The 144,179-nt window shown below is 42.2% G+C and overlaps 4 protein-coding genes and 1 non-coding gene across 6 annotated transcripts; all 5 read right to left on the reverse strand.

The window, feature by feature from the left end:
- Positions 1-20,882: 20,882 nt before the first annotated feature.
- Positions 20,883-43,922, reverse strand: LOC106583156 (serine/threonine-protein kinase 40). Its single transcript, XM_014167022.3, has 11 exons — positions 43,693-43,922; positions 39,587-39,713; positions 39,235-39,320; positions 38,149-38,292; positions 37,064-37,294; positions 36,373-36,425; positions 29,555-29,670; positions 27,267-27,411; positions 26,624-26,743; positions 26,332-26,416; positions 20,883-21,262 (listed from the first exon to the last, which is right to left on the reverse strand). The coding sequence occupies exons 2-11, from the start codon at positions 39,702-39,704 to the stop codon at positions 21,041-21,043; spliced, it is 1,320 nt and encodes a 439-aa protein (XP_014022497.1). The 5' UTR covers positions 39,705-39,713; positions 43,693-43,922; the 3' UTR covers positions 20,883-21,040.
- Positions 43,923-48,269: 4,347 nt separating this feature from the next.
- On the reverse strand, positions 48,270-57,065 carry LOC106583166 (protein OSCP1). Its single transcript, XM_014167054.3, has 10 exons — positions 56,838-57,065; positions 55,189-55,343; positions 53,886-54,053; positions 53,714-53,794; positions 53,074-53,177; positions 52,339-52,467; positions 52,009-52,078; positions 51,528-51,667; positions 49,206-49,269; positions 48,270-48,846 (listed from the first exon to the last, which is right to left on the reverse strand). The coding sequence occupies exons 1-10, from the start codon at positions 56,947-56,949 to the stop codon at positions 48,721-48,723; spliced, it is 1,149 nt and encodes a 382-aa protein (XP_014022529.1). The 5' UTR covers positions 56,950-57,065; the 3' UTR covers positions 48,270-48,720.
- Positions 57,066-57,336: 271 nt separating this feature from the next.
- LOC123723997 (uncharacterized) lies at positions 57,337-58,239 on the reverse strand. Its single transcript, XR_014381017.1, has 3 exons — positions 58,099-58,239; positions 57,808-57,944; positions 57,337-57,558 (listed from the first exon to the last, which is right to left on the reverse strand). It is a non-coding gene; the product is annotated as an uncharacterized LOC123723997 (transcript).
- Positions 58,240-59,324: 1,085 nt separating this feature from the next.
- LOC106583175 (small ribosomal subunit protein uS15m) lies at positions 59,325-63,782 on the reverse strand. Its single transcript, XM_014167068.3, has 8 exons — positions 63,487-63,782; positions 62,123-62,188; positions 61,965-62,040; positions 61,680-61,728; positions 61,400-61,484; positions 61,234-61,292; positions 60,340-60,531; positions 59,325-59,850 (listed from the first exon to the last, which is right to left on the reverse strand). The coding sequence occupies exons 1-8, from the start codon at positions 63,659-63,661 to the stop codon at positions 59,740-59,742; spliced, it is 813 nt and encodes a 270-aa protein (XP_014022543.1). The 5' UTR covers positions 63,662-63,782; the 3' UTR covers positions 59,325-59,739.
- Positions 63,783-85,885: 22,103 nt separating this feature from the next.
- Positions 85,886-101,606, reverse strand: csf3r (colony stimulating factor 3 receptor). 2 transcript variants are annotated; one of them, XM_014167081.3, is made up of 17 exons: positions 101,467-101,606; positions 97,988-98,112; positions 97,608-97,686; positions 96,924-97,310; positions 95,869-95,998; positions 91,034-91,200; positions 90,614-90,777; positions 90,249-90,399; positions 89,858-89,940; positions 89,536-89,743; positions 88,813-89,001; positions 88,384-88,485; positions 87,859-88,005; positions 87,305-87,445; positions 87,018-87,114; positions 86,848-86,929; positions 85,886-86,689 (listed from the first exon to the last, which is right to left on the reverse strand). In XM_014167081.3, the coding sequence occupies exons 3-17, from the start codon at positions 97,672-97,674 to the stop codon at positions 86,183-86,185; spliced, it is 2,622 nt and encodes an 873-aa protein (XP_014022556.1). In that variant the 5' UTR covers positions 97,675-97,686; positions 97,988-98,112; positions 101,467-101,606; the 3' UTR covers positions 85,886-86,182. The 2 variants fall into 2 exon arrangements, with proteins under 2 accessions (XP_014022556.1, XP_082819252.1); XM_082963126.1 differs by lacking the exon at positions 101,467-101,606 and adding an exon at positions 99,859-100,112.
- Positions 101,607-144,179: the final 42,573 nt, after the last annotated feature.

Consider the following 144,179-nt stretch of genomic DNA (forward strand, 5'->3'; position numbering starts at 1 on the left):
CTGCAACAGACATTTTGAAAAGAAACCTTTTTAATATCCACAACTGTACTGTATCCTTGGAGTCTTGTCTCATTTGTTTTCTCCTCCTACTATACTGGGTCGTGTTTATTGGGGCACATCGTAGCAAAGCACTATGTAACGGGAAACAAAAATGAGTGTTTTTTATCAGACAAGTTCAGGTAGTGCCCTCCCTGTTTGGGTCTGTTTTATCCCAGTTGGTGCCTACTGAATATGACCCAGTTCTCTGTTCCACTTCAGGAATGTCTATCCTTGCCCTTACAGGAAGCCAGTGTTGGTTCCCAACTGTAAGTAATGTATGAAACCTCACAAATGCAAGGACCATTCATATCTACTTTTCTTATTACAAACACTCATTCATGGATAGAGTTACCTGTATCCACTCACATAATAACACTATGCTGAATTCAAACTGAGGCGCATTATGTGATGAATTGAAATAAGTTGTGGATGAAAATGACATTGCTAGAGTTTTCATTTGGAATGCATAAAGAGACATCCAAGCCGATAGAAAGTGAACAAAATTACTTGAGTCTGACATGAAATAAAAGTGGTTTGAACAAATGGGCCGTTGATGTTTTCCAAATGTTGAAACATGATGGTGTCACATCCAACTTTTCAGTCATTTTGAAAAGGAAAACATTTTTAGTGCCATTTAGTTTGATATTACTCAAATACTCTAGCGGTCTCGCTGGATGGTAGATCCAAGTGCAGCCCAACTTAACGGATATAGACACACACACACACACACACACGGTCACCTATCCCACAGAGGCCTAGCGCCGGCCAAATGTGGGGAAAGTCTTGAACACTTAGTGATTACGACCATAACAGCTGTCCCCATTCACACCGTCAGCACACACACACACACACAACACACACACACACACACACACACACACACACACACACAACACACACACACACACACACACACACACACACACACACACACACACAGCTCCCAGGGAATGAGGAAACATTGGGCTGTGCTTCACTTTGGTTCCAGTCAGAGCATCGGGAATGCTCCAGGAAAGAAACACAGCTGTCTTTCTTTCCACACTTTCACTTCCTAATGATGTGTAGAAGCATACGTCCCCTCAACCTCTCACTTCTTGCTCACAATTGAGATGACACGGAAAATTCAATTACTGTACATTCACCGTGTTCGCCAGTGAAATATGTCATGTTTTCATTATGTTGCTGAGCTTCGACATTTTGAATGATGATGTCAATGGTTGACTGCACTTGGTCCAGTCTTGTTTTGTTGATAGCTGTACATGCGATTGACATGAATGATAGTGGGCTTGTTCAACAGAAAGGCTGAAACAATTGACTGCTAAAACAGATTTAAAGTATTTATTTTGTTATTATATGCAAGTGCTCTCTTTGTCTTGTAGCTCCTACTTTTCACTTTCATACTCCGCCGTAGAAACCCCTAGTGAGGGTAGAACATGTATATTCACATTAACCTAATTTGCAGGCAGCCCATTTAAGGAAAAGTGATATGGGTCTGTTAAATAGATTGAGCACTTTGAAGTGACTAATACAGTAGCTTAGCCTACCATGTTACCTTCTCACCTTGGGTGACTAAGAAACAAAAGGGGAATGGCGACCATATCACAAGTGATTTACTGTAAGTATATACATTACTGTATTACTTTCACTGGGATGAACATATACCATTAGCAGCAGCAGAAAACTGAAGGTGCATGGATTTTCTAACCGTGCTTGGTGAGGCTTTTCCAGGGCTATGGACACAAAAATAACCAGGGGTGGAATTGGGACACACCCACACACCCCACACACACCCCAATATCACCCCTGCACCTAACCAACCTCCTCTTTTCTCCCCCTCTATCTAGTGATGGGAAACAGCCCTTGGACTTCCTCTGTCTCAATCTGCCCCTTCAAAAGGAGGCTATGGTGTGGGTGGGCGGTGGTCGGAGCACATCTCCGTGTAACATGCAGTAAATAGTTTCTGTAATTAAAGCCCCCAAACTTCAGAGCCCGGTTTAATCTGTTAAAGCCCATCGCTACAGCTCTCATCAAAGAACAGGATGAGCTAGGCACAGGACTGTGTACTTGAGTTAGCGTGTGTGGCCGACTGGCTGTGTATGTGTATGGTTTGGGAGGTACATTTTACTGCAACTCGGTTGGCTTACATAATGTGACTATTAATAAATTACATATTTGCCATACATCAACCTACAGCTGTCGACACACAGTGATATGGGAATATTGTAATGGGCTTTTCATAAAGAATCCGGACTGCAATTGTACCGTCGGTCAATCTCCTGTACACTTACAATCCCCTACACACAATACAAACAAACAGTTCTGATTGCCCTCATGAACATGGGAAGAAAGGAGGAGAGAACCAGGGGCGGGAGGGAACAACAACCAATGGAACTCTGTGGCTGGAATAGCTACTATTTTTAATGAGCTCTCTCTTTCTCTCTCAGTCGGTCCTCTTAGCCACAAAGAGGCCAACACAGCTAGGTGGTCATTATGGGCTTACGTGGGTAACGCTTAACTGACGACTCCCGTCTTAGGCAGTCTGATTCAGGCCCAATCTTAGAGGGTGGTGGTGGTTCTTAGAAGCAGTGGGGTGTCAAACAATCCTGCAGGGTGTAATTCTTGTGGCTGTCCCTTCGGCTACAACGGGACATGGGTGGAGTGCTGTCCTACCCACAAGCTAAGGGGAAAGGAGTGGAGTCTCCTGGGTAGTCTGGTAGCTAGATTATGCCCATGTTTGGAGCCTGTCTGAGCTGTGGGGGTCACCTGGTGCAGTATATGGTCTGTTATGAGGTCAAGCCGTCAATCATTTAAACAATTTGGCCAAGGAGAATGGGGCTCGGTCTGGTCGACATCATAACAAGCCTCTTCGACAGTGTCATCACCTCTCTAGCCAAAGTAAAGAAGTGTGTTTATGTTTTCATTCCAGGCGTGTGTAAAGGATGGTGTCTCTGTAGCATAAAATATGCTCTGTCTTACTTTGCTGAACTGCACTATACATTTTTTTCATATACTCTATAAATCATAGCTTTCCACATAACCTAGGGGTCTAATTATGGAAACATATAGGAAATCTTCCAAATCCCAAATAGTTTTAATATAGATCATTCATTTGTAAATGTTCAGTCTCAGACCGTTCCATGTTAAGAAACACTGAAATAACAAGGAGAAATATCTCTCTCTCTCTCTCTCCTCTCTCCTCTCTCTCTCCTCTCTCTCTCTCTCCTCTCTCTCTCTCTCTCTCTCTCTCTCTCTCTCTCTCTCTCTCTCTCCTCTCTCTCTCTCTCTCTCTCTCTCTCTCTCTCTCTCTCTCTCTCTCTCTCTCTCTCTCTCTCTCTCTCTCTCTCTCTCTCTCTCTCTCTCTCTCTCTCTCTCTCTCTCTCTCTCTCTCTCTCATTTGAATGTGATTGAACTTAATTAAAGCCCTAATCAGACATTTGATCAACAAAAGAATAGTGTAAGCCAAGCCATAAACGCAAGACAATTAGTCAACACATTCCCTGAAGAAATGAAAGTAGAGGGCTCAGGACAGACTGAAATTCTGCACCTGAAAGAAAAACTCAAACCTAGGATTTGAGGCGCTTCAAATCTCCCCAAACAGTAATAAAATAAGCCTGCCCTCCTGGTGTACGTCAGGGCAATATAACTATCTTCCATCTGTGGAAATGCTTTGGAGATCTTGGCACTGGGGGCGAGATTGTATTATGTGCTGTAGTGCTATTGTTGTAAAATGAGAACCCACTGTAAAATGACACTTTAAAGGCAGCGCAGGGTGCTTCTGTTATTTATTAGGCTACCCCACCAATCACCCTCCATCATCCACACAGTCACCTCTGTCCTCCACTACTGAGGTGTGTGTGTGTGTGCGCATTACGTCAAGTTACATAGAGGCCCTCATTCAAAACACCTGGCCCATCCAGACCAGACCAGCTGATAAACATACTGTATCAGTACAGTAGGTCTGCAGACAGTGGACGACGTGGAAGGCTCTGCAGGAGAGAGAGGAGAGGAGAACGAGGCACTGTGGTTTACTGCAAGACCTTCAATTCACTATCAGGCACATATGAGGAGGATGGAGCATACCTGTGAATGGACTGTGTGTGTGGTGTGTGTCTGTTTTAATATGCCAGAGTGTGTTTCTTCATAGGTCTGTGTGTGTGTGTGTCTTCATACGCCTGTGTGTGTGTGTGTGTGTGTGCGTGCATCCATCCAAGAGGTTTTTTACTTCTCTTGACAAGGTGTCAGCTGTCTTTATGCTCTGATATAAAACACAGGCAACCCCACATGAGGAGGAAAGATCTGAAGCTTTACTTATTGCCCCCACAAACAGCTTTTAGTTTCAAGGGAATTATTTGTGAGGCCATTTTCTTTTTGTCTGTGTCCTGGAGTGAACTCACCATCTCCACATTTCCAGATTACAGGTCTGACCTTACGTACTTTGTTTTATTTTTGGTTAGAGATAGAACAACAACGATTCAAAAGTGACCAACACTCTTTGGTAGCTGAATTCAATTAACACAGGAAGAGACTCTATTGGCGTAATATTTTGGGATTATGACTGAAACAGTTAATTTTTCCTTGTTATTTCAGTGTTTCTTAACATGGAACGGTCTGAGACTGCGTCACCACCCAGAGAAAGTACAAAGATATGACCTTTCCACCACATTTTTCAAATGCAAACGAAAATGATAGACTTTCAGGAATTCAACAGCGACAGCCTAAAAAACCTCCTTAAAATTTAAAATAAAATTCTACTGTTCTTAGAATGTCTAAATCAGACAAATTCAAAGGTTTTTATTTTCCAAATCTGACAAAGGTCCGTGGCACACCGCCCGTTTACTGTGATATACTGCTATCAGGAAGTTGGATCACTTTGTAACTCCTCATTGGATATAGACTGAATATTTACAAATGAATTATCTATATTAAAACTATTTGGGATTGTATTTGGGATTTGGAAGATTTCCTATATGTTTCCATAATTAGACCCCTAGGTTATGTGGAAAGCTATGATCGACAGAGTATATGAAAAATGGTATAGTGCAGTTCAGCAAAGTAAGACAGAGCATATTTTATGCTACAGAGACACCATCCTTTACACACGCCTGGAATGAAAATATAAACACACTTCTTTACTTTGGCTAGAGAGGTGATGACACTGTCGAAGAGGCTTGTTATGATGTCGACCAGACCGAGCCCCATTCTCCTTGGCCAAATTGTTTAAATGATTGACAGCGACGGCTTGACCTCATAACAGACCATATACTGCACCAGGTGACCCCCACAGCTCAGACAGGCTCCAAACATGGGCATAATCTAGCTACCAGACTACCCAGGAGACTCCACTCCTTTCCCCTTAGCTTGTGGGTAGGACAGCACTCCACCCATGTCCCATTGTAGCCAAAGGGACAGCCACAAGAATTACACCCTGCAGGATTGTTTGACGCCCCACTGCTTCTAAGAACCACCACCACCCTCTAAGATTGGGCCTGAATCAGACTGCCTAAGACGGGAGTCGTCAGTTAAGCGTTACCCACGTAAGCCCATAATGACCACCTAGCTGTGTTGGCCTCTTTGTGGCTAAGAGGACCGACTGAGAGAGAAAGAGAGAGCTCATTAAAAATAGTAGCTATTCCAGCCACAGAGCTCCATTGGTTGTTGTTCCCTCCCGCCCCTGGTTCTCTCCTCCTTTCTTCCCATGTTCATGAGGGCAATCAGAACTGTTTGTTTGTATTGTGTGTAGGGGATTGTAAGTGTACAGGAGATTGACCGACGGTACAATTGCAGTCCGGATTCTTTATGAAAAGCCCATTACAATATTCCCATATCACTGTGTGTCGACAGCTGTAGGTTGATGTATGGCAAATATGTAATTTATTAATAGTCACATTATGTAAGCCAACCGAGTTGCAGTAAAATGTACCTCCCAAACCATACACATACACAGCCAGTCGGCCACACACGCTAACTCAAGTACACAGTCCTGTGCCTAGCTCATCCTGTTCTTTGATGAGAGCTGTAGCGATGGGCTTTAACAGATTAAACCGGGCTCTGAAGTTTGGGGGCTTTAATTACAGAAACTATTTACTGCATGTTACACGGAGATGTGCTCCGACCACCGCCCACCCACACCATAGCCTCCTTTTGAAGGGGCAGATTGAGACAGAGGAAGTCCAAGGGCTGTTTCCCATCACTAGATAGAGGGGGAGAAAAGAGGAGGTTGGTTAGGTGCAGGGGTGATATTGGGGTGGGGGGGGGGGGTCACTCCATGAAACTTCCAATGCAACATCCTAGGAATTCACTTTAAAAAACACTTTTTATATGTCGTATAACTCTGTTCTTAAGCGTACTCCCAATTCCACCCCTGGTTATTTTTTTGTCCATAGCCCTGGAAAAGCCTCAACCAGCACGGTTGGAAAATCCATGCACCTTCAGTTTTCTGCTGCTGCTAATGGTATATGTTCATCCCAGTGAAAGTAATACAGTAATGTACAGTGGGTGAAAAAAGTATTTGATCCCCTGCTGATTTTGTACGTTTGCCCACTTACAAAGAAATGATCAGTCTATAATTTTTAATGGTAGGTTTATTTGAACAGTGAGAGACAGAATAACAACAAAAAAATCCAGAAAACGCATGTCAAAAATGTTATAAAATTATTTGCATTTTAATGAGGGAAATAAGTATTTGACCCCTCTGCAAAATATGACTTAGTACTTGATGGCAAAACCCTTGTTGGCGATCACAGAGGTCAGACATTTCTGATTTACTGTATATACTTACAGTAAATCACTTGTGATATGGTCGCCATTCCCCTTTTGTTTCTTACAGTCACCCAAGGTGAGAAGGTAACATGGTAGGCTAAGCTACTGTATTAGCCACTTCAAAGTGCTCAATCTATTTAACAGACCCATATCACCTTTCCTTAAATGGGGTGCTTGCAAATTAGGTTAATGTGAATAGAAATGTTCCACCCTCACTAGGTGTTTCTACAGCGGAGTATGAAAGTGAAAAGTAGGAGCTACAAGACAAAGAGAGCACTTGCATAAAATAACAAAATAAATACTTTAAATCTGTTTTAGCAGTCAATTGTTTCAGCCTTTCTGTTGAACAAGCCCACTATCATTCATGTTAATCGCATATACAGCTATCACCAAAACAAGACTGGACCAAGTGCAGTCAACCATTGACATCATCATTCAAAATGTCGAAGCTCAGCAACATAATGAAACATGACATATTTCACTGGCGAACACGGTGAATGTACAGTAATTGAATTATCTGTGTCATCTCATTTGTGAGCAAGAAGTGAGAGGTTGAGGGGACGTATGCTTCTACACATCATTAGGAAGTGAAAGTGTGGAAAGAAAGACAGCTGTGTTTCTTTCCTGGAGCATTCCCGATGCTCTGACTGGAACCAAAGTGAAGCACAGCCCAATGTTTCCTCATTCCCTGGGAGCTGTGTGTGTGTGTGTGTGTGTGTGTGTGTGTGTGTGTGTGTGTGTGTGTGTGTGTGTGTGTGTGTGTGTGTGTGTGTGTGTGTGTGTGTGTGTGTGTGTGTGTGTGTGTGTGTGTGTGTGTGTGTGTGTGTGCTGACGGTGTGAATGGGGACAGCTGTTAGGGTCGTAATCACTAAGTGTTCAAGACTTTCCACACATTTGGCCGGCGCTAGACCTCTGTGGGATAGGTGACCGTATGTGTGTACGTGTGTGTGTGTGTGTTTATATCCATTAAGTTGGGCTGCACTTGGATCTACCATCCAGCGAGACCGCTAGAGTATTTGAGTAATATCAAACTAAATGGCACTAAAAATGTTTTCCTTTTCAAAATGACTGAAAAGTTGGATGTGACACCATCATACACTGCTCAAAAAAATAAAGGGAACACTTAAACAACACAATGTAACTCCAAGTCAATCACACTTCTGTGAAATCAAACTGTCCACTTAGGAAGCAACACTGATTGACAATACATTTCATATGCTGTTGTGCAAATGGAATAGACAACAGGTGGAAATTATAGGCAATTAGCAAGACAGCCCCAAAAAAGGAGTGGTTCTGCAGGTGGGGACCACAGACCACTTCTCAGTTCCTGTGCTTCCTGGCTGATGTTATGGTCACTTTTGAATGCTGGCGGTGCTTTCACTCTAGTGGTAGCATGAGACGGAGTCTACAACCCACACAAGTGGCTCAGGTAGTGCAGCTCATCCAGGATGGCACATCAATGCGAGCTGTGGCAAGAAGGTTTGCTGTGTCTGTCAGCGTAGTGTCCAGAGCATGGAGGCGCTACCAGGAGACAGGCCAGTACATCAGGAGACGTGGAGGAGGCCATAGGAGGGCAACAACCCAGCAGCAGGACCGCTACCTCAGCCTTTGTGCAAGGAGGAGCAGGAGAAGCACTGCCAGAGCCCTGCAAAATGACCTCCAGCAGGCCACAAATGTGCATATGTCTGCTCAAACGGTCAGAAACAGACTCCATGAGGGTGGTATGAGGGCCCGACGTCCACAGGTGGGGGTTGTGCTTACAGCCCAACACCGTGCAGAACGTTTTGCATTTGCCAGAGAACACCAAGATTGGCAAATTCGCCACTGGCGCCCTGTGCACTTCACAGATGAAAGCAGGTTACTACTGAGCACGTGACAGACGTGACAGAGTCTGGAGACACCGTGGAGAACGTTCTGCTGCCTGCAATATCCTCCAGCGTGACCGGTTTGGCGGTGGGTCAGTCATGGTGTGGGGTGGTATTTCTTTGGGGGGGGCCGCACAGCCCTCCATGTGTTCGCCAGAGGTAGCCTGACTGCCATTAGGTACCGAGATGAGATCCTCAGACCCCTTGTGAGACCATATGCTGGTGCGGTTGGCCCTGGGTTCCTCCTAATGCAAGACAATGCTAGACCTCATGTGGCTGGAGTGTGTCAGCAGTTCCTGCAAGAGGAAGGCATTGATGCTATGGACTGGCCCGCCCGTTCCCCAGACCTGAATCCAATTGAGCACATCTGGGACATCATGTCTCGCTCCATCCACCAACGCGACGTTGCACCACAGACTGTCCAGGAGTTGGCGGATGCTTTAGTCCAGGTCTGGGAGGAGATCCCTCAGGAGACCATCCGCCACCTCATCAGGAACATGCCCAGGCGTTGTAGGGAGGTCATATAGGCACGTGGAGGCAACACACACTACTGAGCCTCATTTTGACTTGTTTTAAGGACATTACATCAAAGTTGGATCAGCCTGTAGTGTGGTTTTCCACTTTAATTTTGAGTGTGACTCCAAATCCAGACCTCCATGGGTTGATAAATTGGATTTCCATTGATTATTTTTGTGTGATTTTGTTGTCAGCACATTCAACTATGTAAAGAAAAAAAGTATTTAATAAGATTATTTCTTTCATTCAGATCTAGGATGTGTTGTTTACGTGTTCCCTTTATTTTTTGGAGCAGTATATTTCAACATTTGGTTTTTGGAAAACATCAACGGCCCATTTGTTCAAACCACTTTTATTTCATGTCAGACTCAAGTAATTTTGTTCACTTTCTATCGGCTTGGATGTCTCTTTATGCATTCCAAATGAAAACTCTAGCAAAGTCGTTTTCATCCACAACTTATTTCAATTCATCACATAATGCGCCTCAGTTTGAATTCAGTATAGCGTTAATATGTGAGTGGATACAGGTAACTCTATCCATGAATGAGTGTTTGTAATAAGAAAAGTAGATATGAATGGTCCTTGCATTTGTGAGGTTTCATACATTACTTACAGTTGGGAACCAACACTGGCTTCCTGTAAGGGCAAGGATAGACATTCCTGAAGTGGAACAGAGAACTGGGTCATATTCAGTAGGCACCAACTGGGATAAAACAGACCCAAACAGGGATGGCACTACCTGAACTTGTCTAATAAAAAAACACTCATTTTTGTTTCCCGTTACATAGTGCTTTGCTACGATGTGCCCCAATAAACACGACCCAGTATAGTAGGAGGAGGAAAAAAAAATTGACAAGACACCAGGGATACAGTACAGTTGGGAATATTAAAAAGGTTTCTTTTCAAAATGTCTGTTGCAGTAACGGTACATTGTTACTGTGACAAACTCTCTTACTGGGTGACGCCAAGCAGCAACACCATCAGCGATCATCTAACAATAATCTATGCAGTTAAATACATTTCTGAAATATACCCGACAGTGCAATCGTGTCCCTTTTTAAAGCAAATGTTTTTACCTGAACTGCAGTGCAGGTTAACTTTAGCATGCCCACACCTGTATGACTAACTTTACCACTCCTAAGACATACTATTAGTAAAAGTGCAAACACCAACAAAACACCACTCCACAAATACACACATGAACATACTCAATACTGTTCTGCACAGTGCATAGTGTCCACATACAGTGAAGGAAAAAAGTATTTGATCCCCTGCTGATTTTGTACGTTTGCCCACTGACAAAGAAATGATCAGTCTATAATTTTAATGGTAGGTTTATTTGAACAGTGAAAGACATAATAACAACATAAAAATCCAGAAAAACGCATGTCAAAAATGTTACTCAATACTCAATACTGTTCTGCACAGTGCATAGTGTTCACATACATGTACAGAAACTCAAACATGCATACTCTTGCATGTGTTTTGTGCACACATGCTTGCACGTTCGCACAGGGACACAAACACACATACACGCATTCTCACACACACACGCAGGCAGGCAGCCAGAGCGTGTGCACACAGCCACACACCTCCTTGTTCACCTTGTGGTAGGCCGGTATCCTGCGTTGACAGTGCGGACAAGGACTCCCATTGAAAAGTTCACTCTTCTCCTCCTCCCTGGCAGATGTTCACAGTTAGCGGGCAGTTTGATAATGACAGATACACTCACGCGCCATTTTAGATATCGCAAATACCCTGAGACATGGCATGGACAGAGGGAGAGAGGCAAAGAAGAAGGAAGAGAAACCATGCATACCACACATGCTAAATGGATGGGATAGTCTTGTGTGCCTCAGTCGGTGGCGCTAGCAATGTCAAGGGTTCAATTCCCACAGGGATCACATAGACATACTAAAAATGTATGCACTCACTAAGTGGCATGTATTAAGTTACTGAACATTGCTGTATGCAGCGATCGACAAGTGAATTGACATTATGAATCTCTGTGGTATCTCTATGGTACAGAGGAGTGACTGCACAACAGTCCCGGAAATCTTCGCCCCTTCAGAGGACTCTAAAAAACATGTATCTTTATTGCCTGAATTCCAATCTTCTCTAGCACAGTGAACAGACACAGATGCGTCATTCTTTGGAGAATCAAATATGTTGTTTATCCTAATTCCTAGAGTGGCCCAGTTCAGTTGGACTGGCTCATCTCTCACCCCAGAGAGTCATGTAAGAAGTACATTTCTCCACGTAGAGCGGAGTGGAGTCCAGAGAGATATATGAAAGGAATGGACATCCATACCCCCACTGCCCTGCAACATGTCAAACATGAACACTGTGTGCCTGTGCTGCACAAAACGGGGTGAGAAAGAATCATTAATGTCCACTCCAAATAGACAAGAACCAGTGCCAAGTTGGCCAAAGACAGGGCCGCTGCAGGAGCCTCACTGGAGGGAGGGAGGGAGGGAGAGCAAGATTGAGTGAGAGACAGACAGACAGAAAAAGACAAAGGGAAAGAGAGCGAGAGGCAGGGAGCAGGAGGGGGCAGCTGAAAGCAACCATCTGTCATGGAAAGAGGCCATTACTGATGAGTTTCAGATGATGATTATGACTTAGAGGTTATGTTGCAGGTACAGTATGTGAATAAAAAATTACCTCTATTATCCGTTGAGTTCATGAGGGCACAATATAAGAAAATGTTTCAAAACATTGTGCAACGCGAAACGAGCATGTTCGAACAGTACCTTACCGCATCACTCAGATTCGGACCATTTTCCTTCGTTTCCTGCCAGTAAACACGACCCTGGTCTCACTCAGAGGTGGGTGGGTGGGGGGGATGATGCTGGACTCATGTGTCAGGAAGAGAAAATCAGCCTATGATTGGACATGAGAGATCAGAGAAAAAAATATCAGAGAGATCAGAGATTTAGATTGAATGCACCGGAAATTCTCTGGATATTTTCCAATCAATCCCAGAACAACAGCAAAGGACCTTGTGAAGATGCTGGAGGAAACAGGTACAAAAGTATCTATATCCACAGTAAAACGAGTCCTATATCGACATAACCTGAAAGACCGCTCAGCAAGGAAGAAGCCACTGCTCCAAAACCGCCATAAAAAAGCCAGACTGCGGTTAGCAACTGCACATGGGGACAAAGATCATACTTTTTGGAGAAATGTCCTCTGGTCTGATGAAACAAAAATGGAACTGTTTGGCCATAATGACCATCGTTATGTTTGGAGGATAAAGGGGGAGGCTTGCAAGCCGAAGAACACCATCCCAACTGTGAAGCACGGGGGTGGCAGCATCATGGTGTGGGGGTGCTTGGCTGCAGGAGGGACTGATGCACTTCACCAAATAGATGGCATCATGAGGGAAGAGGAAAATGATGTGGATATCCTGTTTGGGCAGTATTTTCACGGACGGATAAAAAACGTACCCGATTTAATCTGGTTACTACTCCTGCCCAGAAACTAGAATATGCATATAATTAGTAGATTTGGATAGAAAACTCTCTAAAGTTTCTAAAACTGTTTGAATGGTGTCTGTGAGTATAACAGAACTCATATGGCAGGCCAAAACCTGACAAGATTCTATACAGGAAGTGCCCTGTCTGACAATTTGTTCTACTTCTAGGGCATCTCTATCAAAAATACAGCATCTCTGCTGTAACGTGAGATTTTCTAAGGCTTTCATTGGCTCTCAGAAGGCACCAGAAAGTGGAATGACTTCTCTGCAGTCTCTTGGCGAAAAACAGCAGGGGTTTTGGTGAGTGGTCCGTCTGGGAACAATGACACTGGGGCGCGCGTGCACGAGACGACTCCATTTTTTTCTTTCAGTGTTTGAACGAATACAACGTTGTCCGGTTGGAATATTATCGCTATTTTACGAGAAAAATTGCATAAAAATGTATTTTTAACAGCGTTTGACATGCTTCGAAGTACGGTAATGGCATATTTTGAATTTCTTTGTCACGAAACGCGCCGGCGCGTCACCCTTCGGATAGTGACTTGAACGCACGAACAAAACGGAGCTATTTGGATATAACTATGGATTATTTCGAACCAAAACAACATTTGTTGTTGAAGTAGAAGTCCTGGGAGTGCATTCTGACGAAGAACAGCAAAGGTAATCCAATTTTTCTTATAGTAAAATCTGAGTTTGGTGAGGGCCAAACTTGGTGGGTGTCAAATTAGCTAGCCGTGATGGCCGGGCTATGTACTCAGAATATTGGAAAATGTGCTTTCACCGAAAAGCTATTTTAAAATCTGACACCGCGATTGCATAATGGAGTTCTGTATCTATAATTCTTTAAATAATTATGTTTTTTGTCAACGTTAATCGTGAGTAATTTAGTAAATTCACCGGAAGTTGGCGGTGGGTATGCTAGTTCTGAACAAAACATGCTAATGTAAAAAGCTGGTTTTTGATATAAATATGAACTTGATTGAACAAAACATGCATGTATTGTATAACATAATGTCCTAGGAGTGTCATCTGATGAAGATCATCAAAGGTAAGTGCTGCATTTAGCTGTGGTTTTGTTTTTTGTGACATATATGCTAGCTTGAAAAATGGGTGTGTGATTATTTCTGGCTGGGTACTCTCCTGACAATCTAATGTTTTGCTTTTGCTGTAAAGCCTTTTTGAAATCGGACAATGTGGTTAGATAAAGGAGAGTCTTATCTTTCAAATGGTGTAAAATAGTCATATATTTGAGAAATTGAAATTATAGCATTTTTAAGGTTTTGTGTATTTTGCGCCAGGCACTACCATTGGATATTGGTGAGGCATTCCGCTAGAGGAACATCTGTCCATAAGAGGATATATTGAAGCAACATCTCAAGACATCAGTCAGGAAGTTAAAGCTTGGTCGCAAATGGGTCTTCCAAATGGACAATGACCCCAAGCATACTTCCAAAGTTGTGGCAAAATGGCTTAAGGACAACAAAGTCAAGGTATTGGAGTGGCCATCACAAAGCCCTGACCTCAATCCCATGAAAAATTTGTTGGCAGAACTGAAAAAGCTTGTGCGAGCAAGGAGGCCTACAAACCTGACTCAGTTACACCAGCTCTGTCAGGAGGAATGGTCCAAAATTCACCCAACTTATTGTGGGAAGCTTGTGGAAGGCTACCCAAAATGTTTGACCCAAGTTAAACAATTTAAAGGCAATGCTACCAAATACTAATTGAGTGTATGTAAACTTCTGACCCACTGGGAATGTGATGAAATAAATAAAAGCTGAAATAAATAATTCTCTCTACTATTATAACTTTTCACATTCTTAAAATAAAGTGGTGATCCTAACTGACCTAAGACAGGGAATTTTTGCTAGGATAAAATGTCAGGAATTGTGAAAAACTGAATTTAAATGTATTTGGCAAAGGTGTATGTAAACTTCTGACTTCAACTGTATGTTCTGGCTCTGGCCGAACCCATTGGTTCTGGGATCAATCAGAATGTTGCGTTTGCATTCTAGAAATTGTCGGAGAGGTACTCAGATCCAGACTCATTGCGGAGAAGAAACTAGCGTGGTGTGGCCGGAGCAAAGAGTTTGGGTAGCCAGGAAACGAAAAACACACCTTTACATGTCAAAATGTTTCCACTCCTACTTGTAATGTCTTGTGCAGAACAAGTCTTTCACTGAGAGCAGTGATGTGTTGTGAACACTGGCCTATGCAGTTGTCTTAATCCATTTAGAATGAACACTCCCCATGTCTACATCCCATAACTGACTCCAATGCCACAAAGTATTTATTTTAGCTGGCACCACCTTTACAACTGTGTCGAAAGTCAGTAACCATCGTTGGATTTGTCTGTCCCCTTTAATGTGGGGACAGAAATAAGCCCTTGTGGTTTGGACGAGAGACCCAGCTGGATTTATAGGTCCTATTTAATGTGGAATTTAGAACTCCATTAGAGGTATCAAGTTCAGCAGTGATGACTTGATCTGTGTCCATCTAAGTCAGATTAAATCAACTAAAGTCAACAGGAAGACATAATTCCGTGGCTATAAACTGCATCGCAAAACAAATGAAAACAAAGACGACCATAGTCACTCAGTCACAGCAGTGACTGTACAACTAAATTACATTGGTCAATGAATCCTTCAGTTTATTGCATCTTAATCCATTGTTAGATATTTGGGTTTATTTCCTGTATTTACTAAGGTGGGACAACAGGCAAATGGGGTCAAATGGGACCCTCCGCAACACAAAGTAGATGCTCAGAGGAAAGTCAACAAAACACTATGAGATGAGTGGGTGACACACCAAAACTGGGTTGTAAACGGAAGAAAATGTCCTGAAACAGGTTGGGACTACCTGAATTTGTCCAATAAGAAACGCTTGCTTTCGTTTTCAACGGTGTGCCCTATTCAATATGACCCTGCAGTCAGTTAGGTCATTCACCCTAATCTCAACTATTTTAACGTTTATTTCCAACCTTGGTCACCGAAGTGTTTACAATAGACTTCAACATGATCAGTTGTGGCATCTTTTTTAGACTCTGCAAAATGAGATACTCTTTGTTGACGTTGGAGTTGCATGAAAGACAAAGCCTTATGAGCTAATCAGGACATCATGACAATGGTGAAGCCAAAGCGTAGTGTTGTCTTTTGTTTGGAGCCTGCCAGAGAACGCGTCGGCCTAACAGGACACACAGCTGAAACACACGCACACACTTTAAATTAAACACATCTGCATAGTGAAACATTACAAATGTACAACACACATCTGGGGATCTAGCGCAATCTCAATGTCCTCATCAGTGGCCTGATGGAGAAAATGACCTGCTTTCTCAATTGAAAACGGTGTAATGCTCCAATGCAATAAGGTAGACATCACAGCCCATGGGGTTTGCCTTTAATGAAGCATCCCATCTTGAAACACAGGAATTCTAGATGGACCCTCTTAACCTCCAGCTGTTTCTAGGTTTATGATGGACTTTACAGCCACAGAAATAGAATTTCTAGAACGGAGGGAAAAAAGATCATGCAACGTCAATTTGGCTGCACCCTCAGAATGTCAGCTTGACCATTCTAGTAATATGGTTGGAGGCTTGGAGCCGACCACCACCACTCTCCCCCAGCTGAGGATGAAGGGGTGGGGTACAGCCAAGCGACCAGCCAACCATGACATACTCTAGTTGTAGAAGTCTCTGAGGGATGGTCAAAGCTCTGTAGCGTGTCAAACCCCTTGTCCGTCCAAACACTTGTGCCATTACTGAGACAGCGCTATGTCACTAAGCGATGCACTGTTTGGTGATCTCTGGTCATCAGAGCAAGTTGAAAGCAAAGCAGCATCACGGCAGAGTTCTTGTTTTTCAGGTCCTGAATGTACATACGAAACAGCTATCAAATCACACTGTTAATAATTTACCTTAGAGTCCTCTTCATCTCAGGGGCAGTAACAATCTTCAGCCACAGCTTGTACCCTGTTCCATGAGACCAATCTCTTCTAGCTCAGCCACCAATATGAATAACATCACATTAAAAAAACAGGCACAGCCATAACTCTAAATTAACTCACAGGAATCCATGTTACAGGACCGATCAGGAGCTTGTGTGCGTGATAGCAAATGCAAAGACGTGTTAAGAAATGAATCCCCCACTAGAACAGGGGGTGTGTGTTTAAAAGGCTGAGGTGAGGCAGCAGCGTAGGGGCGCATGACCGCGGTGCAGGGGGAACCAGTAGGGGCCTTCCTGTTGTAGCAGATCTACCTTGGCCCATGGTCCAAAACTCCCTCAGAGGGGAAAAAATAACAAAAAAACATTTCAATTGAGTATTTAAGAGACACACAATCACTCGCTGCAGGGAGTCTATACACATTCTGTAATGGCATGAGACAGACCCAAGAGTAGAAACTATAGGAAGATAGCCATTCCTTTCCATTTTGTGAACTGAATACATAGTGTTTCATTGACGATTTAGGATTCAACACTTGGTCATTATCATTACTACACAATATCTGGTGTTCTTGGTTATACATAGAGCAAATGCATTTCTATTCTTTGAGACAGTACTCCACCTACTGGCAATGATAGGAAGTATCGTCAACATTCAAAGTATCACATGAAATAAATGGTAGGAATATAGAGAATGTTTCCATATCAAAGTTTATTGCTGACATGCATGTAGAGATTTGATGAAGTACAAAAATATGTCTTTTATACAAACTTTTTTTCTTTTTCTTCTTCCATCTCTGTACAATTAGCCAGGTTTTTGTATTAGATGCCCATATCCAACCAAGCAGTTTACTACAAATCCTGCTGGTTGTCAACCATTTTTACCACCACATATCATACACCATAATCTATTTTCCAGTTAAAATATTCAGCAAATCAAATACATCATTAAACTGACAGACATTTCCTCCATTTTAGAATTATGGTAAAAATGAAAAATTATGTTGAATGTTCATTAAATGAAAATCGGTTGTAGTTATGAAAAACATTAGGTTTTTCCCCTTAAGACTCAAATTCCCAATTCTTCCTGGTTGGTGGATTTCAGGGAATTATATTGTGGGACCACCTTGCAAGTAAAAAAATTCATGCAAAAAATAAAAATCGCATTTTACAAAGAGCTCAACATCATGCTTCGTATGGTGCTTTCAGTCCACAGACTGTCTGAAGGAGACAACTTTCATAGACATCAAATGGGACAATTCCAACAGCTAAATGTGAACACCATCTTGATAATGCTACAGATAATACATTACTATCAAGGGTTTTATCTAATAAACCTACATATTTATATAAAATAGTGGGTTATGGTCACCCTCAAGTAAGATGGGATGACAAATTTGCCTTCAACAAGGGCTGTGGTTCACAAAATACCTTTTTCTCATGAACTACTGACACACTATCAACTACAATACTGCTTTTATACCCAGAAATTCACATTGAGGTGGGGGAAAAAAGCTAACATCCCTCAAAATCCAAATGGGGTGGCTAGTATTGCCTCTAATGTATGTCTATATCTAATTTGTGTTAAAGCGGGGCTGTTCAGGAGGGTGCAATGTTACAAAACGTTCAGATAGAAATTAAGATATGATTTCCTGTCATGTTGAATTCAGAATGTCAGTTCTATTCAACACATTGCTATCTGCAACATTTCACCTCACTGAATGTACCCCTGATCAGAGCTGGGATCATTCCACGAGATGGAAGCTCTACTGGTGTTGTCGCTGTCATGATGGTATTATATTTACATACTGACCAAAAGTCTGGTATGGGGCGATAAACAGTTGGCCTGGTCCCAGATCTGTTTGTCACTGTCAAGGCAACAGTTGGCAAGACCGCACAAACAGAACTGTGACCAGGCTAATAAACAGAACATCACTACCATAAATCATTATAATGTGCGATTATTTTCTGTGTAAAAAATAGAACTATGCAGTCAGTCTCATTATTAGTGTAGCTTAAATTGACCACGAGTGTGTGGCAATGGTAAAAAATAATAAAAAGATCTTTAGAGGGAAAAAACTGCAATGGCGGCTCAAGTTTGAATGTTTGGAGAAACAAATGGAACCAGAACACTTCTTGCTTTAAGCTAAAATGGCAGAGATTTGATGCCTGAAAATCGACAGTGAATAAATAACAAAATCAACATACATGAAATTGAGGAAAAAGACAATATACAATGAAATAGGAGGAAACTGACTCAAGTTTCTACCCATGTGATCAATTTGGATATAAATAGGGTGAAGGTCTAAGCAATGCGGATACCCATAAAGATGGGCAAGCTTATGTGAACAGATGCCTAATATTGTTCACGAGTTAGTAGCTTAGCAACATTGCTAGCTTTTTTGGACAAACTTTGCTAACTTATGACATTGCCATCTGCCTAAATTAAATTTGACGACAATGGCAAAGTTGTTTCCTACTAAATATCTACCAACTATAGCAATGTCACCTTATTTCCAGGACACTGGTGTAATTTAGACGATACAGCCTCTGTGCAGAATGATAAGATTGATCGCGACGTTTGGCACCACTATGGCGCCGCGAGCAGAGGGAGGCTTGAGAAAGTGCATAACAATGGCATGACGCGACCGAGTGATGGAGACGCGACCGAGTGATGGAGACGCGACCGAGTGATGGAGACGCGACCGAGTGATGGAGACGCGACCTCATTGTTGAGAGTTTCTCTGAAATATTACACTATCTATTCAATTATCATTATCAACATCATAGTAAGTCTTTCATGATCAGCTACTACAATATCACTTACAAACAGCTAAAAGGGCTTGTGAGCTACTGTGATCATTACGGTTTTGTTTGATTTTAAACTTAAGACGTTGCTAAGCACTAGAGCATTCACGACGAAGACAGGGCCAACATGAGGGATGCCCATCTTTCATAGCAGACACATTCAGTCTAGCCAGTCTTACAAAAGCCTATATATTCTCAGTGTGTGCAAGCAACTGAGGCAGGCAAGATAAAGCGATTGAGAGGATGGCTAGTTTAAGGGTGTGCACTGACTCACTGGGCTTAAATAACGTGGCTCTAGTCTGCACCTACCACTGAAAAGGACCTGGCTTTGTCTAATACACCCCTGGGCCCAAATCACACTTATCTACACACTGACAATCACTGGCATTACCATTCATTCACATTCATGCCCAATACTTGTCCCACAATGATGATGTCACACAGGATAAATGGGAAGTTGAATACCTGGAAGTTGTTCAGTGATGAACGAGGGGGAGGTATCACACAACAGCAATAACAAGAGAGGATCAACCTTAAACATCTAATAAATGTCTAATAAAACATCCCCCATCCAGCTCTTGGCATCACAACCTCCAGGTATTTGACACTAGACACCTAAAGGCAAAAAAAAAAAAAAAAATGGTTCCACAGGGTGTGAGCGAAAGCAAGAAAACAATGCAATCGGCTAGACTTACAGATAGAAGTTGGCGTTTTGGCAACTAACTATAGTTAGCAACTTCAATGTAGAATAGATAGAAGGGTAAAATGCTACTTATTACTCATAAGGAAAAAAGCTTATTCATATTCCAAACCTTTACGCACCAAAACCTAGTAATGCTTTCTGTCTACGGTGACAACCCTACCCCGACAATTCCTTGTTTTTTGAGAATGGTGGACATGGTGAAAAATGGACACATGGAAAGAAAAAAAAAAAGAATGAAAAATAAAAAGATTGAGAGAGGTAGATTTGAAGTCGTAGTTTAGAGACAGGACTAGTCCAGATCATTTTGGTTATGAGGACACTAAAGAGAGCGGAGCGGGCGGGCGCGTGAGTGACGTCCATGATCAAGTGATCCCAGTTTGGAGAGTTGAGGGAGGTTAGAGGAAGGTTGCTACATGGTTCTTTTGGCCCTGTATTGCTCAGGGTTATCAAGAACAAATGGGGGGTAGGTAGGAGGGCGATGTCCAGATCTCAGCAGAGGGACACAATGGTGGAGCTTTTCATGTCCAAACACACACGCAACCGTGTGTGGTATCCCCCTGGCCTGTAAGACTCCATATGTGCCCATTGCTGGCTGAGACAACCGTGTGCTAAGATCAGTGGTGGTGGGGGGTCAGTGGGAGCCTTTGGTTCAGATCTTCAGATTCTCCAGCCTTGCCATTCCTGTGCACACTGCCAACACCCAGACATGAAGTGTGAAAACTATGAGAGGTTGTCAGGTGAGTGATCAGTTCTGGTGCCCCCCCCCCCCCCCCCCCACCCACCCCACCTAACTCAACACAGCTAGGGGCCTCTCTACCCAAGGGAGGGTCGAGCTGGGGCTAAGCTCCCACAGATATTCTCAGTTTTAGGGTACCTTCCCAACCCAACCCTTATGTGTCCCTCACTCCACTTGTCAAGGCGATGGATGAAGGGGCTACTTCCGGAGAAAGCGCTGGGCCAGGATGGCAGCGTCCAGAGGGCTGACGGGCGTGGCGTCGTGGCCCAGGCGCCGCACGGGAGGGATGGCGCCGAACTGGCGCTTGGTGAGGAAGCTGGCCTTGGCCTCGTGGATAGTGTTCTTCTCCTCGGCCAGAAGCAGCTGCTGGCGCATGTAGTTCTCAAACTCGTACTGCGATGACTCCTCTGTCATTTTCACCTGGGATAGAGACAGAGATGCTTATTAGTTAGTTACACACTGGGTCGTGTTCATCAGGGCAGTGATTGTCAAACCTCTTCTCAGTGACCCCCAGACATCTTACAATTTTATTATTGATTAGTTGACTCAAGTGTACTAGATCTGGTATAGCTCAAATACATGGAACGTCTGGAGGTCCCTGAGGAAAGGTTTGAAAACCCCTGCATTAGGGCACATCATGGAAAAGGTCTTAAAACATTTAGCATCAGAAAACTAACTGGCCGTTTCTTATTGGACCTGGTCTACCTAGTCCCTTCCCAGTTTGTTCGTTTTCTGTTTGGTGCCAACTGAACACGACCCTGCTGTTACACAGAGATACTGTTACACAATGAACACAAGTTAGAGAGCCTGGTTAATGATCAAGAGATCAGCATCCTTGTCAAAACGGAGATAACGAACCTACGCCAACAAGCTCATCGACGGGGCTGTAGCAGAGCAGGTTGAGAGCTTCCACATCACCAACAAACTAACAATTCGCATCCTGTAGCTCCAACTCAAAAGTTATGGGACACTAAAGTCCATGGAGAATAAGAGCACCTCCGCCCAGATGCCCACTGCACTGAGGCTAGGTAACACTGTCACCACCAATAAAATCCACAATAATCGAGAATTTCAATAAGCATCGCTCTACGGCTGGCCAAACTTTCCTCCTGGCTACCCCAACCCCGGCCAACAGCGCCGCACCCCTCACTGCAACTTGCCCAAGCCTCCCCAGCTTCTCCTTCACCCAAATCCAGATAGCAGATGTTCTGAAAGAGCTGCAAAACCTGGACCTGTACAAATCAGCTGGGCTAGACAATCTGGACCCTTTCTAAAATTATCCACTGCCATTGTTGCAACCCCTATTACAAGTCTGTTCAACCTCTCTTTCCTATTGTCCGAGATCCTTAAAGACTGCAAAGCTGCCGCGGTCATCCCCCTCTTCAAAGGGGGTGACACTAGACCCAAACTGTTAACCTGTTATGGCTAGGGGGCAGTATTTTCACGGCTGGATAAAAAACGTACCCGATTTAATCTGGTTACTACTCCTGCCCAGTAACTAGAATATGCATATAATTATTGGCTTTGGATAGAAAACACTCCAAAGTTTCTAAAACTGTTTGAATGGTGTCTGTGAGTATAACAAAACTCAAATGGCAGGTCAAAACCTGAGAGATTCCTTTACAGGAAGTGGCCTGTCTGACCATTTCTTGAACTTCTTTGCCATCTCTATCTTTTACAAAGGATCTCTGCTCTAATGTGACACTTCCTACGTCTTCCATGGGCGCTCAGAGCCCGGGAAAAAACAGAATGTCGTCATCCCAGCCCCAGGCTGAAACACATTAATCGCCTTTCTCAAGTGGCCGATCAAGGGACTGTGGGCTTAGGCGCGTGACCTGGCCGCCCCCGTCTTTGTGATTTTTCCTCTGCCGAAAAGGAGATTCCCGGTCGGAATATTATCGCTTTTTTACGAGGTAAATTGCATAAAAATTGATTTTAAACAGCGGTTGACATGCTTCGAAGTACGGTAATGGAATATTTAGAAATGTTTTGTCACGAATTGCGCCATGCGCACGACCCTGATTTACCATTTCGGATAGTTTCTGGAACGCACGAACAAAACGCCACTATTCGGATATAACGATGGATTATTTGGGACCAAACCAACATTTGTTATTGAAGTAGCAGTCCTGGGAGTGCATTCTGACGAAGACAACAAAAGGTAATCAAACTTTTATAATAGTAAATCTGATTTTGGTGAAGGCTAAACTTGCCGGGTGTCTAAATAGCTAGCCTGTGATGGCTGGGCTATGTACTTAGAATATTGCAAAATGTGCTTTCACCAAAAGCTATTTTAAAATCGGACATATCGAGTGCATAGAGGAGTTCTGTATCTATAATTCTTAAAATAATTGTTATGTTTTTTGTGAACGTTTATCGTGAGTAATTTAGTAAATTGTTAGTAAATTCCCCGGAAGTTTGCGGGGGGTATGCTAGTTCTGAAAGTCACATGCTAATGTAAAAAGCTGTTTTTTGATATACATATGAACTTGATTGAACAAAACATGCATGTATTGTATAACATAATGTCCTAGGTGTGTCATCTGATGAAGATCAAAGGTTAGTGCTGCATTTAGCTGTCTTCTGGGTTTTTGTGACATTATATGCTAGCTTGAAAAATGGGTGTCTGATTATTTCTGGCTGGGTAGTCTGCTGACATAATCTAATGTTTTGCTTTCGCTGTAAAGCCTTTTTGAAATCGGACAGTGTGGTTAGATAAAGGACAGTCTTGTCTTTAAAATGCTGTGAAATAGTCATATGTTTGAAAAATTGAAGTTTCTGTATTTTTGAGGAATTTGTAATTCGCGCCGCGCCTATCATTGGATATTGGAGCAGGTGTTCCGCTAGCGCAACGTCTAGATGTAAGAGGTTAACGACCTATATCCATCATCACTGCCTTTCAAAAAAGTCTTTGAAAGCCTAGTTAATAAACAGATCACTGACCATTTTGAATCCCACTGTACCTTCTCCGCTGTGCAATCCGGTTTCCGAGCTGGTCACGGTGCACCTCAGCCACTCTCAAGGTACTAAACGATATCATAACCGCCATCGATTAAAGAGTACTGTGCAGCCATCTTCATCAACCTGGCCAAGGCTTTTGACTGTCAATCGCCGTATCCTTATCAGCAGACTCTTCAGCCTTGGTTTCTCAAATGACTGCCTCGCCTGGTTCACCAACTACTTCTCTGATACAATTCAGTGTGTCAAATCGGAGGGCCTGTTGTCCGGACCTCTGGCAGTCTCTATAGGGGTACCACAGGGTTCAATTCTCAGGCCGACTTTTCTCTGTATATATATCAACGATGTCGCTCTTTCTGCGGATGATTCCCTGATCCACCTCTACGCAGACGACACCATTCTGTATACACCTGGCCCTTCTTTGGACACTGTTAACTAACCTCCAAACGAGCTTCAATGCCATACAACACTCCTTTCGTGGCCTCCAAATGCATGCTTTTCAACCGTTCGCTGCCGGCACCCGCCCGCCCAGCATCACTACTCTGGACGGTTCTGACTTAGAATTATGTGGACAACTACAAATACCTAGGTGTCTGGCTAGACTAAACTCTCCTTCCAGACTCATATTAAACATCTCCAATCCAAAATTAAATCTAGAATCGGCTTCCTATTTCGCAACAAAGCCTCCTTCACTCACGCCGCCAAACATACCCTCGTAAAACTGACTATCCTACCGATCCTTGACAATGTCATTAAAAAAATAGCTTCCAATACTCTACTCAGCAAACTGGATGCAGTCTATCACAGTGCCATCCGTTTTGTCACCAAACGCCCAAAATACCACCCACCACTGCGACCTGTATGCTCTAGTCGGCTGGCCCTTGCTACATATTCGTCGCCAGACCCACTGGCTCCAGGTCATCTATAAGTCTTTGCAAGGTAAAGCTCCGACTTATCTCAGCTCACTGGTCAGGATAACACCCACCCGTAGCACGTGCTCCAGCAGGTATATCTCACTGGTCGTCCCCAAAGCCAACACCTCCTTTGGCCGCCTTTCCTTCCAGTTCTTTGCTGCCAATGACTGGAACGAATTGCAAAAGTCGCGGAAGCTGGAGACTTATATTTCCCTCACTGACTTTAAACATCAGCTATCCGATCGCTGCAGCTGAACATAGCCCATCTGTAAATAGCCCACCCAATCTACCTACCTCATCCCCATATTGTTTTTATTTACTTTTCTGCTCTTTTGCACACCAGTATTTCTACTTGCACATCATCATTTGCTCATCTATCACTCCGGTGTTAATTTGCTAAACTGTAATTACTTCACTACTATGGCCTATTTATTGCCTTACCACCTTATGCCATTTGCACACACTGTATAGAGACTGTATAGTAACTGTTGTTGTTTGTGTCGCACTGCTTTGCTTTATCTTGGCCAGGTCGCCGTTGTAAATGAGAACTTGTTCTCAACTAGCTTACCTGCTTAAAGGTGAAAAAATCAATAATTGTCCAAGCACACCGAGACAGTCGTGATGAGGGCCCGACAAATCCAATTCCCACTCAGGAGACTGAAAAGATTTGGCATGGGTCCTCAGATCCTCAAAAGGTTCGACAGCTGCACCATCGAGAGCATCCTGACTGGCTGTATCGCTGCCTGGCACGGCAACGGCCTCCAACCGCAAGGCGCTACAGAGTAGCGCGTATAGCCCAATACATCATTGGGGCCAAGCTTCCTGCCATCCAGGACCTCTATACCAGGCGATGTCAGAGGAAGGCCCTAAAAATTGTCAAAGACTCCAGCCACCCTAGCCATAGACTGTTCGCTCTGCTGCCGCATGGCAAGCGGTACCAGAGCGCTTGCCAAGTCTAGGTCCAAGAGAATTCTAAACAGCTTCTACTCCCCAACCCATAAGACTCCTGAACATCTAATCAAATGGCTACCCAGGCTATATGCATTGCCTGACCCCCCCCCCCCCCCCCTCCACACCGCTGCTACTCTGTTATTATCTATGCAGTCACTTTAATAACTCTACCTACATGTACATATTACCTCGACTAACCAGTGCCCCCGCACATTGACTCTGTACCGGTACCCCCCTGTATATAGCCTCGCTATTGTTATTTTACTGCTGCTCTTTTAATTTGTTCATTTTATTTCTTATTCTTATCATTTATTTTTTTTAACTGCATTGTTGGTTAGCATTGCTTGTAAGTAAGCATTTCACTGTAAGGTCTACACCTGTTGTATTCGGCAGCTTTATAACTGAGAATGTATGTCAAGCTTTACTTGCACACACTTTTGTATTTCTTACAACACTTTTAGATTTAAGAAGATTGGATTCAAATGTAATGAAAGTGCTAGCCTCATGGTGGCGCAGTGAGATCATCACACACCAAGTCACCAGTCAATAAGAGAGGAGCATTTGGCTCTGTTCCCCAGAAGGCTTTGGGTGAGCTGAAGTTCTGAGGATTAGCCATGTGCTAATGCTAAAGGAGGATCAAGGGGTTGTTGACCACAGGGATCTCACCTCCTGGAGATGCTCTGGGTGGCTGACCTGGTCATCGATGTCCGGTACAACCTGAAGTGGTCCGGTCAAAGAGGATACTGACTGCCTGCGCCACACACACACACACACCACAGTTTATCGACACAGCAAGGATTGACTGATGATTCTATTAATGCCACCAAGTTAAACATCTTGACGGCATTAAAGATGATATTCTCACACCAGATGAGAATGCATTGTTGTTATGCACTTTTTAAACCACAACTGCCAATATTTACAGTTCTCTCCCTGTCCACCAAATAGCGTGACTCACCACGAGGCAATAATGCCGCTGAGAGACTCCAGGACCTCGACGGCGGTCAGCCTCTGCTGGGGGTCCAGCACCAGCAGCTTCCGTATAAGACACACAGTGTTCTCCGACACACGCCCGTCCCTGAGGGGAGAGAGGGAGGAAAGGAAAGAAGGACAGAGGGGGAAGGGTTATATTTATGGCCGTCAACACCAGAAGGAGAAACTGTTGCATAATACATAGGAGGAACCAATAAGAGCACGGTCCTCCGTAGCTCAGTTGGTATAGCATAGCGTTTGCAACGCCAGGATAGTGGGTTCGATTCCCAGGACCACTTGTACATAAAACGCATGCATGCATGACTAAGTCACTTTGGATAAAAGCATCTACTAAACAGCATACATTACTATTAGTTCTAATAGTGTGTGGCTCAGAACTTAATTGATATTGGCAGACTTGCACCAAGTCCTAGAGTAGACCAACTGTCATGATATGCATCATTGTAGCTTCTTCCAATTCACACCAACGCAGTATAAAAATGGCCTTGAATAATGCTTACGTGGTGCTGTACGGGATGGAAGGTGTGGTATGATATGTAGCACACAACTCTGTATGAAGTAATAATGCTTGTGTGGTTTTGTATGGGATGTGTTGTATGTTGACCTACTCTGGGATGGAGTACTCTGCAGCCTTGATCTTACGGAATAGCTCCTGAGGTATGCTGTCGTAGAAGGGGAACTGGCCGTAGAGCATGGTGAACAGCACCACTCCAAGGGCCCACATATCACTGGGCTTACCGTGGTACGGCCGGCCTGCAAAGGAAGACAATAGATTCATTAAAAAAATATTTCACGAACTAGGTTTCTATACAAATGGCGACAGATTTTCATGCGAATCTTAAAATAAAAAAGCATTTTCCCACCAAATATGGGTTTCCATCAACTGGACTTGTTACAGATAAAAGGCTGTAAGTGATGACGTAGTGCACATAACTTTTGCAGTTAAATTCCCAGGTACCGAATTAAAAAAAAATAATAATACTGGCATGGGCACTCCAGCCAACAATGCTATCTGAGCACTGTTGGCTAGAGAGCTCGTATAGCCTACATGAGATTATCGTTAGGGACAAAAAAAAAACATGATTTTGTCAAATGGCAGCCAAGCATCGACTATCCTGTCACCAGAATAAGACCCTTGATATTTATTGGAAAGCAGCATCAAGCTCAACACTATGCACTTTCGCCACTCTGTGAAGTGCATCATTTATTTCATCTGTAGCCTAATAAACTGCATGCTTTTGTGACAAGTCATAGTGGGAAGACCACACGTCTTCGCCTGACTCCAAGTTTCCGATACGACGTTATTATATTCATTTGAGCATAAAAGCATTTCCACCAGCATTTCTCACATTATTTTACTGGCAAAAAGTTTAAATGTTTCGTCGACATTTGGAAAGTTCACAAAAAACATTTGTTGACAATACGTAAGTTTACCGTTTCCATTATGCCGTCATTACATTTTTGTATTCGACATATACTCGCATGAAAAGTTTGGATGGAAAACGGGTTAATGTTTGACATTTTGTGACTGAGAAAATGACGCTTCTTTAAAAACATGTTTTGCATATCGGCTTCCACATCATGTACGTACATGCACCAGTACAAGCACACTATCGAATCTTAATTTAGCCACAAACATTGTTTGTCATTACTCTTCAACCCACTGTCCTCCTCCAGAACCACCCATAATATCTCATTAATCAACCACAGAATGAATGATTAACCAATTGGACACAGAAGACAATGTGACTCGACACGCCAACTGCAGCTCTAGACTCATCTTTCCACGAAATTCTCAACCCCAATCCCATCTGGCAATACCATACCTCCATTATGCTTAAACCTATCAAACAGTAAAGGCACGAGGAGTCAGAAGACAGTGACGTATAGGAGGACAAATGACCATGGTGCTCTTCTTTAGGACCAGAGACAAGTGTTGTTATAAAGAGGTGGTCGGCAGTTGCTTGCTTCCCTCCCTCCGCCCATGGGGCAATAATGGTAATGCATTTGCCACACACACACACACGGGGGGAGGGGTTGGGAGTAGTTTCCCTCTCGGTGAGTCATCAGTGTGACTCACCGGAGCTCAGTTTCATTGTTCTGTCTTCAGCTTGTCACGTTCCGCTCATATACGGGTTCTGGGTTTTAAATGGAGAGAGTGGAAGAAGACACTATCCAAATCTGCTCGTTTCACACGTTTCCCCGCCAATCGTGTCTAGACTGAAGGGCTGAGAATACTTTTCAAACTGTGTGCACGAAGTGCGTGCACAAACTACCGAGTGATGGAATATTGTGTGCCGTCTCTGCAGCAAGCGATTAAACTAATATAAAAACGTAGCACAGTATACATGTTTGCAATAAACAAGAACACCACATACCCTAACACGTAGCTTATCATGAGAGAACATCATGCAACTGAGATGATCAAGTCAATAAATGAATTTTTTTTTTTTTTTTAAATACCTTCACTAATGTTCCAAGTTGCAAAATAGGCCATCGGTGTTACCTAATAACCGGAAATATCCAACGCAACAGTGGCCTGCCAAACATTATGCAAGCCTCCTGACTGACTCGCAGTTTCCCAGCTCGAACCAGATTAAACTAGGCTGACCCTTCCTTTCAAAAGAACAGTAAAAGATACAACAGGAGCTTATCAGTCAAACCCCCACATTTCACAAATAACATGCGAGTTACCCTTGGAAATCAATAGGCCTACATGATTTGCATCCACTTGTTACATAAAGTAAGCATGGAGATATGGAAGTTTCAATTCAACTGTTATGTGATTGTGTTTGGCATTAGTCAGTAGCATTTGTGACAGACTGATAGAGAACTTCCTTCTCCTTTCCCCTCTCATGCCATCTGTGTGTGCGCGCGCGCCCGCATGTCCTCTCACCACTCAGTACGTCAGGGCTGATGTAGGCTGGACTTCCTCGCTGGTCCTTCAGCAGGTCGTCCTCGCTCACCAGGTGCTTGCCCAGGCAAAAGTTGGTGATGGTAATCCGGTGAGTCCTAGGGTACACAGAAAGACACCAACACACACACACACACACCAGGGTCATATTCTGTAGATACAAACTGGAAGAAAACTGTCAGAAACTGCGTGAAAGAAATGCAGCACAGTATGCCCTAATGAATATGACCCAAGGAAACTGTACTCCACTTCCTGACTGTAAAAGTTTGCCTCGTGATCACCAAAAAATATGTTTTTGGTAGGCCTGTGAGATACACGATGCTTCATGAAACTAAATAGATGCAGACTGATGTGGGAGGCGTAGTTCACCCACTGCTTAATTTGACTGCAGCACATTTAACTGAGCAAAGCATTAGGCTCCTTAGCATCATCTTAAAAGAAACCAGAAGAAGTTTCAAAGAAACACAAGACTATACGATCACAACTACCAGTTGAAGGGACAACTCCAAACCAGGAGGACAGTGATATCTGGAGACAGGGTAAACTCCAGACAGTCTGGCGCTCAAGCCCCGTTGCTAGGGACATCATATTGGTTTCTGTAGAAACATAGGCCTATCAGATGTTTGCATGAGTCATCGTAGATAAACAGTGTGTGTGTGTGTGTGTGTGTGTGTGTGTGTGTGTGTGTGTGTGTATAATGGTAGGCCTTCGTACAGTAGAGAAACATGTAGAGAGAAAGAAAGAGGAAATAAAAAAGGCTGCACTTTGACAAACATGTGAGTCAACCTGTGGTTTGGGCTAATTATCTCGATGACTAATCCTGCATGGAATTGAATTGACGAATGTGTATGCAACACACATAAGGAAAAGTGCACACACAAGCTTAAGTCCACCCACGCAAAGCATGCACAGGCTACACAAATCACAACTGCAATTTAGCGCCTTAGTCCACTCAAGGTCACGTTCTCACCCACATCCCCTTTCTCCAAGGACCGAGGTCAATGCAGCTCACTCTCACACTGTATGCGGTTAACATTCTGCTCAGATAGTAGGCCACATTTAGGCTACGGTTAATTCCTGTGAAAACATGCTTGCTAAAAATGCCACGTTGTAAAAATATTTTTGAAGATGAAACAATTGTCTTGACAGTCTACCATCTGAGGAGGCTGTTCAAAATTTGTGAGCATGAGTTGTCTATAATGCAGTAGCCTTTTGAACTTGACAGCATGACAGGAAGCTGCGCTTGAAGGGCTCTAGATAAAAAAAAAAGCTGCTTTATGAAGGGGGCCTTTCTTTTGCCTGCATGCATCACACAACTGCGGTTGCTATTCTTACTCTGTATCCTCTCTCCATGAAAGATAGCGTGTTCGCCTCATGAGAGGGACCCTTAGGACTGGGTTGACCAAAAGAACCACACCGTCTCTGCTTTCTGGTCATGTGACCCCAGGAGACAGGAAACCAGAAACCTCCACATCCCTTGTGACTCTCCCTCCCCCATCCTGCCCAAAATATCCAGACTGATGGGAAAGGGGTTGAACATGGCATCCTCTGGCTCTACATGAAGCTCAAATTGCGCAAAAAAAATTAAAAAAAATAAAATCAAAATTCTCAGCAGGAGTGTCCCTCAAATATTTAATTTAGATTTTATTTAAAAATATATTTAAAAAAAACTGTGTGGTGAGGTCAAGGATTTCCCTCAAACATTTTGGGATTTACCTGTGTGTGACTAGTGTCCCATCAAGGTCAACTTTGCTTTCCAGTTTTAAACACAGATGGACTTTGAAATGCTACTAATTTGTGAACCCCGCACCACCAGCCAAACCCTTTTTAAATTTGATTTGCAATTTTTATTTCCAGCATAAGCAAACTCCTGACAATGATAGAGCACACTGAGCTTTGCAGGACAGGGAGAAGTTGGTGAAGGGAAGATTGCACAGGTGTAAACTAATCTTCAGCACAGTCAGTGGGAATATATGCAGAGGCTGATGTCACCGTCAGCTGACAGAAGCATGATGACAAACAAGCACCTCATAGTCTAAAGACTGTGCAGAGACAGGCGAGAGAGAGAGATTACCTAAGGAGGCGGCTCAAGTCTAGTTTGCAATGAACCAAACATCTTAGAACCCTAAAGTACACCCTCAAAGTTACGGTTCATTTAAGAATTACAAGCCAACAAACACCAGCTATTTAAAACAACTTACTGGCAAAATGCAATAATAGCCTCATTTCATGTGGATTAATGACCTGAACCATGATGGAAACAGGAAATGCAGATACCTTTTATTCATGTCTGCCAGCAATGTTTGTCTAAAATTACACGAGAAATGGCCGTGGAAAAGCCTTTATGCACAAATTGCTATAATATAACTATCATATCATGCGATGATAGGACCACACAACATAGCCTACCACTAGGACTGGGAAAAGCATGGAGTTTATTAGGCAGATTAAATAACTTATGAACATCACAGGGTGGTGAAAGTGCACAGTGATCGAAGGACAAATAGGGGGTGCTTACATTTGTCCTGTTTCACATGTACCAGTGTCTGGTGTAAAATGTTTTGTTGCATATCCCAAATCTGGGAGAGGCCTTTCTCCATCCATCCCCCATACTGTATGCATGCATGCACCTTCAGTGAGGACACATGAAACACAGAGAGCCAAGGCGAAAGCCAAAAAAGGAAGACAATGAGAGGGAATGGAAGAAAGGAATCATGAGAAAACAGAAAGGAGTAATGAGCAAAGAGTTTGTGAGAAAAAAAAAAAAGCTTCTGACAGACAGAGCAGAGGGAGGGAAAGTAAATAGAGGGCTGAGTGTATGTGTGCAAGAGAGACATGTGTGTCCATGGTGAGTCAGCCCTGAGCTATGGAGGGCCTTTGGCAGGCCTCTCCTTTTGTCTCCAGCTGGGACAGAGTGTTCTACTCGTCTGCTCTGCTCTGTTCTGTGCAGCAGCCCCACCGGCCACAACAAAACACTTTGTTTCATCACCACTACTGCTGCCGAATGGTGCTCACTAGGGATGCACGATTTATCTACTTTTAATCTAAAATTGCGATACTGACATCCACAATATCTATATTGCAAGAGGCAGCGATATCGTTCTAGATTCACTATAGATGGGTTAGCTGACAACGTCAGGAAAACGATGTGCCCGCTTCCATGGTGCAGAAGTCAGTGTTGAGATTCTGGATGGTCAGATTGTGCTAGAAAGAATTGACAAGAAACTGCCATGTGGGGAATCATAAGTGTCTCGTTTCATCTTATTGATACAATGCCTTGTTTTGAGGTGTTGACTGATTCATGTCAATGCTAATAAGGCAGAAATTCACCATCTAGCATACCAATAACTAACTATGCATTTGAGAGACAAGTGCTCATTGTGCAAAATGTACACTACCGTTCAAAAGTTTGTGGTCACTTAGAAATGTCCTTGTTTTTGAAAGAAAAGCACATTTGTCCATTCAAATAACATCAAATTGATCAGAAATACAGTGTCGACATTGTTAATGTTATAAAAGACTGTTGTAGCTGGAAATGGCAGATGTTTAATGTAATATCTACATCGGCATACAGAGGCCCATTATCAGCAACCATCAGTCCTCTGTTCCAATGGCACGTCGTGTTAGCTAATCCAAGTTGATCATTTCAAAAGGCTAGTTAATCATTCGAAAACCCTTCTGCAATTATGTTAGCACAGCTGAAAACTATTGTTCTGATTAAAGAAGCAATAAAACTGGCCTTTAAACTAGTTGAGTATCTGGAGCATCAGCATTTGTGGGTTCGATTACAAGCTCAAAATGACCAGAAACAAAATAACTTTTCTGAAACTCAGTCTATTATTGTTGAGAAATGAAGGCTATCCCATGCGAGAAATTGGCAAGAAACTGAAGATCTCGTACAATGCTGTGTACTACTGCCTTCACAGAACAGTGCAAACTGTCTCCAACCAGAATAGAAAGAGGAGTGGGAGGCCCCGGTGAGCAACTGAGCAAGAGGACAAGTACATTAGTGTCTCTAGTTTGAGAAACAGATGTATGGGCACTAGTATTTAGATATGAATGTGTATGCATGAATGAAACTCATTCAGACCCATGAATGCGCCACTTTCTCGTTATTTAACCCTCCTGTTATGTTGCAGGTCAATTGTGAATTTTTCTTTGGTGAAGAGGATTCAGAGGGGTCTGCCATACCATCTCCTCCATCAGCTGAGAGCGCATGCAACAACCATCATCCAGAGAAGAGAGGACATGGAAGTCTAAAGACGTTACTATAGAATGGTCACCGTCACCACGACAAAGTCAGGGTAGACGGTCAGCTTCCAATGTAATCAAAATTGTTCCAGGGCCTACACGATTTGCTCTGCCCCTCTCGCCAAGACAGTAAGACCAACACCACTTACTGTAGAATGTAATAAATACATCTGCAGAAAGCACACACGTACATTGTGTCAATTCAATTCAACATGTGGAGAGAAAGACTGAAGGGATAATTTCGACCAATAAGGTCAAATCACACCTAAGTGTTACTGGGAAACACGAAGAAAATAAAAAACGCCTACTTGGGGAAACAGAAAATGGTTGTTTGTGAGAAATATTTTCAACAAATAGTTCTTAGAGTTTTTGAAATCAAACATTCTTGTAGTTCTTTCTGAAAGGTCTGACAAGACAAAATAAAGTTGTCTGTTTTTACTTGATTCTTTAAGTGTCGTGTGTGTTTAAACTGTGCGGGTCAATCTGACCCATACCACAATGGACGCCATTTTTTTTCTTCAGAAAAGCACAAGGGTTAGTTCTTGTTTGCTAGCTAGACAGTTGCATACAGGTAAGTTATAGCCAGCTAGCTAGCTGAGATGGCCAGTTGCATTCTGCATTTAATGTTGATTGCTGATGTGCAAAGGCAGGACGATAATATGTTTGTCCGTTTGTTATGTTTAGCTAGCTAACAAAAATAGCCACTGTGGTGCGAATGCTAATCGATTAGCAAACTAATCAAACCCCAAGTTAAGAGACAGGCACAGATGAAACGGCTAAATAGCTAGCCACCGACATGTTCAACTAGCTGACTAGCTAGATTAATACTAGCCTCGTTTAGAATCCAAGAGTGAAATAGTTACACTCATCTGTAACATGTAGGCTCAGCATTCCCGAACAGTCCCATTAAAAGGTCAGAATGTTAACTTCATTTCAACTTAGGGACATCGGTGGACAACCGGTAAACTACGTTGGAGGTAATTTGATACAAAATATCCACAGGGAAGTGTTATCAACCCAACCTTTAGTACGCTGGTCTGCATTTCCAGTTGTTATTTTCAACACTAAACGCAATTCGCACATGACAAACACTTGAAAAATATGGCCAAGCCTAACTACAACGGCAAACACTTCCAGCTGACTGCGAGGAAACGTGTGTCAGATGACTACATTTCGGTTACATTCGGCTATTGTTAATACAAGTGACAAACTACCGGCACTGCAAAAAGCCAGGTAAACATCACTATCCTGTGGATACCCCATCTCTACCTCCCATCAACAGCATGTACAACCGGTAAAGTGGAAATATAATTTCATTCAACATACTGGCTTGTAGAAAATATTGCATTGTTTTTTAGAGCGACTTCTATCAGACAAAAAAGAAATCCATGGAGTAACCATGGCATTTAGGAAAGATGAATACCATGTACATCTAGCCTGCTGGTAATGATGAAGTTAAACATTTGCAAATTATTAGCTAGTTATCTTGTAATGTCTGCATTGCCATTGTTTGGCTGGATACAGCTTGAGTGTATACAGGGCATTTTAGTAACAGGCAATAACAAGTTATAAGAGATTAATTCACACTTTCTTGACCTATTGTTCTGGAATTTGTCTTTCAGCATAAACCTGCTCTCCCCACAAGTGTAAGGAGATGAACAAGCAGCACTTCAGGTATTTTTCTTGGTACTTGAGCTTATTGCTTGTGGTTCAAAGAATGTTATTGCTGGTATGCAAGGTTTTAATGCCTGGTCTATTTTTGTCTGCCTTTCTCCTTTACAGCTTAAATTGTCTGGAGCCTGGTGTTCTGGCCAAGGAGCTTTCACTGATGGAGCTAGGTATCAGCTGCTGTGCAACTTTGGTGAGAATTTGGTGAGATAATGTACAGAGAAATCATTTTGGCAATTTGGTGAAAGTATTCCTTTTCTAAATATACGTTTCCCAAGGATTAATGTGGAGCACGTGAAAATCGCAGCTAAATGTTTGAATGCCCTTTTCTCTTAAATGGGATAAGTTTATTAACTTTTAAAAGCAGCATTACTTCCCCATGTTCTCCAACTACAGTGTATGATGTACCATTTTAAAGCTCTGAGTCTGTACTTTTACCCAATGTCAAAAAAAAAATATATATATATATATATTTCAAATTTTGGAACATAAGACTGAAAAGAGATTTTGGGGGGGGGGGGGGGGGGACAGCACTGTGACCTGATGTGCACCCGAGCCAGAGTTCCAACCATGTGCAGTTCCACCCCCCTCTCTCACAGAGAGCGCAAAGTAAGAAGGCACGTTCTTCACCCTCTTTTTCTCACTAGGTTCCCATCGCTGCCTTCCAAAACGCGACCACAGGGAATGATTCACTGACTCGTACGAGAGAGAGAGAGAAAGAAAGAGGGGTGAAGGGGGACTGGGCTGGGAGATCTGTCTCTTCCTTGAGGCTAAAGGGACTTGACCCTGCTCGGGTTGAAGGCCAGTTGCACACCGGACACACACTGGATGGGGCCTCTCGCATGGCTGAACCAAATATGAAAGCGTGACTGAGTCCTTACCGTTTGTTGAGCACCATGTTTCCAAGCTTCAGGTCTCGGTGCACAATGTTTTTCTGCAGGGTGAAAGAGGTAGAGAAGGATCAGATTTGTCACCGTCAGACGGTTTCTGAATGAAGCACTGGAACAAAAGCAACTCAAGTCAATGCTGTTACTGCTCTATAGGACCGGTTTAGCTTGGACGACTCATCGGAGGGACTACATAACAAAAATGTAACATTTTGATTTGTCTGAACCTGCCCAAGACTTAAGTTGGAGACCGTAAAGAAAATACACTTGCATAATAAATATTTTAGAAAACAAAATTGTCAAAGCTATGGGTCATAGATGACTATATAGTCAAGTCAGTGACCAATTACTTGATCATGAAGGTCAGCCTGTGAAAGGCAGTGACCAGATAATCTGACCTACAACTTCCCAACAACTGGCCACGAACAGATCATTTAAAGTCTGGTCAATCTGTAAAGCACAGACTGAACCCTAGTCGAGAAGCAGATGGACGTGTTCGAAACAGCCTAAATCCAAACAGCTACATTGTAGTCGGACTGAGTTGAATCACTGATCTACAAAATCGGCTCGCATATCAAATAACTAGGCATACGCAATGTGCTCATGACTAGCGATTCCGCGCATCGTCTTCCTCAAACGGATCCCCTCAAAAACGTGCTGTACGCGTTTTGTTGGTCGGACTCACCTTGTGCAGGGCCTCCACCACGCGCACCACGTCGTAGAAAATGATGATGGCCTCGCGCTCGCTCAGCCGCTTCTCCTTGATGACGTAGTGCTGCAGGTTGATGAGGTCCGCAGTCTTGTCACTGAAGTCGTGCGCACAGAGGCAGTCCAGCACCAGGCAGATCCGCTTCTTCATCCGGCGTACCTTACCATTGTTGGCCTCCGGGTCCTCTACAATCTCGTACGCCCGGTCCTAAAGTGGACAGGGGAGAGAGAACGGATTGGTTATGGTGATTAGAGAGGAGACCGTATCTTTATCTGTGCGCGTTACGATCTGTTGGTATGGGTAGTGTTCAGTAAGCACAAACAAAAGGCCACAAAACAGAATTAAATGTGCTTGTCCAATAAAACGTATTTTTATTGCAAGACATTTTGCTACGTGTGCCCTAAACAATACATGCTGGAGATGCCCCAGAGTTGTTAGAAAGAACATAAATCCGTCCCCAGCTGATCCCCATTGTTATTGGTTTGTCCAGATTTAGATGGCTGGGCCTCAAGGCTTTCCTGAGACAAATCATTATTAACTGGCCCTCTTGGAGACGGAACTATAATAAACCAATCAATAGCGTTGTAGCCTTGAATGAATCATGCCGCATGGCTCAATGTAGCTATTCTAGGAAGAGCGAGTCGAGGAGGAGGAATAGGGTTGTGAAAGAGGCGGCAGAGGGAACAATAACAAAGTTATAAAGAAATGGGAAGGGCAGGAGGGCTGAGTCACTGTGTGAGTGGTCAACTGGGAAAGTGATGGCTTGAAGAAAAAGGTGCTTCAATATTTCTATGGAAGTGTCTCTAAGCTCAACTGGAGTGGGACCGTGCAGTGTGGTTGGTAGGTAGGGGGTGTGAATAGAATGTTTTTCCCTAAAGGGGTGTTTTTGGGAGGCTGGTAGAAAACTATGCAAGTCTCTCATCAGAAAGAATAATGTACAATCACAGTAATTCAGTACAGGTCTGTGAAGTTCTCATCATTGAAAGACATTACAAAGGGCTGCAGCACCAAGCGATGTACCTGAAAGTTTGTGACGCACCAAGTAAACTCTTGCTATTTACCTGGAACAGGCCATGGTGGTGCACCACTCCGTCCTGGTTATGGAGCAGCGAGAGGAGGGAGTACTCGGTGTGCAGCAGCATCTTCCCCTGCCTCTCTTCCTGGGTCTCTGCGGCCGCGTCTGCCCGCTCCTCCAGCGTCAAGATCTACAACAGAAAGCAGCAGCAAGGTTGTGTTCATTTGGCACCAAAAAGTAGAAAACTGACTGAAACATCTTGCCTGCCTAGATTTGTCCAATAAGAAATGCTTGATTTTTGTTTCCCATTGCAAAACATCATGCTACGGTGTCGCCTAATGAATTCAATCTCGAGGTCACGAGCACAGACGCTCTGGGACTGGGGAGAAATCCCTGAACCACATGCAGTCGTCACCCCTAGAACAATGCCTAAAGATGCAGCATAACAGCTGACACCAGCAGCTGATCTAGGCCTTGGGAAAGAACTTAGGAAGATGGGGGGGGGTTGAGAGCCAGAGGGGACAAAACAGGCCCGCATATTTGGCACATCAAATCAAATTTTATTTGTCACATGTGCAGAATACAACAGGTGTAGACCTTACAGTGAAATGCTTACTTACAAGCCCTTGACCAACAATGCAGTTTTCAGAAAATAAAAAAGTTAAGTATTGACTGAAAAACAATGTTTTTTCATGCTGGTTTCATTTTATCCTTCGCATGCTACAGTCACACACACTCAGGAGACACTTGGGGGGGGGGGGGGGGGGGGGGGGCGACTTTGCACAGGGGCTTAGCAGTGGGACTGAGGTAGGGTGGGTGTGCCACCTTTTCGCTGTTCCTCCTCCTAAAAACACCTTGTGTGTAAAAGAGATTATTGGATTGCCCCAATAAACAAATTGCCTCTACAGTTTGTCTTCCGCCTAAGCAAGCGCAGGCTGCTGCACTGAAATAGGGCCGTAAAGGAATAACTGAACACCAACAAAGACGTCTGTTTAGGAAGGTCAAAGGTTCAAAAGGCTATTGGGACACTGTAGCTAACTAGCTATTGTTTGAAGAGCCTAATTCATCTCCATCGAACAGTGAAAATAGATCATTCAAAAGAAACAGATAGTGTGAGAGTGTGACCACTCACTTTTAGCTGGTAGAAGTCATCTGTCCCATCCTTCCTGGCCAGACACTGCACTATACTTGGCACGGGCGAGTTCCCCAAACGAGGCCCTGTAAGGAAGAAGTGGCAACAGCTGCGTGACCAAAAGGTAAGGAGAGTGTGTGCCCTAATGCAAACCATTAGGATGCATGCAAACTTTAACACCCCTAACATAATCTAGCAGACAGCAGAAGCCATCTACCCAAAGTCAAATTCTTCACATACTTGCCTCAAGCTAACTGAATCCCCCCCACCTCTTTCCTAGTTTCCTGCGCAAACACAGTTGTAAGAGGCCAACATTTCCCATTTTTGCCCCTCAGTAAACCCCATCTCTTACCCAGAATAAAGGGACCTGCCCTCTTCGCGTTGCTTCCAGCGATTCCAGGACAGAGGAGCTTGCTGGCCCTGCCTGAAGTCTCTCCGGCCCCCCTCTCCAAAGAGCGCCGCTTAGACATGCTAGAGCTCTGCAGGAAGAACACAGCAACAAAAAGCTAATCGGACAACATCAGATCAAGATAAGTACGTTAAGTGGTGTAGGACAGAAATGTGACCACAAGGAAGCAAAACTCTCAAACTAACTGATACAGTTGATGTTCTTCCAGGCCACTAGCAAAATATCCATCTTGAGTTGCATAATTAAACCCCTAAGATTCTGACCAAAATTCAACCAACGTGTCATACAGTAGAAAATGCATTAGTTCTCAATAATACCTGAAACTGCATGACTACACATGGGGTCTCTCCGAAAGTTTGAGACTTGACTAATGCAGCAGACTGTCTGGCTTGTGGTATGAGAGAGGAGAGGGTTTAACCCCTACCAACCACGTTAGAAAACCCCTCCCACAAGTTTACCAACACAGTGTGAATGGCTAGCCATTATAGGTTCATTCAGATGTTGTCTCTGGTGAGAAAGATGACACCTCAGCTTTAATCCTCAATGTGGCATGCAAACGAAACATCCATGTGCTCACATTGAATGACAAATGCCTTGATGCATTAGGATGACAGCAACATCAAATCCTGCAAGGGTGAAATTCTGGTGAAATGCTAAAGATGGCAAAACATGCATTAGGCTAGGCTGAATGCCATTTTGTGCATACATGCTTTTTCATGCTGGTTTCATTTTATCCTTCGCAATTACTTTCTGAAACTCCTGCAGCGGCTTTTAGGACCTCTATCAGGCGGTGTGAAAGGAAGGCCCGGAAAATCGTTAAATACTCCAGCCACTGTTCGCTCTGCTTCCACACGGCAAGTGGTACCGGTGCATCAAGTCTGACACCAACAGGCTCCTGAAGAGCTTCTATACCCAAGCCATACGACTGCTAAATAGCTAACAGAATGGCTACAAGGACTGACTGAGTTGACCCTTTTATTTTTTTTTTACACTGTCTATGCACACTCACAGGACTCTCCAACACACACATTCATACTGACGCCACACACATGCACTCATCATTTATGCTGCTGCTACTCTGTTAATCACCTTACCCCTATAGATATCTGGGTAGCCTAGATCTAACCACTAGGCTACCTGCCGCCCCATATATAGTTTCTTACTTTGTGTTCTTATTTCTGTTATTTTTAGTACTACATTGATATTGATTACTGCATTGTTGGGTTTACAGCTAGCAAGAAAGGCATTTCACTGTACTAGTGCACGTTACATTAAAACTTGAAACTCAATCTGCACTGGTTCGTGGTTCTCTAAATCTGTGGCGAGTTATAACCATTGACAGTAAAATGCTACGACTTCCTCTCAGAAGACAGTTTCCCATAAAAAAGGTTGGGCTCATGGCTTTTTTCATGACCGAAAAATAAATAGCAACCCTACCGTTTCCGATAAGGAAGTGAAGGCACATGCCAGGGGAACCTGTGTGTGATATCTACTTACAGTAACATGCCAACCTCAGAATACCATGGGTTTTATAATCTTCGAGAGGTATATGCTTTGTTTGCTGCCTGCTGATAAGGAGTCCCTAAGTGATGAAACACGCTCTGGTTCCCGTAACAGGAAAGTCATGCTCAGAAGCAACTGGAAGAGAGTGAGTCACTCGGTTCAGTCGCCCCAGGGTTACCATGGACTAGGATTTGTCAGAAATGCTAAAAATGTCAGAGGGATGACACCAATAAGAGCATAAACTGAAACATGTCCCAGGGTGTAAAAAGGAGTCATCGTTTCAGAGTGAAAACAACGTGACAATTTCTGTAGTGAAACTGCAGCACAAAGATGGTAGGTCAATGTGCCTAAAGACAGCATTGTGGTGACCGTAGATCTTTAGTGGACATATGCCAGTACAAGCAAACCCTACTAGAGACGTTCCAGAGAGAGATGATTCGGGCTGATAAAAGTGGCAGCAGAGGGCAATAACAACGCATTTGAATAACCTGCATGAGAGTAGATGTTGGACACTGACACACACCCAACAAACTCAAAGTATACATTACAGGCAACACTAGGCCAAAACCCACGGGAAAAAAGACATCTTTCCATTTTGAAACTGTTCCGCCATGGGCCACACAGTTTGGCTCTGGTGAGGACAGGACAGTTTGCAGAAGTCTGCGGGCCTACACAAATTCTCACTTCTATGAGGATTTTTTTTCAAATCTCAAACAGCAGACGGTGTCAAAATCATGTCTCTCGCCCGTCTGTCGCCATCTCAACCAGTCATCAATCACCCAGGGAGGCTTATGAACAGTGCCTTTCATATGACTGCCAGTCTAATGTGCAACTGTAGGACAGCAGCACTCAATCAATTACCATACTATTTATTTACACAAGTCAACTAAACTAATTGTTAGCCACTGCATTTTGAAAAGATAGTACACAGGGTATGCTGCTAAAATGACTGTCCAACAAGAACTATTACAAACAGCACCTGTCAGCTCTGATTCAGATTTCTACAAAAGCACTGTACTGCCCTAAAACCATGTGACAAAACAATTACATTTCTGTAATGCATGCACCTTAGGCCTGCCTGAAATGGGCAGCTCACAACTTGACTTCAGATTAGTTTGGCATTTGATGAATGTAAGCAAATTACCAATAGTTCAAGAACCAAGGTCAAACCACCCGAGGAAAGCACAATGATTGGCAAGAATAACTTCAGTGCAATGGCATGCCAAGATGCAGTCTTATCTGATGACTGCACTGAGAAAGATTAGGAACATAGCCTACTGAATCATATCAGACAAAAGGCACCAGAGACACAATATCCCACGCCATCCACGGGAACATGCGCTCTTTAAATAGCTAGAGAGCGCACACACACGGCCGCGATAGGTGACCGGAGATCCACCCACGTCCTATTATAGCGGCATGAATCATGCATTCCACACAGTGTTCTGTTGCAAAACAAAATAATTAGCTAAAAGCACTAGTTAAAGGAGCCAACCCTAAATAAATCTTATAGAACCAAATGTCATTTTTACACATTTATTTATGGAGCCTAGGCTATATCCTGATGAATATTAGTCCAAGCTATCACAATGTTGTCAGAGGAGATGATTTATAGGTTGCACCAGTCAAGCACCCTCTAACTATATTGGACATCATGATAAAGATGCCCATTACGAGCTAGCTAGGCTTTTTTGATGTACCTGGATGAAAGCTCAGCCTTCAGCGCTCTGGTTCCCTACCATCCTGCAGCCCATTGTTACATTTTGAATGCCCTTAGCCATACAAGGTCACCAAAAATAACTAGAGAGCGGAATGACGATAGCATGTTGCAAGGTGGTGTTAGTTGCAACATCGTATCAGGCTATAATTTAAGACAAATGAAAAGGAGCACGCATCGAAGGGATGCAATCCCGCAAGTGTAGTGTAACGACCCCTTTTGACTCCTACAACAGACACTAGTGCCGACCATCACCATTTGTCCTCAAGCCTTTGAGCCATCCTGATCTTATGTCATGACATGAGTAAAATCTAACTAGGTACCATTTATAGTACCGAGTGACCGACAACCCAGAAGCGTTTCCAAACGAAACGCGATCCACGCCCAAACGCTATGTTGTAGCAAAATAAGTTTGTAAATGAATAGGAATTAGTAAAACACCGCGCATGTACGGTGTATGGGAACAGTGGGTAAGTTAATTACAAAACAATGTACGATAACCGGCGTCATTAAAGCTATGCTAGGTAACGTTAGCTAAATCTGATACGTTCCATTTGTCACGAACAACCCAAAGCTAGCGCGAACTACAACAATGCACGCCGTTCACACATAGGAACAACCCCAATGACAAATATACATGGTATTTGTGGAAATACATTTGTTCAGTTTCAATTTACCCATTGTCTGCTAAACAATACACATTGCGCAGATCGTGGAGGCCATTTAAACAAAGTACATGCTAGCAAGCTACTACTAACGTTACTACCGCTAGAGCAAACTCGTTCGCCACCTCGCTCACTCAGGTCTTTTTTCTTTATCAACAACTTACCTCGAGCTGAAAACGCCGAGGAAAGTCTGCGTTGTATTGCTACAGCATGAACATTTCTTTAAACGTATTTGTTCGGTGCATACGCAGTTGGTTACCCCCCCAAACGAAAGGAGACCGTATATGGAGGGTTGATATCGCGCTATGTTTGTTTTAGCCACTATTACCGAAATGACCACTCAGCAACAGCTTCCATTCGTCAGCTTTCTGATCGCATCTTTCCATAGCAGCGCCACCTGACAACGGAAATGACGCATATTGAATGACTGACAGACTTGCTCAGCCAATAAAAATAAAAACATAATTTGATTTAGTAATTTTGTCTAGCAGATGCAGCTGATTGATTAAGAATTTGATGAAATGTGTTCAATAATAGGACTAGGAACGACGTAACGTTGACCAGAGGTGCAGTGCCCAACTATGTGTCCAATTCAATTCGATATAGTTTCAAAATGCACACATGATTTTACAACACTGTTATACAAAGATGAAAAAGTAGAATATGAGCTTGGGGGAAAATATTGTATCCATTCAACTAATCAGTGGCAACAAAAAGTCCAGCATTACACTCCATTCTCCATTCACATGCTGTGATAGCTTTGTGCTTTAGTAAAATTCTAACATTATATCCATGATCGCTAACAATTCCTCCATTCATGAGAAAGGATCTAGCAAGTGAGAGGAAAGCCCCTTGAGAATGAAATTGGCTACAATAACTTTATACTCCTATCATTATCCTCATCTCTACTCAGATGGATAACAGGCTTTTGGTTTCAACTCCCAAACATATCTACACCTTCATTCTAATGCATGCCTATCGTACATATTGTACGAAATCATTTGAGTATTATACAGTTATACATACAGTACATGTATTTGGTTGATTAGCAATCTTATAAGCATAAATGAAAGGTGTAGATTCACTCTGAAAAAAGAATAGTTCCATGTGTCTGAAATGTGCTCCCTTTCCTCCCTGACCTGTTATGCTGACTAACATGTCTTTTGGCCCCAAAAAAGAAATCCTTCTACAAGCAGACCCTCCCATGCTGATCCAAATTTAGCATACCTCTTATGGAACAATAATCCCGCCCCCACCTACTAGTTTCGATCCAGTGGGTAGGTATAGGGGGATATAAAGGGCACAAAGTGATTTGGGCTGCACTAGTCTTCCTGTGTTGACTCAGCACACTGTACGCCCCTGACCACATGAAACACTTGTCAGCCTGTGTGGTTAACATTGTTCCAGCCCACAGCTTTTGATGAGGAAACTGTGAATCATACCTCAAGAGAGCTTAGAGGTACAGCGGGACATACAATATAATTCTAAAGTGTTCCATTTAATTCTGTGGGAAGTGACCCAGCCTTGTAAGAGTCATCAATTTGCATCCATGGATATGGGACATTCCCTCTTTACATGCTTTAATTCAAACATGAAACATGGTGGATGATTGGTTTAGGAATATAATGTATCTTTTTGTTGGTTTGTTTGTTTTTTAACCCTTGTTTAAGAAAATAAGCGGACTGAGAATTCTCCTTTACGGGAACAACCTGGATATGAGTAGCAGAGGAGGAGGGGATGTGCTCCAGTGACTTTGTTTTCCAAAGAAACCATGCCCTTGGGTAAGGCACTGGTCTGACGTCTCTCTCTCCCCAGCAGACTGTTAGGAAGGCCTCACCTGAATCCTCCACCACAGGTCCATTCAGCACAGCCATGTCTCAGCATGTTTTGACTGCTTGGTATGCATTGATCTTGTGTCTGTGTGTGTGTGAGAGTGAAAGAGAGAATGTGTGAGTGCATGGTTGACTGGGGAGAGGGTTCTTCAGAGACATGCCCAGACTATCCGGTTCTCTTTGACTTGTTTTGAGTAAGCACTCAAAGAACCCAAACCCATGCAGGTACTGCATTGTGCCGTTTCCACTGCAATCTGAATTGTAGGCGCAGACAAGGAGGGAGTTGAGGCCACATTTGGTATGGGTGAGATTTATTTGGACATAGTGTTTGTGTCAGATATTAGGTTTGTATGTTATGATGGCTAATCCCATGTTCCATATAATCCTGTGATGTTTTATAGAGATGAGTTGACTAGTTTTTCGTGACAGATTTGTTTCTAGGTGCCAATATTATGAGTTGACTGACATTAGATGGGCAATGTGGGTGTCTTTATGCAAAGGTAAATGAATGCTAAAGTCACAACCCAGGGAGTGGGAAAAGATAATGAGAACACAACTTTTTCAGTATTGCTCGATTCAAAAACTCATTAAAATCTAAATGTCTGAGCAGTGTGTGGGCAAGGAGGTGATAGTGTGGACGGGGATAAACTAGATGACAAGAAATGAGGAGCAATATTCTGCCCTTGAAAATTACATTGAGGGATTGAATGAATGTGCTGAATCATGAATCATCTCTGAATGTAACGAAAACTCCTGAAAAAAATGACTTTCTGCACTCTCATACTGCTAGGCAAGCAGTATAGACATGACTAAATACAAAAAGCGATAAAGCAACAGCTTCCTCTAGTGACAGGACTGCTATACAACAACAAATGTAACCTTAAATTAACTAGGCAAGTCAGGTTAAGAACAAATTCTTATTTACAATGACGGCCTACACCGGCCAAACCCGGACAACGCTGGGCCAATTGTGCGCCGCCAACCACGGCCGGTTGTGATACAGCCTGGATTCGAACCAGGGTGTCTGTAGTGGACACCTCTAGCACTGAGATGCAGCGCCTTAGACTGCTGTTATATTCTTCTAGAATCAATGGGCATATATAATTAATTTATAAGTCCAAAAATGGATGTAGCAACCTCAGATTGCCCCTTTAAATATAAATGAACACAGTACATAAATAAAAGCTAATGAGAGTTTCATATTTTATTTACTTTTCAATCTATGCACTACAACATTTCTATTAAAAAAAAAATATATATATACTTTTTTTTTTAACAATCGTTAATATTTCACCCCAAAAAAATTCAACAAACATGTACACCTCATGCTAAATAAATAATTCCATAAATATACATCTTGGACCATCTGTCATATTGCATCAAAGAATCAGCTGCTTCGATACATTGTGGTTACATTAGTGTTGTGTCACACTTAATCCATGAATCTATTACCATCCCATTTGATGGTGACATATTGCAATAATTCACATATAATATATTTACAAATAATTTGTCTTCCTTTATTTGAAGACACTAAAGGTCACCCTAAACATACTGTATATATTTATCCCATACCAAAAACAAAACTCAAGGTACAGTAGACATTTCTCAAAATATGTTTTGGGATCCATGTTTTTGAATTACAATGACAAGTGCACTTGGGTTTCTTTCATTTCCACCAGTCTCTTTAGGTCAGGGGTGTCAAAATAAATCCCTGGAAGGTCGTGTGCTTGCTGTTTTTTGTAATTTATGTCAAATTAAGGCCTAGAGAACTAGATGAGAGGAGCGAAAACACAGACACAAGACGCTCCAGGAATGAGTTTGACAACCTCTAGTTTAGGTCCTGTTCAATACCCAGTCAGAGTAAATCAGATTAGGAAAGCCATCAAAAATGTAAATACTGTATTACAGCAGATGTGTGAGAGAAAACATCATGCCGTGATAACAAATGAAAGAGGAACTTACTTTTCCTTCCAGATAAATAGTAACAAGAAATATTGTTTAAATGTGACATCCATGGAATGCCAACTTTAAATACATTGATTGAAGCAGGATCAGCAGAGCAGAAATCATTGATTGAAGTGGAACAAATGTCCCAACGACTCCTTTTGACGTTTCAGTGTGACCAACTAGTATCTGTAACTTTTAAAAACTCTTGAGATTACCACCATAATAGCACAAAATACAACCAACGGCCAGTTTATTAGGTACACCACCCTGTTCACAAAAACAGATCGCTCTTACAGACAGTAAGTCATTTGGCCTGCTATATAAAGCAGACAGACAGGCTTCAAGGCATTGAGTTACTATTCGATTGAATGTTAGAATGGGCAAAATGAGTGACCTAAGCGACTTTGAGCGTGGTATGATCATCGGTGCCAAGTGCGCTGTATCCAGTATCTCAGAAACGGCCGCCCTCCTGGGCTTTTCATGCACAACAGTGTCTAGGGATTACCGAGAATGGTGGAACAAACTAAAAACACCAGTCCCGTAGGTGAAAAACAGCTCGTTGATGAGAGGGGGTCGAAGGAGAATGGCAAGAATCGTGCAAGGTAACATGCGGGCAGCAAACAGACAAATAACAGAGCAGTACAACAATGTGCCGAACGGCATCTCTGTGCACAACGCATATCTCGTCAATCCTTGTCACGGATGGGCTATTGCAGCAGATGATAACACCGGGTTCCAGTCCTATCAGCTAAAAACAAAAGAAGCGACTCCAGTGGGCACGCGATCACCAACACTGGACAATTGAGGAGTGGAAAAACATTGTCTGGTCCGACGAATCCCGGATCCTATTGCGTCATGCTGATGGCAGTCAGGATTTGGCATAAGCAGCATGAGTCCATGGCCCCATCCTGCCTGGTGTCAACCGTACAGGGTGATGGCGGTGTAATGGTGTTGGGAATATTTTCCTGGCACAGGTTAGGTCCCTTGATACCAGTTGATCAACGTTTGAATGCCACAGCGCAACTAAACATAGTTGCTGACCAGGTGCATCTCTTCATGGCTACTGGGGGGGGGTCCAACCCAGTACAAGATGGGTGTACCTAATAAACTGGCCCCGAGTGTATATTCGTTTATGAAGTTTCCCCACTCTCTTTTGCAAAATGCACAGTCGATCCTTGCTGAACAAATTAATTGACCTGCTCACGTCACAGCGTCGAAAAGCTCGACAGACAAACAAAGATGAGGTTGGTGTTGTGTGTGCTTTTGTTAGACAGCTGCCATGTTTGCAGAGTGAGCAGACGGCACAGCAGAGCAGAGCAGACAAGACACTGTCCTACAGTAGAACACACCGTTGCTAACCAACTCAGCCTTGAGCCCAGCCCTCGGATTCTGGTCACCATGGTAACACTGTCACAGCCCGTCCATCATGGCCAGAAGGTCATCCCCTTTACTGTTGGCACTCGATGAGCATGGCTCACTAGCCTCCTCCGTGAAGTCCCCCATGATCTTAGCCAGTTCCGCATTGGCTTGCTGGTTCTGAAAGAAGGAAAGCCACCAATGGCAGATCTGAAAGGTCTTGATTGGGGAGGGGCTTACATTTGATTACGGTACATCATGTTAGACTGGCCCATCCTGATCGTAGTGCATCTCAGATAACCTAGACTGTCAATTACAGAAGCTATTCTGTAAGTGCTAAGAGATGACTGCACAGGTGGAGTAAGTCTCCTGTGACAGGTTTTCATGGGGGACCTGGTTACACCACAGCATGTACAGTAGGACAGTCGCAATCTATGAAATGCGTCCATATCATCCCTTCAAGTTACATAAAAGCATGTTATATGGTTGAATATTTATCTAGCCTCTGTGACAGAAATATAGGTTAGAATTAACTTTACCTTAGTCGCTTGGATTTTTATGACGTCATATGAAAACTCGTCTGGTCTCGATATCAAGGCCTCCCTGAGAGGAAGACAAATCCACATTATTGTTAAAGGCCCAGTGCAGTGAAAAACTATATTATTCTGTGTTTTATACACTGTGACCAAACATACGTGGACACCTGCTCATCTAACAACTCATTCTAAAATCATGGGCATTAATATAGAGTTTGTCCCCCGTTTGCTGCTATAACAGTCTTGTGGGAAGGCTTTCCACTAGATGTTGGAACATTGCAGCAGGGCACTGAAGTCGGGCACCGATGTTGGGCGATTAGTCCTGGCTCGCAGCCGGCGTTCCAATTCATCACAAAGGTGTTCAATGGGGTTGACATCAGGACTCTGTGCAGACCAGTGAAGTTCTTCCACACCAATCTCGACAAACAATTTCTGTATGAACCTCACTTTGTGCAAGGGGGCATTGTCATGCTGAAACAGAAAAGGGCTTCCCTAAACTGTTGCCACAAAGTTGGAAGCACAGAAGCATCTAGAAAGTCATTGTATGTTGTAGCGTTAAGATTTCCCTTCACTGGTACTAAGGGGTCAAGCCCAAATGAAAAACAGCCCCAGACTATTATTCCTCCTCCACCAAACTTTACAGTTGGCACTATGCATTGGGGCAGGTAGCGTTCTACTGCCAGCTGCCAAATCCAAATTCGTCCGTCAAGACTGCCAGATTGTGAAGCGTGACTCATCACGGCAAGGAATGCGTTTCCACTACTCCAGAGTCCATTGGCGGCGATCTTAACACCACTCCAGCTGACGCTTGGCATTGCGCATGGTGATCTTAGGCTTGTGTGCAGCTGCTCGGCCAAGGAACCCCATTTCATGAAGCTCCCGAAGAACAGTTCTTGTGCTGACGTTTCTTCCAGAAGCAGTTTCAATCTCGGTAATGAGTGTTGCGACCGAGGACATACGATTTTTACGCGCTACGTGCTTCTGAACTTGGCGGTCCCGTTCTGTGAGGTTCTGTGGCCGATTACTTCGTGGCTGAATCGTTGTTGCTCCTAGACGTTTCCACTTCAGTGTCAGCACTAGCAGTTGACCGGGGCAGCTCTAGCAGGGCAGAAATTAGACGAACTGACTTGTTGGAAAGGTGGCATCCTATGACGGTGCCACATTAAAAGTCACTGAGCTCTTCAGTAAGGCCAGTCTACTGACAATGTTTGTCTATGGAGATTGCATGGAGGTGCGCTCAATTTTGTACACCTGTCAGCAACGGGGGTGGCCGAAATAGCCGAATCCACTAATTTTAAGGGTGTCCACATACATTAGTATATATTTCCACACAATGAGGTTGGAATAATACTGTGAAAATTACGATAATGCACTTTTAGTGTAAGAGCCATTTTAAAAGACTGCCTGAAATATCAGCCTGTTTTGGTGGGATGGAGTTTTGGCTTGCCTGGTGACATCAAGCAGTAAATTAGTTAATAGACCACTAAGAAAGCCAATTCAAAACCTCTGTCAATAATAACCAGTTTTCAGTTTCCCCTCCCCAGTCAGACCACTCCCAGACAGCCCTAGCAAAATTCTTGGTTGAGAATTTGCTCTGCTAAGAAGCTATTTTTGTTTCTTTCTGACCATTTTTATTGGAAGCAATCACATTAAGGTACTTAATAGTAAGCCAGAAACTATTTGATAATGAGATGAAAACGGCTGCACCGGACCTTTAACGCTGATACTGATTCTTAACACTGACAGTGATTTTTAACACTAGTTTAACTTAACTCAAAAATCAGGTTCAGTTCGTTTCATCATGTTGTGAGGAGTACCAATTTCGTGATATCAAATTGGTAGGTACAGTCTTGTCCCATCACTGCAACTCCCTTATGGACTCGGGAGGCGAAGGTCGAGAGCCATGCGTCCTCCGAAACACGACCCGCCAAGCCGCAATGCTTCTTGACACACTACTTGCTTAACCTGGAAGCCAGCCCCACCAATGTGTCGGAGGAAACACTGTACACCTAGCGACCGTGTCATCGTGCGTGTACAAGGCCCAACCCCGGAGTCGCTAGAGCGCGATGGGACAAACACAACCCGGACTGTCAAAGCCTCCCTTAACCCGGACGACGCTGGGACAATGGGTCTCCCGGTCGTAGCCAGCTGCGACATAGCCCGGTATCGAACCCGGATTTGTAGTGATGCCGCTAGCACTGCGATGCAGTGCCTGAGACAAATGCGTCACTTGGGAGGCCCGGTACTGTTGTAATTCCATATTTAATTTATCTACAATGACACAAAAATACGACAAAACAATGCTCATAACATAAGAGGACTTACTCTTCTTCCTCATCTGTGGCAAAGAGGTTGACTCGGAAGCCACTGTCTGCATTTCCTGGTTTCTGGACTTCCATACCCCCCATTAACCTGGCCAACATGTTCAGCTCCTCTTTTGCCAGGGGGTTTGGAGCTGTGTTGACCTGTATACACAGTGAAGGTGTGCATAATCATTAACACAACGCATGAATTGCATGATTTAGCTGTTTAGGGCATTTTCCATTAAATTTAAGGCTGGTTTCCATTACATTTAAGGCTTAATTACAGATGAAGCTTAGTCTGACTTGGACAGATTGTCCTTACTATAGCCTAATCAATGATGAAATAACACAGATATCAATACTATTTCGACCCTCTGTCAAAAATATTATATTGTAGGACATACTGCAAAATGACATTTATGAGCAAAAATGCAAGGCCTTGCAGGATACATGCCTGTAAGAAAAAAAATACAGCGTAGTGGTTAAGCATAAATTCAACTCACCGACTTTTTCTGTGCAGAGTTTTTGGACGTCCCTGACATGTGTGTTTCTACCGGACGGCTTACACTGTACCTGTGGGTAAACAGAAGCCAAGCACTTGACAAGCTGAAATACAATGTAGCATTACGGGGGGGGGGGGGGGGGGGCAAATAAACCTGTCACTGTGTAAATTACTTAACAATTTGCAGTGACTTTTAGCTACCATGTTGATTTAGGCCTACAGTATATGACCATTGACCACAGTAGAGGAAATAGTAGAGAATTTAGTAGTTTCAGTGGGGGTAAGTCCAGGAAGGCCAATGGTTGTCAATACAGTGTGGAGCAGCACATACATGTTGGTGCCCAGCTTGATGACCCTCTCTCCAAACATCTCAAAGGAACCCTCGCGGAGAACACCGGTGTAGTTCCCACCATTGCGAAACTGCAGTCTCTTCACCTCTTCGCCATTGCAGCTGAACATTCTGATGGTAACAAAAAATACACACACACAAAATATTCAGCAAAAACATTTTTAACATCATATCAGGCAACCAATAATTTCCTAAAGATAATTTGCAACTTCTCCTGTTTCCCAGAAGACACTTCTAACAATGCAAAGATGTTTAGCTAAGCGGTTGCAATGTACTTGTAACAGAGTGGTCACTAGTCTGATATCATCTGTCTACACTTTCACATTGTTCAATCTCAAGTTCGCCACGTGAGCTTAAGTTCCTAAGACACAATAAATTAGTTTTAAGCACGGCTGCACTCAATCCCTTGGCAAATACAGCTGTTCTAAAAGTAAGCTTTACTAAATTTAGACAGCTGCTCGTTTAACAACCTCAGTAATGCAATTAGCTTCAGATATGTTGGTCTAAATTAAGCCGACAGCATCAGCTAAAGGAAAGCAAATAGATGTCATCAAAGAGCACAACAGCAACAAAAAATATATATAAAAAAAATAATGGCTACAGCCATATTCAATGCATGTAATAAAATTTAGATTTTGCTCTATTGCAACAAACTTGGCTTGGTTGGATTCGTGAGATTCCATGTTATTTGGGCATGGACAATTATAGCGGTGGTACCTGATAAGTCCTGGGATGTGTGTTCCGTGGGGCACAGGACCCGAGATCGGGAGGACAAAACGTCCGTTGGAATTCTGCACTTTGTCTTTGAGGAAGATGGACACCTGCAAATACAGATGAGCAAAACGTAGTGATAATTGTGTAACACTTTGTATAATCTCTCGTGGACAGACGACTAAAACATAAATGATACTGTAGATCTGTCCTGATACAACGGGATGCGTGAGATAACGAGCTACATTAGTTCCGGTGCTTTGGACAAATCAAGATTTCACCGGTGTTAGCATCTGACCAATTACGCAAGACTTTAGTTCTGGGTTAACCGAGATTACACTGTGTATAATTCATTATGATGGGGTTATAATGCATTGTAAAGGGATAGTTCACCCAAATTACAAAATGAAATAGTGGCTTCCTTACTTTGTAAGCAGTCTACGGACAAGTTATGACAGCAATTCATGCTTTGGTTTAGCTTCCCTGGCACGGTTTTCAAATGCTAACGTTTTAGCATTTGACAAAGTCATGGTACTGTTAACATTTTTAATCACTGAAACCCATCAAAAGATGCCACACTCCCCCTTCCCAACACACTCATCATCTGTCGGAAAAGTTTGAAAATTCTGCGAGATCATGAACTCACCCTTATGTGCATGTCTTGAAAGAAGATGAGGAGCGTTTGCCGGATGAGCTGAAATTCACCACTAGACAAGGGTGTGTACATCTATAAATAAGAGCACAAAACATGCGATGAATAAGAGATCATACTGAACACTTAGCTGAGGTTTGGGCAATTGAAGGTAAGTTTATTGTACCTCTATGAGCTGTTTGTATGTCTCATCAACCTGGCTGAGAACGCTTGGGGTGTCCTTCACAAAATCCTTGATGGCATCCATATGGTTGAAGGACACAAGGAGGATATCTTTGGCCCGCGGGCAGAGGAGCACCTGGTACTTGAAGGCCATGGTCATCAAGTCATACAGCTGTGGGCATTAACAACAGTCATATGGATGATGGGTTATTGTTATGCTCAAAAATAGCTGCTGCCAGTTCATAACGTACACCAGATGGAGCCGTCAGCATATTTAAACGAACTAGGATCATGCTCTGCTGTCACGGTTGTTGTTGGTAGAAATGGAGGACCAAAACGCAGCAGGTACGTGAATGCTCATCTTGATTTTTAATTATCTTCAAAAATGAACATACAAAAACGAAACACGAACAACTAACAAACAGTCTGGCAAGGCAAAGCTCAACACAGAACAATCACCCACAAATCACACACACAAACACACCCTAATATATGGGACTCTCAATCAAAGGCAGATAGACAACACCTGCCTTCAACTGAGAGTTCCAACCCCAATTAACCAAACATGGAAACACACACACTAGACTAACCATAGAATACAAACACATAGACCATCAACCAAAAACCCGGAAATACTAAATCAAACACCCTTTACACAAACACACCACTCCGAACCACATAAAACAAATACCCTCTGCCACGTCCTGACCAAACTACAAAAACAATTAACCTTATACTGGCCAGGACGTGACATCTGCAGGTAGATTTATACAACATTTAGACTTATAATCAGGATTAATACTTCAAAATGCTGAAGATATTCTGTTTGATAGCCTATATAAAACCACAACAGATAGAACTCTTCAATAAATGATGAAAGCTTTGAAAATATAGGTCTACATGGGGTTTTAAGTGACTTGGGCAATTTCCCCAAGTACCTACAATTAAGAGTATTAAGGGGTCACTGGGTAAAGAGGATGTGATTCTGAGAATGTGATGATAAAAGTGTTAATGTTGTCATGACAGCTTCTCAGCTGACTCCAAAATGAGGTGAATGATAGTTAGATAGAAGTTGTTAGATAAATCCCTTTCTCAGAAAGGGGATAACAACTCGATGGCCTTTCACTTCCAATAAAGGGTCCTTTTAATCAGGGATGAAACGGAAGAAAACAGACTGAAACACAGAGGGATTACACATCCTTGTCCAATAAGGAACACCTATTTTTGTTTTCTGTTGCAAAACCTTTTGAAATGTTTTGGTACAGCGTGTCCTGAACATGAACCAGGTGACAAGATTCCATCCATACCTTGTCCATGCTGGCCTGGTTGAGTCTCATGATGGAGGCATGGGCCAGTCGGTCAAACACAGTCCTGAGGGCCTTCTTGGAGTACAGCTCCTGTGGCTTGAACAGCTCCTCCAAAAACTTTTTATTGAACATGGTGGTGATGATGTCATTCATAACTGGCAGAGTGAGGGCACAGGACACAAGGTTGAGGTCAGCTCACAAGTAGGGGACTGGAATAATGATGGTCTGTAAAGTTAAACTCATCAAGATGACATCATCAACATAAACATTGGGAGGTCTTTCCAACTTAAAAGACATATGATTTGTTTGTTTCACAAACAACTACATCTGCTAAAACTGTCATTATTGACTCTTTCTAATGTAGGCGTGCAAATTGGAAAGAGCCGATGATATAACGCAGTCTTGATAGAACTGGGCTCATATTCAACAAGTGTCTCAGTAAGAGTACTGATCTAGGATCAGGTCCCCTTGTCCACTAATTATAATATAAAAGGCAAAACTGATCCTAGATCAGCACTCCTACTCAGAAGTATTATGAATTCGAGCCCTGGATTTAACTGTTGATGTTTGTAGATGTGAAGTCGCCCCCTTGTTTATGATTATTACAACTGGGGTGTATTCATTACGGAAACCGTTAAAGATCCAAACAGAAACAAACTGAGCAATCAGAACGAAATGGGGAGGGACCTACCTGAATTTGTCCAATAGAAACTGGTTGGGTGTAATTTGTGGAACGTTCCAACAGGAATCTGTTCCAAAAACTTCGTAAAGTACAAGGATGCCAACAAAGTAGCATGATCAGTTCACCGAGCTAACTAGTTGCCGAAAAACGTAATTAAATAGCCCACTTCCTACCCGGTATCCTATTCTGCCGCTATACAACTTTGTATGCGTTGTTTGTTGGCAACCGTGTTATTTACGAAGTTTTTGTAACAGATTCCTGTTGGAACGTTACACAAATTATACCCACTCATAGAAACTCTCGTTTGCGTTTTCAGTTAGGAGTAAACGGTTTCTGTTGCATAATGTTTTGCAACAGACGAAATGTTTTGCAACAGAATCGGCGTAATGATTACACCCCTGGCAAAGTCTACCTTTAAAATCAAGAAGTTCCGTGCTCAAAGGAGTCTACCTTTAAGCAAGCAGATATGCATTCTATAGGCAAGGCTTAACGTCCACCTATTCCCAATTGCCCTAAGAAAGCAACAGCCTTTTAAACCATCAGCAGCACTATCAGCTTGCAAAGTTATTTGAAACCGGATTTCTCTTCTTAATGAAGCCCATGGCTGAAATCTCTACAATCTTGGAGGCAGAGTGAATGAATATCTCTGGGCAAAGATTTCATCCAGAGTATTGTATTTGTAGAACACTCTGTTGGTTTCCTTGAAGGCCTCAAAGCAGAGCACGTAGGCCTAGTGATGCATTGCATGAAAAATATCAAAATACCTCTCCTTCTGTCATCCTCTATCCAATCAGCTACAAGTACAATGAAGAATTTGCAGGTTAAAACACAGACAGGGAGACAAATGAAGGTTCTCCAATTTATGGCAACCAGTTTGTGGACATGACAAGGTCAGTGATTCACCTGTAGCTAGTTGAATTCTAGCCTAATACAACCAGACAGTTATGCTAGCTAACTATAATGTTACCTTTCTTGGCTTTGTCAGCGGGAATATTCTGAGCTCTTAGGCGTTGATCCAAGATGTACAGCATTTCTCCACCGAGATTAATAAAAAGCAGGGGTAGCGTCCTCGAGGACATATTTGTCGTATTGTGCTGGATAACTAACGTTAGCTAGCGAAACGTCCCTTCTGCCTTGTTTAAGCGTATGTAAGCTTCCACTTGGTTGCCAGTTCACAAAGAAAAAGGACCAATCAGGTAGCACGTAAGCTAACGTGCAAATATGTTTTGTTTTGTGCAAATCAAAAATTGAGACGTTTTGCGAAGGCTCAACCGTTTATGTTCATTTATACCTGTGTTATGAACGTCACTGAGACACTGGGACAGCAGCCTGTAAAAAGCCTGTAAATCATCCTGAAAAAGGACCCAAATGCCATTGAAAACAAGAAAAAACATAACTTTATTGTATATCTTATGTTCATTCATGGTGCTATGAATTCTTTAAGCAGTACTGTTTGAGGGTAGGGGTCAAATTTAAACAATACAGAAGTAAAAATGTACATAGTATAACAATGACAATTTGTATCAACAATATGTGACATGAGGTTAATTTATCCTCCAGTTGAAAATGTCTTCAAATTACTGTACAAGTCAAACATCCCCATTTCTGATGCGAATTTCACGGGCCATCCTGCACGTCTCAAATAATCCACAGCAACAGGTCATCAATGCATCATTGCATATTGTCCCCTGTAAGAAAATATGATATTCAAATATGATGAGAATGAATCCACCAAATATTTGACAGATCACGAGGCTAATTTATTTGTCAGTATGTGAACTGATGAAACGGTCCCCTTCTGTCTTTCATAATAAAAGGGTGAGACTGGCTGGGACAGGAATGAGTTGCAGTTCTCCCTAGTGTGCTTTAAAATGACATACTCAATGCATGAATGCATCACTATCCCTAATTTCTTTAGGCTCCTATAGGTAACATACCTGAATCCCATAGGTCAATCTCATGTGGGTCCTCATGGCTGTCATGCCTCCTGGAACACAGGCCAGGCACGCGTTCTCACCGTACTTGTTAGCTGTGTAGCAACTTAATGCTAGTGGGCAGATGAAGCCCAAGGCACCTGTATGACAACATTTTACCTTATTGTAAAATCCAGAAAATAGGAAACACTTTTTACTTGAAACACTTGACAACCATTAAACCCTATGGTATGGTACGAGGTAGGACTACTTAGAGATGATACTTAAGGTCTTATTATTTGTCTCAATACTCACAGACTAGGATGTCACTGCAGCAGGAGCATAGCCCAGTGCTCCACTCGCCCGTCTGCACATTTGTCCCATAAGAGCCTGCTCCTGGCTGGTGGGTGATAACTGGGTTTGACATGTCAATCAAATGGGGTCAGCTTCAGTCACCTAAAAACGAACCACATCCAACAGTTAGCACAGTGATTGAAGTTTGATAATTTCCCCATTACAGTAATAAAACAAAACTAGCAGCATGTTATTCCTTCGGGATAATTGCACATAGGAAAGTTCAAATAAAAGTTCCATACACTGGTACTCAAGTAATTTATTTGGTACTCAAGTTTATACACATGTCCATTCATACCCTGAACCACCATCTTACATCATATACTACAACCCTCTCATGTATTGCAATAGGTTTTAATATAATTACATATGTAAAATGGGATATTGTTGTATTGCCATTTCATTAAACAAAGACTAATAATAACTGTTGTATAACTGTCATGTATCATCAAAAGGACAAGACATGGTGTTCAATCTCTGAGAAACCACTTCAAATACTTTGTATACTCTAGTATAGAAATATGCCAAATGTCATACATGTACATCCCTTTCAACTGTTCCTCAGAAACATTTTAGGTAGTTGTTTATTGATAAGTAGTTACTCTATTGTAGCTTTTTCTACATATGTGAGAACAGAGGAAAAAGCATGTCACTTACCTATCTTGTCTGCAGCTCTGAGCCTCTCCTGATCTGAGTCGATACACTTTAACAGGAAGTTACTAAAGCTGTGAACAAGCGCTGGTTACACACTCCTACTATGTTTCTCAAGACAACTCTCAACCGCAGTGAAAACACCAAATTCACAGTAAGACAATTAAGCTGTTTAATGACCTCAACATTCCGCAGTATTATAGGTTTCAAGGTCAATTCACAGGTGACAGATCATGAGTATAACCTTGGTTTAACATAGGTCGGTCGATAAACACCAGATATCTGATGTTCTTTCAGTTCTCGTAAACACGATTCCAAGCTATGTTCAGGAAAGTCATCATATGATTAATCTTACACTTCAGTTTCAACCACAGTTCAACCATAGGGCGTAATGTTATTTTTTCTCATATCTTTCATTAGCATTTTAATCAGCATCAAGCAGAAGTGTTTTATCTCTTTCAATTGGGGGTAGTTACATATCACCATACACAAGTGACTATATGTGGTAAAAGTGAAAAAAAGACAGCAAACAAATAGATTATACAATACATTTTATTAAAATGATTAATTGTGGGTTTATTTGACACTCTCAGGTCACATAAGACGGAGCTCAAAGACATTGCCCACACCAAAACCACATATCTGCATCACTGCATTTATTTGGCCAAATGTGGTTTGATGATGCATCTACTTGCAGAAGGGACAAGAAGAATGAAGACTTGGTGTACTACAAACAATAGGTTATTTATGTTTCTTATTACAGTATAACAATACATGGGAAAATTCATTTTACATGGCCTGGTGGCATGGGTTGGTGGAGATTTCTCCTTAAGACAAATGGAATGGTCGAAAAGGAGCAAACTCCGCTCACTGGGCCATGCAAAACGAATTTGTCCATTGAGAGCAAGACTGAATGCATAGAGTAAGACAGACGTTGGATACTGTAGCAGTTTATTGGGTTCCTGTAGCTGCTGTCCTGGCTGGTTCTGCCAGCGTGGGGGGAGGGGTCTGCTTAATTTTCTTCCTTTGCTCCAGTTTCTGTTTCTGCACCTCTTTGAAGACCTAAGAAAGGACAGTCATATAAACCTACAGCAAAAAGCCCAACAATGACAACAACAACCAAATTATAAATGTCTTCATTTGGGGCGGAAAATAGCCTAGTGGTTAGAGCGTTGGACTAGTAACCAAAAGGTTGCAAGATCGAATCCCCGAGCTGACAAGGTAAAAATCTGTAATTCTGCCCCTGAACAAGGCAGCTAACCCACTGTTCCTAGGCCATCATTGAAAATAAGAATTTGTTCTTAACTGAGTTGCCTAGTTAAATAAAGGTAAAATAAAAATCTTTGCTTTGACTTTTAGATTAAGTCATGCATTAGACTAATGGTAAAAGCCATGGTTCAACAGCCTGCATACAGCAGAAATATTAACAAGAAAATTGCTAGTCTGGTCCCAGATCTGTTTGTGCCGTCTTGCCAACCATACAGTACAAACCACTCTGGGACCAAGCTAGAAAATTGCACTAAGTAAAGTGAATTTAGTTTTGTTGTGTACCTTTATGCACAGGGCCTTCTTGGCCAGCCAGCGTCGGGTGGCATGTCTGTAGTACTCCGGGGGGAAAGTGTAGGTGATGCCCAGCTGCTGGCAGACATGTTCAAAGGCGTCGTAGCGTGTTACCCTGAGGTGCTTGAGCAGCTTCTTCCTGCGGTCTATGGCCATGAGCATCCATCGCTTGTTTGCTTTGTCCTGATACAAAGATGGGGGGCCAAAACACAGAGTAAGAGGTCAAATGGAGAAAAAAAACAAGCTTAAAGAGATAACAATATTTAAGGCTTGATTCAATCCATAGCGCTGAAGAGCAGCACTGTAGGGCGATTGAAATGTAAAGGTAATATCTCATTGATCTGACCAATGCAGCATTCACTGTGAAAGAAGTCGCCGCAAGAATATTGCCTTTAAATTTATATTGTGCTGTAACGCAGCTCTTCATGGCTACAGATTGAATCGAACCCCTAGTCTGGGAACATGTCTTTTACATAATAGAGGAGTTTTTTACTAATTAAAAATAGCATAGTGATTTTGAAACTGTCAAAACCAAACTGTCTAAAAGTGAGATACAGTATAGTGAGACTGCCAAACCTTGGCTTTAACATTTTAGCTGTGCTAAAGGATAGTTATATTTTGCAATACGTCTGCAAAAATGTTGGATACAATGTTACGTGTATACGTTGTGACAGTGTAAATTCCCAGCATGCAGCAGCACCACTACTACTCTGTTAAATGTCATGGTGGGTGTATGCACTACACAGGAAATCCTGTTGACAAACCTCACACCAGACAGGGAGGGGATAGGAAATGAAACGCATGGAAATAATATGCATTCACGTCACTGTTACTATAGGGACTTAAAATTACACAGTCTTGCATTTACCCTTCGCCCATACACACCTTTGTATGTTTGTGCAGGTGCTCCTGGTAGTTTCGGATTTTGGAGGTCAAAATGGCCACTAAAAGGTCAAGAAAGGGGTTAAGAAATGAACAAACAATTGCTGAAATAAGGTGTTTCCTCAGAGGAAAATCACGTTTGTTCACTAGGTCCAAAACGGGAACCTACCCTTGACTTCTGTAGAGCTGCGGTCAGCTTCATCCCTCTGGACTTTTGCAATCAGCTGCTCCGTTTTCAATTTCAACTTCTCGCTCTAGTGACACACAACATGGTGTTTTGATTATGCAATATCCAGCATAGGTATAGAAAAACGGTCGTATCATAATATAAACTATAGCAACTAACAGAGGTATACACAAACTGTAGTTACTCTATTGTAGTTATTCTTATGAGCGCAAAGAGAAAGACTAGATGAATAGAATGTAGTAACAAGGTGAAAAGAACATACATGGCTTGCTAGTTCCAGTGTCAGAAGTCTTTTGACCAGGTCATCAGCTCTGTAAACAACATAATAACAGATCAGCATTAGGAAGAGATGTACTGTATAGTAGAGGTATAGTACAAAGGCAGAGTAGGCCTATATATTGTACAAATAAAGACAGAATAACTATTTTAAACAACATCATCTCAATGCTGTAGTTGTTTGGACATGGGAGAGTTGAACATACATGAGCCATGTCTGCATGACATAAAATACATTTAATTTAAGTTTGGACAAATTAAATGTACATACGTTTGAGCGAGTGGAACAGCGGCATATTCCATTTTCAGCATTGTCGGAGGAAGATCACTCAACTGACTTTTCATCACTGATGGAAAAAAAAACTTAGACAGTAAATATCAAACATCCAAGTGGTCTTAGATCAAATATTTGACCTTGGTCCTCCATACCTGGCTTCTTCTTTCTTATGACACGGGCATAGTTTCTCACAGACTGAATGGTGAAACTCCCAATACCTGGTAAGAATTAAACAAATTATCAAACAATACATAATTACTCTTAGTCCATTGCTTTATGAACCATAGGATGGTGCCAGATTTATGCCTGCAACTACACTGAGTGCACAAAACATTTTGTGCACTCCACCACCCCAAGAACATCCAGACAACTTGGCACAACTGTGGGAAGCATTGGACTCAACAATGGCCAGCATTCCTGTGGAACGCTTTTCGACACGGTCTATGCACTGACGAATTGAGGCTATTCTGAGGGACAAGGGGTGGGGGGGTGCAACTCAATATTAGGAAGGTGTTCTTAATGTTTTGTACACTCAGTGTATGTGCCTGCATGAGAAAGCATCTGTAAGCATGTTCAGCAGCAACATGGTTTGCAGTAAGAGTTGGGATATCTTACTGTAGTAGTACTTGTTTTGATGTAAGCCTACATTTTGTGAACTGTAGTGCTGAGATAATAGAAACAAGAGTTGAGTGTCATGTTCTGCATACATGATCAAGAGTGGTGGAGTGAGAAAAGCAGCTGCAGACACATTGCAGGGGGCCTGTGGGGAAAATAACTCTAGTTCCCACATCCTTTTCATAAAAAAACACTTCTGGCAGACTGACTGATTAAATTATGAGAAATGTATTAGTCATATGTCTGGGTTAAAATGGCATTACCTTCGCACCAGTCTGGTTAAAAATTATTCCTTTCATTTCAGCTGTTTAGATAGGTAGCTACTAGCTAGTTATCGCTACATTAGTATACTATAAGGATCTATTTTTATGTAATCTATTTTTATAATGAAACCATATAGCTAGCCTAGTTAGTACACACAGGATGATAAGGACAATGGAGTAGTGAATTGATGTCCCTATAGAAATTGAAAGCCTGTGTCACTGTGTACACACAGAGAATAACTCGTGTACCTGTCTATCATGTTTGCTGTTGTTGTGATTAGCTATCTGTGCATTAGATATCCTAGCTAATTGCTGCAGTGCCCTCTCCTGGCATACCCAAGGAAGAATTGTACTCACTACATGACTAATGGAAAAGCACATTTTTACGAGGTGTTATGATGATGACAATAAGTGGGGTTTCACACAAAATCTACCTATTCCGTATTTTTCAGTAATGGTTCATTGATTCTTGCTCGGCGTGTGCAGCTAGCTAGTTGACATGCATGCGAGCAAGTGCAGAAAATCGACAAGACGTTTCATTGTTGCATAGACTTATACAGCCTCCTTAGCTAACTAACATATCGCAAGCACACATGTCTACTCTGTGAAATTAGGAGTATAAATATATATTTATTTACCTGTCAATGCAGTCTCATTGTTGCTGTGTGAAGGTCCTGTGATGACAGAGGTGAATGCCCCATGTTTCAATTGGAGAGACGCACAGGTTCCTTTCAGCCTGGATAAAACACCACATTCTCGCAGAACGACAGATGTTGATTTAAGAGCACTTCTTAAAGCCATGCTTGATAACATGGCTGATTCAGAGATGATTTGATATATGTCAGGTATTAATGGTCAAAATGTAACGAGTAAATAGCATTCGTCCCTTACATGAGGATCGCCATTTTGATTAGACATAACTAATCAGACGGAGAAGTCGATTCAGGAATTGAGAAGGATGCTTGAATAATCGTACCGGTATGTTCAAAAAAGACTCTAGCGTTATTGTCCTTGGTATTTACAGTATTTATTTCATTAACGTGAACGAGTTAAATTTTTACAGAATTCTTTTTTTATGAAAGAGTGAAAAATAGTAAACTTTATAGGGCCAATACCAATACATTAAAGGTATTGCACACTCATCCTATTTCCCAAGTAACAATAGCCTTTGAATGACCAAAACTTCAACCATAATATTTTCATGCTATTAAAATGCTCAGAATTTAAGAAATTGTACCTTTTCTCTCATCTCAAACTATCAAGAAGCCGGAAAAAAATAGGTTGAGTGGGCAGGGAGCAGAGCCGGGTTGCCATGTCTGCAGTTTTCAGGCAATTTACGGACTACTTTGAAAACTATGCTGCTGGTGAAAATGTATTGGTCGCGGGTTGTAGGTTTTTGGGCTAATACTAAATTGCACCGCGGCCACCATGGCATCGCTTTACGTTTGTGTTTTATTAATTTCACACTGCTACTGCTGACTAGCATTTAGTTTGCAACAGCACAGGTTTGTATGACCCCAGAGTGTAATGTGGATTTTAGCAAACAACAGCTAAACTAACACAGTTACACCAAACTCTGAAATGACAGATACCGTTTCATTTGTTTTAGCTGTTTTGCATTGACATTTATATCTATATTAATGATGCTGTTGTATGATTTCGCCTGGTCATAAAAATGGCTAGCTGACGTCCAACATGTTAACTCTATGGCAGGAGGGAGATCGAATTCGCATTTTGCAACAATGTTGCCGAGGTCGGAGTGGCAAACAACAAGGTTCATACAAACAGAACCCTCAAGGTTCTTTGCCTTCACTGGTATATTGCACCTTTTTACTAAAGGGTTCTTTAATCTCGTCCAAATAAGCAAAAGGTTCAATTTGAACCCCAAATAAAAAACATTTCTAAGAGTGTAGGATTGGGGGGGGGCGCTCAGGATACAACGAATGAGGCTAACAAGAATTATGATTGAAAAGTATGTAGCTAGTGCTAGTTAATTGGTTAGATGTTCTCACATCACTTGTCATGTCTGCCTGCTGTAGCGCTCTCTCAACACCAATGAATGTGCTCAAAACACACACCCCTTCGGCTCCCTCTCACTCAGCAACAGCCTGCCTGCTAATTAGAAGCAATAGGAAATAATGTGTTGAAAAGCGTAAACTCTTAGGGTGCGTTCGTAAATTCACTCTGGCTATCTACTCCGATTTCAGAGAACACTCATCTGAGTTTGCCGGAGTGAAGAATAACTGATTAATTTACAAACTCGCACCACACGTTGAATATGACCGTTATCAGTAAACTCCATGAAAAAAACACCATTAATTTGTTGCCAGCAGCACAGTTAGTCACCAAATCAAATGTATTTGTCACATACACATGGTTAGCAGGTGTTAATGCAAGTGTAGCGAAATGCTTGTGCTTCTAGTTCCGACCATGCGGTAATATCTAACAAGTACCAATTCCACAAACACTACCCTGTACACACAAGTGTAAAGGAATGAATATGAATATGTACATAAAAATATATAAATGAGTGATGGCCGAACGGCATAGGCAAGATGTAATAGATGGTATGGAGTACAGTATATACTGTCGAGTCGCGTCAATTCGAATCTGGTATTAGAACAAATTATTTAGCAAAGAGTATCTCATGTTTTCTTTGTACTTTAATTAATGCAAACACTTGAATGGTAAATATGATGTTCGTATATACGGTCTCACTGTAACACCACGCAGGGCAGACAGAGAAGAGAACGTCACATCCTTTGTTCTCCCTTATATACTCTGACAGAGATAGTTCCCGCTCACTGCTGGCCTGTCAGAGGGAGGATGAGCATGGTTTAAACTTACTCATCCTATCGGTGGCGTGCAGGCTGGTCCCAACCTCGTGACGCACTTCCTGTTGCCGGGTGTAGTTCTTGTCTTCAGCAGTTGACTTATCCATAGTTTATATACTTAATATTGTAGCATAGCTTCTCCGTTATATTATATAGGTTATGCAAACAAATAGCCAGTTCAACCCTAACAATCCCCCCTTTCACACCCCCTGGGGTGTGAACATACTCCAATAAGACATTTCAGAGAAATTTAGGATTCCCCCTTTTGACACCCCTTAGGGTGTCACTCAACACAATTTGTATATCTCCATTTTAATGATTAGATAATTAGTTAAAAACCCTCACATCCTTCCAGCTACACCTCACTTGTACTAGGTTGACTACCAGTCACCCAGGAACTTCAAACCTTCACATAAGGAAAGACAAATAGTATACAGGATAAATTCAGAACATATTATTTAAAAAACGTATAAAAAGAAGACCTTCTTGCGGCAGTGGCTACACCTAACATGTGTGGGACAGACTCTTTGTCTCAGAACTTAAAACCTTCTCATCCACCTGCCACTACATTCAATACATATGAGAACATTTTGGATAAGCTTTATTCAACCACTTCCTCAACAGCAAACCAAGGATCGTCCTCAAACAGACCCATCTTTTGCCCAGAGGTTGCTCTGACAACATCTGTGAAAGACTTTCTTAATCAAGGGATTATACAAGCAGCACAACATATCAATAATAGGAACACAAGCACTAGGGTCAGAAATCCAGTAACCACCCTAGATGTATACTTGCCAAAAAAGTTATTCATCCAATTCCCCTCGTCTACCCCCGCTACACCCTTCATTTCAGCAGATAGCTTGTCAAGTCCCAGTAGGGCTTAAAATCATATAATTTCCATTACAATCCACCCGTTTTGCTAGATATTTCACATACATTATAACACATCTATTTTTATTGGATTCAGAAATTTCACACAAAATCAAACTAATTCAGGAAACTCTAAAGATGGTCTCATCTAACATGGGCTCCTCATAATTGAATGAATCCTCCACCTGGCTCGGCGGTAGGTATTTGTCATCCCATTGGTCTGAACTTTGACTCGATCTGTATCTCACTATTTGCTCCGTTATCGATCTCTCTAGAGTTCTGGTGATTAAACCTCATACAGGTGAAAGCAGCCCATAATACAGTTCTTACAACACTTTTCCATTTCACAAACATGAGCTGTGTTATCAGGAATGTACGTACAGCAATGAACCTAATCATTCTACCTACACCATCCTCTTTTGCCAATAACATATCGAGAGTCAGTCTATTTTACCAGGTCATGAGGGAGGTGGCGGATAATTGGTCAGAGAACCTCTTTACTGCATCCCCGGTTTCATTCATGAATCTCTGTTGATTATAAAAGATGTCATTAATTCAATCCACATTTGTATTTATTGTCAACCACCAAAATAATGTAGTGTTAAAGCCTTCACATATTTGATTCATAGCTTTGTATTCTTCTGGAACTTCCCTGAGGATGCCAATAGCATCCATCTACATAAAGCTACTCCCATCCTGGTCAAAACTCCTCCTGTGCCTACTTTAGCCTCCTATAACTGGCCTCTGATAACTAATTCGAACTGGTTGGACCAATAACCCCTGGGCGCAAGTTCCTAACCACCCTTTGTGGTCATTTCTGTTGTATGCGTCCTTTGCTGGTAATAGCCCACCCTACATCAGTTATAGGTGCTGTGAGGTTAAGAATTTTCTATTCATCTTTCAAACCTAAGTCAGTCACATTAACAATTACTTTCCAGCTATTAAAATCATCCAAGTTCTCGGTGCCATTCTTGTATTTATAACACTGGTGCTCATCAGGAATTTAAGTGAACCTAGGTGGGTTGGCCGAGTACTTCAATCTGACCCACCCAGTCCCTGTACAGTTGTCTGCTTTCCCAGGAAGTTGTTTAATGTTTACTTTAAATCCTACATCTTGATCTTCTTTGACTCCTCATTCTGTAAGTCACTCATCAGTGTATTATATAGTTTATCTTCTACTTTTTCTCAATGACAACGGTATTGTATGATTAGTACCAGAAGGTGGTGGATCTGAATGTATCAGAAAGATTAGACTATGATGCAGCTCAGAGTCTCTACTCTTCCCAAAAACCGCAAACCTTCTCCAGACCCTAAGTCTCTCTGCTAGGTACCACCCCATACTCACACCTCTAGGAGCACAAACAGTGATGAACGGTCGGGATAGGAAATCTTCGTTAACCTCTATGGGCTAGGTGGGACGCTTGCGTCCCACCTACTCAACAGCCAGTGTAATCCCGTGGCGCGTTATTCAAATACCTCAAAAATGCAAAAACATAAATTTTTCAAACATATGACTATTTTACAACATTTTAAAGACAAGACTCTCGTTAATCTAACCACACTGTCCGATTTCAAAAAGGCTTTACAACGAAAGCAAAACATTAGATTATGTCAGCAGAGTACCCAGCCAGAAATAATCAGACACCCATTTTTCAAGCTAGCATATAATGTCACATAAACCCAAACCACAGCTAAATGCAGCACTAACCTTTGATGATCTTCATCAGATGACGACCCTAGGACATTATGTTATACAATACATGCATGTTTTGTTCAATCAAGTTCAATCAAGTTCATATTTATATAAAAAAACAGGTTTTTACATTAGCATGTGACTAGCAGGTGACTAGCATTCCCACCGAACACTGCCGGTGAATTTACTAAATTACTCACGATAAACGTTCACAAAAAGCATAACAATTATTTTAAGAATTATAGATACAGAACTCCTCTATGCACTCGATATGTCCGAATTTAAAATAGCTTTTCGGTGAAAGCACATTTTGCAATATTCTCAGTAGATAGCCCGGCATCACATGGCTAGCTATTTAGACACCCAGCAAGTTTAGCACTCACCAAAGTCAGATTTACTACTATAAGAAAAATGTTATTACCTTTGCTGTCTTCGTCAGAATGCACTCCCAGGACTTCTACTTCAATAACAAATGTTGGTTTGGTCCCAAATAATCCATTGTTATATCCAAATTGCGGCGTTTTGTTCGTGCGTTCAAGACACGAACAAAGGGTAAATAAGGGTGACGAGCATGGCGCAATTCGTGACAAAAAATTTCTAAATATTCCATTACCGTACTTCGAAGCATGTCAACCGCTGTTTAAAATCAATTTTTATGCAATTTTTTTCATAAAAAAGCGATAATATTCCGACCGGGAATCTGTGTTTAGGTAAACAGACGAAAGAAAATAAAGCATGGGGTCGACTCGGTCATGCGCCTAAGCCCATAGTACTCTGATCGGCCACTTGCCAAAAGCGATAATGTGTTTCAGCAAGAGCCTGCCTCGATATCGTTCAGCTTTTTCCCGGGCTCTGAGAGCCTATGGGAGCCGTAGGAAGTGTCACGTTATAGCAAAGATCCTCAGTCTTCAATAAAAAGAGCCAAGATGAAACAACTTGTCAGACAGGCCACTTCCTGCATGGAATCTTCTCAGGTTTTGGCCTGCCATATGAGTTCTGTTATACTCACAGACACCATTCAAACAGTTTTAGAAACTTTAGGGTGTTTTCTATCCAAAGCCAATAATTATATGCATATTCTAGTTACTGGACAGGAGTAGTAACCAGATTAAATCGGGTACGTTTTTTATCCGGCCGTGTCAATACTGCCCCCTAGCCCTAACAGGTTTTAAGGAGGTAGCCCCCGGACCCTGTTGGTACTCGGTTCTTCTCCTAACTCTGTGTGTGATCAGCAGTGGTCATATGTGTACATACCTTCTTGCAGTGGATAACGTGGACCCAAGTGACTCTCTCAGCTTTTCTAATGGCAAAGGCAATGGTTTAACAGCACCTGGTATGGGCCTTCCCAACGGGGCTGCTTCCCGTCTTTTCTCCTCAGGGACTGGATCCACGCCCAGTCTCCTGGTTGTACTGAGTGAATCCCCTTCTCTTGTGATTCACCTGTTGGACACAAAATCTTGGACATACGGGTTTGGTTAACAAACAGTCTTCTCATGTGTTCTGTTAGTATTTCTTCAACTTCTATGTCTACCTGTTCTGGTATCTCTATTCTCCCTAACTTTGGCATTCTATAGGCTCTACCTGATTAGCTAAAATGTCATCCATCATTTAAAGAGATAGATTCCAGTAACCCAACTCTAGGGATAATATATTGACCTAATATTCTAGCTACCATAATCATGTCCACCAAGTAAGTTGGGAATGCTTCTACCCATTTGCTATACTTATCTGTTATTTTTAAACACCCCTTCTTCCCATTAATTCGGAATAGTTCAATAAGTCTATTTCCAAATGTTGAAATGGAAATTCTACAAAAAATGTTTTTGTTTGAGTAGTATCCTAATCTGTTCTATCGCCTGCTCTACCATACTCCCCCTATTTATACATGGCGCAAGCCATGTATCAATATTGCTGCATATCTAAACAATGTCTTTGATAAGATCAGTAAATTATCCTTATGTCAGCCCTTCTCTTGTAGGATTGCCCCCTTTCATTTTCCACATGTCCAACTCTCCCTGGGGCATTCATCCTTAGCTATCCTGTAACAATTCTCTGTCAAGTGTCTTATTTAAGATTTATCTGTGCTGCTTTGTGTGGTTTTAAATGCCTATGTGCTTGTCTGTGTAAATAGTCATATCTCTTCTTAGAGAATTTACCAAACATAAACTTAAAATCAAAACTAAAATACATGCCAATGGAGCCCATAGTCCCTCCATGTATTAATATCCTATCTAAACGAACCAAACTAAATTATCTTCCTATCTTCTATTCTTATCTCTTTTCTGTCTGTCCCAGTGTTATTTCTGTCCTCACCTGTTTATAATTTAACTATGCTGGTCTTCACTCACTAACCATTATCTAATTCTTCTGTGTCACTTTTATCTTCTCTTCCTGGCTTATGCTCTCCTCCTGCTACTTCCAACCCATCAAGGTCTCAGCAGTGCAGGGGAGGACTTCTCCATCTGCCCTTCCTTCTATCTATGTCTGTCGCTCTTTCTCATAACTGTCAGTATCAAATATGGTTTGTTTCCAAATATTGACTAAATGTCTCATGGTCTCCCCTGTTGCACTTCTGAATTCTTTGAAAAATCAACCTGTCTAGATATTGCATATCTAGACAGGTTCTTTTAATTTTATCTCGATTCCCTCAATGATCCTGGATCACCTACAAATGTCATATATCTCTGTCTTGTTGACATAAGTCTACCATTATTAAACTTATTCACAACAAAATATAAGAATACTGTTATGTCAATTCCACAGCCTTGTTGCGTTAAATCTCTTACACTGCTTACAACCACGGCTGACTTCCTAAGGGAAAATACTTATCTAGATAATGTAGAAAATACCCCTGCTCATCAAAAAGATATTCAATTAACATAATCAGATCAAAATGACAAATCTGAACTACTCCACAAAGAAAAATTATTGCACCCTTATCATCCTTCTGTCTTCTCATTGGCTCAAATTATCAATTGTCTCTAAGAACTTTAACTCCATCATAATTATGAGTTCTACAAATTTCCTTAAAATCAATATCACCAATGACCTTAAATTCACCATCCAAATGGCTTTTCATTGCGGCTGATCAGACCACAAAGGAAAAGTCACCAGAGGGGTCAAAAGTCATACCACCTTTTCAGAACCGTTTTTCTTACTACATTAGACATATGAGAGCTAAGAACTGTATCTATATTTTGTATCTCAAGTTCCCAGAACATTCCCTATCAAAAGAATTTCACGTGCTTAATTTAAACTCAGAAAACAAAATTTCCAAAATTCCATGTGTATACCCCTTTAAGATATCCTGTCCCTAGGAATTTTTCCCAAAGAGAGCTAAGCGCTCCTTTTTCTGGCTGTAGGCACCTGACCTTCTTCTCGCTGTATTTGTCTCAACCCCCTCTCTGGCATCTCTTGCCTCTGTTACTTCCCTCAGATCTGCTAGCCCCCACCCTACGAGGTTCTGTTTAATGGCACGACTTATCTCGGGACGCATTCCACTGAGGAAAGCTATTTTTAATTGCTGATAATACGGGGCATCAAATCCATCCACTACCGGGGGTTCTATTAACCCACTATTTGTGTTGAACACGTCCTTTACTCTCTCTAGGTATGGTCTTATATTCTCACTGTCTTCTTGTTTACACTCGTGAACCTTAGAGAAATCTGCATGTCGGTAATGGTGATCCCTCAGATTATTACACAGCTGTGTGATTTTCTCGACATACTGTGCATCTATCGCCCAGGGCACTACTATCAAATCACCATGTCCTGGTAACCAATTTATTTGTTTAACCATTGACTCCAATCTTTCAACATTTAAAACGCAAATGAAAAAGGTATTTCAAATAACCAAATGCAACCTAGCTAATTTCCAAAGCATATGTAATTGTTTTATTACAGAGGTACCAAAACTATACTTCAAGGGCTCAGAGCGATTGACCTCACCAATTGAAACGCTATTAGCGCGCACCAACGCGGTTGCACTCACCCCCCTTACAAAGAGCGCGTCCTCGAGTTAGCTTGCGACTCTACGTCCTACAGGAACGCGCACGCCGGCCAGGCACACGCACAACTATGATTAATTTGCACTGTTCCTGCGAAATAAAATAAACTCACCCTGCTATCCACCTTTCTGACCTGACATTGTTTCATGCAATGGAAACATTATAATGTTAGCATTCATTCACTTCCTGTTCAATTCACTGGTGTTACTAAACAATCAAACCACGAATCAATAACCAGAATTTATCACAAAACTTTTACGATTCCATTATTCAGACCAGAATCACTTCCAGCCACATATAGTCCAGTGCTCACACCCAACTCTCCTCTTTTCACCCGTAGGGAAAAACATTACCTCTTTTCAAACAGTGTTCTGCCTTACCTCTATCGTAAGATTAAAACCAATGTTACAACTTTATCTCTCTTTTGGCTTCACGCTGTCACGTTCCTCGTATTCTCCCTCATCGGAAGATATGTCGAAATCACTCGATGACCAATACGCAGCAGGTTGACTGTTCCACATCATATTTATTTTAGATGGAAACGACAAAACAAAATAAACACTCAGAGGAGAAAGGTGACAGTTTCACAGGTGAAACGAAACACAGTGCAAAATTACAATTACCCACAAAAATCAAACAAACACACCCCACTATATGGGACTCTCAATCAAAGGCAGATAGACAACACCTGCCTTCAACTGAGAGTCCCAACCCCAATTAACCAAACAAACATACTCACTAAACTCCACATAGAAATACCTAACCTAGAACCTACCCCAACACTCACAACCCCACTATACCATAACCAAACATAACTGCCACGTCCTGACCAAATATAATACAAAAAAACCTAAGTATATGGTCAGGACGTGACATTACCCCCCCCTAAAGGTGCATACACTGAATGCACAAAACCAACAGAAAAAAACAAAACAAAAAAAAAACAACACACAATTAACCTCCTAACTAAAGGGAGGGAAGGGAGGGTGGCTGCCGTCAACGACGGCACAGTGCTACACCCCCCCTCCCCAACCCACCTCTATTGGAGGTGGCTCCGGTTCTGGCCTACTGTCCAACAGACCGTAGACAGACCTGTTGGGCTTAGGACAGTAGGCAGACTTCTTTGGTTCTGGTTCGTGGGCCGACTCCGTCGGTCCCAGGCTGTAAGCAGACTCCTTCGGTTCTGGGTTGTAGGCAGAATCATCACAGTCATAGTTAATCAACTTTATTTTAGAATTGTGACCAGACTCACCCGGTTCTGGGTCACAGGCAGCTCCCCTCAGTCCCGGGTCGCAAGAGGTTGTCGGATACTCTGGTCCGCACCCCGGTGTCGGATCCTCTGGGCCGCACCCCGGTGTCGGATCCTCCGACGGCCCTGACCCAGGATTCACCAGGCTGGGGAGACATGATGGATGCCTGGCCCTGGGCACAGGCACAGGACTCACCAGGCTGGGGAGACCCACTGAAGGCCTGGTCCTGGGAGGTGGCACAGGATGAACCAGGATGGGGGGACCCACTGGAGGCCTGGTCCGAGGAGGTGGCACAGGACGGACCAGGATGGGGAGACCCACTGGAGGCCTGGTCCGAGGAGGTGGCACAGGACGGACCAGGATGGGGAGACCCACTGGAGGCCTGGTCCTGGGAGGTGGCACAGGATGAACCAGGATGGGGAGACCCACTGAAGGCCTGGTCCTGGGAGGTGGCACAGGACTCACCAGGCTGGGGAGACCCACTGAAGGCCTGGTCCTGGGAGGTGGCACAGGATGAACCAGGATGGGGAGACCCACTGGAGGCCTGGTCCGAGGAGGTGGCACAGGACGGACCAGGATGGGGAGACCCACTGGAGGCCTGGTCCTGGGAGGTGGCACAGGATGAACCAGGATGGGGAGACCCACTGAAGGCCTGGTCCTGGGAGGTGGCACAGGATGAACCAGGATGGGGAGACCCACTGGAGGCCTGGTCCGAGGAGGAGGCACAGGATAAACCGGGCTGTGGGGGAGCACTGGAGTTCTGGTACGGACACTCTTTACCCACACTCCAGGCTGAATGCCCACTTTGGCCCGGCACGGGCGGAGAGCAGGCATTGGGCGAACTGGACCCTCCCAGCGCTCTGGAGACACAGTGCGCAACGCCGGCGCAGGATAACCTGGACCGAGGAGGCGCACTGGAGACCAGACGCGCTGAGCTGGCACCATCCGCCCTGGCTCGATGCCTGCACTCGCATGGCACTTGCGGGGGGCTGGTATGTAGCGCACCGGGCTTTGAACGTGCACTGGGGACACCGTGCGCTCCACAGCATAACACGGTGTCTTACCAGTACCACGCTGCTTCCGGTAAGCACGGGGAGTTGGCTTAGGTCTACCACCTGACTCCGCCAATCTCCCCGTGTGCCCCCCCCCCAAAAAATTGTGGGGCTGCCTCCCGTGTCCGTTGCGCTCCCTCTCCTCATACCAGCGCCTCTCAGCTCTCGCCGCCTCGATCTCCCACTGTGGGCGGCGATAATCCCCAGCTTGAGTCCATGGTCCTTTCCCGTCCAGGATTTCCTCCCAAGTCCATGACTCCAGATAGCCTTTCTCCTGGTGCCTCTCCTTGTGCTGCTCCTTCCTCTGCTGCTTGGTCCGTTGTCGGTGGGTAATTCTGTCACGTTCCTCGTATTCTCCCTCATCGGAAGATATGTCGAAATCACTCGATGACCAATACGCAGCAGGTTGACTGTTCCACATCATATTTATTTTAGATGGAAACGACAAAACAAAATAAACACTCAGAGGAGAAAGGTGACAGTTTCACAGGTGAAACGAAACACAGTGCAAAATTACAATTACCCACAAAAATCAAACAAACACACCCCACTATATGGGACTCTCAATCAAAGGCAGATAGACAACACCTGCCTTCAACTGAGAGTCCCAACCCCAATTAACCAAACAAACATACTCACTAAACTCCACATAGAAATACCTAACCTAGAACCTACCCCAACACTCACAACCCCACTATACCATAACCAAACATAACTGCCACGTCCTGACCAAATATAATACAAAAAAACCTAAGTATATGGTCAGGACGTGACACACGCTTATGAAATGTCCAAGACTTTAAAAAATACCATGTATATCTCCAAATTTATAAAATACTTCTTTCAATACTTTAGCATAAAAATAAGACACCTTTCGGTGGTTACAATTCTATAGGATTCGGCGAATGCTCCACACAGTATCTTTGGTTCCCTTCTCTCTGTCTTTTCCTGCTCCTCCTCGTTACTTTGTTTTTCTTTCCACATTTTCTTAAGTTTCTCCATCATTGCCAGTCTTATTCTCTCCTTCAGTCTGGCTTTCTCCATTGCTTCCTTGATTTGACCTTTTCTGGGTTCTCCCTCTTTCTTCCATTCCCCCTCTGCTTTCTGAGTTTTCCGCTTCAATGCTCCCAGTATTCTACCTGGCTCACCTTCTGTGGGAACTCCATCGGGGGACAATACCCAACCATCCTCTATCCCTTCCATATAGAGTTTCTCTCCTCGTCTCTTCCATTCCTTCCCTCCATTGATTTCGAGTGTGGATTTTAGAGCCTTTAATACCCTCTCCGCTTCTTCATTGGTAGTCATGTTTTTGTTTTACTGTATTATTTTCGTTTTTATTTGTAACCAATTTGATAATTAGTCTGTTATTTAAAGTATGTTAACCTATTTATTTAAACCAAATTGTTTCACCCTATTTAGTTAAACTCGATGCTTATTTCAACCTAATTATTTGGAACCGGAGTTCTTCAATATAAATCAAACATCAAATCAAATAATAATCCAAATTATTTCAACCCCATTATTTAACCTGTTGGGGATAGGGGGCAGTATTTGCACGGCCGGATAAAAAACGTACCCAATTTAATCTGGTTACTACTCCTGCCCAGAAACTAGAATATGCATATAATTGTTTGATTTGGATAGAAAACACGCTAAAGTTTCTAAAACTGTTTGAATGGTGTCTGTGAGTATAACAGAACTAATTTGGCAGGCCAAAACCTGAGAAGATTCCAAACAGGAAGCGCTCTCTCTGACTATTTCTTGGCCTTCTTGATCATCTCTATCCAAAACAGGGGATCTCTGGCATAACTTGCCATTTTCTAACGCTCCCATAGGCTCTCAGAAGGCGCCAGAACGTTGAATGGTGACTTTGCAGGCCATGGCTGAAAAACAGTAGCGCATTTGGATAGTGGTCGATCTGAGAACAATGAGACTGGGGCGCATGCACGAGCCGACACCATGTTTTTATTTTTTCGTCTTTGAACGAAAACAGGGTTTCCCGGTCAGAATATTATCGCTTTTTTACGAGAAAAATCGCATAAAAACTGATTTTAAACAGCGTTTGACATGCTTCGAAGTACGATAATGGAATATTTTGAATTTTTTTGTCACGAAACGTGCCGGGCGCGTCACCCTTCTTTACCCTTCGGATAGTGTCTTGAACGCACAAACAAAACGCCGCTATTTGGATGTAACTATGGATTATTTGGAACCAAACCAACATTTGTTATTGTAGTAGAAGTCCTGGGAGTGCATTCTGACGAAGAACATCAAAGGTAATCCAATTTTTCTAATAGTAAATCTGAGTTTGGTGAGTACCACACTTGGTGGGTGTCAAAATAGCTAGCCCGTGATGGCCGGGCAAGCGTCCCACCTAGCCCATAGAGGTTAAACAATGCTGCTTTATATGTTTTCATACCCTACAATACTCATCTCATATGTATTGTTAGGGTTGAACTGGCTATTTGTTTGCATAACCTATATAATATAACGGAGAAGCTATGCTACAATATTAAGTATATAAACTATGGATAAGTCAACTGCTGAAGACAAGAACTACACCCGGCAACAGGAAGTGCGTCACGAGGTTGGGACCAACCTGCACGCCAGCGATAGGATGAGTAAGTTTAAACCATGCTCATCCTCCCTCTGACAGGCCAGCAGTGAGCGGGAACTATCTCTGTCAGAGTATATAAGGGAGAACAAAGGATGTGACATTCTCTTCTCTGTCTGCCCTGCGTGGTGTTACAGTGAGACCGTATATACGAACATCATATTTACCATTGAAGTGTTTGCATTAATTAAAGTACAAAGAAAACATGAGCTACTCTTTGCTAAATAATTTGTTCTAATACCAGATTCAAATTGACGTGACCCGACAATTGGTGACCCCGACGTGATCTGGTATAGGAATTTCGCTGAGTATTGATCAGCCGATTGGACAAAGCTGTCGTGGGACGGTGTGTTTCACAAAAAGTCCGGACAACTAAAAAGAGGTAAGCAGACACCTATTGTTATAATAACTAAAGATCTGCATATTGGCTTTATCCAAATTACTTTTGTGAAGCACCTGATCGATGTAAGTGAACTAAATTATGAATTATTATGAGTAGATAAGAAATATTATAGTGACATTATTGTGACATGCAAACCCGTGGTGAATGTGTTGTTAGTACCATGGTACCATAGAGTATTGGTCTACCGGAAAGATTCGTAACTTCGAGGATACGGTTGGGTTCGGGGAGAATACTGAAATCTTTCGGCAAGATTTGTAACTTTGAGGGTGCGATTAGGTTCGAAGATATAGGGAATAATTGGTTTAGTAATTGGTATCGGCAAGATTCGTAACTTTGAAGGTACGGTTACGTTCGAGGAATTACCCCGGCAAGGTTTGGGAAATTTTAGATAGAATACTGAAATCTTTCGGCAAGATTCGTAACTTTGAGGGTACGATTAGGTTCGAAGATATAGGGAATAATTGGTTTAGTAATTGGTATCAGCAAGATTCGTAATTTTGAAGGTACGGTTAGGTTCGAGGAATTACCCCGGCAAGGTTCGGGAAATTTTAGATAGAATACTGGGTGACCGGCAAGATTCGTAACTTCAAGGGTACGATTAGGTTCGGCGGAGTAATTCTTAGGAAAGGAGGTGAGGTTGTAGGCGAGGTGAAAGAGGAATAATAAATGAGGAATTTAAAGGCAAGAGAATAATAGTATAATAAAAAGTTTGGAGATAAAATAATATGCTCAATTCATGTGTAGAATAAAAGGTGATATTTAACTGTTTGAATTTATTAACGAAAAAGCATCAAAAGGACTTGAGGAATATTTTAGATAGGACGATAATTGTGGCTATTGGCAAGGCACATACTACAGGCATTTAAATGGTGGGGTAATGTTGGCTCTAACGGAGAGTTATTACTTGATTTGATATACTAAGGATGTGGTTAGGTTTGGGAAAAATATATGTTTTAAATGATCGGTTATTGTTGGCTCTATTGGGGATTTATCAGTTGATTTGATGTTTAGTGTTTGACAAGGGTACAAGAACCAAGTTCAGATAGATGGGCTAGAGCGGGATAATTTATTAAATAGTTTGATGTTGGACACTGTATAAAATGAGTTTAAATAATTGGGTTGGAATAATTTGGATTAGTATTCAATTTGATGGTTGCTGTTTGACATTATAAAACACGGGTTTAAGGTGGCTAGTGATACATTACATCAGGATGGCAAGATGCAGTAGATGGTATAGAGTACAGTATATACATATGAGATGAGTAATGTAGGTTGTGAAAACATTATATAAAGTGGCATTGTTTAAAGTGGCTAGTGATACATCTAATTACATCAAGATGGCAAGATGTAGTAGATGGTATGGCGTACAGTATATACATATGAGATGAATAATGTAGGTTATGTAAACATTATCTAATATAAATGATATAAAGTGGCAAGTGATAAATTGATTACATACATTTTCCCATTATTAACCTGTTAGGGCTAGGGGGCAGTATTGACACAGCCGGATAAAAAACGTACCCGATTTAATCTGGTTACTACTCCTGCCCAGTAACTAGAATATGCATATAATTATTGGCTTTAGATAGACAATACCCTAAAGTTTCTAAAACTGTTTGAATGGTGTCTGTGAGTATAACAGAACTCATATGGCAGGCCAAAACCTGAGAAGATTAGTAAATAGTAAATCTGACTTTGGTGAGTGCTAAACTTGCTGGGTGTCTAAATAGCTAGCCCTGTGATGCCGGGCTATCTACTGAGAATATTGCAAAATGTGCTTTCACCGAAAAGCTATTTTAAAAAAGGACATCGAGTGCATAGAGGAGTTCTGCATCTATAATTCTTAAAATAATTGTTATGCTTTTTGTGAACGTTTATCGTGAGTAATTTAGTAAATTCACCGGCAGTGTTCGGTGGGAATACTAGTCACATGCTAGTCACATGCTAAAGTAAAAAGCTGGTTTTTGATATAAATATGAACTTGATTGAACAAAACATGCATGTATTGTATAACATAATGTCCTAGGGTTTTTGCATTTTTGAGGAATTTGAATAACGCGCCACGGGATTACACTGGCTGTTGAGTAGGTGGGACGCGTCCCACCTAGCCCATAGAGGTTAAAGTGGCTTGAGTTGAGTCAGTATGTTGGCAGCAGCCACTCAATGTTAGTGATGGCTGTTTAACAGTCTGATGGCCTTGAGATAGAAGCTGTTTTTCAGTCTCTCGGTTCCAGCTTTGATGCACCTGTACTGACCTCGCCTTCTGGATGTTAGCGGGGTGAACAGGCAGTGGCTCAGGTGGTTGCTGTCCTTGATGATCTTTTGGCCTTCCTGTGACATCGGGTGGTGTAGGTGTCCTGGAGGGCGGGTAGGTTGCACCCGATGATGCGTTGTGCAGACCTCACTACCCTCTGGAGAGCCTACCGGTTATGGGCGGAGCAGCTGCCGTACCAGACGGTGATACAGCCCGACAGGATGCTCTCGATTGTGCATCTGTAAAAGTTTGTGAGTGTTTTTGGTGACAAGCCAAATTTCTTCAGCCTCCTGAGGTTGAAGAGGCGCTGCTGCACCTTCTTCACCATGCTGTCTGTGTGGGTGGACCATTTCAGTTTGTCCGTGATGTGTACACTGAGGAACTTAAAACTCTCCACCCTCTCCACTACTGTCCCGTCAATGTAGATAGGGGGCTGCTCCCTCTGCTGTTTCCTGAAGTCCACGATCATCTCTTTTGTTTTGTTGACATTGAGTGCGAGGTAATTTTCCTGACACCACACTCCGAGGGCCCTCACCTCCTCCCTGTAGGCCGTCTCGTCGTTGTTGGTAATCAAGCCTACCACTGTAATGTCGTCTGCAAACTTGATGATTGAGTTGGATGCGTGCATGACCACGCAGTTGTGGGTGAACAGGGGGTTCAGAAGAGGGCTGAGAACACACCCTTGTGGGGACCCAGTGTTGAGGATCAGCAGGGTGGAGATGTTGTTACCTACCCTCACCACCTGGGAGCGGCCCGTCAGGAAGTCCAGGACCCAGTTGCACAGGGCGGGGTCGAGACCCAGAGTCTCGAGCTTAATGACGAGTTTGGAGGGTACTATAGTGTTGAATGCTGAGCTGTAATCGATGAACAGCATTCTTACATCGGTATTCCTCTTGTCCAGATTGGTTAGGGCAGTGTGCAGTGTGATGGCGATTGCGTCGTCTGTGGACCTATTGGGTCAGTAAGCAAATTGGAGTGGGTCTAGGGTGTCAGGTAAGGTGGAGGTGATATGGTCCTTGACTAGTCTCTCAAAGCACTTCATGATGACGGAAGTGAGTGCTACAGGGCGGTAGTCATTTAGCTCAGTTACCTTAGCTTTCTTGGGAACAGGAACAATGGTGGCCCTCTTGAAGCATGTGGGGACAGCAGACTAGGATAAGGATTGATTGAATATGTCTGTAAACACACCAGCCAGCTGGTCTGTGCACGCTCTGAGGACGCGGCCAGGGATGCCGTCTGGGCCTGCAGCCTTGCGAGGGTTAACACGTTTAAATGTTTTACTCACGTTGGCTGCAGTGAAGGAGAGCCCGCAGCTTTTGGTAGCGGGCCGTGTTAGTGGCACTGTATTGTCCTCAAAGCGAGCAAAAAACTTGTTTAGTCTGTCTGGGAGCAAGGCATCATTATCCGCGACGGGGCTGATTTTTCTTTTGTAGTCCGTGATTGACTGTAGACCCTGCCACATACCTCTCGTGTCTGAGCCGTTGAATTGCGACTCCACTTTGTCTCTGTACTGTAGCTTAGCTTGTTTGATTGCCTTGCGGAGGGAATAGCTACACTGTTTATATTTGGTCATGTTTCCGGTCACTTTGCCCTGATTAAAAGCAGTGGTTCGCACGTTCAGTTTTGCGTGAATGCTGCCATCAATCCACGGTTTCTGGTTGGGGAATGTTTTAATAGACGCTGTTGGTACGACATCACCGATGTACTTGTTAATGAACTCGCACACCGAGTCAGCGTATTCGTCAATGTAGTTGTTCGCAGCAATGCGGAACATATCCCAGTCCACGTGATCGAAGCCATCTTGAAGCGTGGAATCCAATTGGTTGGACCAGCGTGGAACAGACCTGCGGGTGGGAGCTTCCTGTTTTAGCTTCTGTCTATAGGCTGGGAGCAACAAAATGGAGTCGTGGTCAGCTTTTCCATGGGAGGGCGGGGGAGGGCCTTATATGCGTCACGGAAGTTAGAATAACAGTGGTCTAGGATTTTGCCCGCCCTGGTAGCACAACCGATATGCTGATAGAATTTGGGGAGCCTTGTTTTCAGATTAGCCTTGTTAAAATCCCCGGCTACAATAAATGCAGCCTCAGGATATGTGGTTTCCAGTTTACATAGAGTCCAATGAAGTTCTTTCAGGGCCGTCGATGTGTCTGCTTGGGGGGGGGGGGGGGGGGATATACACGGCTGTGATTATGATCGTAGATCATAATGGTAGATAATGCGGTCGGCATTTCATAGTGAGGAATTCAAGTCAAGTGAACAAAATGACTTGAGTTCCTGTATGTTGTTATGATCACACAACGTCTCGTTAATCATAAGGCATACACCCCCACCCTTCTTCTTACCAGAGAGATGCTTGTTTCTGTCGGCGCGATGCGTGAAGAAACCAGGTGGCTGTACCGACTCAGATAGCGTGTCTCGAGTGAGCCATGTTTCCGTGAAACAAAGAATGTTACAGTCTCGGATGTATCTCTGGAATGCTACCCTTGCTCGGATTTAGTCTACCTTGTTGTCAAGAGACTGGACATTGGCGAGTAGTATGCTCGGCAGCGGTGCGCGAAGTGCCCGTCTATGGAGCCTGACCAGAAGACCGCTCCGTCTGCCCCTTTTTCTGCGGCGCCGTTGTTTTGGCTCACCGGCTGGGATCCGATCCATTGTCCTGGGTGGTGGGCCAAACAGAGGATCCGCTTCGGGAAAGTTGTATTTCTGGTCATAATGTTGGTGAGTTGACGTTGCTCTTATATCCAATAGTTCCTCCTGACTGTATGTAGTAAAACCTAAGATTACCTGGGGTAACAATGTAAGAAGTACATAAAAAAGCAAAATACTGCAGTTTCCTTGGAACGCGAAGCGAGGCGGCCATCTTTGTCTGCGCCGGAAGTGGTGTAGATAACATGAAAACAGCCAAAACAGCTCTGCTAGTGCGAGTAAAATGGTCAGAGTGAGGTGCTCTCTCGTTGTGTATGGAAGTAGCTAGCAAGGTAGCGAATGTTATGGGTGTAAGGTGGCACAGTGATGCCACCTGTTGGTAAATGTTTATTACTGCAACTCCAGTGTTTTACCGGTGTGCTTGAGATACCCGGATGTATTGCAATATACTGAACAAGACTGGTTACTCGCATCAATGCCTCTGTCTCGTCATTTAACATTCAAACATGGTGTCAGAGTCAGATAACTAACCATACTTTCCGCAAATTAAAGTCACCTGTTCTGGTTTACCCCCCAAAAAATGATTATTTGAGTAAAACTTCGCCGGAATTGTCCTTAGCTAGAGTGAGTTTGCTAGTTAGCTTCAGTGTTGTTAGCACCGGTTAGACATGGCAGCGAACATTCCCCCTCCCACCGTTATGAAGCTCAGCGGAGATTGGAGCACAAACTGGGATACGTTTAGAGGTGAATGGGAGGACTATGCACTACCAATGGGACTTCGGGAAAAGGACGATGAGGTAGTGGCTGCCACTTTGAGGACTATAATGGGAGCTGAATGCCGACACGTATACAAACACAACCTGAACCTAACAGCAGCTCAGCAAGGTAACGCTACAGGTATTCTTGATGCTCTTGAACATTACTTTAAGCCAGCAAAGAACGTTATCCACGAGCGTTATGTTTTTGGTTGTTGCAAACAAGAGGACGGGGAGTCCATTGACAGCTTTGTCACTAGGCTAAGGGAAAAGGCAGCTACATGTGACTATGGTGTTTTAAGAAATGAACTGATCAGAGATAAGATAGTGCTTGGCATAACTGATGAGGGCACCCGCAGACGTTTGCTGCGAGAACGTGACCTGACACTGGTCTTGGCAGTGGAGACATGCCGTGCAGCAGAGCTTACTGATATACGGATAAGGTCCATGGAGCTAGAAAGGCAACATATGGACAATGTCAATGCTACATTCAGGCAGCCAGTAAAGAAATTCCCCTTTGCCACAGCTAATGCTAATACTACAGCCAACTCTGCAGTAGACATTTTTACATTTAGATGTACATTTTAGTCATTTAGTAGACGCTATTATCCAGAGCGACTTACAGTAGACAACCCCAATACATGCCGATATTGTGGCATTTCTCATGGACGGGGAAAAGAACACTGCCCAGCCTATGGAAAAATATGCATATCCTGTGGTACAGCTAATCACTTCGCAAGGGTCTGCATGAAAAGCAAGAGAAAGGAGGGTAAAGTGCACTCCATTGAAACAAACACAGATGAAGGGAACAACAGCACAGAGGATGTATATGCTAGCGAGTGCATAGGGGCAGTAAGGGCAAAAGGACAAAGTGGTTTGTCACTTTGCTACTTAATAATAAACCACAGCAATGCCAGCTAGATTCAGGGGCCACATGTAATGTTATGAGCCTTAAAGATAAAAGGAGGCTAGTGCCCAGAGACAAACTCACACAGAGTAGCACCAAGCTGAAACTGTATTCAGGCCAGTTCATGACCTCTTTAGGCCTGTTTGTGACAGAGTGTGTTTTACGTGGCCAGAAACACACTCTTGAATTTGAAATAGTTGAGGCTAGTCAACAGCCATTACTGTCAGGTTCTACATGCGAGCGCCTTGGGCGTATTAACTTCACCATCCCAGCTGATCTTAACATTATAGTCAAAGTCAAGGCTGGGCCCCTGAGCAAGGAGACACTCCTAAGCAAGTATCATGATGTCTTCAATGCACCGGTCGAGTCAGTTCCCGGCAAAGTCCACTTTGAGTTGGACACAGCAATCCAGCCTGTCCAGTGTGCACCCAGCAATGTACCAGTGGCCATGAAAGCAGCTACGAAGGCTCATCTTGACAAATACGGAGCAGATGGCCACATCATATCTGTCACCGAGCCTACAGACTGGATAAGTAATATGGTTATCGTCAAGAAACCAGACAAGCTACGGATATGCATTGATCCTAAACACCTCAACCGGGCTCTGAGACATTACATTATGCCCACGTTGAAGGATGTTCTTTACAAGCTCCCAAAGGCCAGAGTCTTCACACTCGTGGACGCCAGAGATAAATAATCAATACAATTTAAGACGGTATTGTGTTCAATACCGGATAAAAACAACGTGAAGCGCCAAACAGTAGAGTCCACTTGGCTTGACACAGCCCTACGTCTTCATATCTCAAAAGAAAAACATCAACCAATTTCTAAAGACTGTTGACATCTAGTGGAAGCCATAGGAACTGCAACCAGGTTCCTATTAAATAGGGCTTCCCATAGAAAACCAATTGAAAACACAGTGACCTCAATGTTTTTTTCCCTTGGATGGTTTGTCCTCGGGGTTTCACCTGCCAAATCAGTTCTGTTATACTCACAGACATTGTTTTAACAGTTATAAAAACTTTAGAGTGTTTTCTATCCAAATCTACTAATTATATGCATATCCTAGCTTCTGGGCCTGAATAACAGGCAGTTTACTTTGGGCACGCTTTTCATCCGGACGTGACCCTATCCCTAAGAAGTTGTAATGTAGGGGGTGGGAGTGGGATGAAGAGATCGGTCCCACAGACCTCTACTGTACACCATGACAGTGAGGCCTTTAATGTTAGAGCTGTTTATTACTGTGTCAGTGTGAAAAGTAGATAAATAACTACGGAAACTGACAGATCAATAACGTTTCATTGCCAAACTCACATTGCACTGAAAAAACTGCCTTCCTGACTGCTCAGAAGCATCCGCATGGTCCTAAAGCACACTATTGACGGTTTTTGTATCAATTGGCAAAGATAGAACTGGGGGGCCAAAAAATAGAATTTCAGAATGTGGGGGGGACATGGCCCCCCTGTCCCCAGTGAAAGTTGCGCCCCTGTGCATGGGAATACTTGGGAAAAGATTTCCAAATGAAAATCACTTGGAGATGATTTTCTGGTGTTTTTACAGTCTTATGTCCAACAATGATAATACAAAAAAAAAGAAATATTAAAAAAAAAGTTTTTTTTGCTCAGACAACTTGGGGGGGCCAAATAAAACCAACCATGGCCCAAATTCGGCACACTTGCCGCTAGTTGGGGATCCCTGCCTTAGAAGCTTAAACATAAGGGAATGTATATGAAAACAGCATACAATAACTGTACTGGACAATTTATTGGTGCCTCTGTATTAGCATTATAAATGACAATATTGATCAGACATTTATTTTATGATTTACATCAGACCAGAAGAGACAAAATATTGATCAACATGAACACACATGAACTTTATTAATTACTATTTTTCAGTGCACTTTTTTGTAGCACTAACATTCACAAACTGGGCAATCATGTTGGCCCTGTCTTGAAAACATCATTGGTGTTGAACATGTATCTGCCATTCTGTGACAAACATCTCACATATCTTGCATACATTTCAAAATCTCAATACCACTGATTAGGTTTCACTTTGAACATCATTTATTGCCAAAGCCCTAAGCAAGGGAAAGTCATCCCAAAGAATGCATAACTCTCCCCTTCCTGGGCTGTCATTCAGGCATTCTCTAAAGGAAACTTGCTCCCCAGATGTCCCACGGACGGGAACATTCTGGTACTCCTTTGGGCTAGAGGGCTCCTCGAGCTCCTCCTCCAGGAGTGGCTGTGTGGACTCTGAGCGCAGGTAGGCATGGGATTGGCTTGGTGGCTGAATTGAGTATGGGCTATCAAAGACCACAGTGGCATACGGAACAGAGTGTTGGTGTGACCCTATGTAGCTAGGGCTGAGGGCATGGGGGGAGCCACAAATGGACTCGCCCAGGTCACTGGTGTCACTGCAGCGGCACCAGGGGTCATCGGTGATCTCGCCATCCCTCTTCTCGAGACCCTTCTTGGGCAGGTCCAGGAGGCTGAGATGGGAGAGATAAACCAGGCTGGATTCCTGCATGTCCTCAACAGGGGGAATATCCTTCAAAGAGAAAAATAAACATGTATCTCCTTGGTCAAACCACAGAAACATTAAATAGAAGAGAAGCATAAATGCCTAAGAGATTAGTAACCCTTATGTTTAGGGATTATACACACACACAGATTACATGGTTTGTCATGATAATCCTAATACTGCACCTGCATTGAATCCAATGTGGTCCACCTTTTGATGCTGCTGTTGGCAGGGTCAGGGATCTTGGGCCAAAAGCACATCTTCAACCTTCGGATAAGAACAGAAACTTGTATTGTTTTTAAATAGCACAAACACACAAGTATTTACTGACATGAAGTCAATGTTGAGTTCTCACCGTTCATGTGTTGAGAAGCAGACCAGAACTGAGATAATGATGAGCAATGACAGCCCAACACCAGAGGAAATAACTATCAAGATGATAGCCAAGTCGTCTGAAAATATATAGATTTAGATTTAGGACATATGTTTTAGACAATTTACTGATACAGTATCTGACCTCACATAGGGTGGAGCGCCATGAGTCTGGAAGCGAGACTAGTCCTCAAATAACACCGCACATTACTTTTATTTAAAAGCACTTCACTGATTGACTTTACTTTTTGACAAAATTCTAATACCAACCCATTGGTTCAGTTTTGAGTGTAACCTCTGATCCGTTCAGACTCCCGCCACCTGTGCTAACCATAATAAAGGCTTTGTAAGAGGATGAATGGTCGAGCTCTCGTAGGACCACCCTCCTCTTTTCCAGCTCAGCAGTCACAACTGTAAAAGAATGACACAGCAACTGCAGTATGAGTTTACATGTTAATTTATTTAACCAGGCAAGTCAGTTGGGAATAAATACTGGTAACACTTTATCTGGATAGTCCATCTGTAGATGCTCCACTAACTATCTACTAACCCTAGCTCTAAACCTAACCTTAACCATTACCATTATCCTAACCCTAAACTTAACCCTTACCCTAAGCCTTATTCTAAACCTAACCATAACCTTAGAAAGCAGTTGATCGTATGACCATCTGTAGAGCATCTAGACTATTCACATACAGTGTGACCTAAATACTTATTTACAATGACAGCCTGGCAAAATAAGGCTTTTGTATGAACTTTCAGTCATCTATAGTTGTATCATCAATGGTGAATCATCAACATCATCACAATAAGCATCTTTCCACCTTTGGTGTTTCCCTGCTCATCCCAGTAGAAGATCTGGTAGCTCTGCACGATCCCATTCCTCTGGCATAGTGGAATCTCCTCCCAAGTAAGCTCAATACGAGAATGCAACATCTCCCTCACCCTCAGATTTGGGGCGGCAGATGGGGCTGCCATAAACAACGGAGAACATTAAGGACTATATGGATTAAATGGCAGTAAAAGTAGTGGTGATTACCATATCAATTATATAATGTCATAAACTTAATAGTGCTTTGATTTGTTGGTATTGTCATGCTGACAAAGAGCTATAATGTAGGCGCTTGATGTAAATAGAGTAGAATAAGCTTGTAGTAATGGTGGTAGCAGTATGCGGAAGTGTAATTTGCTATATGTCTCCAATAGAGGGAGGCATTGTACCACCTTTCATCAGCTTGTTTGCAGCTATTTCGCACCTCATTGACTCAAAGGAAGCCTGCAACACCTCCCTTGATCTTGTAAAGATCTTACAAAGTCCAAGATATAAGGGTTAGTGTTTACCGACTTACCCTTTTGTCTAGAGTACGCCTCGACGGTTTGAGGAAGGCCAATCCCGTCCTTATACCTTGGATACACAGAGATCCCATAGGGATTGTATGGCTCGATGCTCTCTGTAGACAAGGAGAAAGAGATAACAGTGGATCCAAGTTCATAAATTCATAGTATGTGGATAAATCCTGCAAAGAAAGTCTGCACAAATCAACTCAAACAACAAACTAGAGAACACACTCGCTCAAGCTGATACCGTAGATGCAATTCAATGAAAACGTTATTGTCCCTGCAGATAAATGAATTGTGCAGCCAGGAGAATTGTACATAAAAGGAGTACATAGTCCTCCCACAAACTTCTAACACAGAACTAGAGACACATGACAGGTAAATGAAACCACAGAGTGTACATTATGAATGTATACCGTTATAACTGACATAAACCATACCTGATATTAGAGTGCTGGATTGATTCCTGTCAATGTGGTCAAACAAGATGAGGGAAGGGTCCATTTTCCACAATGGCCTCCACTCCACAACATAGCCTGTGACACTGGATGAATGTATGCTTGTCCACTGGACCAGTAGTGATCTCTCATCATGAGGAAGGACATTGACGTCAGAGACTGCTGCCAGAGCTGGAGACAGATAGAGATTTTTAACCACACAATATGTCACAGGTAAGCTTAAACACACATAGATTGAGTCCCAAATGACATCATATTCCCTGTATAGTGCACATAGGACTCAAAAATAGTGCACTATATAGGGAATAGGGTGTTAGGGTCGCTGACATAACACACATAACACCTTTTGCTTATGCATATATTCTGATTTCTAAATTGACCCCTGGCCTAGATCAGAGGATTGCATAGGTGGACGAAATATGGTGACATTTCCACCCAGCCAATCAGAGGAAGATATTACCATAATGCTAATATATATGCAATCCTCTCAGATCTACAGGAGTGCCTAGGGTGTAGGGGATGATTTTGAATTCAGCAACAGGGATATTTCGTTTTCGCTCTATACTGAAAGTGCTCTATCTTGAAAAATGTACTACTGACATACTATTTATTGGGATTTTATTAACAGTGGTCTAATAAAGAAAATGCTAAAAGATTGAGTAAAATACCCCTTTATACACAATCTAACTATTAATAAAGCTTTACCTCTGTGTTGAAACACTTCCACCTCCGTAGGGCTGGATGTCCCTGCAGCGTTCCCAGCACTGAGGAACACTTTCCTTGCCCCTCTGGGAAGCTGGAAAACACAGTGGCTATCCAATGTGACGCACAACTGTCCCTTTTTCAGGGGTTGTCTCTGGCGCGAGACAACATAGTACAGGATCTTGCCATTGGCACGGAACTGCTTCGATGGCTACAAAAGGAAGAACGGAGATGAATGAGGAAGGGCAAGTTGTGTGGACCACTATCACAGGAAACAAAGTTTGTGATGTGTCAAATTTGAATGTGTTCTGTGTGTCGTTCTCACCTTCCAAAACAAGTGTACACTGAGAGACTTTTGCCTCTGCTCCCTAGATACCTTCATCCAAGAGTCGAGTCGTCCGGTGGGAGCTGAAAAGAAGCAGAAGTGTCCATTTTGAAACTCGTCAAATGTTTGTGCCTCTGTTGTGAGGAGAAGCAAAGAATTATTGCAGACTAGACAGGTGTAGGCTATAAATTCACTTCCAAAGAGCCTAGTGTTAGTCAATACATACATTCTACCAGAGCTGTAAAAAGAGGGATAGAAAATGTAGGACATTTCATTAGCATAGAGTGAAAAGTAAACCCAATGAACGTAAGAATAAGAAATAGATTAAAAGATTTGTACCATGGGAGTGATAAATTACATTATATTAAAACAGAATTGATGCATGACATACCCCTCTCAAGCGTGACTGCAGTATTGCTGTTACTCCATTCGCTCCATGGACTCTGGTGATACCTGACCCGTATCTGGATGTGGTACTCAGTCCCGTGAAGCAGACGACACACCTCCATGGGTCTCTGGCGCATTAAGCGGGGCACAGGGACCTAACACACATTCACGCACGTGCGTACGCACACACAAACATACATGCACACGCAAACACACACACAAACACACACACTCACAGTAATGTCATTATTTTTATGGTTACCTAGTACCTCATTTATACCTAATTTATTTTTCATGTTGTTTAATCAAAATAATTTTTGTTCAAACGGTTGCAGTATGTGGACACTTAGGTAATGGACATTCTCTTACTGGTTCTTCACTCCACTGCTTGCTGTTTGCTGTTTTCAGTCGCACCTCCAAGGTCACAGTGGTCACCCACGCTTGCTGTTCAGAGAGACCCCAGCTGAGCCTTAGGCAGCCATACCTGTTTGGCTCTGCTTGGACCTTCATAACTTTTGGAGGGTCAAACTTGGCTGCAATATGAGAGTTATATTAGAACTCCTATGATGTGAGTAGCTTAATCTCAATACCATGCCACAAAGTACTTGTGCATAAGGTTCTGTGTTTTAGGTTTAAAGAATACAGTGAGCTTCAGAATAACTATCTTTTTACATTGTCTGTATTAGGACAGCTTCAGAGTCACAAGTGACACCAAGTCGGTGTGACTGAGGTTGTCCTAATATGGACACCATATTCTGTAAATCATGGCCCAAATCACTACTTCCTTACCTGATTCCATTGGCTCCAGAAGCAAAGGTGTTGAGGTGGCTTGACCCAAGGCATTCACCGCCTTGACATGTATTTCTATCTCTGAGAAGAGAACAAAGCCGGTCCGTGGTATCTTGTAGTGATGTACCCCTGGCGGCAGCATGTACGTGTTGCTCTCTGGTAAGTCCCTGTTAAGATGAAGAAATAATACAACTTCTTGAGCAAATCACAATTATGCATCTTCCCCTTTTAAGTTCTTTGGATAACCTCCACACCTATGCATAGTGATATTAGTAGGTTGCCACAGAAAGCATCGTGGAAGTAACATCTAAACTGGTGTCACGACTTCCGCCGAAGTCGGTCCCTCTCCTTGTTCGGGCGGCGGTCGACGTCACCGGCCTTCTGGCCACCGACGATCCACTTTTCATTTTCCATTTGTTTTGTCTTTGTCTTACACACCTGGTTTCACTCACCCAATTACCTGTTTATTATTTAACCCTCTGTTCCCCATGTTTGTTTGTGAGTGATTGTTTATTGTATTTTCGGTCCGTTATGGTGTGCTCGTGATGTTACTTTGTACATTTGTCATTCTGAGTAAAAGTACATTGATTACTCATAATGCTGTCCTGCGCCTGACTCTCTACACCAGCTACACACAGGACCCTTACAGAATCACTCACCCAAAGAATGGAGTCAGCAGGAGCAGACGCCCTCCCAGTTGCAGTGGATGAGTGTGTTCAGCAGCACGCGACCATGTTGCAACGTCTGGACATAGCCATGGATCGTTGGGAGAGAGGAGGAGATTTTCCAGCGCCTCCACCAATCCCACTACAACAGGTCCCACTGTCCACCCCTCTTCCACCTGGTCCCAGCGGGATTCGACTCGCGCTCCCGAGGGAGTATGATGGGACAGCTGCCGGATGCCAGGGGATTCTACTACAGCTGGAGCTCTACCTGGCGACCGTCCACCCGGCTCCTTCGGGGCTTGAGAGTGTGTCCGCCCTCGTCTCCTGCCTCACAGGCAAAGCCTTGGAGTGGGCCAACGCTGTATGGAGTGAGAGAGACGTGGCGTTGGACCATTATGCAGAGTTCACCCGCCGCTTTCGGGCAGTGTTCGACAACCCGCCTGAGTGGAACGTCTGTTCCACCTGAGGCAGGGGACAAGGAGCATGCAGGATTTCGCCTTGGACTTCCGGACCCTGGCCACCAGCGCGAGATGAAACGATAGGGCCCTGATCGATCACTACAGGCGCAGTCTGCACGAGGACGTAAGTCGGGAGTTGGCCTGCCAAGACACCACCTTCACATTGGACCAGCTGGTGGACATGTCCATCCGGCTGGACAACCTGCTGACTGCCAGCTGACGTCCGGATCGGGACCTGTCAGTTCCATCCCCCAGTAGGGCGACCGGAGGAGGGGCCATTCCCTGCACCATCTGTGGCCGCAGAGGGCACACTGCTGGTCGATGCAATGGGGGTTCCTCAGGGAGTCGAGGTAGCAGGCAGAGCACTATCGTGTCACCCCAGGTGAGTCGGCACCAGGCTCACCCAGAGCCCCCTGTTGCTCACATGTATGTGTTTATTTAATTTCCTGAGTTTTCCCCGCATTCCCAGCGTAAGGCGCTAGTAGATTCAGGTGCAGCTGGGAATTTTATTAACCGTTAATTTGCTCATAGTTTAGGGATACCCCTTGTTCCTGTGGATATGCCCTTCCCTGTGCACGCCCTAGATAGTCGACCATTAGGGTCAGGGCTGATTAGGGAGGCCACCGTTCCACTTGACATGGTTACGCAGGAGGGTCACAAGGAGAGAATCAGTCTCTTCCTTATTGATTCTCCTGCGTTTCCCGTGGTGCTGGGCCTACCCTGGTTGGCCTGTCTTAACCCCACTATTTCGTGGCAACAGAGGGCTCTCAAGGGGTGGTCACGAGAGTGCTCAGGGAGGTGTGTGGGGGTTTCCATCGGTGCGACTACGGTGGAAAGTCCAGACCAGGTTTCCACCGTGCGCATCCCCTCAGAATATGCCGTTTTGGCTCTCGCCTTCTGTAAGAAGAGGGCGACTAAATTACCACCCCATCGAAGTGGGGATTGTGCGATAAATCTCCTGGTAGACGCAGCATTTCCCAGAAGTCACGTGTATCCTCTGTCACAGGAGGAGACGGCGGCTATGGAAACATATGTCTCCGAATCCCTGGGGCAGGGCTACATTCGGCCCTCCACTTCACCTGCCTCGTCTAGTTTATTTTTTGTGAAGAAGAAGGATGGGGTCTGCGCCCGTGTATTGACTATCGAGGGATCAGTCAGATCACAGTGAGGTATAGCTACCCGTTGCCTCTCATCGCCAGTGCGATCGAGTCAATGCACGGGGCGCGCTTCTTCAGAAAAGTGGATCTCAGGAGTGCTTACAACCTGGTGCGTATACGGGAGGGGGACGAGTGGAAGACGGTAATTAGTACCATCTCAGGGCACTATGAGTACCTCGTCATGCCGTACTGGTTGATGAATACTCCATCAGTCTTCCAGGCCTTTGTTGACGAGATTTTCCGGGACCTGCACGGGCAGGGTGTAGTGGTGTATATCGATGACATTCTGATATACTCCGCTACACGTGCCGAGCATGTGTCCCTGGTGCGCAGGGTGCTTGGTCGACTGTTGGAACATGACCTGAATGTCAAGGCTGAGAAATGTCTGTTCTTCCAACAGTCCGTCTCCTTCCTAGGGTACCGCATTTCCACTTCAGGGGTGGAGATGGAGAGTGACCGCATTTCAGCCGTGCGTAATTGGCCGACTCCCACCACGGTAAAGGAAGTGAAACGGTTTCTAGGGTTTGACAACTACTACTGGAGGTTTATCCGGGGTTTTGGTCAGGTAGCAGCTCCTATTACCTCACTGCTGAAGGGGGGACCGTGGCGGCTGCAGTGGTTGGCTGAGGCGGACAGGGCTTTTGGTCACCTGAGGGCTCTGTTTACCTCGGCTCCCATGCTGGCTCATCCGGATCCCTCTTTGGCGTTCATAGTGGAGGTGAACGCGTCCGAGGCTGGGATAGGAGCCGTGCTCTCTCAGCGCTCTGGCACACCACCAAAGCTCCGCCCCTGTGCTTTCTTTTCAAAGAAGCTCATAATTTCAATTTCTCAAACATACGACTATTTTACACCATTTTAAAGATACACTTCTCCTTGATGTAACCACATTGTCCGATTTCAAAAAGGCTTTACAGCGAAAGCAAAACATTAGATTATGTCAGCAGAGTACCAAGCTAGAAATAATCAGACACCCATTTTTCAAGCTAGCATATAATGTCACAAAAACCCAGAAGACAGCTAAATGCAGCACTAACCTTTGATGATCTTCATCAGATGACAACCCTAGGACATTATGTTATACAATATATGCATGTTTTGTTCAATCAAGTTCATATTTATATCAAAAAACAGCATTTTACATTAGCATGTGACGTTCAGAACTAGCATACCCCCCGCAAACTTCCGGGGAATTTGCTAACAATTTACTAAATTACTCACGATAAACGTTCACAAAAAGCATAACAATTATTTTAAGAATTATAGATACAGAACTCCTCTATGCACTCGATATGTCCGATTTTAAAATAGCTTTTTGGTGAAAGCACATTTTGAAATATTCTAAGTACATAGCCCAGCCATCACGGGCTAGCTATTTAGACACCCGGCAAGTTTAGCACTCACCAATATCAGATTTACTATTATAAAAGTTTGATTACCTTTTGTTGTCTTCATCAGAATGCACTCCCAGGACTGCTACTTCAATAACAAATGTTGGTTTGGTCCAAAATAATCCATTGTTATATCCGAATAGCGGCGTTTTGTTCGTGCGTCCCAGACACTATCCGAATGGTAAAGAAGGGTGCATGGCGCAATTCGTGACAAAAAATGTCTAAATATTCCATTACCGTACTTCGAAGCATGTCAACCGCTGTTTAAAATCAATTTTTATGCAATTTATCTCGTAAAAAAGCGATAATATTCCGATCCGGGAATCTCCTTTTCGGCAAACAGAGGGAAAATCACAAAGACGGGGGCGGCCAGGGCACGCGCCTAAGCCCACAGTCCCTTGATCGGCCACTTGAGAAAGGCGATAATGTGTTTCAGCCTGGGGCTGGGATGACGACATTCTGTTTTTTCCCGGGCTCTGAGCGCCCATGGAAGACGTAGGAAGTGTCACGTTAGAGCAGAGATCCTTTGTAAAAGATAGAGATGGCAAAGAAGTTCAAGAAATGGTCAGACAGGCCACTTCCTGTAAAGGAATCTCTCAGGTTTTGACCTGCCATTTGAGTTCTGTTATACTCACAGACACCATTCAAACAGTTTTAGAAACTTTGGAGTGTTTTCTATCCAAAGCCAATAATTATATGCATATTCTAGTTACTGGGCAGGAGTAGTAACCAGATTAAATCGGGTACGTTTTTTATCCAGCAGTGAAAATACTGCCCCCTAGCCATAACAGGTTAACCCTCTGTTCCCCATGTTTGTTTGTGAGTGATTGTTTATTGTATTTTCGGTCCGTTATGGTGTGCTCGTGATGTTACTGTGTACATTTGTCATTCTGAGTAAAAGTACGTTGATGACATATTTTCTGTCCTGCGCCTGACTCTCTGCACCAGCTACACACAGGACCCTTACAACTGGTTCTCTTTGGATAACCACCACACATATGCAGGCATTTATATTACAATGGCCCTGAGGGGCAAAGTAGCTAGATTGTCCAAGAAAGCATTTAAAAAATACCATCGTAATTACAATAAACATTTACATTTTACATGTAAATGTAAATCTAAAAATACAACAGATGCACTTGTTCTCCGCCAATAGCCACTTGTTACCTGATCTCAGTGTAGAGAGTGTACTGTGTGGGCAGGTGGGTGTCCTGTCCTGGGTCCCATTGGCATGAGAGGGTTTCCGGTTTGGTCAGGTTAGTCAGGCAGCTAAGGTTCTGTGGTGCTGGGGGTGGAACTATGAAAATAACAATTATTGGGGTGAGCAAAACAATGTAAAAGTTAGTTAGTGCTCAGCCCTCAGAGCCTGGGGGGGTTCCTGCCTTTCTAGGGAGTTTTTCCTAGCCACCGTGCTTCTACATCTTTCTTGCATGCTGTTTGGGGTTTTAGACTGGGTTTCTGTATAACGACTTTGTAAAATCTGCTGATGTAAAAAGAGCTTTAGAATTACATTTGAGTTGATTTTGATTTGATTTTGGAACAGAAAATGATAAAATCTTCAGAACTGCATTACTGAACTGTTCATTATCAGTTCAGGTTTTTATTCTTTATCTGAGGTGAAACGTATGTTTAAAACATGTAAAGGTAGACTCAGCGATATGAAGTAGACGCAGAAAGTAAACAGCATAGTGGGTCAGTTTTCTCAATAACTAAGAGAGTTGAAGCACGAGGCTCAATTTCACAGCTGTTTTGGTCGTGTGGCGAACCCGTGCACATGCACAGATACTGTGTGTGACTGTGTGAGAGCGAAGTCCACCTTTAAAAACATTTGAATTAATTATTATTTTATGCTCAGATTTCTAAGAACTGCTCCTTGAAATGAAACTACAGCATGTTCAATACTAGATGTTGGACATGAGGGAAACCAGGGAGGTGTGGCACTACATGACAAACCTGCATTTTTTCATTCCAACATTAAAAAAAATAAAGAAATACCATTCTTTACCATGGTCCCATCTGTAATCTTTTTATGTGGGGTAAGGGATATCCCTTACTATGAATGATAATGGAGCTATGGTAGACTATACATACAGCACACCACTGAACAGGCACAAACAAAACAAAGAAGAGAAGGAGAAGAGAAAGAAAGAAAGAAAGAAAGAAAGAAAGAAAGAAAGAAAGAAAGAAAGAAAGAAAGGAGAAGAAAGAAAAACGTCTCTCACATCCAGCTCTTATCTCCACTGCTCCTACGATCTGACACGGGAAGGTGTGGAGGACACAGCATGTGAGATATCCCTTGGTGTCCGTGAAGCTAGGTATAAACACTGTTGAGTTCCAGCCACTCTGATTGGCCACAGAATATAAAACAGTGGAGATCCAGCCACTTTCATTGGTGGCCGCTGCAGAGGTTCTACCACTCTCATTGGCTGCTGCAGGACTGCTGGGAATAAGGCGTTGGTTGAGGTGCCAGACAATGTGGTTGAGGTGCCAGACTGCCCCCTTTATGAGTGGGCAGTCATCTCTGATGATGCAAGAGGCAGTCACCGGTGACCCCAAGGCCACCACAGGGGTGGAAGTGTGTACCCGCACAGATGGAGACGTGTGAACCTCTGTCAGGAATGGAAAGAGAGCCAAGAGCAGATCAATGCATCAGCAACATTGAGGGAGAAGGTAGAAAAGGTTCTCTTTAAGCCACCAAATAAAAGACTTACAGCTCCATATTTCTTGCCTACTGTATATTTGCGTGTCTCAGTGAAACTCAAATTACACTGATCACCTCAAGATTTGCATTTCAAAACAACATTTTTAAGACAATGGGATGTGAAGTGTCTATTCTATTGTCTGTGCTACTGCTGGCAAGGTGTTGCCATTTAGAGAAGGTTATTTATTACAAAGACAGCACTCACCATCTTTCGTTCCGTTCACAAATGCCAGCAGCAGCGTGGCAAACATTGTTATCCAGGCTGATGCCATGGTGATACAAACCTGTGAGAGGGGAAGATGTGAAATGAGTGATTTTGAAGAAGAATGGGTGAAAGTACATTGCATTTAATGGAATCAAAACAACATTTGAAATTCCGGAGCTCGTATTGATGGACAACAGTGTATAAATTGTAATGGAAATGATAATGACTATATTTTTTCTAACCTGTCATGAACACACTGTTTGACACTACAAGCTGACATGAATGAAGATGCATCATCCACAACTGACACACGGAAATTACGAGGGAAAAAAAGAATAGACAGCTGTCTATGACAAACAAAGAAACACTGGGATACTCACAATTCCTCAGTCATAGGAAATTTGTTAGACTGATTCTAAAGTCTAAAGATCAGAGTGCACCAATCACCAATGGTAAGATGGCCATCAGCCGATTCACTCAGGTCATGCTTGTGTCTCTATATGTTCTGTGAGGAAAAAGAGAGGTCGGTTATTTCCTCTCTGTCATGTGGGACTGTCCCCTTCAGGTACACTGCAGCAAAACATTATGCAATGCAAAATGAAATTTGAGCGCTTCTTATTGGACAAGATCAGCTTGTCTCTCTTATTTTTCGTCCGTTTGGTGCCTAATGAATATGACTCTTGTTTTTACAACCTCTGTGTTATCTCCATGCTGAGAAGGCACATACTGGTGACAGGCAACTGAAAACCACATCCTTGTGAAACCTCTTGTGAAATGTAACTAGGCCCTCAGGGCTAAGATGGAGGATGGAATGCCCAATGAGAGTGTGTGTTCGGAATTAGATTATAGCTTGTTTGAGGGTGTTGACATGTACATCCTTGATTTCTCTCTCTCTCGTTCTCTCTCTGGTTGCAAACCTCTCAAACATGCCTGTCTCTTTGCCAGTGGACCCAGGCGTTTCAGTTTCTTATTTTAAATGTTTTTATTTTTTGTTACTTTTACGCCCCTTTCTCCTCAATTTTGTGGTATCCAATTGGTATTTACAGTCTTGTACTATCGCTGCAACTCCCGTACGGACTCGGGAGAGGCGAAGGTCGAGAGCCGTGCGTCCTCCGAAACACAACCCAACCAAGCCACATTGCTTCTTGACACAATGCCCACTTAACCCAGAAGCACCAATGTGTCGGATGAAACACCGTGCACCTTGCGACCGTGTCAGCGTGAACTGCGCCCGGCCCGCCACAGGAGTCGCTAGTGAGTGATGTGACAAAGACATCCCTGCCGGCTCAACCCTCCCTTAACCCGGACGACGCTGGGCCAATTGTGCACCGCCCCATGAGTCTCCCGGTCGCGGCCGGCTGCGACAAAGCCTGGACTTGAACCCAGAATCTCTAGTGGCACAGCTAGCACTGTGATGCAGTGCCTTAGACCACTGCACCACTCAAAATGCCATGCTCTGCAGTTTCTGAACAGTTGCCAAATAATGTATCACTTAATATTTAAAATCACTGAAATAGGAAAATAACTGAGAAAATGACATCCTTGTGAAACGTCTTGTCACCCTCTGGCAATGGACCAATCACAGCCCTGCCCCCATTACTGTTATTTGGCTAGAATACATATGCCAAGTAGGTGAAATGTAACTAGGCCCTCATGGCTAAGATGGAGGATGCCATGACCAATGAGAGTGTATGTTGGGAATTAGATTATTGCTCGTTTGAGGGCAGTGACATGTACATCCTTGAGATCTCGCTCCCTTTCTCCCTCTCCCTCTCTCCCTTTCTCCCTCTCTCCCTTTCTCCCTCTCTCAAACCTGCCTGTCTCTCTGCCAGTCTACCAAGGCTCTGCAGGTTCTGAAACGTTGACAAATTATCTATCATCACTTAATATTAAAAATCACTGAAATAGGGAAATAACTGCTATAGACCAGTGGAAATTGAAATGTGTTTCTGAATTTGGTTACCCTTTGGTTACCATTCAGCGGTCTGAAAATCAAGTAATAAATTGGCTGTAGATAATTTGAAAAACATTTATATGAATAGAAGGACAGTAAAACAGTTATGCCATGTGTTTGCTGAGTAGTTAGATGAAATTCACTACAATTGTGTTTATTTTCCACTTTGATGACACATTTTCTGTACTGCTAACATTAACTTCCAGTCATTTTTGCTCGCATTGCTGGTCCCGTTGTATTGACTTTTTCCGCAATTATGCAAAGAGTTATGGGATATTAGAATCCTCTTGTCCTAACCTGTATAGTAGGGGACGGAAAAGACGTCTGCTTTCCAAATGGCACCCTATTCCCAACATTTGGGACGCAAACCTATGTAGTGGATGCATGATGCAAGGCCATTGAAGTCTTCTTCTATTTACTGCTTATCAGCTGTCTGCATAAAGGCCTCCACTTCGCTCTTCTTCCCATGCAGAGATTTGCCTTATTATTATTGCAGGGAGCTAATTGCCTATGGCTCCTAAATGTCCCTTGCTGCCTTGAGAGAGAGAAAGAGAAAGTGACAGAGAGATAGACTGACAGACAGAGCGTGACAGGAGAGAGAGCGAGAGAGTGACAGAGAGAGACGGACAGAAAAAAAGTTATTACATTTGGAGTGATTTATTTTGTCACCGGCTAGCATGTCGCTCTCTAGCGTCATTATTTAGTATGCTTGTGAACGTAAATGAGAATGCCAATTTCCTGTTTTCGATTAGGAAAGCAGGGTTATGATATATTTTCCTTCTATAGGCTAACTTATCAGTGTAATACAAATATGTCAGGATGGTCAATAAACAAGCCTAATTTATGTAAAATGTTTGAGTACCTTTAGATGCCATGTCTACAGGCATTCCATGGAATGGTTGGATTTTATAATGTAATTTACAAGTATGGAGTGGACTTTTTTGCCCTAAAGGGTTGTTCCCCAAACTACCTATAATGGCACATTATTCTCACAAAAGTATGTTATTGTTTCAGAGAGATTTTGACACCCTTTGTTGTGTAATGGATGTGTTGCAAAGATAAAATATTTCAACATGTTCTATACCTTGTTCCTCTGTCTCCCTTTAAACGTGTTCTTCTCTTAAGCCATTGTGGTAAATGTTACAACAGTCCCTCTTTCTCGATTAGGCAATATCCTCTAACAGGCTGACAATGTTAAAGCTAGGACTATTTCTCCTTTTGTTCCTCTTTCTCCGCAAAGCTTCAATTGTACTTTTAGTTAATTTGGTGAACATATCATAGATATGTACAAATCACTATTTGACAATCTACCCTTTAATTTTCGATTAGAGGTATCTTCTTTGCTGGAAGGTGACCTGAGAAACTAGACCTCTCAATGACTAATAATTTGTCATAAAAACAAAAGGGCAGAAAGAGGAAAACAATCTCTTTCACATCCTCTTTTGCATATATTGACAGCACATAAACATCTTATACCTATCCAAGAATGAGAGATATACTTAGTTTTTCCCATTAATATTCCAAAAGAGTATAAGTAGTATGAGTGCAGATAGTGATCAGCTAGTAGTGATGCCAAAAGTGTTGTATATTTGTCACAATAAAACTGAAAAGGTCATGATGTCAGGTTGGATTCAAAACATTTCAAGTTAGATACATGTCACTACATCCTATTAAATTACCAATAAGTAAATCATTTGACATATCCACACAGTTGAACAGGGAGATTAAATTTCCTAGTCTGAGCTTCTCTCTCTCTCTCTCTCTCCCTCACTCACTCACTCACCAATAACAGATGTTGTGTTTTATTCCCCCCCTCTCCTCTGTTAGATTCAAGTGAATCAGAAGGTTTGGTAGGTAGCGTGATTCAGAGATAAAGAAAATCAATTAGAGAGCAACACCACTCACCACACAGCCTCAGCACCCTGAAAGACTTTCATCAGACTCTGGCGTAGACAGGATCAGATGGAACAGAGTGGAGAAATGGAACTCAGGTTTCAGGGCCACTTGAGTTTAACAGCCAGCCACATCCTTATTTTGAATTCATCATATACAGGAAAGATAACATGACGTGGGGTGGTGGGGCACATAACAGGAGAGATAGGGAAGTCAAGTTAAACGCTTTGAGATAGATTAATGAGTCAAATCTCACATAATGGAGTCAGATGCTCGATGTTATGTGCATTTGTCCACAAGAGATTAATAAATTAGTCAAACTATTTGAAATAAAGATTATTATATTTTAATTTTGAGTATTTCGAATTGTCACAGGTGTCAATTGTCACAGCCTTCTTCAAAGAAAGGCACGCTAATCCAACTCTTGTGGAGGACAAATTTGACATTTGAGAGCTGGAAAGTAAATTAAAGACTGTCAAATTGATATAATTGATTATTATGTTGTCTTATAAGGGCACAAGGCGAGACCCAGATGCAGATAGTAAGAGTCTTTGAAGTTTGTTCAATCCAAAAAGAGGTAAACAAAAGAATGGTCGTGTACAGGCAAAAGCTCAAAAACAGTTCAGGGTGCAGGAGGTACCGAAGGGCAGACAGGCTCGAGGTCAGGGCAAGCAGAATGGTCAGGCAGGCGGGAATGGAGTCCAGAAAATAGGCAAGGGTCAAAACCGGGAGGACAAGCAAAAAGAGAATAGAAACTGTGTACGGAAAAACACACTGGTTGACTTGAAACTGGCACAGAGAGACAGGAAACACAGGGATAAATACACCAGGGAAAATAACACCTGGAGGGGGTGGAGACAATCACAAGGACAGGTGAAACAGATCAGTGTGTGACATCTACAGATATCCATGCATTACTTGAGAATGGTTTTGTTTTGAGCTCTTTCATAGAACATTCTGTAAAATGTAGGCATATAAAAGCACCTCTTAAAGCTTTCTCTGAAGGCAACCATTTTGGGTTCCATGCAGTCTTTTTGAAGAAATGATTGAGGTGTGATCGAGTGTTCTGAGAAGATATGTTGTTCGTGCTCCAAGCATCATATTGAGCCCGTCTTCCTAAGCCAAAGGTGATTGTTTTCTGTTGTGTATTCAAATTGCAATACTACTGTATGTGCTTAATTAAAAGAAGTGGCGACTGAGAACAGAATCGTCCCTGGCATTTCTAACACACCAGCCCATTTTCTTCCCCCTTGAGGCCCCCATTATTAGCCAAATAATGATAATTTAGAAAAAATAACAGGTTAGACAGGCCTAACAATGGACCAGCTTAAAAGCAGTGGCTGACTGTTTTCCCTCCCTTTTTTTGTCAGATAGGTTGTTCATCCCTGTTTTTGGTTAGCTTTTGTGAACTCGGTCATTAACAAGTCAAGTACCTGTGAAAGCACAGTTGCAGTGGTTGTTAGATCTATCCAGTGGAAATAACTGCCGTTTCCTGTTATCTACTTCTTACAAGCAAACCCTTATAAATGGCAGCCAAAAACCTGTTCTGAGCTCTTTCATAGAAAAGCTCTAACAATGGAAATACATGTCCACACCCACACACACACACATGCCGGGGCAGGCGGGAGAAGGTGAGATCAGATGGGAGCATTCTAGTCAATTTTATTTCAAAAAAATTATTTAACTAATGATCTTTTGTAGAAAACATATCAATACACTCCTAACAACATAAACATGACGAAAAACTTATATTCAAACAAATAAGCCTCACCTATTAAAATAGCAATTCACTTTTATCTTTATCAAATTTGACACTCTCTCATTGCCCCCATATAATAACTCCTCACTTGTTCTTCTTAACGCTACAGTTAAAGCCTCCTCCTGCATGCCTCCGGAGTCAATCCTCTCTGGTATGGCCTGGTAAAAGGCTGCTATATTTGCTCCCAAAGAGAAAAATCTGAAGACAAATAGGAATGAGGTATTAGAACTATTGACTGGCCATTAAAGCTCTTCCTCTTCGTCACATTAAGACAATATTTTTCATAAAGAAACATGGCTTCAGATTCCAGTAATATTGTACAGAACACCAATATCTCAACCCTGATAGAAACCTAAACATTTTGAAATCCGTTCATATGCAAAGTTTTACTGCAAACAAAAAACACACATTTTCATAAATAACTGTTTAGCAAATACATTCAAATGGAACTTATAGTGCATGAGACTATGTTGCATTTCTACAGTTCCCTTATCTAGGAACAACATAAGAGTTTAATATGACCTCCTGTTCTTGAGTTTCCTCCATTTTAAGCTATATACACCACTGTCTTCTCCAATGTGTTGTGGCCCCTCTCTGTCTGTCTAACCTTTTGTTGCTTTGCTAATAGAAACAGCTCTTAAATGTGATTGTAAACTGTGCCTTGACCCTCAAGGGCACTCGGAGCCAGTCGCCATGTCACGTTTATTAGCTTATTAAGTTGTAAAATGATTTTGTGTCGGAGGCCTCGGTTTCAAACATAGAGGCTCACCCACTCAACTTTTCATCTAACTACCATATCCCTGCTCTCCCACTCTCCTGCGTCCTCACAAACCATAATGAAACCTAACTGTTAATCAGAGGGCACAAGAGAGAGAATTAAAGGAATGCATAACCAAGTCATTGGGTGAAAATCAACAGAGAAAAGAGAAGTAGACACTAATTAAAAATGCATTAACTGATTATCGTGCAGTTGACATATTTTGCTTGATCATTTTCTTTAATCAGCGTTAATGAACGGTGTGCTCTCAATCTACTGGGTGTACATGTTACATCTCAGTAAAATTAGCTCGGGGCCCCAAGTGAACCCGGACTGATGATGAACCATCCTCGCTTGATTGGGAATCCTGTGTATGTACTCTATTTTACTGCTCACTGACTGTCTCTCCCCTTTAGCTTCTTACGCAAGTTAACAGAGACTCACCCAAAATGAGACATTGCAGGGTAAATATTCGGCACCGTATCTTTTCCAGGACCCTTTTCTGGTGAAATACACGGAGTGTACAAAACATCCCTGTGGAATGCTTTCGACACCTTGTAGAGTCCAGGCCCTGATGAACTGAGGCTGTTCTGAGGGCAGAAAGGGGTACAACTCAATATGAGGACAGTGTTCCTAATGTTTTGTACACTCAGTGTATATTGGTAATAGATACATGTCAAAGCTCTTATTGCAGTGGGTAATGAACCCATAATGTATTCAAGATAAACCCCTACACATTTGAAGCTCCCCTCATGGATTTACCTTTACATTTTTACTATACAACATCTAAAATATGTGATTCACTTGTTTGACATCAACACATAGTTTGTCCCCCCGACCCCTGCTGCTTGGCTGGTATAGTGTTTTTGAACTGGCAATAGTTAGAGGAAATAGGACTGTGGCTGCATGCACTTCATAGCTGTCTCTGAGAAGCTTGGGGATAGAAATGGGGAGGGTGAAAGAGAGGGAGGGAGGGTCAGACAGGCTCAGACTCACGCTCCTGCTCCTTACATGCACCCAATCCACTCCTATCTAGTACCTGTCAACCGCTGGCCGCAAAATGGAATTGACTATTGATTTCCCTCTTACCACAGGTCAGTGGCACTGGCAGCCTAGTGGGCTCACAGAAAGAGGCTGCTGTGGGAGGGAGGACAAGAGGAGGAGAGAGGGGACGAGGGAGGTAGGGAGTGAGGGATGGATGGGGGGGATAACCACAGTCTTATTAACCACACTGTGCCTCCTGGGATTGTGTGTTAAGATAATTACGTTTGAAGAGGTGTTTGAGGGTTTGTCGACATGATCCAGGAAAGATAAGGCGCATTCAAAGAGTCAAATATGTCAGAGAATGTTGCCCAAAACCAGAGCAACAATGACTGATTACAACATGAAACGGACTTCAAATGTTCAGACAGGTTAAAGATGGATTTTTAAGCCTTGAGACAATTGAGACATGGATTGTATATGTGTGTCATTCAGAGGGTGAATGGGCAAGACACAAAATGTAAGTGCCTTTGAACGGGGTATGGTAGTAGGTGCCAGGCGCACCGGTTTGAGTCAAAAACTGCAATGCTGCTGGGTTTTTCACTTTCAACAGTTTCCCGTGAGTGTCAAGAATGGTCCACCACCTAAACGACATCCAGCCAAACTTGACACAACTGTGGTAAGCATTGGAGTCAACATGGGCCATTATCCCTGTGGAATGCTTTCAACACCTTGTAGAGTCCATGCCCCAACAAATTGAGGCTGTTTTGAGGACAAAACTCAATATTAGGAAGGTGTTCCTAGTGTTTGGTATACTCAGTGTATATGGCCCATATAAATTCCACCAGCGTCCAAATGGCACCCGATTTTCTATATAATGTAATACCTTTGACCAGGGCCCATGAGGCTCTGGTCAAAAGTATTGCACTATTTAAGGAATAGGATGCCATTTGGGACGCAGCCTCCTTCTCAGGCAATGTCCACTCGTGTGCCTGCCCAGAGTAGAAAATACAACATCCTTTACATAATAAGCTCTGTCTATAATGTTGTCCTTTCCTTTCCCTAGTTATGGGAATGAGAGGTGCTCCACTGGAGGGCTTGGAGAGCCTGTCACCTCTCTGGAAATACATACACACAAACACACACTAGAGCGAGTGTGCACGCACACACACACACACACACACACACACACACACACACACACACACACACACACACACACACACATACATACATACATACATACACACAGAGAGCATGAGTCACATGGTGGGTGAGAGTGAGTCACAGTATTAGTCAAAGAGTGTTTGTCGTGTTTGTGAAACAAGTGTGCTTAATTAGACTCCCTCAGGTTAGGCAGAGGTTGGCTCCAACAGCCCCAATGTAGTCTCTCCTTGTGATGTACGAGGGAACCGGGTCATTAATTCATTGACCGAGAGGAAACAGATGCATACCGGTGGTGTCGTATAGTAAATACTGTATGGTGCTAATATCGCTGTGAGATTGATTAGACAATTAGTAGTTGATGATTCATTTTCTTTGCTGTGTCTTATGTGTCGTTCCAGGGATACTCTGTCTCTGTGACAGTGTAGCTGTTGTCACACTTCAATTAGAGAATGTGAAGTCTATGCCCCCACATGCATGATAGGTTGAGGCACAGGTACAAAAGTTTGATGAGATGATATTGTGAGTGACAATTAAGAGGTTCATAAAAAAATGTGTCATCAAAATACTGTAGGTATAATTAAGAATGTAGTCTTCCATGAGAGCTTTAACATGGGGTAGCTGGCCAGCGTATACAAAATATTTGGCTTCTGGGTGCAGAGATGATAAAGCATGTAACTCTCAGCCAGGTGAACCTTCACCAGGTGTATTCCACTGAGTTATCCCACCTAGTGGATGATAGGTCCCTCCCCCCTTCACGCCTGCCCACACACCACCCATTTGACACAAGATGTATTACCACACTCTCCTGCTCACCCCTACTTTAAAAAACCCACTTAATTGCTTCACTTTGCTCTGTCACTTACTTTTCTATCTGCTTTCTGGACGAGCATTCATAGCTGGCTCTCTTTGCACATCTGAGATTGATTTATGGCGCGTTCTGTGTAACCTTATCTGTCTCTCCCTCTTTGCACTCCTCAAACTGCCTTTCAGGGAGAGATGAAAGCTGGGAGTGACATGTGCGGTCCTTTCACTGAAGGCAAAGGGAATGGAAGCCTTGCTTTAATTAATCACACCAATGGCACATTCAATTGGTTTTCTCATGCCTGCTCTCCATTCAAAAAGGCAGAAAGAAATGTGCATACTGTATATTGTCCTAAATGTCACTATATTGTCCAGGATCTACTGAACATATGGCCAGTGGGAAGTGGACTTACATCAACAGAAAACCAAATTTGAGGTCTGAAAAAAAAGTGGCAAAGTTTGATTTTGGAATGTCATGTCCCTTTAACATGTTGTAAACTGCCTATACAGTGAATTCAAACATCTTGAAATACCGTAAGATATTTCCAAAGAACTCTACAAAGCAAATTAATGTATGCCTTAGTTCAAATGTTAAAAGTCAGAAAACACACCTTGAGTCTTTGAAAGATCAAGTATACTTGGTGAAATTATCATAATCCTGTTAGTATAACAAGAGACTGAGATTATGGTATTTGCCAGGGGGTAAAATGTTTGATTCACAGCACTGGTTGGACAGCAGTGCAATCCAATATGACACCAGCTTGCTTGCACCAATAGATGGCACTCTGGTAGCAGCAAGCCTTCTGAGATCAGTAAGCTTGGACACGTTTGACAGTAGATCATGTGAGTCCTACAGCAAATAAACTTGAGGTTAATGAAGTGTAGGCAGAGAGGAAGAGGCTAAGAGAGAGGATGTACTCTGCTCAAATTCTGCACACATTAAGCAGATCGTGAATTATTAAGCAAGTGAGGAGTTTTTGTATGGGGGCCAATGAGAGTGTTGAATTTAGTCAAGATAATAATGTATTGCTATTTTGATGTGACACTTATTCGATTTAATATACGTTTTGCACTGCTTGGCTTGTTACGAGTGTACAGGTATAAGTGTGATGCACATGATATCCTGGCAACTTTGGGGACAATAAGTAGACCAGAGCCAGCTGTTCCTTCTCTCATGTTAGCATCGCAGATATAGAGTACCACAGTATGAGTCATAATACCCATAAAACCTAGCGGTCAAATAGGGAAATGGTTCAAATCGTTTCTCCACCATTCATTTTTCCCATAGGGGATTTTAGAAACACTTAAAATAAGGCTGTGTTTCGTGTAGGCTTACCCTGGCGTGACGTTTTGATAACCGTGTAAATCTCTCTAGGTCTAGGGCAAGGTGACTTTTATCAATGTATTCACCTGTATTTATCCCCCAAAAAGGAAATCCTAATTAGCTGCAAATATGGCTATCAGAAAGAACTACAAATGCAATGATGATCTGGACGAGACTGCAAAATCGAGGCAAAGGTAAGAATCTCTGAATTAACTATCTAATCAGTGATGCGCAAAGTACCCAGTTACCATACTTGAGTAAAGATACCTTAATAGAACATGACTCAGGTAAAATTTAAAGTCACCCAGTAAAATACTACTTGAGTAAAAGTCTAAAAGTATTTGGTTAATATACTTAAGTATCACAAGTCAATGTAATTGCTAAAATATACTTAAGTATCAAAAGTAAAAGTATAAATGATTTCTAACTCCTTATGCAATCCAGACACCACAGTTCTCTAGATTTGTTTACATTTACAGATAGCCAGGGGCACACTTCAACACTCAGACATAATTTACAAACGAAGCAAACAAAGTGTTTAGTGAGTCTGCCAGATCAAAGGAGGAAGTGTGTGAATTGGACCATTTTCCTGTTCAGCTAAGCATTCAAAATGTAATGAGCACTTTTGGGTGTCAGGGAAAATGTATGGAGTAAAAAGTACATGATTTTCTTTAGGAATGTAGTGAAATAAGTTGTCAAAAATATAAAGTACGGATACCCCCAAAACAGGACTTAAGTAGTACTTTTCCTTACTTATTTTACAACCACTATCTAATATTAGCTAAATGTAGCAATGAATAAATTGGCTACATATCTTTAAATGGACAATTCTATGAACTGTCTTGTGCAAGTTTTAAATTGACACAATAGCTGTTAGCAAAGATGTCAGCTAGAGATGACGTGTATGAGCTTGCAGGGATTTGCATGTCTACTTTGATAAAAATGGTATTATCGAACCAGAGTAAATAGAGTCGAATATATTGATAAGTCACCTTGTCCGAGAGAGATTTACAAGGTTATCATAATGTCACACCAGGGTAAGCCTACACAAAACACAGTCCTTATTAAGTGATTCTAAAATGGGAAAAATGAATGGTGGAAAAACAATTGGAACCATTCCCTGTTTGACCGCTAGGTTTTATGGGTATTATGACACCTCCACTGTGAGGCTCTAATATGGAGAAACTGTAAGCTCACATAGGAAAGCATGCTCACGCAAGAGAAGGAACACCCACTTACCGGAATATATATATATTTAAACAGCTTAGGTGAACCATTTTCATTTATCCACAATCTTTGGTGTAGGCGTCACATTTATTTAGAGACAACCTCTGGTTGAGTTTCTATCAAATTGGTTTACAGGGACATAATCACTTAAGAGGTAATCAAAAGTTGTAGGTCAAAAGCAAACTGAACAATTTAACAAAATGACATCTTCTGTTCAAAGTATATTTTAAACAACACTTCTGGTGCATTGCTTACTGCTGGATAACTGGTCTTAAACCAAAATTCTATAAATGTAGCACATTGTTATTCTTTACTTGGTCTATCAGTTGAATGTTGTCAAGTAATAATATATCTCAAAAACAGACATTTTATTTGAAGGATAAACACTGGACAGTGGGGGAAGAGCCTTAACCAAATAGTGATGTCATGGATAAGTAAATGCACTGGAATTCAAACACAGCTTACATGTTTTGCCCTTAAAAGTGCACAAGGTTACCGATTTGCTCACCACTGGTATGTTTGGCTCCTCAGACAAAGGTGGTTTGCAAAGGAAAGTTTGTCCGTTACAATCTTAACCAACAGAATCCTGTTTTTTGTGACACTTCATTTTCAGCTCTTTGATGACAGAATGGACAACCCCAGGGCCTGGGACTCATCAGCTCGGGGGCTGATGAGTCCACTCTAGGATGGTGGAGAGGATAAGTCTCTGTGGCCAGGACCATAGAATACTTTTTCCATAGGGTACAGCACCTCTGCTCTGGGGTCACGAAACCACACTCTGGGCTGTTCTACATCTGCTGGGGACAGGCTGAACTACAACAGGATTATAGTAACCTCGAATGGCTGCTTTCTCCGAGTACTCAAACTGACCAGGGGCTACCATTACATTTGATCGAGGCGCAGAATTCTCGACCTGCTCAAAGTTGGGCTTGTGGCTGCTAACAAGTTCTCCCTTGGGAGTGTAGACAGAATGCCTGACAGAGGAGTCAGCCAAACTGGGATCAGAACCGTGATAGTTTAATGTAGACGGTTTGGGTTGAAAGCCTCTGGCAAAGACTTGTCCATAGGCCCAGTCAGTTGGATGGCCTATGGCGTGTTGGTCGAAGATTGTAAGGGACAAACTGGGTCCTAAGGAGGTCCAAACCCAGGGCAGCTGCTCAGGCTAGTGAAAAGACAGCATCAAAACAGAAATGCTAGTGTAAGTATCTTACGCCAAAATATGACATTAAGCAACTACATTGAGGACATGCACAGAGTACCTCTTGCCATGTTGTCACACCAGGAACCTCCAGCAAAGACAGTGCCAATCAAAAGGACACTGCAAGAGATAAAGACATTCAATACAAATGCATGATCTAGGAAGAAACATTTTTAAAGAGCCACAAATTTTACCTTAGATATATGGGCAGAGGTCGATGCATTGTTTCAGTGGTATCGACCCAAACAACCTGATGACCAAATGATTCAAGCACCTTACAACCTCTTGACATGCAGCCACTACCCTGCCCTTCTTGATGAACTAATTATGAACAGCTGGTTGTCATGGAGACCGAACCCAAACATTTCATGTACTCAACCATTAGGCAAATTGCTTCATTACACCAGCTGATTAGATAGAAATGTCTGCTCAGCAGCAGTATTGTGGTGGTTTAACCCATCGATATTAAACAGTGTTCTATATATATGTGGTTTAACCGTCCATTTTTGTTGCATGCAAGTTTTTTTTATTTTTTATTATTATTTATTTATTTATTTCACCTTTATTTAACCCGGTAGGCAAGTTGAGAACAAATTCTCATTTACAACTGCGACCTGGCCAAGATAAAGCAAAGCAGTTCAACACATATAACAACACAGTTACACATGGAGTAAAGCAAACATACAGTCAATAATACAGTAGAAAAATAAGTCTATATACAATGTGAGCAAATGAGGTGAGATAAGGGAGGTAAAGGCAAAAAAGGCCATGGTGGCGAAGTAAATACAATTTAGCAATTAAAACACTGGAATGGTAGAAGTAAGTAAGCTGTAAAGCATGAATTGAATTGAACAGGTCTTTTGAATGTGGAATGTTACAATCTTTACGTAGTCAGGAAAAAAATGATAAAACGAATCCGATAAAAATGATCATTATTACAGACTATGGCTGTGTTTACACAGGCAGCCCAATTCTGATATTTTTCCACTAATTGGTCTTTTGACCAATCACATCAGCTCTTTTCACATAAAAGATTTTTCAGAGCTGATCTGATTTGGTCAAAAGACCAATTAGTGGAACAAAATATAAGAATTGGGCTGCCTGTCTAAACGCAGCCAAAGCATCTCAGCTGAACTAAGATCAGTTTAGCTTTTAATTTCAGAATGAATAATGTGAATACGGCCATGACTTTCATATTCAAATTGGTAAGAATGAGGTAAAAAGCTGAGTAATCATAGGTGCGCACAATTTTCATAATTCCCAAATATACACCATTTCTCAATTTTTGTTACCATGGCAATGTGATGTGATCCACAAGCTTCCTATGACAGTGCTTTCCTATACCTTGTGTAGATGCAGCAATTGCATTTTGTAATTAAATGGACGGAAAATCATGATAATCTACAATTTAGAAATATTAGACTTAAAGACCCATAATCGCCTCAGATGAAATGAACGACAGATGACCTCCCCCCACTTGCAAGATATATTTGGTAACAGCATGTCAGTAAAAAAATATTGTTTCAAATAAAGGTCACATTAAAGCCTTGTTTTGGTGTTACTTCAGCGACTTGGGAAGACTGTATAAATGTAATATGAGAAAAAAAAACATGATTAATTTTATTTCATTAAAGGGAAGAAAATACTTTGCTTTGACTCGTGCAGTGTGGGGATATCTGACGATAAAGCTAAGTAGACCAGCAGAGGCATTTAATAATTCACCCAAATTATTTCTGTCAGGACTGACAAGCTAAACGGCGGCTTGATTTAATTCTGTAATTGCACGTTCACCTTTACCCTAGACCCATACTTTGGTAATTAATAGGGCTTACCGTTATTTGAAATGTGGCACCGCAGGTAATGGAATTCAAATTGAAGATGATATGAAACCAAGGATGTGAACGCTTGCTGAGGCAAGGAGCTCACATTTCTCCTGGCCGGGGTGTCACTGGGGAAGAGATGTTGCCAAATCTAATGGAGCAACCTTTGGAGGGACCAAGGACGGCCTACAGGATTGTTCCTTTATAATCAGAAAGCATATTTACATTGCCATAGGTTAGATTGACTGTACCTACATTACTCTGTGTTAATAGGAATATGTTCTTAAAGGGATAGTTCAGGATTTTGGCAAATAAGCCCTTTATTTACTTCCCCAGAGTCAGATGAACTTGTGGATACCATTTTTATGTCTCTGCATGCAGATTTCTTACTAGCGTTTGCACAATTGCAAACTAGTGTTAGCACAATGACTGGAAGTCTATAGTAACTGCTAGCATGCAAGTAGATACCATAGACGTCCAGTCATTGCGCTAACACTAGTTAGCATTGGCTTGCGAAACTACCTCTAATTTCCTTCATACTGGATACAGTGACATAAAAATGGTATTCATGTATTCATCTGACTCTATGGAAGAAGATAGATAAAGGGCTTCATTGCCAAAATCCCGAAGTATCCCTTTAATTGACTTGCCTGGTTCTTAAATGAACTTGCCTGGTTAAATAAAGGAAAAATAAATGTGTATTCAAAAGTATAGCCCAAACCAACTTCAAACTTAAGTATCCTTGTGAAGGAGGGAAAAAAGAAAGTAAATTGTTTCACCTTCAGACTGCTTTCCCTTCTTTCCCTCAAACTTGTGATTGGTGGACAGTGTTAACACAATTCATATCCCAAGTGGAGGTATAGCGAGGGGGCTTATTTCACCGACATTCCTGCATGAGCTTGGCTAAGCCCTTTGGGGATACAGTGTCAGCCGTGGAGGGTTGAAGCTGGTCCCCACACTCGGGCCCCCCTGGCCTCTGTCTCGCCTCTGGGGACCAATTTGTGGCTAGCCGGGCTATTCGATGCCACCTCCACAGGATTGGCCCTGGAAGACACTTAGACCCATACTTCTCTGGTTAACCACCAGTCGACAACCAACCACATCTATTATGCAAATAAAAAATAAAGGACTGTAACTGGACTGTATAGGGCGCCAAGTAAAACCCTAAACTCTCGATTAGAAACATAATTATAACTCTCTATCAGAGGTTTGTTTTCGGCTAATTTTCCTAAACCCATGTTAATGTGTATGAAAATCAATTAGGCCTTATAATACGCTGTCCTCTGAGGATTGAAACACATCAAAGCCCATAAGCACACAGTCCAATTATGAGTGTTTACTGTGTGTATTGAATTGCTGAACATTGCCCTCTTAAGCCCCAATCCCTGAATCAGTAAACAAGATTTGCCCAGGTGTGTGTTTTTCAGTGGTTTTGTTTGTGTGTGTATGTAATTTTTTTTGCCTTGCTCACTCCATCGCTGCCCACTGAGGTAGAAGGCCTGAGGAAGTATTGGAGTTTTAACATTGTCTAGCCTAGTTCCCCCCCTACTGCCCTTGGCAACTCCACGTATAACCACTGGCCTTCCGGCTGATGACTCATTATTACCCTCTTGTTTCAGGGTATAGCCTGAATCTTGAACTTGTATTCACATCTTCCTCCCATCCCCCTACTCCTCCTCCCCCCTCCTCTTCCTCTTCATCCCACTACCTGAGCTGCCTGCCGGTGTGGTCACCATCTTTATTTCAGAGGCAGGATAGCCTGTCTTGAACTCGTCTTCACATTTTTCCCTCCTACTCCTCCCACTACCTTTGCTGCCTGCTGGTGTGGTCATCAGACACCAGGCTCTTGGAGGCTCTAGGGCTGAAGCTATCCCACAGCATGAATTTCAATCAGCAGAGGGAGGGAGGAAGAAGAGAGGGAGGGGAAGATGAATAGAGATAGAATAAAATAGGAATAGATGGTATTGGAGAGAGGAATGGTGGTAAAGTAAGAGAGAGCGAGAGAGAGTGTGTGGGTGGGTGAGTTTGAGAGAGAAGAACCTATTTTGTCTTTGCATTACCACATTACCAAGTCATCCAATTCATCCTGTGCTCAAACAACATTCATTAAAGTGAAAAGCAAGATATCGGGCCGGCAGAGTCTCGCACAACAATTAATTTGGAAATCTTATTTTCTACCCTTCTCGTCTCTAAACCGACTGAACAATGACTGTTGGGACACAATCTGTCGTCATCCCTGTACTCTCCAAATGAGTTGAGGCGAAGCGCGGTGTTGAGACACGGCAAAGAGACAACACACAGTGATAATTAACAGTGACAATGTGATGGCTCCTTTATATTCTGTCCCAATTAGGGAAGAAAACTTGTTGTCAAATATCACCAATGATATTCCAAAACAAATACCCCCCTCATGGCTGGCTGTTATGTGATGTGAGCCAGGGTGCAGCAGGGATGCAGTCACCTGTCAGGCCTAATTTAGATGCTGTGAATTCCACATTTGCACTGTGCTACCTTCCCCCATCCTCCTCCACCCGCCCTCAGCGTAACTTTGCATTCAGGGACTAATTAGTCCATGCAGAGGGCATGAGACTCAAGCAAGAGGCAGATAAACAAATAAACATTAATCAATAACGGTGTCTTATGTTCTTTGCCGTATTACTGCCATCTAAGAAAATGTTATCCGAATAATTCTCTAGATACATGGCTACAGCATGGTACTGAATATTGTAGTTGGAGAATGGCTGGCTGAGAGACGTGGTGAATGCTGTGAGGTTATGTAACAACTCAAATTAACTCATCATCTGTCAAAATGATGTACAATCTATTAGCTTAACCAGTCCAGGTTGGATAATTTGGGTATATTTTTGTTCTGCGTAACATTTATTTGATTTGATTTATTTAACCCTAATTTTACCAGGTAAGTTGACTGAGAACACATTCTCATTTACAACAATGACCTGGGGAATAGTTACAGGGGAGAGGAGGGGGGATGAATTAGCCAATTGTACACTGGGGATGATTAGGTGGCCATGATGGTACAGTATGAAGGCAAGAATGGGAATTTAGCCAGGACACATGAATTATTTCAAAATGTTAAAGGCCATGTTTCCCACATATGCTGACCATTTATTGGCTGCTTTTCCTTCACTCTGTGGTCCATCTCATCCCAAACCATCTCAATTGGGTTGAGGTCAGGTGATGGTGGAGGCCAGGTCATCTGATGCAGCACTTCATCACTCACCATCTTAGTCAAATAGCCCTTACACAACCTGGAGGTGGTCATTGACCTGTTGAAAAACAAATGATAGTCTGACTAAGCGCAAACCAGATGGGATGGCACATCGCTGCAGAATGCTGTAGTAGCCATGCTGGTTAAGTCTGCCTTGAATTCTAAATAAATCACAAACAGTGTCACCAGCAAGCATCCCCAACACCATCACACCTCCTCCTCCATGCTTCACGGTGGGAACCACACATGCAGAGATCATTCACCTACTCTGCGTCTTACAAAGACACGATGGTTGGAACCAAAAATCTCAAATTTGGACTCATCAGACCAAAGGACAGATTTCCACCAGTCTAATGTCCATTGCTTGTGTTTCTTAGCCCAAGCAAGTGTCTTCTTCTTATTCGTGTCCTTTAGTAGTGGTTTCTTCGCAACAATTTGACCATGAAGGCCTGATTCACGCAGTCTCCTCTGAACAGTTGATGTTGAGATGTGTCTGTTACTTGAACTCTGGGAAGCCTTTATTTGGGCTGCAATTTCTGAGGCTGGTAACTCTAATGAGCTTATCCTCTGCGGCAGAGGCAATTCTGGGTCTTTCTTCCCTGTGGCAGTCCTCATGAGAGCCAGTTTCATCATAGTGCTTGATGGTTTTTGCGACTGCACTTAAAGAACATTTTGAAAGTTCTTGAAATCTTCCGGATTGACTGACCTTCATGATTTTAAGTAATGATGGACTGTCGTTTCGCTTTGCTTATTTGAGCTGTTCTTGACATAATATGGACTTGGTCTTTTACCAAATAGGGCTATCTTCTGTATACCGCCCCTACCTTGTCACAGCTGACTGGCTCAAACGCATTCCACAAATGAACTTTTAAGGTGCACCTGTTAATTGAAATGCATTCCAGGTGGCTACTTCATGAAGCTGGTTGAGAGAATTCCAAAAGTGTGCAAAGATGTCATCAAGGCAAAGGGTGGCTACTTTGAAGAATCTCAAATATAAAATATATTTTGATTTGCTTAACACTTTTTTGGTTAGTATATCATTCCATGTGTGTTATGTCATAGTTTTGATGTCTTCACTATTATTCTACAATGTAGAAAATAGCAAAAATAAATAAAATCCTTGAATGAGTAGGTGTGTCTGAACTTTTGACTGGTTCTGTAGATTGAAAACTGTTGGAACGCTGAGCCGTTTGACTGCACCAGATTGCTGTGTGCGAGTGTGTTTCTTTTGACAATGTCAATGAAACACCGTACTGCAGCCATATAGTTTTGAACCTAGAAGACAGAGACCGGAGTAGGCAAGAAGGAGTAGACTGAGATTGGTGTGAAGCATGTCGAGTTGGTCAGAAAAGCATGGTAAGTTAGAGTGAGTGTCTTCACAACTACCTAGTTGGTTAGCTAGCTAGCTATTGCATATAGATGTAACTTGGAGGTGAAGCATATTTTCTAATATAATTAATAGAGTTGTCATTTAGCTGGCATGCTAGATAGTTACGTTTTACACTTAGCTAGCTTGCTAGATGGCTAGATAATGAACTAAACTGCAATTATCATAAACCATTATTATCTAGCTAGCTACGGTAGCTAAATATCTGTCAGATGTAAAGAAAGCATGATCTTGGCATGTGTCAGAAACAATGCAGGATGGCTATCTAGCTCATGTTAGTTAGATCATATAATCTAGCTAGCTAGATATCTATTGCCTACATATGTAACTTGGAGGTGAAGCATCCTTTTCCCCCCCTTTTTTCTCCCTAATTTCTATCTTGTCTCATCGCTGCAACTCCCCAACGGGCTTGGGAGGCGAAGGTCGAGTCTTGCGTCCTCCGAAACGTGAACCGTCAAACCGCGTGAAGCATAATTTCTAATATAATTAATAGGGTTGTCATTTAGCTAGCAAGCTAACTTACCTAGGCTAATCACCATCTTTGAATCAGTTCGTCGGCAAAATTATCCCTCAACAATCACAGGCATCTAGCTAAGCTAGCTGCTAACTGCAGTCAATTAAGAAGTATGTTGTAGCAATTGTTAGACGTGGTGTCATAATTTAAATAATTGCTGAGCAATAAATTCACATGGATGCCATGCAATTTGTCATAGCCATTATCACAAAATGGCATGCATATTTTTGTATAATCTCAGGTAGTCTAATGGTTAGAGCGTTGGGCCAGTAACCGAAAGATGGCTAGATTGAATCCCAGAGCTGACAAGGCAACAATCTGTAGTTCTGCCCCTGAACGAGGCAGGTAACCCACTGTTCCTAGGACGTCATTGAAAATAAGAATTTGTTCTTAACTGACTTGCCTAGTTTAAAAAAGGTAAACAAATAAAAATTCAATACTGTTGTCATTTACACACAAGAATCATGAACTAGGCTAACTGATACATGAATCCTAAATACAGGTAGGTTACCATTTTCTTTTGTTAATCTGCAGGTTTGTAATCTGATTTATTGGAGTCTGGTGGAGATAGATGCAACCATACTCTAAGGCAAGACATCAGTAAGACATTATTTTTGCATGATACCATTTCAAAGAGCTAATACTCCAATCATTTAAAACCTCTTAGGGCTAGGGGGCAGTGTTCGGAAGTTCGGATAAATGACGTGCCCAAAGTAAACTGCATGTTACTCAGGCCCAGAAGCTAGGATATGCATATATTTGATAGCATTGGATAGAAAACACTCTGAAGTTTCTAGAACTGTTAAAATAATGTCTGCGAGTATAACATAACTGATTTTGCAGGCAAAAATCCGAGAATCCATCCAGAATTTCTTTTTGAGATCACTGTCCATTTCAACGCTTGTCTACGGGATATACAAATAAATAGCTCCCAGATTGCAGTTCCTATGGCTTCCACTAGATGTCAACAGTCTTTAGAAAGGGTTTCAGGCTTGTTTTTTGAAAAATGAATTAGTAGTTGTAGGTTTTCAAGGTGGTTCTCATTTTGACTGTAGTCTTGTGGCGCGCGTGGATGAGGGCGCGCACCTCGTTATATATCTCTCACCTCGTTATTGAACATACTACATTCCGTCTTAAATTTGATCGTTTATTTACATATTAGGGTACCTGAGGATTGATTAGAAATGTTGTTTGACTTGTTTGGACAAAGTTTATTGGTAACTTTTGGGATTCCTTTGTATGCATGTTGAACTAGTGGAACGGGTGGATTACTGAATCAAACGCTCTAACTGAACTGACTTTTTGGGTATATAAAGAAGGACTTTATCGAACAAAACGACCATTTGTTGTGTAGCTGGGACCCTTGGGATTGCAAACAGAGGAAGATCTTCAAAGGTAAGTGATTTATTTTATCGATATTTCAGACCTTTGTGAGCCTCTGCTGGTTTGGAAAATGTTTTTAATGCTTTTGTATGTGGAGTGCTGTCCTCAGATAATCGCATGGTATGCTTTCACCGTAAAGCCTTTTTGAAATCTGACAACGCGGTTGGATTAACAAGAATTTAAACTTTTAAATTAGGTAGGACACTTTTATGTTCATGAATGTTTAATATTACAATTTTGTAATTTGAATTTGGCGCACTCCAGCTTCACCGGATGATGTCGATTTTGATCCCGTTAACGGGATCTGTGCGCTAAGAGGTCATTTAAGGAGTGGAGAAGGCAACATACCTGTCTACTACTGAGGACTCTCTCTCTTTCAAGCAGACTTACTACCTCTATCTTTCTCTCTCCAGGTGCTAAAGAGACAGAACATTCCAAGGACCTTCAGAGCCTTTTGACCAACTACCTGCGATCTCTCCAGAGAACAGAGAAGTAAGCTCCACTCATAACAGTAAACTTGATAGCACTATGTAAACCTCCTTCACTTTGGCTGTCCGCCTGTGTGATGCTAGCATATTATCCAGGGCCAATGGTTAGTTTTACTGTACTCACTCCACAACTCATGCTCTCTCCTTCCTGTAGAAGTCGTAATAAAAACTAACATGTCCATCCCTTTATCCCTAGGTGAGTCTGCTGGGCTATGGAACTCTAGAGAAGCACATGAAAAAACCTGCAACCCTGTTGTCAGCTATCCACAGACCGTTCACTAAGGAAGGATGGATCTATCAAGGCTTTAAATTGCCACATTTTAGGGATGACCAAATGCAATAAAGTTTTGTATAAACAGCTCTTTTTCATTTTTCAATTGTAAGATTACAAAACAATAACTTTTTCATAGAATATTTTTTACATTGATCTTTACATTTTTACCAACTTCAGTGGTAACTTAAACATCCAGACAAATACACTTAGAGCTTATGATTCAAAAGGTCTAAAATAAATGCAAGTCTCATGTCCAGAGTGAATACATTAGTATTCATGTATATCATACACATCACACAGGTGTGTCAACTAAAACACATATACCAGACAAAATTAAAGAATGGGACAAGTAGACAAAGTGAATATAAGTCAGTGATTGCTTCTGTAGCAGTTCGTATGAATTTAAGTGGTTACATACAATACACGTTGACAGAATGGCAAGACAGAGAGAGAAAGACTGTTGCTGTACTCCCAGGTAAGGCCCTTGCTTCCGGTACCACTGCAGGCCTCAGTATTTAGTCATGTTGCTTGAAGAAGATGTCACCATCCAGGCCCATGTCACAGCATGCAGTGGCCTGACAAGGATATGACAATAAATGCATTATGTACCTTTCATCACCAAAGCCATGTTAGCATTCATTGCACATGATGGGGAACAATTCAACCCTTTTATTAGTGTCATATTGCCATCAACAAGTGGTGTTTATTCTATTTTTATTGGCAAATTTATTTTTGCAACATGCCATTTAAAAATCAACAGTAGTGAAATGACAAGGATTTAAATGAAGAAAGAGTCAATGGACAAAATACAGTATTCATGTTGCAAGATCCTGTTTTGTCAGACATACAGTGCATTCGGAAAGTATTCAGACCCCTTGACTTTTTCCACATTTTGTTACGGTACAGCCTTATTCTAAAATGGATTAAATAAAACAATGTCCTCATCAATCTACACACAATTCCCCATAATGACAAAGCGAAAACAGTTTTTCACACATTTTTGCACATTTATAATACCTTATTTACTTAAGTATGAAGACCCTTTGCTATGAGACTTGAAATTTAGCTCAGGTGCATCCTGTTTCCATTGATCATCCTTGAGATGTTTTTTTAAATATATATTTTTTATAAGGGTGGATCAGCTTAACATTGCGGAAAGAATGTTGTTTCCATCAATGTAATCGTCCGCATCATTTCCAATCCCCCATATTTTCGGGGGGTAAATATATACATCCATATACATACAGGCATGCATACATATACACATATATACATACACATACCTATATAGATATACATACTTTTTTTAGAATATACCTTTATTATTCCCCGTGGAGGTCTTATGCTTCCCCCAATTGGAGTAAACTAATAAACAATGACACTTAGGCTTCTACCTTCAGTTTATATATCTTATACACATTTTACAGACACAATCTATTTTACAATAGTTATATTTTGTTTGTTTTTAGTCCTTCCACTATTTCTGATGTCCATCCAGTTTGATTTCTATTTGTAACTGTGCTATTTTACAAAAGTTCTGAGCCTATATACATTTTACAGACCCTGTATGTTTTACATTGGTTATCTTGTTATTAGTCCCACCCTTCAGCTCCATTCAATCCCTCCCATCTATCTCTCAACATCATCCATTTTGGATTTATATTTGCCATATATTTTTCAACTGTGCAGTGATGCTTCACAAAAGTATTGAACTTTTCTATTCTCATAGCTTCTACAGATTGTAAATTAAAAACAAACATTTTTGCTAAAATAATTATTATATTATTGATTGATTGACTATGGCTTTTCAAATCACCCAGTATTGCTATCCGCAGCGTTAGTTCTTGGCAAATGTTGCAATTCTTCAGCCATTCCTGGACCTGTGACCAAAAACGAGCTACATATGGACAATACCAAAATAAATGATCTAATGACTCTGCCTCCTCACAGCAGAATCTGCAGAGCTGGAAAGATAGTATCCCCCATAAATATAACATTCTATTGGTTGCAAGAATTTTGTATAGTAAGTTCCTTACTTTTTTCCCCTTCTACTTGCCTCTAACATTTCTGTGGTAATGCTGCAATTAATTGGTTGTAATTTTGGGTAGAGCAGACCTTTCCATATGTCTGTGTTAGCTATAAGTGTGACATAACTCCACCAGTCCTATTTATGATATCATTCACAAAAATTATACATTTTTAAACATTTATTCGAAAGATATGTTTTTTTTATTATCAATTAGTATATTTGAGTTTAACCACAATATTTGTTGTATTATTTGTTCTGTCTTTTCAGGTGGATTAAACTGAAATTGCAACCAACTTTCTAAGGTTTGTTTAAAAAATAACGATATTTTGGAGATTATTTCCTTTTCAAACAACCACAAGTGAGCAGGTGTAATCTGCATAAAGGGAAAAAGGCCCTTCTTGAACATAGGATGAGACATTCATATCAATTTACTAGAGAACCAGTTTGGATTTAAGTATAACTTTTGTATGACTGATGCCTTTAGTGAGAGGTCTTATGCTGTAATATTGATAATTTCTGCCCTCCGAATTCATATTCATTATATAAATAGGCCCTTTTAATTTTGTCTGGCTTGCCGTTCCAAATACAATCGAATATTTTTTGTTCATATAATTTAAAAAGCAGGTCACTAGGTGTAGGCAAAACCATAAGCAAATAGGTAAACTATGATATGACTAAAGAGTTAATCAGGGTGATTTTCCCACAAATAGACAGGTATTTTCCTTTCCATGGTAGCAAGATCTTATCTATTTTTGCTAACTTTCTATAAAAATGTATTGGAGTGAGATCATTTCTTTCTTTTGGGATTTGTATACCGAGTATCTCCACATCTCCGTCAGACCATTTAATTGGTAAACTACATGATAATGTAAAATTAGATTTTTTTTTGTGATCCAATACTTATCACAATTTGGTTTAAATCCAGAGAGGATAGCAAAAGTATCTAGAACCTCTATGAGGCCGTGGAGAGATTCTAATTGTGGTTTTAAAAGAAAACATGAATCATCAGCGTTGAAGAAAAAAAGCACGGGGTACGGACAGCATCCTAGAAACCTCAATTGTTTGTGATTTAAAAAAAACTGTAGTTTTAAAAGAAAACATGAATCATCAGCATTGAAGAAAAAAGCACGGGGTACGGACAGCATCCTAGAAACCTCAATTGTTGAAGAAAAAAAACACCTTAGTTTTTAAACCACAGATTTGTAATCCCTTAATATTATTGTTTAATCTAATTTTAACAGCTAACATTTCGATGGCAATAATAAATAGATATGCCGATAGTGGACAACCTTGTTTTACTCCTCTAGATAGTTTAAACTTTCTGAGATGTAGCCATTATTTACTATTTTACACCTAGGGTTACTATACATCATTTTAACCCATTTTATAATAGATTCCCCAAAATTTAAATATTCTAGGCATTTATATAAAAACTCCAGTCGTACTTTATCAAAAGCCTTTTCAAAATCAGCAATGAAAACCAGGCCTGGTGTCCCCAATATTTCATACTATTCTATTGTTTCCAGTACTTGTCTTATATTATCTCCAATGTATCATCCATGTAAAAAACCTGTCTGATTAGAATGAACAATATCTGACAATACTTTTTGAATTCTATGCGCCAAGCATTTTGCTAGGAGTTTTGCATCACAACACTGAAGTGCAAGAGGTCTCCAATTTTTTAAATGGACTGGATGTTTATATATACCATTTGGGTCCTGTTTCAGTAATAATGATATCAGACATTGTTGTGTGTCTGATAATCTACCATTTATATAGGAGTGGTTAAAACATGCTAATAATGGTCCTCTGAGTATATCAAAAAAGGTTTAGTGTACTTCCACTGGTATGCCATCCAACCCTGGAGTTTTCCCATCCTTAACCTCTCTGGGCTAGGTGGGACGCTCGTCCCACCTACTCAACAGCCAGTGTAATCCCGTGGTGCGATATTCAAATACCTCAAAAATGCAAAAACTTAAATTTTTCAAACATATGACTATTTTACACCATTTTAAAGACAAGACTCTCGTTAATCTAACCACACTGTCCGATTTCAAAAAGGCTTTACAACAAAAGCAAAACATTAGATTATGTCAGCAGAGTACCCAGCCAGAAATAATCAGACACCCATTTTTCAAGCTAGCATATAATGTCACATAAACCCAAACCACAGCTAAATGCAGCACTAACCTTTGATGATCTTCATCAGATGACAACCCTAGGACATTATGTTATACAATACATGCATGTTTTGTTCAATCAAGTTCATATTTATATCAAAAAACAGCTTTTTACATTAGCATGTGACTAGCATGTGACTAGCATTCCCACCGAACACTGAGGGTGAATTTACTAAATTACTCACGATAAACGTTCACAAAAAACATAACAATTATTTTAAGAATTATAGATACAGAACTCCTCTATGCACTCGCTATGTCCGATTTTAAAATAGCTTTTCGGTGAAAGCACATTTTGCAATATTCTCAGTAGATAGCCCGGCATCACAGGGCTAGCTATTTAGACACCCAGGAAGTTTAGCACTCACCAAAGTCAGATTTACTATAAGAAAAATGTTATTACCTTTGCTGTTCTTCGTCAGAATGCACTCCCAGGACTTCTACTTCAATAACAAATGTTGGTTTGGTCCCAAATAATCCATTGTTATATCCAAATAGCGGCGTTTTGTTCGTGCGTTCAAGACACTATCCGAAAGGGTAAATCAGGGTGACGAGCACGGCGCATTTCGCGACAAAAAAATTCTAAATATTCCATTACCGTACTTCGAAGCATGTCAACCGCTGTTTAAAATCAATTTTTATGCCATTTTTCTCGTAAAAAAGCGATAATATTCCGACCGGGAAAGCGTGTATATATCCACTAATTCCAATATATCCATGACATTCATGATTTCCTTAAGTGCCTGAGATATGGCTTATTAACAAATACGGTCCAAATAATGATGATCCAAACTTCCTTGACAATATATATAAGAATGTGTCAACTCTACAAGCAACACTAGACTCTATTATTATGGTGGGAGATTTTAATACGGTCTTAAATACCTCTATACACCGGAAAGGAAATCACACTACAAACTATCACCCTCAGGCACTTAAGGAAATCATGAATGTCATGGATATATTGGAATTAGTGGATTTATGGAGACTTAAATACCCTGATCTAGTGAGATATACATGGCGGAGGCTTAATCAAGCTAATCATCTTGACTACTTTCTTATGTTATTCTCTCTGGCACCAAAAGTTTAAAAAAAAGTGTTGATATGGGACAGAATGCGGGCGGATCATCACACATTCTTATATATATTGTCAAGGAAGCTTGGATCATCATTATTTGGACCGTATTTGTTAATAAGCCATATCTGTTTATTGTCCAATAACATATTTAAAATAATCCATCTACCTTGACAATCTGTTTGGACAATTTGCACATTTGGATCAAAATTACTGTTAATTAAAACCATCACCCCTTTGAATTTCTTTGCCCATGGGAGAAATATATACTGCTCAAAAAAATAAAGGGAACACTTAAACAACACAATGTAACTCCAAGTCAATCACACTTCTGTGAAATCAAACTGTCCACTTAGGAAGCAACGCTGATTGACAATAAATTTCACATGCTGTTGTGCAAATAGAATAGACAACAGGTGGAAATTATAGGCGATTAGCAAGACATCCCCAATAAAGGAGTGGTTCGGCAGGTGGTGACCACAGACCACTTCTCAGTTCCTATGCTTCCTGGCTGATGTTTTGGTCACTTTTGAATGCTGGCGGTGCTTTCACTCTAGTGGTAGCATGAGACGGAGTCTACAACCCACACAAGCGGCTCAGGTAGTGCAGCTCATCCAGGATGGCACATCAATGCGAGCTGTGGCAAGAAGGTTTGCTGTGTCTGTCAGCGTAGTGTCCAGAGCATGGAGGCGCTATCAGGAGACAGGCCAGTACATCAGGAGACGTGGAGGAGGCCGTAGGAGGGCAACAACGCAGCAGCAGGACCACTACCTCCGCCTTTGTGCAAGGAGGAGCAGGAGGAGCACTGCCAGAGCCCTGCAAAATGACCTCCAGCAGGCCACAAATGTGCATGTGTCAGCTCAAACGGTCAGAAACAGACTCCATGAGGGTGGTATGAGGGCCCGACGTCCACAGGTGGGGGTTGTGCTTACAGCCCAACACCGTGCAGGACGTTTGGCATTTGCCAGAGAACACCAAGATTGGCAAATTCGCCACTGGCGCCCTGTGCTCTTCACAGATGAAAGCAGGTTCACACTGAGCACGTGACAGACGTGACAGAGTCTGGAGACGCCGTGGAGAACGTTCTGCTGCCTGAAACATCCTCCAGCATGACCGGTTTGGCTGTGGGTCAGTCATGGTGTGGGGTGGCATTTCTTTGGGGGGCCGCACAGCCCTCCATGTGCTCGCCAGAGGTAGCCTGACTGCCATTACGTACCGAGATGAGATCCTCAGACCCCTTGTGAGACCATATGCTGGTGCGGTTGGCCCCGGGTTCCTCCAAATACAAGACAATGCTGGACCTCATGTGGCTGGAGTGTGTCAGCAGTTCCTGCAAGAGGAAGGCATTGATGCTATGGACTGACCCGCCCGTTCCCCAGACCTGAATCCAATTGAGCACATCTGGGACATCATGTCTCGCTCTATCCACCAACGCCACGTTGCACCACAGACTGTCCAGGAGTTGGCGGATGCTTTAGTCCAGGTCTGGAAAGAGATCCCTCAGGAGACCATCCGCCACCTCATCAGGAGCATGCCCAGGCGTTGTAGGGAGGTCATACAGGCACGTGGAGGCCACACACACTACTGAGCCTCATTTTGACTTGTTTTAAGGACATTACATCAAAGTTGGATCAGCCTGTAGTGTGGTTTTCCACTTTCATTTTGAGTGTGACTCCAAATCCAGACCTCCATGGGTTGATAAATTGGATTTCCATTGATTATTTTTGTGTGATTTTGTTGTCAGCACATTCAACTATGTAAAGAAAAAAGTATTTAATAACATTGTTTCTTTCATTCAGATCTAGGATGTGTTATTTTAGTGTTCCCTTTATTTTTTTGAGCAGTGTATTTCACCCCCCCAGTCCTTTTTCCACAAAACTTCATCTAAAATTGTTGAATGGGTTTCCTGTAAACAATAGATATTATATTCCTTCTCTTTTAGCCTGGTAAATACTGATCATCTTTCCTTATTATCTGCTAAGCCATTACAATTTATAGCTGGCTATATATATTTCACCACTTACCATAATGGGACACGACTTTCAATTCTATTTATCAAAATATATGTTTGTAAACGTACCATTAAAAAGTAACATGATGATTGAGTGTCTATACTGTATACCTGTGCCATGATATTTGCATTGCTACTAAGTAAACCTCCAATTGGTCCCCACTATTACACCCTCTAAAAGCCCTCCTCATCCTGAGTTGGGTTGTCATGCCAATGCCCGGCAGACCACCCCCGACCCCCTGTATCCCATAGCCCTGAAAAGACTGGGATCCATCCTTCGAAAAGAGCACACAGTGCCATTTACAGAACAGAAGTAGATCAACCGCCAAATGCATTTCCATCGCCCTCACCTCGATTTGTATTATATATAGCCATCAAAATATATATATATTTTAAGAATCCTGTTTTTTATTTTCCATAATTAGCTATTAATATTTGTAGTAATGTGGGCAATTTATGAAAAGGATTTTTCCTCTCACCAGTCTCGCCGTTATCAAAATTACATTATTACAAGCAATTATTATATTAGCAAACAGTTGTTGTGAATCATCCTCTTGTCCCTAACATATTTTACTCCTTCACAACAGTTTTGGATACACACATACACCCACACACGCATACACACTCAACCCTTTCCCCCCACACAACCAACGGCTCACATTCTCAACATTTGCACCATCCCAGACCCCAACTCAAGAAAGGTCTTGATTTACAAATGCATTTACAGTTGCAGCTGTATGAGAAGGCCTGCAAGACCGTGCAAAAAATGGGCAGAAATTGAGAGATTTTATTAACCATTGTCACGTCCTAGATGATGGAGGTCAAATGTACACCTTTTCCCTGAAACATCCACAACATGGTCCCCCGTATTGACCATATTTCCAAGCATCTCCATGCAGTCAGACTTTTGATTTTGTGCCACTAGGGCCACAATAATATACCCCCTCTCTGAATGTCTGAGTGTGACCCCCTCCCCATGGGTTACTGCAGCTAGTGTTGCCAGCACTGCCACTGCCTGGGTGGGGGCACCCCACCGGAATCCCCACCGGCTAGGTACAAGGTCGTCAAGGTTCTCATTAGCAGCTTTGAGAATTTCCTTGTATAGTATGCTCTCCTTTTAGGGGACTTTGACTTTGCAGGACCAACCCTGCCAAGCAGGCTCAGAATCTTGAGGGGGCAGTGCTGCTCTAGATCTCTGACTGCATTTTGGCTGCATACAGACCGCTTACAGCAGGCCCATAAAACAGTTAGGGACTTCTCCTTAGTATCTGGGTCATTCAGGTGGGTGTCTAGGGTTGTGACCGTTCCATCAATATAGGACCATAAATAAATAAATTAGATACAATTTATTTAAAAAATGTAGTTCCCCATGATAGGACAATAAATAAATTAAATGTATAATTTATTTTAAAACTGTTCCACCATGATAAGACAATAAATAAATAAATAAATAAGAAGTGTAATTCATTATAAAAAGTATATCCATCATCTGAACAACATCCTTGAGATGTTTCTACAACTTGATTAGAGTCCACCTGTGGTAAATTCAATTGACTGGACATGATTTGGAAAGACACACACCTGTATATACAAGGTCCCATAGTTGACATTGCATCTCAAAAACCACGCAGAGACAGGATTGTGTCGAGGCACCGATCTGGGGAAGGGTACAAAAAAATCTCTGCAGCATTGATGGTCCCCAAGAACACAGTGGCGTCCATCACTCTTAAATGGAAGAAGTTTGGAACCACCAAGACTCTTACTAGAGCTGGCCGCCCGGCAAAATTGAATAATTGGGGGAGAAGGGTTCTTGGTTGGGGAGGTGACCAAGAACCCGATGGTCATTCTGACAGAGCTCCAGAGTTCTTCTGTGGAGATGTGAGAAGCTTCCAGAAGGCCAACCATCTCTGCAGCCCTCCACCAATCAGCCCTTTATGGTAGAGTGGCCAGAGGGAAGCCACTCCTCAGTAAAATGCACATGACAGCCCACTTGGAGTTTACCAAAAGGCACCTAAAGACTCTCAGACCATGAGAAACAAGATTCTCTGGTCTGATGAAACCAAGATTGAAGTCTTTGACCTCAATGCCATGCGTCACGTCTCAAGGAAACCTGGCACCATCCCTATGGTGAAGCATGGTGGTGGCAGCATCATGCTGTGGGGATGTTTTTCAGCGGCAGGGACTAGGAGACTAGTCAAGATCGAGGGAATGATCAACGGAGCAAAGTACAGAGAGCTCCTTGATGAAAACCTGTTCCAGAGTGCTCAGGACCTCATACTGTGGCAAAGGTTCACCTTCCAACAGGACAACGACCCTAAGCACACGGCCAAGACAACGCAGGAGTGACTTCGGGAGAAGTCTCTGAATTTACTTCAGTGGCCCAGCCATACTCAAGAATACTCGAGGCTGTAATCGCTGCCAAAGGCGCTTCAACGAAGTACTGAGTAAAGGGTCTCAATACATATGTAAATGTATTATTTCAGATTTACAATTTTAATACATTTGCAAACATTTATGGGGTATTGTGTGTAGATTGATGAGGAAAAAAACTATTTCATCAATTTTAGAATAAGGCTGTAACGTAAGGGTTTGAATACTTTCTGAATGCACTGTTGCACTGTCTTCCACTAAAACCCATTTGTTTTATATTTGTGTCCAGAGGGCAGGGACAGATGGTGTCTGCAGTTTGTTGTGTGTAGGAGGCATCTATGGGAGGGACCACCATTAATCCAGAGCAGCGGCAGCAGCCATACAGCTGTCGATCGGAGAAGATGACTGACTTGGGTATAGATGTACGAAGGTCGCCTTAGGCTGGTTAGTGGGATGGGAATTGATCGGAGGACAGTTGTCAAGACCATCATGGTAACCTGTGACTCATCCAGTAGGGTGGAACTGATTTGGGCAAGGATTTGTGTTATGAGCCCTTGCCTCTAGCATGGGGGTGATGGGAGAGCGATTCATATACAGATCCATCTGATTAACTGCAGGCATGTCAATGGAAGGGGACTGATCCAGGATCTGATCCAGATTCAGCTGGACGAGGCTATAGGAGCCTGGGAATCAGCTGAGGCCTGTGGGCTGACAGCCTGGTGGTGGTAATGTGGTCCTGATTCCAGAACATCTGGAGTGACCTGTGAGCCATGGCCATGTGGTGGTGGTGTTGGGGTGCCACTCCATAGGCTTCTCCTGTTGTGGAGACCAGAGGCTGGTTGCTATGTTGTACCTTTCTTACCCCAAATGTGCTAATTCTAAGGAAAAAATATTTAGCCTGATTCGTCCTTTGTTCTAATGAGGGAAATAGCACCAAAAGCGACATGGGGTGTTTTACCACTTTTCTAAACAATGTATCAAAATGAATGGCTCACCACATAATTGGTATGAACCCAATATACACTGAGTATACCAAACATTAGGAACACTTTACAAATATTGAGTTTCTCCCCCTTTCTCCCTCATAACAGCCTCAATTTGTCAGGGCATGGATTACAAGGTGTTGAAAGCGTTGCAAAGGGATGCTGGCCCATGTTGACTCCAATGCTTCCCCAGTTGTGTCAAGTTGGCTGGAAGTCCTTTGGGTGGTGGACCATTCATGAAACACATGGGAAACTGTTGAGCATGAAAAACCCAGGAGCTTTGCAGTTCTTGACACAAACCGGTGCGCCTGGCACCTACTACCATACCCCGTTCAATGGCACTTCAATTTTGTGTCTTGCCCATTCACCCTCTGAATGGCACACATACACAATCCATGTCTCCATTGTCTCAAGGCTTAAATATCATTCTTTAACCTGTCTCCTCCCCTTCATCTACTCTGATTGAAGTGGATTTAACAAGTGAAATCAATAAAGGATCATAGAGTTCACCTACATTGTCATGGAAAGAGCAGGTGTTCCCAATGTTTTGTACATTTAGTGTACATTGTGATATTTTCCCTCTGCTTTTCCTATGTTATTAAACATGTAATGTATTTCAATATAACATAAGATGTATGTATCTTATTCCAGATGTTTAGAATCAATGAGTTGCTTATTTCCTTTTAGGAAATGTGAACTGTTTTCTATATAGTGTGTACACTCATGAGCAAATCTCAGGTTATATTCCAATATTGGCATGCCATATGCTAAACTCAGAGCAATGAAAGGGCAGTCTTCGTGATACTTCCTGGCTGAGTCCTCCCACACTATAATTAGTGAGACTTAGTGAGTACTCAGACTAGTTCGGGTAGATCTTCGTGAGGTGTGGCCACGCCTTAGCAGTTTGATGATCTATCGCCTTGACAAACCTAACGCAACTCTGACCTGCACCATCCGACTCACAGAGAGTTAGCCATCTGCTGATAGGAACTTGCTGAACCTGCATTCTGCTCACTCACAACAAACCGCTGAGCTTTTATCTCTCCTATGGGGACCCAAACCTTCTACTGCACCCTAGTGCCTTAACAAACTTTATCTGAACGGAGTTGACAACAAATTGAGAGAGAACGACGAGATCCTCTGCGTGTGAGCTCCGACGAGGGAAAAAGCTTCTTCGGCAGTAATCTCCAATGCCAGGAACACTGACCTTTTCCCTGTTTCATCTCTGCCATAACAGAAACCCAACTGAACCAGACGACACTCAGCGAAAAATACACGTAAATACATTATTGCATTTCATTTCCCTTTGGGTGAGACTGTGTTTGTATAAAAGTGGTGGCAGTAACTGATTATTGTAAGACTGAATTACATATGAAAAACCAATACTATCCCGGCACTGTCCACGGTGGGTGTTAACCTGATTAGGGAGCCTATAGTTTCATAGCTGTGAAACTTTACTGATGTAGTCTCTCCTTCACTTCTCCTGTTTTCATGAATAAGAATTTCCAATTCTCCAAAGTCCTTTTAAAGTCTTGTCATATCTGCCTGTGAGTAGGCTACATAAGCCTATTCAATTAATCTATGAAGTTCCCCACATCAATGGTACTGCATTTCATTTGTTTCTTGTGTCTATTAAGACAACTGTACCTACCTCATTTTCAATCTATGTTACTCTAGTAATGCAAATTTGAAGTAAATCCATTGCGTTGAAGTCCTTAACATGCGATTGGATTCTTGAAGTCTGAGAGCTCGACAACCATTCTGAATGAGAATATAGTAAATTGACTGTTGATTAAGACTATTGTTGATATAGGATTAAGGGTAAAATGGTTAAATAACTTCTAATAGAGTTAATTCAAGGGGTTTCTCTAAATCAAAACCCTTTGTGGTGCACCTCTTAGATTACTTTGGATAAGATAACTAAATTAATTAGATCAATTAATTATTCCAGTAAATTCAATAATAAATTATCTTCAATATCCATAGCCAAAGTCACAACAGCTGGTAGGAGAGAAAGGGAGGGAGATAGAGAGAGAGAATAGGCCTGGGCATAGCGAGGTTCAACCCAGAGGCTCTCTGCTTGGCACACCAGCTACAGTTCCAGTGAAAAGTTTGGACACACCGACTCATTCAAGGGTTTTTCTTTATTTTTACTATTTTCTACTTGTAGAATAATAGTGAAGACATCAAATCTATGAAATAACACAGGGAATCATGTAGTAACCAAAAAGGAGTTCCCACAATATGCAGAGCACTTGTTGGCTGCTTTTCCTTCACTCTGCGGTCCAACTCATCCCAAACCATCTCAATTGGGTTGAGGTCAGGTGATTGTGGAGACCAGGTCATCTGATGCAGCACTCCATTACTCTCCTTCTTGGTCAAATAGCCCTTACACAGCCTGGAGGTGTGTTGGGTCATTGTCCTGTTGAAAAACAAATGATAGTCCCACTAAGCACACACCAGATGGGATGGTGTAAAGCTGTAGAATGCTGTGGTAGCCATGCTGGTTAAATGTGTGTTTAATTCTAAATAAATCACAGTGTCACCAGCAAAGCACCATCACACCTCCTCCATGCTTCACGGTGGGAATCACACATGCGGAGATCATCTGTTCACCTACTCTGCCTCTCACAAATACATGGCGGTTGGATCCAAAAATCTCAAATTTGGACTCATCAGACCAAAGGACAGATTTCTTCTGGTCTAATGTCCATTGCTTGTGTTTCTTGGCCCAAGCAAGTCTCTTCTTCTTACTGGTGTCTTTTGGTAGTGGTTTCTTTGCAGAAATTCGGCCGTGAAGGCCTGATTCACACAGTCTCCTCTGAACAGTTGATGTTGAGATGTGTCTGCTACTTGAACTCTGTGAAGCATATATTTAGGCTGCAATCTGAGGCTGGTAAATCTAATTAACTTTTCCTCTGCTGCCGAGGTAACTCTGTATCTTCCTTTCCTGTTGCGGTCCTCATGAGAGCCAGTTTCATCACAGTGCTTGATGGTTTTTGCGACTGAACTTGAAGAAACATTTAACATTTCTGAAATTTTCCAGATTGACTGACCTTCATGTCTTAAAGTAATGATGGACTGGCATTTCTCTTTGCTTATTTGAGTTGTTCTTGACATAATAAGGACTTGGTCTTTTACCAAAAAGGGATATCTTCTGTATACTACCCCTACCTTGTCACAACACAACTGATTGGCTCAAACGTATTAAGAAGGAAAGAATTTCCACAATTGAAATGCATTCCAGGTGACTACCTCATGAAGCTGGTTGAGAGAATGCCAAGAGTGTGCAAAGCTGTTATCAAGGCAAAGAATGGCTACTTGGAAGAATCTGAAATATAAAATATATTTTGATTTGTTTAACACTTTTTCGGTTACTACATGATTCCATATGTGTTTTTTCATGTTTTGATGTCAATGTAGAAGAGAGTAAAAATAAAGAAAAATCCTTGAATGAGTAGGTGTGTCCAGACTTTTGACTGGTACTGTATATCCCACCTGTCACGTCCTGACCAGTAAAGGGGTTATTTGTTATTGTAGTTTGGTCAGGATGTGGCAGGGGGTGTTTGTTTTATGTGGTTCGGGGTTTGTTGGGCTATGGTATTATGTAAGAGGGGTGTTTGTTTAGAGTGTTCCGGGGTTTTTCGTCTATGTTCTAGGTTAGTGTTTTTCTATGTTCAGTCTAGTTTTCTACTTCTATGTTCAGGGTTGGTTGATTGACCTTCAATTGGAGGCAGCTGTTCCTCGTTGCCTCTGATTGAAGGTCCTATGTATAGGGGTGTGTTTGTAATGGGATTTGTGGTAGTTGTTTCCTGTTTTGTGTCTGTGCACCTGACAGGTCTGTTTAGTGGCGTTCGTTGTTTTGTATACGTGATTTGTTTGTTTTTTCCTTCTTTTGATTTAATAAAGAAGATGAGTATACACGTTTCCGCTGCACCTTGGTCTAATCCTTACGACATGCGTTACACCACCATTATAGAGTCCAACATTGAACATTGCTAATTGGAAAACAAATATTCTCATTTACCAGCGGTAAAGCAGGAAAAAAGTTTTTGTACTATGAACTTTCCAACCTTAACGACCGTGGAGTTGTTACGAAGTGTCGAGAGAGAAATTGGTCACCCACTCCCGCCCTTCTGTTTTCGTCTTTCTGCCGACAAGGGTATTGCATTTAATGAGAGAGTGGAAGGTGGTCAGGGTGTTCATTTGCTTTGTTAATGAGAGGTGGACAGCTGGTGTGTAATACACCACATGGAGACATCACAAATACATGTTATTGGGTTCACACCACACAGGGCTCATCCGAAGGCCACAACTGGCTGTGCATGGGCCATGAGCCAAGGAGAGTTCCCAGAGGATGTTTTAGAGTTGTTATAGACATCATTTAAGATTTTACTCTCTGACATGAGGGTGACCAAAACATTACGACGCCGCATAAACTTTCCTAGACCCCTAGTAGTAAAAGGGCTGATGACAGTGGGAGTCTCGCAACATCAGGTTACAACAACACCATGTTTTCTTGTGAACACGCAATATGGCTACCACAACAAAAGCAGTCAAACAAGAAAAGGATCTTGATGCGACATCTCGCCTGTAGGAGTACAGAAGACCTTGAGTCTCCACCGTGGCACCAGCACCTGTTAGTCTAGGAGAGATGCAGCCAGGGTGGGAGGCAAGACAAGCTGAAGAGAAGTAGGGTGTACATAATATGGTGAACATTTTAGAACACCCTAAGCCTCACGGCTCACTGCTCTTTGAGTCAATCATCAACCATGGGAGGTTCGGGCCAAGGGGAAGGGGTAGAGAGTGTTACAGTCAATTGGTTGAATCAAGGAGGGGTGAGGCATGTGGTTTAAAGCTGAGGATGTCCTACAATGTGCACCTTGAAGGTGTCTCACCTGCACTGCATTATGCTCTGTCGTTCTGGACTCTGGGCTGGGTGGTGGTAGCTTGTACTGTTGGCAACTTTGTGCTGCTGTGTCCCTCTGTTCTGGTGTCTCTTCAGCCATCTCTGTCAGACCCCACCTGCCCTGCTGCCTGGAAGGGGGAGACACCTGACACAAGATCCCGCTATGCCACTCACACAGCACATACAGTAGGAGCTTCTCTCCGCAAGTTGAAGAAATGGAATGTGTGTTCGGAGTGGTGTGTGGTGTCTTTGTGTGTTTATTTCATATTTGCATTAAATATTCAGCAAACTGTTTTGTGCTCGGTCCAGAAGAACAGCCATATGGGCTGCATACAATATTTTATGATTGTGTGATGTTCATTGAGCATGAATGGCTTTATGATGGACAAATGGTATTGTATCAATTAATGTGGTTTGAAGATTCATTTACAGGTCCGTAATAGTCAGGCGTCTTGTTAACTAGTCAAATACAGTCAACATACATTATTTGGTAACGATTTGCTTTAGTTATATCTCCATAGCGCATTCATTACACATCTATAAGCATTACATGAACATGTTATAACAGGTCCCACCGCATTATTAAAGGTTAATTAAATATATCCATTGCATATCTATAGGACATTCTTGACATGCTACGCAAGAGCTCATATAGGTATCTAAGATGCATCATTACAATGATAGGGTAGTGTCATCATTATGGCTGTTCTCAAAAAGTGTGCTTCTGCCGTACTAGTTAATGTGCCAATAGGCATAAGTACTAAATCAACTAATGTAGTACATCCCAGATATGACAAAGGAAACTACAAAATAAAATACATACTTTTTATTGATATGTCTACATGTCTTTTCATTGAGTGAAAGTATCCTGACGCAAAAGGTCATCAAAGCTCCAGCGAATATTTTTATTCACCAGTGCAGTTTATATAAAAGCAATGGGTGAATCTTCTCCTCTAGTGCATTAGAGCGCAATCCACCAACCATCTGGAGTCCAAGCCCAAACTTTTCTCGAGGAAATAAAAGGAAAAAGCAACGCTGTTGGATACTGCACACTGCACAGCAGTCAACAGTCGATTGGTTTTGCTGAATAACACAGAATTACAGTTTTAATTGGCCGGTATCCTTGTTGGTAGAGGGATACAGTATTGCACACACAGCAGAAATGATTCCAAGAACAACTCCAGCATCGTTGGGCAATGCCTTGTAAGTGTGTTGACAGGCAATGTCAATGTTGTTGGAGGACCGGTGGTAAAAGTTAAGAGAGTGTTCCGCAGTTTTGGTAGGAAAATGGTAGGACTCATGTCGTTCTAATAGGATTTCTGTTGCATAGGTGGATTATTTACTGCACGATTTTTACATGGAATGGAGCTTCCTTCCTTGGAGTCTGTACTTCCTGCTGTGCTCTATAGGGTGAAATAAGATGTTTTTGCTTGTCACAGCATAACAAAGTATGATAGCCAAGCTTTGCATGTAAAAGGATACTTCAATCAACAAAGAAATGTCATTAGATCTCAGAGTCAGGTGAGGGAATTTACTAATTGTATTATGTCCATCACACCACTAAATTCACATGCTGGAATTTAAAGCCAATATCAGGCATGTTCCTTGAACCATTAAATTGAATAGGTTTGCATTACCTTAAGAACAGGTATGGGGAAAGAGAAATGTAATCCAGAAAACAACAAAGGAGAAACCTGTTCATAAACGCTCATTGATCATAACCTTCTGCGACATACAATAAGAAACTCTCTCACGCATACATAATCACATCAGACACAAACACACACGAGTGCACACAAATCCCGTAAATAAGTGAAAGGAATTTCAATGTGAATGACCCAACCATATGTTTCCATGCCAGTCCTCCCACGCCAGCTCTCATCTTTAATCAGGTGTTTTGTTGTGCTAAATTACTCTGTACTAAAAAGCAAAGCACTGCTGCCCAACATACAGAGAGAGAGAACAGGGAACAAACAATGCAGCGGACCTTGATTGTTGTAAGTATCACCTCATGTAAGCAGCAGCCTTAAAGTGGTGCACAATCACAGCAGTAGCCACTTTAGTAGTCAGCCATTATGAAACCTCCACAATTACACAAAGCAAAAGAGTCCAGATGTCGATTGCTTTTTGTCTGCCAAGGACAGTACATAGCAAAATAGATGCATCCCTCTTGAGAGAACTTCTGATTCAACTAAGAAGAAATTACAATGTATGGTTTGAATAGAAATGATCTAGGTTTGATAAAATGCTATGATTTTCCCTATTGTGGACAGCCAAGATAATAGAGGCTTGATGAGCAACATAAACGTGGACTCTTTTCAAAAGCCTTTTCACAATTTCAATCTGTCCTACTTCAGACAAACTTAAAGTGGCACCACTCAATCTTCAAATCCGCCAGACAAAAATGCAGACACACAAACACCTAGCACAATGACAAAACCCCAAACTATGTTGTGACAATATAAAACTTTACAGAGCCTATCATCACATTTCAATAACAAGTATAACAATCAACAAGTAGAAGGGTGGCAGGTAGCCTAGCGGTTAAGAGTGTTGGACAAATAACCGAAAGATCGCTGGTTTGAATCCCCGAGCCAACTAGGTGAAAAATCTGTCAATGTTCCCTTGAGCAAGGCACTTAAGTTGCTCTGGATGAGAGTTTTTTTTCTAAATGACGTAAAATATGTTACAAGTAACAACCCATAAACAATAAATGTCTTCTCGAATGTGCAATCATTTTGTGCATTAAACACAGGCTCATAAGGGTTTAAAATATTCAGAATTCACATTTCCTTCCCATAGTTTTTTGCTGCGCATAATAATTCATCTTTGAGAGTGATATGCTGTCAAGGGAGATTTCTGATGTGCCTATTCTATTCTAGGCTACAGCCTGAACACACGGCCTCCTTTACCCAGCGTGCATGTGTTTCCTCTCTTTTTTTTGTGTTTCAGTAACAAGTGAATAACAACTCCAACCGAAACAATTCAAACAACAATGGGTTGATGCGCCAAGAGATTTCATCAAGCGAATGACGGAGAGGGAGTTTAGCATACCCAGGCATTAGTATGCTAAAGTGGAGTGCGAGTGTGTAACAAGCCGTTGGATGGGAAAAACAGTGACATTGCCTTCAAGTGGAGTTAATGTTGAATATTTCAGTTCCTCTTTTTACACTGAGGAGCGGGATCCTCTAGAGAGCCGTGGTGTGCTTTGATTGTGAATGGCTCCACCTGCCCTTTTAGATCTAGGAAAGTAAAGGAGGACTATCGATCAGAAGGAGGAATCAATCCTCCTCATAGCCTAGCCTAGAGCCCGTTGGTTCATTATTCATCATTCTCTGTCCATCTATCTATCTATCAGCCCATCTATCCTCTATCCATCCATCATGCCTCATGATTTCTCCTAACCGTATTTGAAAACATAGAAATGTAACATATTCTATGTCATTCTATTTTCATTTAGAAATGGTGTACCCTGCGTGGTGAACTCCTTGACGACGGTCATAGGGCAGATGAATATGACTGCACTTCAGAAATGAGTCCTCTCATTGCTAGTCAGCAAGCTTGACCCTGCTCGAACCCAGCCTTTAGAAAAAAACTGTGCCACATTGTGGTGCCTTGGTGATGAAAAACTGGGACAGCATAGAAATAGCTAGTTGCCGGAAGGCATCACAAATAATTTCAGCTGTTGCCTGTAATTGAACAGACCGGCATAGGTTTAGCATTCCAGTTAAAGATATGTATTATCTGCAACAATCATTTCTGGGATTTATTATTTTGTCCCTCAACGCCACGCCACCACCCACTCCCACAACCCTACACCACCTCCACCCACTCTCCCCAGCATGCTTTTGCACATTTTAATCAATGTCAAGCTTAGTTGCACTGTCAGTAACTGTCCCTCACTATAACATTGAGCAGACAGAGCAAAAGAGATCAGGGCATATATTCAAAAAGCATCTCAGAGTAGGAGCGCTGATCTAGGATCAGCTCCCTCCTGTCCACAAATAGCTACCCAGATTATCTGCATTGACCCTTTTTGCACTAAAGTTGCTGTGTCACAACGTCCACAGGTGGCGCCTCTCCCCGTTCGGGCGGCGCTCGGCGTCGCCGGCCTACTATTTCCTTTTCTGTTTTCGTTTGGTAATGTCTGGTTAGGGTAGCACCTGTTTTGTGTTTAGTAATTATTGGGGTATTTAGTCTGTCTGTTTTGTGTTTGGGGTTGTTTCGTGTCTGTTATTGTAGGTTGGGGGATTTTTTCTTTTCTGGTCCATTATTATTTTAGCGTTTTGGCGTTAGGGTTGCTGGGCTGCGTCCCGATATATTCAGAAGACTGTGTTAGTCTTCCTCTGTTTGAATATTTTTCCCTGGCCTTTTTGGCTTGATACTTTGGACTGGTTTTCCTTCATTAAAGTAACTACGTGTTTCACGTACCTGAGTCTCCTGCGCCTGACTTCACCCCTCCTGCAGAACTATTATCTGACATGCTGCTGCTGTTTATTATTTGTAACGTTATTCCTAGTTACAGTATATGTACATATATACCTCAATTACCTCGTACCCCTGTATATCGACTCAGTACTTGTACCCCATGCATATAGCCAAGTTATCATTACTCATTTTGTATTCATTATTCATTTTATTACAACGTGCTATTACTTTTCTATTATTTCTCTATTTTCTTTCTCTCTGCGTTGTTGGGAAGGGCCTGTAAGTAAGCATTTCACTGTTAGTCCACACCTGTTGTTTATGAAGCATGTGACTAATAACATTTTATTTGATTTGAGGCTTACATTTAGGCTCAACCCTAATTTATGTGCTCTCTGTCACCTGGAGCTGCATGGCAAATGGTCCAGGAACACAAGGAAAGCACAAAGGACAATGCCCAAGGACTAGTGAGCCATTCCCCCTCTGAGGGGCAAAATGTATCTCTGAAAATTAACTCTGAATTACTCTATGCAAAGGGGTTTTATTGGAATTCTGACTTATTTACATTGGTCTCATCCCCAACATATGCTTTTAGATGCTGTGACACCCTGAGGAGATTGGGCCTTGGTGGTCAGGTTACACTGTAAACTTGGTATCATCTGATTGTCAATGGTCATTGGTTTTGGGTTGAGAAGGTTACAATTTATAAATGGAATGAAATGGCTTTATTCTCTCTCTTATCCTGTATCCAGTCCATTGAGGATGGTTGTATGATCAATTCTCATTTCCTAGGCCTCTGGCCTGGTAGGCATCTCTTTGTTCGTGTGTTATCTTCAAAGTTAACCTTAGGATCTATATGCTTAGAAGTATGCTTTGTAATGCTTGTTAATGCGTTGTAACTTAAGCTTTATGCTTGTATGTGAAACCATTAATTTGACAAAGTACACTTGTATTTAGAATTCCTTTTTCAGACATGTCTTCATTGCCTAGTACTGTAACTCAACTATAGTGTTCTTGCATATTGCTGTTTATTTTTTTGAGTCAAATAATTCATTTAAGGGGCTAATTGCATAGTCTTCTTACGAGTCGCATGTGAGGTATACGTAATATACGTTATATACACATATCATATATTACTCCACTATATACAGCACGAGTCAAAAGTTTGGACACACCTGCTCATTCAAGGGTTTTTCTTTATTTGTTCTATTTTATACATTGTAGAATAATAGTGAGGACATCAAAACTATGAAAAAACACATATGGAATCATGTAGTAATCAAAAAAGTGATAAACAAATGAAAATATATTTTATATTTCAGATTCTTCAAAGTAGCCACCTTGATGACAGCTTTGCACGCTCTTGGTATTCTCTCAAACAGCTTCATGAGCTAATCATGAATGCATTTCAATTAACAGGTGTGCCTTGTTAAAAGTTCATTTGTGATATTTCTTTCCATCTTATAACGCGTTTGGGCCAATCAGTTGTGTTGTGACAAGGTATGGGTGGTATACCGAAGATGGCCCTATTTGGTAAAAGACCAAGTCCATATTATGGCAAGAACAGCTCAAAAAAGCTAAGAGAAACAACAGTCCATCATTACTTTAAGACATGAAGGTCAGTCAATCCGGGAAAATTTCAAGAAGTTGCAAAAACTATCAAGCGCTATGATGAAACTGGCTCTCATGAGGACTGACACAGGAAAGGAAGACCCAGAGTTACCTCTGCTGCAGAGGACAAGTTCAGATTGCAGCCCAAGTAAATGCTTCACAGAGTTCAAGTAACAGACACATCTCAACATCAACTGTTCAGAGGAGACTGAGTGAATCAGGCCTTCATGGTCTAATTGCTGCAAAGAAACCACTACTAAAGGACACCAATAATAAGAAGAGACTTGCTTGGGCCAAAAAACACGAGCAATGGGCATTAGACCGGTGGAAATCTGTCCTTTGGGCTGATGAGTCCAAATTTGAGATTTTTGGTTCCAACCGCCGTGTTTTTGTGAGACGCAGAGTAGGTGAACGGATGATCTCCGCATGTGTGGTTCCCACCGTGAAGCATGGAGGAGGAGGTGCAATGGTGTGGGGGTGCTTTGCTGGTGACAATGTCAGTGATTTATTTCAAATTAAGGGCACACTTAACCAGCATGGCTACCACAGCCTTCTGCAGCAATACGCCATCTGGTGTGCGCTTAGTGGGACTATCATTTGTTTTTCAACAGAACAATGACCCAAAACACACCTCCAGGCTGTGTAAAAGCTATTTGACCAAGCAGAGTGATAGAGTTCTGCATCAGATGACCTGGCCTCCTCAATCAACCGACCTGAACCCAATTGAGATGGTTTGGGATGAGTTGGACCGCAGAGTGAAGGAAAAGCAGCCAACAAGTGCTCAGCATATGTGGGAACTCCTTCAAGACTGTTGGAAAAGCATTCCTCGTGATGCAAGTTGAGAGAATGCCAAGAGTGTGCAAAGCTGTCATCAAGGCAAATATATTTGGATTTGTTTAACAGTTCTTTGGTTACTGCATGATTCCATATGTGTTATTTCATAGTTTTGACTTCATCACTATTATTCTACAATGTAGAAAATAGTCAAAATAAAAAAAAAACCTTGAATGAGCAGGTGTGTCCAAACTTTTGACTGGTACTGTATATAATCATATTCATTATGATCTAAAAGTCAAAACTCCTAATTTGTGAATATGGGCCTTGGTGTTACAGTAACAGCTGCAATATATTTTCATTCTGGCCAAACTCTACATGTATGTCAATATGCAGAGTGGATTAAGACTAAACCAACCCTGCTCCTACACACATTTAAAATTCTCTAGCAGGGCTGCTTAAATCACACCCACTTCAGTAGAGGGGTATAATTTATTGATGTGGTATGCTGTCACTTAATCTAGGCTTAAACTCAGGAAACTAGGTCCCTATGAAGTGCCTGTGATTGAATGCAAAACAAAGACTGATTAAAAGCTTAGTCAGTTAGCAATCAAAGAAGAATGGGCTCTCAGTTAAATTAATAACATATCAGGATCAATTAAAGCAATTATATCTGGATTAATTCAAGGCAGATTAGGACTGAGTATACATTAGAAAAGCAGGGTCAGAGACAGCATATTGCAAGGCAGACATGTAAAACATCGAATCTGCTAAGACATACAAAATTATCAATTGCTGTAGAATTGATTCTCACACATCATCCCAAACGTTCTTATTTTACAGGGAGGAGAGTAAACCAATTAGAATCCAGTCAGTCAATTGATTTATCTTGCTACATTAACTGTTAACTTTCATTTTACAACTCATCACCTTCAAGCTGTTCATTCTGGCCCCTCTTCTAGTTGAATTCATAGAAATAAAAAATACTTTGGTACAATATTCTCACTTCCACAACAATCAGAATATGCTTTGACTAAAATGAATACTTTCCATGTACATCATTTCTATCAACAATCTTGGAACATACAGACACATAATTGCCATGCTGTGACTACACCTTTTATTTGAGACAAGGCTTATACTGTACATTACCTCATTATAATTTTCAAACTTCAATGTAAGAAAGAGGCTTTTCTAATATGGACACTGTACTAAAAGCATTTTATGTTCCTAAGCATATTGAATATTATTTATCAACTGAATGGAGCAGCGGATGGACACAGAAAAAAACTGTTCCTCTAGTTCCCTCATTATCAATGCTGTCTCAGTTGAAAGTAACAGCCCAGTCAGCCTCTGTGTGCTGCGCTGGTGCTTTCTCTTCCTTTGCTCCCTCTGCTCCCTCTGCTGTCTCTGTCTCTCTCTCTCTCTCTCTCTCTGTCTCTCTCTGTCTCTCCCATTTCATCTTTCTTTATTTCTCTGTGTCCTCTCTCTTTCTCTCTCTCTCTCTCTCTCTATAGGCTCTCTCCAGAGGAAGGCCTCCCATCGTCAGCGTGCACACACCTCCATGATTTATGAGCCATCTGTCATGTCTGATGTTCCTGTCGCCTCAGACAGGATGTGCAAGGCTGGCATGCGGAGACACTGCGCTGGCACCGCATGGGCACAGCGTGGTTAGTTGTGGGCACGCCAAGGTCCACTGTAATTAAATTACAACCAAGTGAGCACACAGAAGTCTCGATAATCCTAACAATCACAAAACAAAAGACATTGGGGCAGAAAATCAAATGGTTAGGAATGTTTGATGTTGTCAGAGATCCAAGAATTGGACTCGAATTCTCCAAAACTAATACCTCACTGACCAACACAATCTCACACTGCAAATATGTAAAAAAAATAATAAATAAAAGTGTTTCTGCAGATTTCGTGCATTTTTGTGTGGATTAATTTGTGTGAAAATTAATTAATTTGTGTGATTTCATTGATAGGAAAATAGATTATTTGAGGGCAAACTTTGGAACAATCTTTTGTACGTTTTTAGAGCAATGCATG

This window comes from Salmo salar, chromosome 02 (assembly GCF_965601325.2).
Source record: "Salmo salar chromosome 02, fSalSal1, whole genome shotgun sequence".
Classification (NCBI taxonomy): Eukaryota; Metazoa; Chordata; class Actinopteri; order Salmoniformes; family Salmonidae; genus Salmo; species Salmo salar.

Excerpts from the sequence above, each read along its gene's own strand:
- LOC106583156 (XM_014167022.3), bottom strand. The coding sequence starts at position 39,704 with ATGTCTAAGCGGCGCTCTTTGGAGAGGGGGGCCGGAGAGACTTCAGGC. Across the intron at positions 38,293-39,234 it reads ATGACTTCTACCAGCTAAAA|ATCTTGACGCTGGAGGAGCG; the intron begins GTGAGTGGTCAC and ends TTTCTGTTGTAG. Across the intron at positions 26,744-27,266 it reads GCAGAGTACTCCATCCCAGA|GGACGGGCGTGTGTCGGAGA; the intron begins GTAGGTCAACAT and ends CTCTCCCCTCAG.
- LOC106583166 (XM_014167054.3), bottom strand. The coding sequence starts at position 56,949 with ATGTCCTCGAGGACGCTACCCCTGCTTTTTATTAATCTCGGTGGAGAA. Across the intron at positions 53,795-53,885 it reads CATACAAACAGCTCATAGAG|ATGTACACACCCTTGTCTAG; the intron begins GTACAATAAACT and ends TCTTATTTATAG. Across the intron at positions 52,079-52,338 it reads ATCAAGCTGGGCACCAACAT|GTACAGTGTAAGCCGTCCGG; the intron begins GTATGTGCTGCT and ends GTTTACCCACAG.
- csf3r (XM_014167081.3), bottom strand. The coding sequence starts at position 97,674 with ATGGCATCAGCCTGGATAACAATGTTTGCCACGCTGCTGCTGGCATTT. Across the intron at positions 91,201-95,868 it reads ACTCTCTACACTGAGATCAG|GGACTTACCAGAGAGCAACA; the intron begins GTAACAAGTGGC and ends TCATCTTAACAG. Across the intron at positions 90,400-90,613 it reads AGCAGTGGAGTGAAGAACCA|GTCCCTGTGCCCCGCTTAAT; the intron begins GTAAGAGAATGT and ends AATGTGTGTTAG.
- LOC106583175 (XM_014167068.3), bottom strand. The coding sequence starts at position 63,661 with ATGTTATCAAGCATGGCTTTAAGAAGTGCTCTTAAATCAACATCTGTC. Across the intron at positions 61,485-61,679 it reads CACTGGAACTAGCAAGCCAT|AGCGAGAAGTTGAAATTGAA; the intron begins GTATGTTCTTTT and ends GTGTGTCACTAG. Across the intron at positions 61,293-61,399 it reads CAGCTCTACAGAAGTCAAGG|TGGCCATTTTGACCTCCAAA; the intron begins GTAGGTTCCCGT and ends TTGACCTTTTAG.